This window comes from Chiloscyllium punctatum, chromosome 44 (genome assembly GCF_047496795.1).
Source record: "Chiloscyllium punctatum isolate Juve2018m chromosome 44, sChiPun1.3, whole genome shotgun sequence".
NCBI lineage: Eukaryota > Metazoa > Chordata > Chondrichthyes > Orectolobiformes > Hemiscylliidae > Chiloscyllium > Chiloscyllium punctatum.
The window spans coordinates 5,657,406-5,801,584 of NC_092782.1; the positions used below are offsets into that span (position 1 = coordinate 5,657,406).

At 40.9% G+C, this 144,179-nt stretch overlaps 1 protein-coding gene across 3 annotated transcripts; it reads left to right on the plus strand.

Annotated features, from left to right (window-relative positions):
• Positions 1-22,461: 22,461 nt before the first annotated feature.
• LOC140466683 (potassium voltage-gated channel subfamily A member 1) lies at positions 22,462-119,613 on the plus strand. Of its 3 annotated transcripts, XR_011955256.1 has the most exons (4): positions 22,462-23,256; positions 23,679-28,243; positions 110,728-110,787; positions 117,044-119,613. XR_011955256.1 is itself a non-coding variant. In XM_072562143.1 (2 exons), exon 2 carries the CDS (start codon positions 24,052-24,054, stop codon positions 25,522-25,524), a length of 1,473 nt encoding a protein of 490 aa, XP_072418244.1. In that variant the 5' UTR covers positions 22,462-23,256; positions 23,679-24,051; the 3' UTR covers positions 25,525-30,100. The 3 variants fall into 3 exon arrangements, 1 of the variants encoding a protein (XP_072418244.1); XR_011955257.1 differs by lacking the exons at positions 110,728-110,787; positions 117,044-119,613 and adding an exon at positions 30,207-30,349; XM_072562143.1 differs by lacking the exons at positions 110,728-110,787; positions 117,044-119,613 and having other exon boundaries at positions 23,679-30,100.
• The last annotated feature ends 24,566 nt before the right edge of the window (positions 119,614-144,179 follow it).

Below are 144,179 nucleotides of genomic sequence, written 5' to 3' on the forward strand. Positions count from 1 at the left end.
CTCAAACTAACCTTAAACACATACTTGCTTGACTGGCTCAATATGGCTTGTCACTTTCCAAGATCAACATACATGGACTCCCATGCCTCTCTGTTCCTGGGCTCTCTTTAGTATTTGGCATCAGTTCCCTGATTTTACAATGTATTCTGCTATTAATAAACATAAGGATCCTAAACATATTTTTAACAGCCTTCTCAGCCTGTCTGACAACAATCAAAGCTCTGTGTCCACGTTCCATGTTCTCTGTTTTTGCATCCTTTCATCCGTGTACCCTTTAATAGTCTCTCTACCTCTCATTCTTCTTACCAAAATGTATCAATTTACATTTCTTGATTAAATGTCATCTTCCAAACATGCCTATTTCAAATGGTTGTTTATGATCTTGTAAAGTCTTGTATCCACCTTACAACATTCCTGTGTTTCATGTCATCTGCAAACTTTGATAATATACCCAGTGTAAGGTTATTAATTTATTTCAATGAGTAATGATCCTAATACTAAACCTGTACATGTTTATCCACCCTGTAAAACGAGTATGTACCACTGTTTTCTGTTTTGTTAGCAAATTTTGTATCCATGCATAGATCTCTTTAAACGCATCAGTTTAATTTTGCGAAGAAGTATTAGAATCTACAGTTCCAAGAAATCTTAACATAAGGGGCATTTACATTGCTGATGCGTACTGATCACGGGGTTGATAACTTAGCACAATGTTCATGTGCCGTATTTGCTTTCACCTGGATTTTACAATGGACACGGGAGGCTTATGCTGCACTTTGGCACCAGCCTCACAGTCCTCAGTTTTATTGGTGCTATGACATGGGTTGGTGGCCCTACTGCTCTGAGAATTAAAATGCTATATTTAGTATGCCTTTACAAGCTGGGGACAAATATACAACAGCAACTGTACTGCTGCCACCAACAATAAAACAGAATATCTCATTTCTGTTTGTGGGAGCATTCTGCAAGTAAATTTACTCTTCCACTTCTTACATTACAACAGTGACTATACTTCAATCATCCTTCCTTGACTGCAAAATGCTTTAGAATTTCCAGACGCTGTGAGAGGCATTATATAAACACAAGTTCTTTCTTTCCTCTTAGCTGTTTGCTGTAACTTAGTTGAGCTTGTTATCATTTTTTCTTTTCCTTTGGCATTGCACTTGGTTGTCTTGTAAGCCTGTTTTGGATTCTTCAAATCTTGTATTTCTTAGTTACATTTTATTCCCTGACCAGAGAAGATGGTGCCAATTTTAGATGCACTAATACCCTGTAGTAATGTTTTTTGATAGTGCCCCACAGGGAATTGGATTAAGACAAAGAATTTTACAGCCAGAGGCAGCTGCCCCATCTGCATACCCACATTCAGCTGGGACCCAACTGCACAGTATACAAAATTAGTTCTTTGGAAAGTGTCAAGGGCCTAAACCATGTTGTGCTTTTCTAGTTTTCAAACACCCCTGACAATTATAGAATTATTTTTCCTGGGGTCACAAAAACATTGATTTTCTTCATTTGTCATTTGGTTTTGAGAGCACTGTTTTCTTAGGTTTGACAGAACTCTAATAGCCATGCTTCCAAAAACAAGCAACATAGTCCTATTGACCTGTAGAGAATGAAAGGTATGAGATGGATAAAAATAGATTGCTTTATATTAATATTAAGCTGAGGAATAGGGTGTTCAAAGAAGGAAAAAATGTTTAGGTTTGTGTGTTAAAGACATGCCATTGCAGTTTGTTCTGAACAGAATAATATAGGACTTGCTTATCCCACTACTAGTTCCTTACCTGGAAAAAGCAAAAAATGGTATTTATCTGTTTTGCTACTCATTCATTAAATGTCCCTGGCTGCAGCTTACTGAAGAGTTTGGTCTTTATAACTCCAAAACAATCTCCAAACAGCTTACTGAGCAGCATCTTTCTCTATTTCCTTTTCAGGATTATCTGAGTGACATATCAACTCATTCCAATATGTAACAAAAGGCAGAATTTCTCAGCAGCACTTGTAGCTAGATTAGATTACTTACAGTGTGGAAACAGGCCCTTCGGCCCAACAAGTCCACACCGACCCACTGAAGTGCGACCCACCCATACCCCTACACCTAACACTACGGGCAATTTAGCATGGCCAATTCACCTGACCTGCACATCTTTGGACTATGGGAGGAAACCGAAGCACCCAGAGGAAACCCACACAGACACAAGGAGAATGTGCAAACTCCATACAGTCAGTCACCTGAGGCGGGAATTGAACCCAAGTCTCTGGCACTGTGAGGCAGAAGTGCTGACCACTGTGCCACCGTGCCGCCCAAATACTACATTCAGAAATTGAAGTACAGCTCACAGAAAGAAGGGCAGGATTGCAAGGTTTGGTGGTAACAGCAAAATTGATGGATCAGGAGGCCAGAAAGAGAGTTTCTTGGCTCTTAGATGCAGCATGGGGAGCCTAGAAGTGGAACACCACTCTGTGAGAGAGACCAGAACATAGAAGTTAATGGGAGTGGGTAGTCAAGGACATGAATACTCGGAGTTTGCACCCGAGATACCTGGATACTATGTTGAGAAAATGTTCAATGATCACAGATGGGTAGTTTAAGGTCAGTGAATATGTCCGAGGTCCAAACATCTTCAGCTGCTTCATGAATAACCTTCACTCCATTATCAAATCAGAAGTGTGGATGTCTGCTGTTGATTGCACAGTATCCAGATCTGTTCGAAGGTTTCTGAAACTTTTCCTCTACACCAGTCATTTAACACAAGTGATCAACATTGTGACTGTTTCTGCAATAGCTCCAGTGATTAGAACCTTTTCTCATGTACGAGCGACTGGAAATAGATGCAATTCTCGAAGCGTGATCTGACCAGAGCACTGTACTTTCGGTGATATTTTCTTTTGAACTGATTGTGTACTTCAGCTGTCCATTGGTTTTGTGATTTATTACTGTGTATAGGGTTGCCGTGCGGCATGACTGCTTAAGTCTCTTACTTTCCTTTCAGAGTCATCCTTAACAATTTCAAAGCCATTCGTTAAGTATGTATGCTGCACATTTCTTTCCCTATGTACCTGTTTTACACTTGTGTATGTTAAATTTCATGTGCTACTCTCTGTTGACATATATATTTTATCATCTCATTCTGTAATTGTCAAGTTGAATCCTCTGATTCTATTGCACTCCTAATGTGGCATCATTCTGTATATTTTAGCACACTATGTAGGATGACTGTATCAGTGGAGTCAACTCATCCCATTCAGTTAAAATTGAACCCTTAAACATCACAGTTACTAACCTCCCAACATCAAAACTATTGTAATTTAATGAATACTCATTCCCAGAATTTATCTTGAATCCCTTCAGATTTGTATTTGCTTGAGAGCCTTTAATGAGAAAACCAGTCTAGGTACACCACCAGCGTAGGGATTACCATGCAACACAGTTTATTCATTTTCATGTAAATATTGTTGAAGTTGGTCAGGTGAAACTTGCCACCTCTAAGCCAACATGCTTTTTTTTATTTTGTAATTATTACATACAATTTTTAAGTTTCATTAATTCCATTATTTTAGGTGATAGCATAATAAAGAATTATTGTGTTACTTCCTTATATATTGAGGTTATTGATTGATTTTGCTTTGATGTCATTTGAGCTGGCTTATTTTAATATCTTAGTACTTGAAGAGGTAATAATTTAGAACATCTACTATATTATGCTTATACCCAATTGTATTTCATCTTACATTTTTCACCTCTTCTCCCAGTATACTCTTAAATTATAGGACTTGTTTTTGTCATACTTAGCCTGTGCTTTTGCACTTTTCTCTGTCTCTCTTTCCCCTCTGATCATTGCTTGAATATCTTCTACATTTTTTCTCCCTGCAGAAATGATGAAGGCAGTTTTTCTTCTTGTACTAACTTCATTTATTAGCATCACTGGCATTTACATTGCACCTGTTAATTCTCGAAACACATTTACCCTACATGTGCAACAATATTCATTTTAAATGTGTTTCACCGGGCATCGGCTAAAGTGAAGTACCTACCACATTCCATTTGCTTTCTTTGTTCCCTCATTTATTTGCATTCACTAACGTTATGTTCGTCCGGAAACATTCTGTGGTTGCTATTTCACAGGGAGCCATAACTTGAAGTTTTGGTATGAACTGTGTTAGTAGTGAAAACCACTGCCTGCTCATGCATTTGAGGTAGACCAGATCAGGAGGTAGTTCCATTGCCACATTTAGGTGTAATTTTCCGAGCCCCTCAAAAATGTGGGTAATGGTGGAAAAAGAAATTTGGGAAATCAGTGGAGAGGTCAAGTGAAGCCCTTTTCTATATTAAGATGAAAAAGTTGCATTTTTCAACAAAGTCCCAAACATTGGCATGATATTCTCACTAGTAAGAGGCGAGATGCATATTAAGGAGATTATCACTCATTATCACCATCATTGCTACCTAATCTCACTCCAATAACATGCAACCTCCCATTCTCTAACCCAACAGATAAAAACGAGGCACCAAAAATTCCTAACATGAAAATCTGAGCAGGTACATGGAGGCTTAATTCTCTACTTGCCCCCCAGACCTCAATATTAGAAATGGCACCAACATTCCAGGGCACACTCTATGGGCAGCAGCTGCATGCACCCATGTCCACAGGCATTGACATCTGACCTGTGCCAGTCCCACTGCATCATCATGGCACATCTGTCATCCATTTGTAATACACTTCCACAGTTCAATGCTGCACTGTGGAGCACACCAGCACCTTTCCTTACAAATCTGCTGCAAAGCCAGGCACCAGATCAGTAACTGCACTAGGGTGCATCTCAGGGCTGCTTGCTCACTCACTCTAATAGCGCCCAATTACCTTGTCCTAACCTGGATGCTCTCAGCATCCCTGCCTTGCCTTTTTGCATTTACCTCTTCAGCTTAAAGGCAGTTCTTTTGCCTTGCCTTGCTGTTGAGTGCAGACACAAAGCCAGGCAGACCGACCTGTTGGCAGTCATCAGTAAAAAGGGTGGACAGTTTGCAGTATTCCTGATGAAGACCTTATGCCTGAAACATCGACTCTCCTGCTCCTCGGATGCTGCCTGGCCTGCTGTGTTTTTCCAGCACCACACTTTTCAACTCTGATCTCCAGCATCTGCAGTCCTCACTTTCTCCTAGTGAAGAAGGTTATCTCAGATTACAACAGGATCTGAACCAGATGGGCCAATGGGCTGAGAAGTGGCAGATGGAGTTTAATTCAGATAAATGCGAGGTGCTGCATTTTGGGAAAGCAAATCTTAGCAGGACTTATACACTTAATGGTAAGGTCCTAGGGAGTATTGCTGAACAAAGAGACCTTGGAATGCAGGTTCATAGCTCCTTGAAAGTGGAGTCACACGTAGATAGGAGAGTGAAGAAGGCGTTTGGTATGCTTTCCTTTATTGGTCAGAGTATTGAGTACAGGAGTTGAAAGGTCATGTTGTGGCTGGACAGGACATTGGTTAGGGCACTGTTGGAATATTGTGTGCAATTCTGGTCTCCTTCCTATTGGAAGGATGTTGTGAAACTTGAAAGTGTTCAGAAAAGATTTACAAGGATGTTGCCAAGGTTGGAGGATTCGAGCTATAGGGAGAGGTTGAACAGGCTGGGGCTGTTTTCCCTGGAACGTCAGAGGCTGAGGGGTGACCTTATAGAGGTTTACAAAATTATGAGGGGCATGGATAAGATAAATCGACAAAGTCTTTTCCCTGGGGTCGGGGAGTCCAGAACTAGAGGGCATAGGTTTAGAGTGAGAGGGGAAAGATATAAAAGAGACCTACGGGGCAATGTTTTCACACAGAGGGTGGCACATGTATGGAATGAGCTGCCAGAGGAAATGGTGGAGACTGGTACAATTGCAACATTTAAGAGGCATTTGGATGGGTATATGAATAGGAAGGGTTTGGAGGGATATGGGCTGGATGCTGGCAGGTGGGACTAGATAGGGTTGAGACATCTGGTTGGCATGGACAGGTTGGACCGAAGAATCTGTTTCCATGCTGTACATTTCTATGACTCTATGACTGTATTCTACGTCATGTTATGAAGCCCATGGGATTGATATGTGGAGCCCTGATGTTAATGTGTGTTTTATGCCCAAATTTCTGCACTTTGGGGAATACTGCCAGCTGCCTTTGAGACTCCTTTCTGCACGGAAAGGATTGGAGGAGGTTCCTTCTCCAAATTAACTGCTATGTTCTTTGCATTGCCTGATGTGACATGTTGTCTGTCTTAGTTTGGAAGGATTTAGTAACAGAGGTGTCATGCTGTGGTAACTTTTACTTCTATTGTAAAGTTGGCCCTAAGCAGATGTTGACTGCAGTTCATTCTGCAGCAGGTGGCTCAATTTTGCAGCAGCCTTTTTATGGAGAGGTTGCTCATAAGGATACACTGAGCTAATCATGTCAAGTAACTGGTTAATTAGGATTGATAATCCAGAGCTAGTCTTATCAGGTAATTGGTATAGTCAAATTGATTCATGGGCCTAATAATTCTACAAAATGATTGGTTAACTGCTTCCTGTTAATGACCATGAATGTGAATGATGTTAGTGAATGATAACTATGAGAATGTGTTGGCTGCTAAGGGACTTGACGTCTGGGTCAGATGGTTTGGGTTCATCTTCCATTTTGGAACATGATGGCATTGAAAGTGTATTCTAATACATCAGAACCACTGGACTTTGTAGAATATTTGTAGGGTAGTGATAGATATTTTCATTTTACTCACATAATATTCTGTGCAGATTACATTGATTGTAGAGTTGTTGATTTGGCATGGAGCACTTTAAGACCATGAATAGAGGAGTAATCATAAATAATTCTGTCCATTGAATCTGCTCCATCACTCGGTGAGATCATGTCTGACATGATGATCCTTAATTCTGATTCTTGCCTTTGCCTACTATCCCTTGATTGCCTTAATTATTAAAACATCTGTCTATCTCAGCTTTAAATATACCTAATAACTCAGTCTCAACTGCCTTTTGTGGTTAAAAAAATCCATAGATTCATTACTCTAAGTGAAGAAATTCTTTCTCATCTCTGCTTTAATTGGGTGAACCCTTACTCTGAGATTCTGCCTTCTTGTCCTGGACTCTCACACAAGGGAAAATAATCTTTTCACCCTACCTGGTCAAGTCCCCTAAAAATCTTATATTTCAACACAGTTGACTCTCATTCTTCTAAATTCTAATGAGCAAGGGCCCAAACTACTCAACTTCTCTTCATAAGACAATTCCTCCATACCTAGTGATGTCAGCCTAGCAAATTTTCTATGGGCTGCCTTCATATGTCAGGACACCTTTCCTTGTAGTGTGGGTGTGGTCTAACTAGTACCTTGTAATGTTTTAGCAAGACTTCTCTATTTTATATTCCATTCCCTTTAAACTAAAGGGTAAAATTCCATTTACCTTCCCTATTATCTGCTGAATTTGGATGTTAACTTTTTGTGACTTATGCATAAGTACTATCAAAGCTTTCTGTGGTGTAGTTTTCTGCAGTCTTTCCTAACTTAAATAATATTCAGCTTCTCTATTCTTCCTGATAAAATGCATAATCTCACATTTTCCAACATTGCATTCCATCTGCCAAGATGGGCGGCTCAGTGGTTAACAGTGCTACCTCACAGTGCCAGGGACCCAGGTTCAATTTCAAGCAGAGACAACTGTCTGTGTGGAGTCTGCACTTTCTCCCCACGCTTGTGTAGGTTTCCTCCGGTTTCCTCCCACAGTCCAAAGATGTGCAAGTTATGTGGATTGGTCATTCTAAATTGTCCAGGGATTTGCAGGGTAGGTGGATTAGCCGTGGGAAATGCAGGATTACAATAGGAGGATGAGATGCTCTTTGGAGAGGAAGTGTGGACTTGATGGACTGAATGGCCTGCAGGGATTCTATGATGATGCTTATGATTTTATCCACTTGCTTAACATGTCTGTATCCCTTTGTTGAGTCTTTATGTCAACCTCACCTCTTCTTTTCCCACCCATTTGTCTTCCACAAACTTGGTAATAGTTTATTTACTTTCCTCCAATTAATATATTGATTAATACATTAATGTTTAAGTCAAGAATTGTGGCATTGCTCAGCAGTGCTATATGATCGCTGTGGCACTCCACTAGTTACAGGTGGCCATGCTAAAAATGTCCCTCTTATCCAACTCTGTCTTCCTCGGTAAAGTATTGTGGTGTCTCAGCATTTAAAAGCCAAAGTTGTTTTGCAGCAATGGGAACAGAGAGGCTTCTGGAATCTGGTAATGGTTAGATTGGCAAGAGAGACTGCAAACTTGCATTTTATGTAACTTCCTTGGGGTTTATCTGGCTCTGTTTCTGTGGTCGTGGTGAGAAACTGTGACATCTTGTAGAAATTCTGCCTACAATGTTATGATATTTACAGTCTCCTGTATGAAGGGCAGCATAAGCCTTGTAACATTTATGCCCCTAGTCTATCCAAAGTGTCCATTACATTTTAAGGTAGAGTTTTTCAACTTTTGTACTCACAGTGCAAAGTTTCACCCAGTGGAAGCAGACTGTAGAAATTATGTGCACGGCTTCTGATATTGATCCATTGCAAGACAGAACACAGTGTGCAAACAAACATTTTACCATGTTGCCCCTCATATGTAATGGGATTACTGTTGTATGCTGTCTGTTCAGATGTTACTAGATTTTTGCACTAATGCACAGAAAATATATTTGTTTCTTAATTTGTCCAATTTATTTTAAATAAAAGCAAAGAATGGTAGGAAGACACAACCTGTTTATTAGAATGCTTAAAAGGAAATTAATATTTATCATTTTATGTGTAAGCACTTCACCAGACTAAAGATGCAGGCCTTTAACAAGCATTAAAAAAAATTCCACTTTAAACTCTTAGAGTTAAATGGTATCTCAGCAGGAAGTCATAATTAAATTTAATGTAATCCAAGTCTGACTCTAAGCCTGTTTGTATTGATGCAATTCACTGACAGGTTACATTGACAGATGCATGCTGAACATAAACATTTCACACTAGATTCTGATGATACCTCCTGGTAAATTTTCAATGAAACAAATCCTCTGTTAATCCATTTGCATCTAATAAACAGCAAAATAATACAATTATTGTTAAGTAATTCTATGGAGGAAAATATGGATACTTTGCTGGTACATTCCAAATTGATACACAGTGGTGACTTTATGGTGCAGAGGGATTATGTCATTTACTATCACATAATGGATTTTCCTGTAGCAATGCTCATTGATTAGAGGAAGCCTTGTGCATGTCATTCTGTGACTTAGTCGATGCTAATGAGTCAGAAGAGCAGGCTATGCCGCCTGATGTGTGGCCACTTAGGAGTACAAAGTTCTTCAAGTTTCTAAAAATAATCAGCAAAGATGGGGAAAGCATCCATGGCACAATGCCCAAGTTGAAGGTCAGCTCATTTATTCCTTGACAATCTGCACAAAACAATGCATTTTCAGACGGATACACATTTCAACCTAAGAAGTATTTCTGATATTTTTGCATAAGAGTTGGAGCCATTTGCATTACATCTGATATCTCCAATATTAGTATATTTGCTGGTTAAATAGCAATTTACTGGGTACATCTAGAGACTGCATTAAGGAGCCATATCAAGTTGTCTGGTTGATGGGAGCATAGAATACCATGGCCTAAATTTCCAATTTGTGTATTGTTTGCATCCTGAACCCCTGTCCTTCAAGTTGTGTAAATTGGTTAAATCTTTAGTTGCTTATTGACAGATCTCCAGCATTCCTTTTCAAGACCATTTGTTTCGTACTTCTACATCCTCTAAGTGTGGTCAGAGGCTGGTGAGATCCCCTGTCAAAAAGACCTGCCATAAGCCAGAGCCTGAATCTGAAGCAATCAAGATGTGTTCAAATTTTATTTTGTAATACACTCTCTGTGCATTTGTATCTCAAAATTGGAAGCGGTACCCTTGTTTCATAGTTCTATTGTCTTCATAAGACATTGACATCCCACCTTGAAAACTATGAAATCTATGATTATGTTTTTCAGGGTACTTCCAAAATTGCTCCAAAAAGCACCACTATAAATGGGTCATGAATGTTCTATCCCATTTCAAGCCAGTACTTCCTAATTACACTGTGGACAGGAACTTATAAACTGCCACAACAGACGGGCAGTGAAAATACCTCCTCATGTTTTATGCTTTTCAAAAAAAAACCTTTCCTCGCATTTGAAGAAATGCTGTTGTGTTCAAGTTCCAGACAATGACACGATTAAGTTTGAGACAATTCCACAGGGACACAATATCAGACAGCACAGATGGCTGTTTGGAGGTTTTGCTTCATGCAGAGTTACAGCTGAAGCCCCTCTTGGATTGCTAGGAAATACAGAGGTCTGTCCTATGCAGACTAAGAACTGCAGTGTTGATAATCCAATCCCATAATCCTGTTTAAGGCTGACAGCCTGTGATTTCTGACTGCATAGTGTCCCTTTCTTGAATGCAAACTAGATGTAGAAACTATTGAGCAGGATTTAACTGCTGCTATCTAGCAAAAACTGGAGCCAGCAGTTTTTAAAAAAAGACACACGTGAGTTATATTTAGCAGATATCCCTCTCCTTTTCATTAAAAGTCTCTAATTTAATCTGCTGTTTTGAGCAGGTGAGCAGGCAACCCCTGGAAAAGGGTTTTTTGATTTAAATACGCACTTGGGTCTAATTATATCCTATCTGCAATGTTGAGGCAAGAGATTGGGGTGGTGAGGTGTGCTGGGAGTTGGGGGAGAAATTTCAGCTTGTTGGATTATGGATGAGAAGAGGGTCAGATGCTAAGTTTATATTAATGTTACAGGGTTTTTTGTGGGCCATGAGAGGCAGAGATACTCGTGCAGGCCCCATCAGCGATTCTTGAGCTACCCTTGAACTGGGCTTTGTTTCCCCCCCCACCCCCCCTCCAATTCTGGCCCCAAACTTGGGCTTGCTCTCCGCACATTCCACCACCAATGTTATAATTAGAAGATCAGAACCCCTACAGTATGGAAACAAGCCCTTAGGCCCAACAAGTTCACACCAACCTTCCAAAGAGTAACCCACCCAGACCCATTCCCCTACCCTATATTTACCCCTGACTAATGCACGTGGGGTGCAACACTATGGGCAAATCACCTGACCTGTGCATCTTTGGATTGTGAGAGGAAACCGGAGCACCCAGAGGAAACCCATGCAGACATGGGGGGGAGTGTGCAAACTCCACACAGACGGTTGCCCAAGGCAGGAATCAAACCTGGGTCCCTGGCACTGTGAGGCAGCAGTGCTAACCATTGAGCCACTGCGCTGGCCATTATTTATATGAGCTGTAAAGATCATCAACACCACCACTTCCCAGGTCTTGCCCAGTTTTCGAGGAGAAAGTGAGGACTGCAGATGCTGGAGATCAGAGCTGAAAGTGTGTTGCTGGAAAAGCGCAGCAGGTCAGGCAGTATCCAAGGAGCAGGAGAATCGATGTTTCGGCCATAAGCCCTTATTCCTGAAGAAGGGCTTATGCCTGAAACGTCGATTCTCCTGTTCCTTGGATACTGCCTGACCTGCTGCGCTTTTCCAGCAACACATTTTCAGCTTGTCCAGTTTTCGTATACTATTACTTTCCAAACCTTCGATGCCTCCCAGTCAAAGTGTCAACTACTCCTGCCTGGTTGTTGCTGATTACCTGGTATTTGGGGAGACAGAAGTTCAGAATTCTCAGCTGAAGCAGTCAGAAATTTCCTGAATGATTTATAAGTCGGATCCACATGATATGACTACCTTACAACATTTCTTTGTTCTTGCTGCCTAACTAACACCAGTTTCTGATCTCATCACCAACCATGGCTGGTGGAAATTCTGGGATAGCCATTTCAGAAGCTATTAAAAAGGATCCTTTGCTCTCACATGAAGTTGTATGATGATTTTGGAGAAGATTTTCTTATAGCGGCATGTCAGCTTTTCAACCTTAACTGGTTGAAAACTGCTTTCTGTTGTTATTGTAGATTCTAAACATAAGAACACTAGAAATAGTTTTAGGAATAGACAATTCGCCAATTCAATACTATCATAGTTATTTTCTGCTTCAACTCCAATTTTCTGTTCATTCCCTCATCCCTTAATTTCCTAGTAGGCCACAAATCCATTAATCTCAGGTTAAAATATATTTAATGACTCAAAGATGGCACAGTCACAACCTTTAATTCTGAAGATTCACATTTCTGAGTTAATAGGTTTCTCTTCATCTTAATCTTAGATGATTGTCAAAGTTAAAAAGTGCGCAACACTGGGTTATAGTCCAACAGGTTTATTTGGAAGTACTAGCTTTTGGAGTGCTGCTCCTTCACAGACGATAACCCGGTGTTATGTGACTTTTAACTTTGTCCATCCCGGTCCAACATCGGCACCTCCACATCTTAAATGATTGTCATCTTATTCTGGGGCTGTTGCCCCGTGTTCTAGATTTTACAAACAGCCTCTTCAAGACTACCCTGCAAAGCCCCTTCAGAATCTTGTATGTTTTAATCAGATCATCTCTCATTCTGTTAAACTTAATTATAGTTTGAACCTATAGATTATCGGTCCAATTTACTCAGCCTTTCCTCATGCGATAACCCTCACCTCTGCAACAGATCGAGTAAATCTTCACCATACTACCTCCAAGACAAGTGTGTCCTTCCTTAAATGTATGGATACAAAACTGTGCACAGGTTTTCACTCTCCAAAGCCAGTTTGGGGCTCAGTGGTTAGCACTGCTGCCTCACAGCACCAGGGACCCAGGTTTGATTTCAGACTTGGGTGACTGTGCAAACTCCACACAGACATTCTCTCTGTGTATGCATGGATTTCCTCCGGGTGCTCTGGTTTCCTCATACAGACCAAAGATGTGCAGGTTAGATGAATTGGCCATGCTAACTTGCCCATGCTGTTCAGGGATATGTAGGTTAGGTGCATTAGTTAGGGGTAAATATAAGGTAGGGGAATGGGTGTGGGTGGGTTACTCTTCAGAGGGTCGGTGGGAACTTATTGGGCTGAAGGGCCTGTTTCCAAGCTGTAGGGATTCTATATTGTAGCAAAACTTCTTTGTTCTTACTTTGATTGCAAGGAGATTGCAATATAAGATGCCATTAATCTTCCCAATTGTTTGCTACATCTTTAAGTTAAATTTACATCTGCATTTCAACATTAGCTAATCTCTCACCTTTTAAATAGTATTCTGATTTTTCATTCTTCCTACCAAAGCAGATATGTTTCTGTTTCCTGACGTGAGACTCCATTGGCTAAGAAAGTGGCAGATCGAGCAAACCGCATTTATTTGCATTTTCTTTGCATCCTCCTCACAACTTGTGTTTCTACCTAGTTTTATATAGTCACTAACATTATACAAAGTCTCTTCATCTAAGTCATTAATATAGATTGTAAATAGCTGAGGCACCAGCACTGGTCCTTGCTCTAGCATTGTCTCAAAATAAGAGATCAGCCCTGGTTCAATGAAGTGTGGAAAGCATGCCACAAGCAGCATCAGAAAATGCCAAGGCAGTGTGGCTGCAAAACAGGACTACAAGTGTGCTAATCAGCAGCAGCTTCATGCTATCAACATAGCTAAGTGACCTTACAACTAATGGAATAAATCAAAGCATTGCAGTCCTACCACATGAAGCCATGATGGTGTTGACAAGTAACTAACCAGCAGGCAAAGGAGATACCTTAAGCATCTCCATCCTGCATGAAAGTAGAGCCCAGCACATCAGTGTAAAAATTAAGACTGAAGAATTTGTAACCATTTTCGAGCAGAATCATCAGGACGATGATCCATCTCAGCCTCCTTCCCACGTCATAGATGCTGGAAATGATTGAGAACACTGGAAACAGCAGGGCACTCATAAACAGAGGAAAATACAAACTCCTATCATGCTGTGCTTTTGGAATGAAAGCTTGCTTTAGCTACACATACCTCTGTGAGACAATGTTTTCCCAAATGAAGATAATCAAGCCCAATTATCACATCCACCTCTCCCAGATACTCATTTGATGGACTGTATACAACTAGCTGACTCCACAATCAAGGCATTAGCATGTACAGGTATCCCATTGATTTAATTAGTAGTAGATGAAATGAATAATTGCATATACTTTTGTTTTTGATTTATATACCATTACAAATAAATTGTTTGTTCAAGATTTTCTGAGGAATAAATTCTTGGTTTCACTTAAATTCAAAAGTTTATCTTAGGCTTAAAATGTTTGGCGACCACTGACCTGGAAAACAAGGACAATGGACGTATGGAAACGTCATCAACTGCAAGTTCCCCTCCAAGTCTCTCACTGCCCTGACTTGAAAATACAGTGCTCTTCCTTTACTGTCACAAAGTCAAAATCTCAGAACACCATTCTTTCCAGCACTGTCAGTTCACTGTTCACTTTGTTTTTCTCTCCCTCTCTCCTCACTTTCTTGAAGAGTTATTCTACATTTACAATCATCTAATCCACACAGTCCATTCTAGAACCTAGGGAATTCTGAAGTTCATGACCAATGCCTCCAATAAATCTGCAATTACTTCCCTTTAACACCTGGCATGCAGAATGTGTGGATCAAGACAGTTGGCAGATTTAAATCCAATAATATCTCGTGGTTTTTAAATATTAATATCTTTCTTTTAGCTCATCACAGTATGTCCTCGGTTCTCCACTATTTCTGATCTATTGCATGATGTGCTATATAAACTGTGCCCAACAGTTTCTTAATACTAGCCCATTGGACCAAAGTTGTGGTGTTGATTTTTATATTGATTGAGAACTATTGGAATGATTGATCAGATGGGTGTCAAGGCCACTTAGTGGGATGATCGTTTTTTGGGATTTATATCCAGTGATGCTTCACTGAAAGCTGGTCTCATGGTGGCCAAAGTGAGGTACAGGTTGTTTAAAAACTAGTAAATTATCCACATCTGGAACATGAAGATTTTTGCAGCAGTGACAATGCTGTACAATTGCAGGTTATTAAAGATATTCCTTTACCTTAAACTTTTTTCATGGCTATCTGGAGGAAGACTTAAACTGTGCTTCACTTTCTTCAAATGAGGATTGAAAAGAGTTTTAATTTGAGAAAAGAAAATGATGCTTTAATTTCTCAGCTTTTCGCACTTCAAGAATTTCAAAATTGGTCAGCTAATTTATTCCTGCAACTCGCACTGTTTCAAGTGCAGTCCTATAATAGCTAATGCAATGCTAAGAAATGTCTTCTTAATTGGGGGTTCACGGTAGCTAAATTTTTATCAGCCTAATCAATGTAGGAACTCATGGTGATCAGAAAATTAATTTCTTTATTGCCTGCTGCTATGCATGACTGGATGTGATAAAATTCCAGAGTTTTGCTCTGATCCATTGGTTACAAGCTGATTAGATCTGTCTGTTTTGCCTGGCTTCTCTAGTCCACATATGGTCAAAGTTTATAAGTTACCTGGTCTCAATAGACTGCTTACATTCTGGAAAATACAAGATCACAGCCCCATTTATTTATTTGATTGTGAAAAGATACAACAGAACTTTTGACCAGTTGAATATTTTAGCATGCCTTGGTTTGACTGCCCGCTGATTTCAATTGCAATATTATAAGAGTTCAATTTTACTGAACATAAAACTAGAACAAAGGACATAAAAACTGTTTGTCTTAACTCTTTCAAGACAGTCAACATTCACAAGTTGTCAACCACACAAAATTATAAGTAACTGGTGAGAATGGTCTATAGACCTCCTAAAAGTAGCTGTCCTGTAGGCCAGTGAATACATCAGGAAATAATGAGGACTGTTAAAAAAAGGACCGTATAAATCACGGATAACTTTAATCTTCATATAGATTGGTAAAATCAAATTGGCCAGGGTAGCCACAGGGAAGAATTCATATGAGTGTATCCAGGAAAGCTTCCTTAAACAATGTGTTGCAATTCCAACCAGGGATCAGTCTATTTTGGATACGTATATTGAGGTAAGTTTATTAATGATCTGAGTAAAAGATCCCCTATGAACAATGACAATAATATGATACCATTTTGAATTCAGCTGGAGAATGAGAAACTTGGATCAGAAACAACTATGCTAAACTTAAATATGGGTAACTACGTGGAGATGAAGGCAGATTGGCTGGGGTAGATTGTGAAAGGAGTATAGCAGGAAAGATGGTTGAACACCAATGACAAAATAAATTCTTTAATGCAAAGGACATTAGTAGTACTTCAGAAGGACTAAACACTCAAAGGAGACTAATGGGATGAAAGGCTAATAAATCTTCTGGATCTTAAAGTTGTATCCTTGGATTTTAATCTAAGCAGCAAAGAGATAGTAGATGCATTGGTAGTAATATTCCAAGAATACTGAGATTCTGGAAAAGTCAGAAAGAATTAGAGTCATAGAGTCATAGAGATGTACAGCATGGAAACAGACCCTTCGGTCCAACCCGTTCATGCTGACCAGATATCCCAACCCAGCTGAGGGGTAACCTTATAGAGGTTTACAAAATTATGAGGGGCATGGATAGGGTAAATAGGCAAATCTTTTCCCTGGGGTTGGGGAATCTAGAACTAGAGGGCATAGGTTTAGGGTAAGAGGGGAAAGATATAAAAGAGACCTAAGGGGCAACTTTTTCACACAGAGGGTGATACGGGTATGGAATGAGCTGCCAGAGGATGTGGTGGAGCCTGGTACAATTGCAACATTTAAGAGGCATTTGGATGGGTATATGAATAGGAAGGGTTTGGAGGGATATGGGTCAGGTACTTGGAATGATTTGCTGGCAGAGTGTTATCGATTTGAAGCAGACCAGGGAAGGTACTGGAAATATATGCAGCAAAATCTTTGAACAAGGAGATGGTTCTCTTCCCACCAAATGACAAATCTTTTACAACTTACACAGCCAGCTATGAAACTACTTGTTTGGAGTTATGTTAAAGTGCAAATAGCTACCTTGACATTCTAAAATTTATAGTACTCTGGTGCAATCAACATAATAATGTAGTACCTTTAAATCTGGACAACTGAAACTGTATTTGGAAGCATATAAAAGGGTGTCATCTAGGGCACAGAAGTACAGAAGCACTTCTTCCAAGGGTTTAAAACGATGACCAAAGTGTGTTTAATAAGTATGACTGATGAGCTAAAGGAAGTTCAAATAAAATATTGTCGATCACCAACCACCTTGCAGATAACAAGGTTGGTTGTGAATCAGCATAAACAGTGGATCTTCCTGTTGGTCATAACAGACCAGAGGTTATGGCTCAAACCTTCCAAGCTGTCACATCACCACCAACAGATTCAGGGCTGAACTTCTGATCTAAAAATTTCTCCTGAAATGAAACGAGGTGGTGAGGTGTGAGAATCGAACCCACTTAATCAATAATTTTCAGTCCGAGTCAAAGAGTTCCGAAGCAGTACATTTATTCGAACATCTTTAAAGATGGGAGCTCTATGAGGAGAGTCACACCCGACAGTAAAATACTGAGTTTTTTAATACTTTTTTGAGGGGTCTCTCAACACCCCTACACTAAGCAATAAACCTATCATAAGTGTCTATTTCATTCTATCCCCTTATTTAGTTATTCCCTGCACCCAAGCCTAAGCTGATCATACTTATTAATTACCTCACTTGTTTTCCTTTTAAATCTGTCTCATTTGGCTGTCCTTGTTCATTACAGCCTTCCTGTTATTTTATCCAGTTGCTCTTTTCTTACCTTCTGACTTCTGAGATCATCCTTTACTCTTCTGATAGTCCAAAAAGTGGACCCACAGACTATGAGCTTATTGCGAAATGCCCCTCCTGCTTCTTTTGTGGTCAAGCTATAGCACTCAAAGTTATTTCTTAGCTTAAAACTATTTCTTTAAAAGACCTTCTATATTCGTTAAAATCAACATATACCTGACAACCTGAATTTTTTCTCTCTCGTAAGATGATTACATGATTAAGGGACTAAGGTGGGACAGATGGGAGAGTTAAGTGGAGAAGAGTGCACAATGGCATGTGGGTAGCTAACAGGCGATAGGTACACATGTAACAGATGATTGGGGTTAAGAAGTGTGGTGCTGGAAAAGCACAGCCAGCCAAGCAGCATCCGAGGAGCAGAAAAGTCGACACCACGAGCACAAGCTCGCCATCACATTCCTGATGAACAGCCCATGCTCGAAACATTGACCCCCCCCCACCCCTCCGACACTGTCCGGCCAGCCGTGCCTCTCCAGCACCACACCTTTGACTCTGATCTCCAGTCCTCATTTTCTCCTAGTTGATTATAAGCTTACTGCAAAACCTCTTCCACGGATGCCCTACTTGAATAAGTTCTCCTCCTCCCCTTACAAGGATCTCTGTGAGTCTCTATCTCACTGCATCCCCCCATGTTGTCTCCTCTACCCTGAAGCTCTTCAGCCACATCCTGAAGCAGACTTGCTATGACAGCCACATCTCCTTCCTTAGTGCCACATTCCTGATGAAGAGCTTATGCTCAAAACATCAACTCTCCTTCTTCTCAGATGCTGCCTGACCGGCTGTGTTTTTCCAGCACCACACGTTTTGACTCTGATCTCCATCATCTGCAATCTTCACTTTCTCCTAGGTGATTGGGGTTGCAAAGTACCTTGTGGGTGAAATGGTAGTTGAAAGAGGTTATGGTTGACCGAGGTGATAGCTGGCTAACATGGAAGGCTGCCAGGTGGATGAAGTGTGGACTAGATCAAGGGTTGGTTGGGCTAGATTAGGACAGAGGCAGGTGAGGGAGACGAGTCAGGTTTGGTCAGGATCACACAGGGCTAGGTCGGAGGGGTGAGGGTTTGGTGCTGTGGGAATTCAAGGGAGATCGACTGATGGGGAGAATCAGTATAAGCCATTGGAGCATGAATTGTATTGTTACTCTGGAGTAAGACCAGACTTTTCCCTGTCTAACATTTCCTGGTAACTATCTAGGTAGGTCAGAACTTTCTTGGAAGTTCCCATGGAGCAGAGGAAATTTTTCAACATAAATCCCATCCTCCCAGGATATTTCCAAGGAATTTTGAATTGGCATTTCCATAGTGTACCTGCCAAGGCACGTCCATTCTCCAACGATTTGACCCTTTGTTGTTTAAGATAAGCAATACCACACCATGTGAAAGAATAATTTTATTGCTAAGGGTGAAAGTGAAGGAAATGCAATATTCAATAAACTATTAAACATAAATATTCTAACATTGATTATTTTTGTTCATTCATTCATTCAAATAGGTGTTAGATGTTACTTAATTGCCCTTGAACTGATTGGTTGTCTGGGCCATTTCATAAGATAGCTAAGAATCAACCACATTGTTGTTGGTATGGGCCTGTAGTCAGATTGGAAGGTTTCCTTCCCTAAAGGATATTTCTGAATCACGTGGGTTTTTATGATACTAGACCAGCTTTTTGCTTCCAGATTTTATTGTATTCAAATCTGACCAGACATCATGATGGGATTCAAAACCATGTCCCTGGAACAACAGCCTGAGTTGCTGGATTACTGTCAGTGATACTACCACCATACCATTGCTTCCCCTTAAGAAGGATAACCATTCCCTTATGGTTTGGCAGCAACTTGTAAGTCAGTTGTTTCTCAATTGATTAGCTTCCTTTTATTTTAATACTTTCTTTAAAATACATTTACAAGACTTTGATATATGTGCTTAAATATATTAACGCAAATATTGGAAAAGTGGTAATGAAATACTTTTGGTCAGAAAGGCAAAGAGGCAGCCATGGGTAATTTTAGACCTATTAGCTTAATATCTGTTGATGGGCAATGTTAATCTGTTGTAAATAATCTGTTCTAAATCTGCATTTAGAAATACATAAGTAAATATGGCTTAATGAAGGGGAAATCATACCTGACAAATTTACCAGAGCTCTTTGAGAGGTTACACACAACTAGATAAAGGACAACTACGGAATGTAATATATTTTGATTTTCAAATGGGGTTTGATATGGTACCACATATAAGGTTACTTAATAAGTTAAGACATCATGGTATTTGGAATGAGTATACTACCATGGATAGAGGAATAGATAACTAAAAGAAGACTGAATTGGGTTAAAGGGCACAATTTCAGGATGGTATCTGGTAAGTAGTCGTATGTCACTGGGATCAGTGCAGGGGCCACAATTATTTGCAATATATATTAACAACTTGGATGCTAGAAGTGAATGTATCATCACCAAGTTTGTGGAAGGCACAAAAATAGGTGGTAAGGCATATATTGAGGATGATGCAATCTGCAGAGGGATTATAGACAGGTTACATGACTGCATAAAAAAATGACAGCTGAAAGATAATGTGGAAAATGAGAGGTTCTGCTCTTTGGCAGGAACATTAGAAAAGCTATGAATTAAATGGGGCAAGATTGCAGAAAGCTGCAGCACAAAGGAATTTAGGGGTTCTTGTGTATGAAAAACTGGCATCTGAGTTCAATAGTTAATCAGAAAAACAAATGGACTGCTGGCCTTTATTTCAAACAGAATGGAGTCTAAAGACAGGGAGGTCTTGATCATCTGCAGCTGGCACACTGTGAATGGTTTTGATCCCCTTGTTTAAGGATAGATATATTTGCATTGGAGACAATCTAGCAACAATTCACTAGGTTGATTTTGGACATACATTTCTTTATGAGGAGAAATTGAGTTAGTCAGGCTTTTAATTATTGTAGTTTATGATAATGAGAAAACTTTGTTGAAGCACATAAGATTCTTAAGAGGCTTGACAGGATAGATGTGAGAAATTGTTGCCCCTTGTGGGAGAGTCTAGAACCAGAGGGCATAACATCAGAGAAAGAAGCTGCCCACTTCAGGGGTTTGTCTTATGAAGAGAAATTGATCATTTTAAACCTATACTCACTGCAGTTTAGAAGTATGAGAGGAGATCTCATTGAGGTGTATAAGATGCTTAAGTGGATTTACAAAATAAACATAGAAAAGATCCATCCTTATGTGGGACAACAGGAGTTCCTATATCTAGGATAAAGGGTAGCAGATTTAAAACAGAGTAGAGGAGAAATAATTTCTCTCAAAGGATCATGAATCTGTGGAATTCACTATTCCAGGGTGTGGTAAATGCAAGGACATTGAGTAAATTTCAGGAGTCGAGAGACAAATTTTAAATTAGTAATGGGTGAAGAGTTATAGTGAGCAGGCAGCAGAGAGGATTGATACTGGGATTAGACAAACCATGATGGTATTGAATAGCAGGGTCAGCTTGATGGGCTGAATTGCCTTCTCCAGTATCCAGTTCATATGAATGGCAGGGGAGATTATATACAGAAAGAATGATTGTGCAAAGTAAGGAGAGATGGTATTCGGACTAGCAAAGCTATCTTTTTCAACACAATGCAGTATATATTTTTCTATGGTAATGTGTTCCAAAGGAAATAACGTTTTCAATGTCCCCACGATGTTTCTCCTGGGATATATATATAGCAGTGTTTGATGATTTTTTTCTCTCTGTAGTACCTGGGGACTCCAGGACATTCTGGGAGATCGACAATCTGAGTCTCATCACATTTGACCATTTTGGTCTTCCCCCTCTGGGGAGTATTTGGAGTTAACATAATATGGCAATATAACCTCACTGCACAAATACACCTCGCGGCTGGCCATCAGCTTCATACATCGAGTTACAGCAACTGTTTCCCATTCATGTCTCCACTGTTCAAAGCTTTAATTAGCGGTGAGAACAAATTTGCTGGTAAATAGTGCTGAATGGAGAATAATCAAATTAAACAGATGTGATGTGTGTGGAACGAGCTTGAGAATTCTGACGCTGAACAAAACGGGACCGTGGACAGTGCCTTCTGGTAATGTGGCTTGGCAAGAGGCAAATTACATAACTCTAAGCATTAACTCCTGAGGGCAGCGGCGGTCCTTTCTCTGTTAATTGTCAGGATGTTGTCAGCCTCGATCGATTTCCATAACCATTTGAGTTTTATGCAGATAATCGTTTTGTTCTTCCCAAACTCGGGGGATAGTGAAACGCAGCGCGAAGCTGACTGAGCGTTGGCTCTTTAAAGTTTAGGTGAAATTGTGGGATGATAACATAAACGGGAAGTGGGTGCCGTGTTTAATTGCAATATCCTGTAGCAAATGAGTATTTCTCAAGCTGTCAATACTTCATACGATCAGTACGCTGTGCAAGTTATCAACATGACGTCCAGGATACAAAATTCTGTTATTGTTTAAAAATAATGGGTGATGGGGATTAGATGGTTTGCTAACCTTGCGAAATAAAGGGTGCGGCATTAGTCTATTAAGTGCTAAAACACAGTGCATGATTGCAACTGTTTACAATTGATGAGAGCTCATGTGCAGGGTGCTTTTTATCAATATATAATGTACATGTCGGTACAACCTAGGGGTCCTCCTTTCTCCAGGAGCAGTAACGCTGTACCTGCGGCTGAACTGGCAAACTGCAGTGATTGTATTCGGAGGTTTGCCACAGCGTGCTGCAGTCAAAGGAACATTGTCGTAAAATCTAACCAAATGATGCAGCAGTTTTGATGTTTATGATGCGGATTTTTTTTTTGCGAGTGTGCACGGCGTCGTGTGCAATGAGGATCTTATCGGGGTTGCCTGCACTGCGTCTAAAATGTCTCGATTTGTTATGTGAGAATTAGCAGAGCTTCTAAGCAAACCAAAAAAAGGGAAGCGGCCGTTTTGCCTGCAATGTAGGAGCTGCTTTCGCTGCAGCTGTTTAGGTTTCTGTCCGGAGACCGGTTTCCCTGCCTACTACACTCCATGAAGCACCTCTCTTATTTTTGATGATACTGCAATGCTAAGGGATGTCCAGCTCGCTTGACTTTTAATGCATTCAGCCTTCTACACTGCACCACATGATCCTCCAACAAGACGCCAGGATGCTGTATCAGAAGATTGCTTTCCCGCTACCTGTCACGAAGTCCATGTGCATAGTTTGTGTTTTTCTCTCTCTTTAACTGATGGTGTATTTAAAATAGCGCCTGGCAAATTTTGCAGCTTTTTTTTATTTTACATAGTCGTCTGCCCGCTGTTAAGAATTGTCAGGAACAAATGACTTGTAAATGGTGTCAGTACAGTATAATATAGGCTATTAATATTTCAGCAGATCTCATACACACAAAGCTGTAAAGCGATATCCATATTAAGGAGGCAGGAGGAAGGGCTTTTGCATCGCTCGGAGGGCCGGGCTGCATTCCTGCACTCTTCATTCTATCCTCTTTCATTCAGCAGGTAAGGCTGGCTTTATTTTTATTACTGTTATGATTTTTTTCCCTTCACTTTGCTCCGAGATTCCACCCCCTCCTTCCTCCCCCCCCCCCCCCATCCCCACTTTGCGCTCCCCAATCTCCTGGTCGTACCAGAGTACACAGTGCTCCTCCTCTCCCACTACTGCAGCTGGACTTTCGCTGAAAACTGCTTTAGATGTGATACACAGATAGAGAGTGAGTCTGGGATGATGTAGGACTCTTAAAGCAGTGCATGAGCCAAACTCACGGTCGGGAAAGGGAGATTGGGCTGTTTTCATCACTACCGCCTCCCCCATCCCTCCCCCACCCTCCCAACCAAGTTAACTTTGTTTGGTTAAACACCCCCACCCCTCCCCTTTGTATGAATACTGCATGTTGTTTGATGCTAACCTTTGTATTCCGCAGCACCTTGGTCCCGAAACAAAAAAAAACAGAAAGGTGGGGGTGGGCCCCACAGCGTCACGGAAATTGGCCTTGAGTTGCCCGAGATTTAGTTCGGATCCGTGCGGAACCGCCGAGCCGTGCGATGCTCGAGTCAGCTCGAAAGCCCCGAGGCGTCCATTAGTGCCCTTCAAAGCCCCTTCCCCCTCCTCCTCCCTCACCCACCACCACCAGCACCTACCCTTCCCCTCAAGCTCTGCCCCCCAACTCTGCCTCCGAATGTCCCCCCGGGGGCTGGGCAGACTGAGAGACAAGTGATTCGGAAGCAGCCCCCTTCCCTCACCCCCCCCCCATCTCCCTCCTTCCTGAAGGACCCCCCACCTTCTTCCCGCCAACAATGACAGTACTGGCTGGGGACAACATGGACGAAGCGTCGGCTCTGCCCGGCCACCCTCAGGACAGCTACCCCCCGGACAACGATGACCACGAGTGCTGCGAGCGGGTGGTCATCAACATCTCGGGCCTGCGCTTCGAGACCCAGCTGAAAACCCTGGCCCAGTTCCCCAACACCCTGCTGGGCAACCCCAAGAAGAGGATGCGCTACTTCGACCCCCTGCGGAACGAGTACTTCTTCGACCGCAACCGGCCCAGCTTCGACGCCATCCTGTACTACTACCAGTCCGGGGGACGCCTCCGGAGGCCGGTCAATGTACCCCTCGAGATGTTCTCCGAGGAGATCAAGTTCTACGAGCTGGGCGAGGAGGCGATGGAGAAGTTCCGCGAGGACGAAGGCTTCATCCGGGAGGAGGAGAGACCCCTGCCCGAGAATGAGTACCAACGCCAGGTCTGGCTTCTCTTCGAGCACCCGGAGAGCTCCGGGCCGGCCCGGGGCATCGCCATCGTCTCGGTCATGGTCATCCTCATCTCCATCGTCATCTTCTGCCTGGAGACCCTGCCCCAGCTCAAGGACGACAGGAAGAGGACCATGCAAGTGGGCAACACCACCATCCCCTACAAGTCCAACATCCTCAACGACCCCTTCTTCATCGTGGAGACCCTGTGCATCATCTGGTTCTCCTTCGAGCTCCTGGTCCGCTTCTTCGCCTGCCCCAGCAAGGCGGAGTTCTTCAAGAACATCATGAACTTTATCGACATCGTGGCCATCATCCCGTACTTCATCACCCTGGGCACCGAGCTGGCTGAGGAGGAGGAGGGCAACGTGAGTGGCGAACAGGCTACCTCCCTGGCCATCCTCAGGGTCATCCGCCTGGTGCGGGTCTTCCGCATCTTCAAGCTCTCCCGCCACTCCAAGGGCCTGCAGATCCTGGGCCAGACCCTCAAGGCCAGCATGAGGGAGCTGGGCCTGCTCATCTTCTTCCTCTTCATCGGGGTCATCCTGTTCTCCAGCGCCGTCTACTTCGCCGAGGCGGACGATCAGGATTCCCACTTCAGCAGCATCCCGGATTCCTTCTGGTGGGCGGTGGTCTCCATGACCACGGTGGGCTACGGCGACATGTACCCCATCACCATCGGCGGCAAGATCGTGGGCTCGCTGTGCGCCATCGCCGGCGTCTTGACCATCGCCCTGCCCGTGCCCGTCATCGTCTCCAACTTCAACTACTTCTACCACCGGGAGACGGAGGGAGAGGAGCAGGCTCAGTACCTGCACGTTAGCTGCCCGAACATCGCCTCGGACAGTGAGTTAGGAAGCCGCAGCTCGTCCACCATCAGTAAGTCCGACTACATGGAGATCGACGAGGATGTGAACAACAGCATAGACAATTTCAGAGAGGCAAATCTGAGAACTGGCAACTGCACTGTAGCAAACCAAAACTGTGTGAACAAAAGCAAACTGCTGACTGATGTTTAAACAGCTGCGGACTCAGTGACCCGGGAGCCGCGCTTTCTAGACACTATTACTGACCCTTTGTATTTTTGCCTTGTTGACCTCGTTAATGCGTTGTGGCATTGCCGTTATGCTCAGCAAAATAAGCTTTCAGAATTACGTGGAAGGTATAATTTCATTTATTTTTAAATGGCTTTCTTTCTCCCAACTGGGTAACGAGGGAGAAGTCTTCTCCAGATCCGTTCACGAGAGTGTCCCTAGGTACAAACTTTGAAACTTGGACTTATACGTGCTCGCCAACCTCGAATGGAAGTTTATTATTTTTCTCTCTCAGTTCATTTACAAATACCAGTGCATGTATTAAGGATTTTGCAAGCTGCACCGTGCATCGAAAAGAAAACCAACCAAATACGCCAGATTCATGAGTCTGGTCAAAGTTGCAAACGTCTGCAGTTTTCGATCCACTGATGAATATTTCATTGCGAGAAGTGATGTGACGCCATACATCAAAGGAACAAAAAAAACAAGCGATTGCATTTATCTCCACTTTATAATCAAATGACGAATGCTCAAAATACCAGCGGTGCTGCAATCTTGCAGGTACTGCAATTCATCTGCTTCCAGGACCGAACGTAAATTCCCCCGTCCCCGATTTCATGCGAGAATCATCAATCACAAAAGAAAATCCCTAAATTAACAACAGCATGCTTTGATATTCATCATTCACTTTGATTGTGGCATGCCTGGGACATTACCTCAAATAACAGCAAACAAATTTGCGTTTTAAATTATAATTCTGGAGAGTTAGTTCTCATTTGCTGTCACCAAAAGTGCAATGGCTTATTATTTAATTTAATACTTCTGAAGCACTCATTGGCCTGAATGTTAACTCGTATGGGATAGAATAAGTTTAGATCATAGCATGTTTTAACTACTTAACATTATGGCCTTTTTGGACAACTTAACATGTAACCCACTATAACTTATGCATGATATCAGGTTACAGAAAACAAAACAGCTTTGAACTGTTGCTACATGATATTGAGGGACCTGATGATTTTCCTGCAGAATATCAGGGAAATGAGTTGGTTCGTGTCCTGACAATCCTGAAAATATAACACAGCAAAACTTAGTTCCTTCTGGGAAATCTCTTGAACAAAGGGAGGCAGGCTAGATACTGTATATACTTATACAATTTAATTTTAAATGCAACTAATCCAACAGAAAAGAAAGCATGCCTTTCATGCATTTTAGCAGAATGTAAATGTAAAGAATATGTAAATTATGCATCTAATTTGCAATTCATTTCCAAATCCATCCTGACTGAGACAATATTTTTCTTTTGAGCTTCCCTCAACTGCAGAAACTCAGCAAATGACTTAGTTAGTTGCTAGTGCCTTTTAAATCCTTACACTCCCAGACTTCTGGAAGTGCCTCCATGTACTAAGAATGGCTGAATAAGCTGATGTCCACAGAAATCCTCTTAATCTGTAACACCATGAAAATAGAACAACCTCGCGAATGTCCAACCAAACCTTTGTGTGCAAGAGCCAATGGACAGTTATCATAGTGAAAAAGATGGTGGAAAGGGCAGATCAGATGTTTGCACATGTTTCTGAAGATGCAGGACTTAAATCAGCTGGCAAGAGAGCTGGGAGAAATGCAGAACAACTTGGCAACTGGACATTACAGCTGAATGAGCGACACATGGGAATCCTCTCTGTAACTTCTCTGAGGTCCTTATCAATTTAAGACTAACAACTTTTCAACAATGAGATCAGCATTCAGAACCTGCTAAGGAATTGCACAGATGTTAATGGTATCATCATGAGGCATTAAGGTGTTGAACTAAACACTGAAGAATGTTAGTTTCATTTTTTCTTTAACCCACCTGCAAAAGCTGCAATGTACCAAAAAGAAAAATGCAGTGTTTCCTCAGCAGACTACCTCAGTTTAGATTGATGAAAAGGACAGTTCAACTTTGTGGCCCCAGGCTGAGGGAATTTTTTTTTGGTAATCTGAAATCACATAAACAGCTGTTGGAATGCAGGTTCTTCCTCATTATAATTTCTTACCATCTATTCTGGAGCCATATGTACGAGTTGGTTTCAGTGGTTACGTACAAGTATGTTGCCACAGTCACTTGTTTAACCTATCATTGTCTTTAGCCTAATTGTCATGCAGAAACTTGTCATAACTCACTCTAACTTACTACTTAAAGCCAGAAGCTCTCAAAGATATCTCAAGACTATTACATCAATATTTGCAGATTATATGACAATTTCCCAAAGACCTGGAGAATCAAGAGTTACTTTTTTTTTGTAATTCACATCATGCACGTCTTCAGACAGAGAGATTTACCTGGATATGGATGTGTTTATTGCAAGAGACAATTTGTTGCCCTAGGATAATGCAGACTGAAACAGGTAGATTAAATCACAATTAAATCCCTGAAAGATGGATGGCACTTGATTATCGATTGTAATTTCTTGGAAATTTAAGGAATGCAAAAGATACAAGGATTTCAAGAAGATAAAAAGAATGAAACTGCTCCAAGATTACATGACTGAATTAGCTGATACAGCTAAACTACGGGTGTAAATCGAAGTTACAAGGAAAAGTGTTGAATAACTTGATGAACTGCAATTGCTGTTGGCAACAGGGCATTAACTTCTTCATGTAGAATATGTAAACCACCCATACTCTGGTTATCCCGATCCTTCTGCATCACATAAACCTTGAGGTAGGAGAAAACTTTCCCCTATGTTAAGTGACTTTAATACTGCACTTAATAAACAGCAATAAATGATCCAATGCTGCAGAACTGCTTTGATAAACTCGATGTGGCTTCTGGCAGCTCATGCTTAATTTAGCAATTGAGTTTCTAGTTTTTGGGAAATTGCGCCTTAGTTAAACATTTATCTGCATGTGACTGAGAAGTGTGCTGCATGCAGTTTTTCTTTTGATAATGAAGGTTCTGAAAACCAGTGGGATGGGTTAGGGTTTGGTGATGTTTATTTATAACCATTACAACTGAGTACAAAATATGGATAGAGAGAAAATCTGATGTAATATAGGCATGTCTTTCTGGTTATACAGTTTTGGTAGATATTCTTAATCCCGGACCAGCTTTGCAAACATATTGTACATAGGCCTGAATGTACACAAGGTGGCTGGTTGTGAACAGAGTCATAAAAGAGCCTCTTCTCTTTTTATAAATAGAACCATTAGTAATTGTAGTGAAAATGAAGCAATTCAATATACCAAGAATAGTTGTCTTGGTGTAATGTTTTGTGAAGTGACTTTGACCAGTTTAAGTGGTTTGCACTGAATAATATGCATTGTAGAAACATCATGCGTTACGTGTTTCTGAGTTAGAATTTGGTTTATTTGCTCCAGAAAATCAACAAAGTAGAAAGAATAGGAGACAAAATAGTGGCTGTGATGCCATGCAAGACATTGCTGAGGAGCACATTTCAATTCAGCTCAGCAATAAGTGATGGAACTTATATTTTAAACATTGTGAGGATTACATCTCAGTCAGATACTTTGTAGATAAGAGGATGTAGCAAGTATTTTATAATCAGCCTGCTCAGAGTTGTTATTACACAGCTCTGGAGCAGGTGGGACTGGAACCTGGGTCTCTTGGCTCAGAGGTAGGGACTCTACCACTGTGCTACATGAGCCCTTGAGCACACAGTAGAAATATCCTTATTTTGTTCACTTCAGGTGTTTGATTCACTTCAATTGAATGTTGAAAAAATAGAATTAGCACCCGATGAGGTCCAGGCTTCTCTGGTGTGGTTGAGCTGTGCACAAATCTGGTTAACACCTTGTTTAACATGAAAGTACTGGTTACTGAAGTTGAGAAAGTGTTAATTCCTAAGTACTGTTAAGTGTAACTTTAACCAATCATAAAAATGCACTTTAAAATTCAGCACAAATTGCCTTAACTGGTATATGACATTTAAAGTGAAAAGAGGCTCTGCAGCCTGTGTACCATCAGGTCCAGGACATTCAAGTTTGAATGGCTATAGTATTATGACTGTCATTTTTCAATGATATCATTTTAAAAAACATTTGTGTTGACAGGCTTGTTCATTTCCTGTTTAGGGATGTCATAATACTTTAATAGGCCAACATATTGTGATACATAAACTCCCCCATAATCATAGTGCATTCATTTAATTTCCTCAATTAAGGTTGATTTTCACTAGACTAATTCAAAATCTTGTAAAGATATGAATGAAAACATGGTTAAGGCAATTGTGAAAGACAGATTATATTTCTAAAACAAAAAAGGAGCATTGATGAGAATTATTCTATTTTTCCTTACTCAAAATATAATTAGTTTAAAAATGAATATTGTAACTATCAATACTTACATTGTGACATCCCTACTCATTAGCATAAAATGTTTCGACTTCTGATCTATTTATTCTTTTGCTTGTTTACTGTCATAAACATGCCTATAATTTGGTTTATAAATTATTGTTATTTAAAAACATAGTTTCGTGCCCAATGCAGTCTGCTCATGTATCAAATACTTTACCTTCCCCTTCTACTTAATGATAAATTAAAGATGAATTTCCAGGTCTGATTCAGCTATGTCCTGACTGGTTATTTTCACATAACTTCTGAAAGTGTACAGAATATATCAGTAATGTATTATTGAGTACACAAAAAATTAATTTGTATTCATTCAGGCTTAAGGCTGCTTCGAATCCATACCAGAGGCGTTTTTTTTTCGGAGGCTGAGGTAGATTTTAAAACTTTTTTATTATTTATGAACAAAATTATCAAGATCATATGTTTTCTGTGCATATTTCTACTGCCTTTGACTTGTAAATCTGAGTTAATTAAAATAAATACTGTATTAAATAATATGCTCTCTGAAAGTCATCCCTTTCAAAAAATTAATCCAAGATAGACCAGCAAAAACGGTGAATATGGTGTGAAACGTGTGGCTTGAGTAGATCTGATGCTGTTTTGTTTGGAGAGAAAAAAAGTTTTTTTTATAATTTTGTGTGTTTCTGTTTTATTCTACGTCATTATAGGTGCACTCTTCTATTTTTTTCTGCAAATAAGTGTTTTGCATGAAATTTAAAAAACATTACAGTACATCAGTGAAAATTATTTCGTTGCTTGTGCGATACAGTTCATAGTTCAGATATTAAAAATGACTCCTAACCATAATGTAAGAAGGTATGGTACAATACAAATGTACAGCTGAGCTTGTGGGTTTACAACTACGTTGTATTGATTTCTTCCACATGCACTTTTCTTTCACTTGTTTTTTTTTGCCCTCTCTCCCCTGCTCTTCAGTCAGTATATAATCTTGCAGGGGTATGGTTCTATGCTCTATAACTCATGATAATTCATGAACCAAAATTGTGCATGTCATCAGGCTATTCCCCCTTACGTTGATACACCAAAGCTTAACCATTAATCTGGTGTTCACACATGAATGCTTTCCTGTAGCAATGACTGGCTAGTCATCAGAAGTCCAGGTGAGTTTTTGATCTCTCCCTGATCCAGTTCTAATTATTTAGATATGATTCCTTGTTAGACAACAAGAATGTAATAGCTTGTGTAAACCATACAATTCCATGAGTTTACTCTGCCATAAAGTACGATTGTGGCTAACCTCAAACACAACTCCAATTTGCTCCCATTCCGAATATCCCTTGCTTTCTTTCAAGTGCAAAAAAAACTATTGATCTCAGTATTGAGTATATTCAACAAGTGACCATTTACATTCCTGTGGGTTAGCAAAATCCCAAAATTCATAATGCCTTGAGTAAACAATGTTCTTTCTGTCTTAAGCCTAAATGTCTGAGCCTTTCTTGTGAAGCTGCATCCCAAATTGAGGCTCTGCATCCAGGGGAAAAATACCTCTTCACGTTTATCCTTTTCAGTTCTGCTCAGAATCTTGTCTGCTTCAAGGAGATCACCTCGCATTCTTCAAAACTTCAGAGAATATAGGCCCATTGGCCTCAAAGGCCATTCCCAGGAGTAAATCTAATGAGCAACGCAGTAAGGAACTAAAATCTAAAAGCTTTTAAATCTAATATCTAACGATATACTTATCCACCACTAATCAAATTCTGATTGAATTATTCCTGAGATTTCTTTGGGCTTGGGTTCCCATTCACATTGGAATTGTAACTCATGGGCATTCATTTATTTCTGATGCTGTGATATTACAAAGCACACATGTCAAAGATTTGTTCATGTGTGCTGGTGCAGGGTGGGGTTTCAAGATTTTAGCTGTTTGTTTCCCTGCGTACAGGATAGAACTGCATAAATAAACATTAAAAAAAATTCAATGTCCTCGTGGCTGAAGCTGATCCAAACTGCAGAAGTTTTGGTTGTCTTGTGAGATCTCCACATGAGGGGAAGAAAATAGACCCCAGAATTTCCTTTCCTTGATCACACGCCACCTTTTCTTTGTTGCTGTTAGTTGCAGACAGTTCACAGTATAATGCATCCTGAGGTGCTTGATCTGTGTGACTCAGCACCAACGAACATGAGAGTTTCTCCCACAGGGAGAATAGTTACAATTAATATTTGGTTAATACTTGAAAACAGGTTTTATTTCTGGGATGTGATGAAATTGGAGATGTTCAGTCTTGGAGCCTGCCTGTAGCTGCAGAAGGAATGTCAGCAGATATATCTTTACTCTTGTGATTATGCTGCTTTCTTCTCTCTGCATTTCACCTGTACACTTCATAGTGGGAAAATCTAATGAATGAATTTACATCACTTCTCTTGCTGTAGACAGCTGGTATTGTTTATGGTTCCCATTCACCAAACTGTTAATAATTACAAACAGGTAATAGAATGACAGCATTACTTTTTCTCTTGTATGTCAGCAGTTGCTGCATTGCACCAATTGTTTGTCACCGGAAGAGAGAATTAAATTTCTAAGCACCTTTGATGACCTCTGGATGTCTCAAAGCACTTATGGCCAATTAAGTATTTTTGATGTGTCGTCACCATTGGACTAGAAATATGCCAACCAAATTTCACTCAACAATGCCTCACAAATATCATGCAATAATGACCAGTTAATATGATTTTTTTTCTTGGAGTGATAGATATTGGTCACAACACGAGGGAGAACTTTCTTAATCTTCTTTGAAGTAGTCACTTTAAGATCTTTTATGTCCACTAGAAAGGGCAGACAGGCCTCCATTTAATGTCTCATTTGAATGTGCACTTCCAATAACGTTGCGCTCGCTCCACACTGCACTGAAGTGCCAACTTCAATTTGTTGCTCAGTTCTCTTGTACAATATTTGAGCCTTCTGATTCTGAGGTGAGAATGTCCATAATGTGTCTTTAGCTGCTATTATTTTAAGAGGACTAAAGGGGAAATGATAGTCCAAAGAGCAAATTCATTCCCAATGAGTTTGAAACATGATGTTTCATTACTATATTTTATGAATTTCTGAAGGTCATACTGATGCAGTAGATGTCCATTCTTTCTTAGTATATTGGTATAAAACGTGCCAGATCTAGAATGGAGCCATGCATTAAATTATACTTAGAATACATTTGTTTTGAACCCCCCCCCCCTCCCTCCCCCCACCATGCAACCTAGTCTTTGCAAAAGATCTTGAATCTATTTTCACCTGTACTAGGTTGTCTCTGATTTGGTGTAGTCAGTGCACAGTTTCATGTAACACAAATTTTTTGTTAGGAATTCAAATACAAAGCTTTTTTATAATTTTGTGGAGACTGGTAAACCTGAATTTCTGAGAAAAGTTTTGTCACAGGAAAGTAACAACTGGATGGTATCTTTTCAGTAGCTGAAACAATGGATTTATAAAATAGGTTTTAGATACAAAAACACTTGTTGGCACGATGTAAATCTCTGCACAATTTCCCTGCCCCAAATATGCACAAATGATCAGCACCACCCTGTTAACCATGGGTTAATAAAGATTAAAGATGATGCCACAGCCATTAAAATAGAAATAATGGTGAACCGAGCAGTGATCACTGACGGTGTGGTGGAAGTGGAATTGCAACCTTTGGTTTTGCAAGTGTGGGAAAGTGAATAAATCTGGAAGTTGCTGTTCAAGTTGCTCCACCCCTCAACTAGCTATAGTTACACTCATACCACACTCTTAGCCTCAGTTTAAGAATACTGAAAGATAGCTGAGCTGGTAGAGCATCAGACTTCAAGTCCCATTGAGTGCTGTTTTTAGGTCTTCTGGTTAAAGTGGTAATCTCCGTACCTCCGAACCAGAATAGCTGTGTTCAAATCCCCCTATCCTCTAGGTGTATCATAAGGTGTCTGACCAGGTTGTTTGAAATATGTAACTCCCAGGAAGTTCTGGGGTTTATCCATTAGCTGTCTATTAAACATGCCAAAAGATTTAGAGCTAATGCATGCAGTTGGCAGTGATTTAAAAAAAATAGTAATAGAACTAATGACTGCAAAGCCATGAGATTTTAATTAACAATTTTGGTTCAAAGGGTTCTGGGTAATCCGAGATGGAGGACGGGAAAAATTTTTGGATGTAAGAGCTGTTCCTTTTTTTGAGGTATTTTAGCTGTTGGAGGTGATTTCCTTGAATTCCAGGAGCAGCAATTACTGTTTCATATGCTGTTGCATTGTTTTGGAACTTTGGAAAAAAAAGTCAAAACAACAGCAGTTTTAAAAGGGAGAAGAGCAGACAAAGGAAGCACATGGTGAGGACAGTGGAGCAGGAGAGTGAGAGAGAGAGAGAGATAACCTGCACATGTGCTACCTTTGCTGTTTGAATTCGTGTATCGCTGGACATCGGAGTGCATCTGGGAAAATTAACAAACAGTGAAATTCACAACTAATCTTGGAGGAACTGTTGGGTGAAGTTCACAGCACAGAATCAGATAAGTTAATTGTTGTTTTAAGTCTGTCCAAGAGAAAGGCTGCAGTTGTGAGTACAGTGGATTCTTTCTTGATTATATGCTTCTGGAGATAAGTCTCTTGATTAAACTTAAAATATAAGCCATTGCTATTAATTTAACCTGGGGCAGTGTTTGTAGAGGAATAAGACGGTGTTATTTTCTGGGTCTGTAGAAAATAACAGAAAAAGCAGAATGGTGTGTTGTTTTCCTGGTGCCAGGATCAAGGATGCCTCAGAGAGGGTGCAGAATGTTCTCACGGGGGAGAGGGGCCAGCAGGAGGTCATTGTCCACATTGGAATGAACGACATAGGAAGGGAAAAGCTGAGATTCTGAAGGGAGATTACAGAGAGTTCGGCAGAAATTTAAAAAGGAAGTCCTCAAGAGTAGTAATATCTGGACTACTCCCAGTGCTACGAGCTAGTGAGAGCAGGAATAGGAGGATAGAGCAGATGAATGCATGGCTGAGGAGCTGGTGTATGGGAGAAGGATTCACATTTTTGGATCTTTGGAATCTCTTTTGGGGTAGAAGTGACCTGTACAAGAAGGACGGATTGCACCTAAATTGGAAGGGGACTAATGTACTGGCAGGGAAATTTGCTAGGACTGCTTGGGAGGATTTAAAAGAGTAAGGTGTTGGGGGGGGAGGTGGTGGGACCTAGAGAAATAGTGAGGAAAGAGATCGATCTGAGACAGGTACAGCTGAGAACAGAAGTGAGTCAAACAGTCAGGGCAGGCAGGGACAAGGTAGGACTAATAAATTGAACTGCATTTATTTCAATGCAAGGGGTCTAACAGGGAAGGCAGATGAACTCAGGGCATGGTTAGGAACATGGGACTGGGATATCATAGCAATTACAGAAACATGGCTCAGGGATGGGCAGGCCTGGCAGCTTAATGTTCCAGGATACAAATGCTACAGGAAGGATAGAAAGGGAAGGAAGAGAGGAGGGGGAGTGGTATGTTTGATAAGGGATAGCATTACAGTTGCGCTGAGGGAAGATATTCCCAGAAATACATCCAGGGAAGTTATTTGGGTGGAACTGAGAAATAAGAAAAGGATGATCACGTTATTGGGATTGTATTATAGACCCCCCAATAGTCAGAGGGAAATTGAGAAACAAACTTGTAAGGAGATCTTAGCTATCCGTAAGAATAATAGGGTAGTTATGGTAGGGGATTTTAACTTTCCAAACATCGACTGGGACTGCCATAGTGTTAAAGGTTTAGATGGAGAGGACTTTCTTAAGTGTGTACAAGACAATTTTCTGATTCAGTATGTGGATGTACCTACTAGAGAAGGTGCAAAACTTGACCTACTCTTGGGAAATAAGGCAGGGCAAGTGACTGAGCTGTCAGTGGGGGAGCACTTTGGGGCCAGCGAACATAATTCTATTTGTTTTAAAATAGTGATGGGAAAGGATAGACCAGATCTAAAAGTTGAAGTTCTAAATTGGAGAAAGGCCAATTTTGACGGTATTAGACAAGAACTGGCACAGTGGTTAGCACTGCTGCCTCACAGCGCCAGAGACCTGGGTTCAATTCCCGCCTCAGGCAACTGACTGTGTGGAGTTTGCACATTCTCCCCGTGTCTACGTGGGTTTCCTCCAGGTGCTCCGGTTTCCTCCCACACTCCAAAGATGTGCAGGTCAGGTGAATTGGCCATGCTAAATTGCCCGTAGTGTTAGGTAAGGAGTAGATGTAGGGATATGAGTGGGTTACGCTTCGGCGGGGCGGTGTGGACTTGTTGGGCCGAAGGGCCTGTTTCCACACTGTAAGTAATCTAATCTAATCTAAAAACTTTTGAAAGCTGATTGGAGGCAGATGTTCGCAGGGAAAGGGATGGCAGGAAAATGGGAAGCCTTCAGAAATGAGATAACAAGAATCCAGAGAAAGTATATTCCTGTCAGGGTGAAAGGGAAGGCTAGTAGGTATAGGGAGTGCTGGATGACTAAAGAAATTGAGGGTTTTGTTAAAAAGAAGGAAGCATATGTCAGATATAGACAGGATAGATTGAGTGAATCCTTAGAAGAGTATAAAGGAAGTAGGAGTATACTTAAGAGGGAAATCAGGGGGTCAAAATGGGGACATGAGATAGCTTTGGCAAGTAGAATTAAGGAGAATCCAAAGGGTTTTTACAAATATATTAAGGTCAAATGGGTAACTAGGGAGACAATAGAGCCCAGCAGGTCAGACAGCATCCAAGGAGCAGGAGAATCGACGTTTCGGGCATGAGCCCTTCTTCCGGAGTGAGGAATGAGGAATGACACTTTCCTCATTCCTGAAGAAGGGCTCATGCCCGAAACGTCGATTCTCCTGCTCCTTGGATGCTGCCTGACCTGCTGCGCTTTTCCAGCAACACATTTTCAGCTCTGATCCCCAGCATCTGCAGTTCTCACTTTCTCCTCAGAGAATAGGGCCCCTCAAAGATCAGCAAGGCAGCCTTTGTGTGGAGTCACAGAAAATGGGGGAGATACTAAATTAATATTTTGCATCAGTATTTACTGTGGAAAAGGATATGGAAGATATAGATTGTAGGGAAATAGATGGTGACATCTTGCAAAATGTCCAGATTACAGAGGAGGAAGTGCTGGATGTCTTGAAATGGCTAAAGGTGGATAAATCCCCAGGACCTGATCAGGTGTACCCAAGAGCTCTGTGGGAAGTTAGAGAAGTGATTGCTGGGCCTCTTGCTGAGATATTTGTATCATCGATGGCCATGGGTGAGGTGCCGGAAGACTGGAGGTTGGCAAACGTGGTGCCCCTGTTTAAGAAGGGCAGTGAAGACAAGCCAGGGAAGTATAGATCGGTAGGCCTGACCTTGGTGGTGGGCAAGTTGTTGGAGGGAATCCTGAGGGACAGGATGTATATGTATTTGGAAAGGCAAGGACTGATTCGGGATAGTCAACATGGCTTTGTGCGTGGGAAATCATGTCTCACAAACTTGATTGAGTTTTTTGAAGAAGTAACAAAGAAGATTGATGAGGGCAGAGCAGTAGATGTGATCTATGTGGACTTCAGTAAGGACTTCAATAAGGTTCCCCGTGGGAGACTGATTAGCAAGGTTAGATTTCATGGAATACAGGGAGAACTAGCCATTTGGATACAGAACTGGCTCAAAGGTAGAAGACAGGGGGTGTTTTTCAGACTGGAGGCGTGTGACCAGTGGAGTGCCACAAGGATCGGTGCTGGGCCCTGTACTTTTTGTCATTTACATAAATTATTTGGATGTGAGCATAAGAATTACAGTTAGTATGTTTGCAGATGACACGAAAACTGGAGGTGTAGTGGGCAGCGAAGAGAGTTACCTCAGATTACTACAGGATCTGGACTAGATGGGCCAATGGGCTGAGAAGTGGCAGATGGAGTTTAATTCAGATAAATGTGAGGTGCTGCATTTTGGGAAAGCAAATCTTAGCAGGACTTATACACTTAATGGTAAGGCCCTAGGGAGTGTTGCTGAACAAAGAGACCTTGGAGTGCAAGCTCATAGCTCCTTGAAAGTGGAGTTGCAGGTAGATAGGATAGTGAAGAAGATGTTTGGTATGCTTTCCTTTATTGGTCAGAGTATTGAGTACAGGAGTTGGGAGGTCATGTTGCGGCTGTACAGGAAATTGGTTAGGCCATTGTTGGAATATTGTGTGCAATTCTGATCTCCTTCCTATCGGAAAGATGTTGTGAAACTTGAAAGTGTTCAGAAAAGATTTTTAAGGATGTTGCCAGGGTTGGAGGATCTGAGCTACAGGGAGAGGCTGAACAGGCTGGGGCTGTTTTCCCTGGAGCGTCGGAGGCTGAGGGATGACCTTATAGAGGTTTACAAAATTATGAGGAGCATGGATAGGATAAATAGACAAAGTCTTTTCCCTGGGGTCGGGGAGTCCAGAACTAGAGGGCATAGGTTTAAGGTGAGAGGGGAATGATATAAAAGAGACGTTTTCACGCAGATCATAAGACCATAAGACCATAAGACATAGGAGTGGAAGTTCGGCCATTCGGCCCATTGAATCCACTCCGCTCTTCGATCATGGCTGCTGGGCACTTCAACTCCACTTACCCTCATTCTCCCCGTAGCCCTTAATCCCCCAAGACAACAAGAATCTATCAATCTCTGCCTTGAAGACATTTAGTGTCCCAGCCTCCACTGCATTCTGCGGCAATGAATTCCACAGGCCCACCACTCTCTGGCTGAAGAAATGTCTCCTCATTTCTGTTCTGAATTGACCCCCTCTAATTCTAAGGCTGTGTCCACGGGTCCTAGTCTCCTCACCTAACGGAAACAATTTCCTAGCATCCACCCTTTCCAAGCCATGTATTATCTTGTACGTCTCTATTAAGTCTCCCCTTAATCTTCTAAACTCCAATGAATACAATCCCAGTATCCTCAGCCGTTCCTCATATGTTAGACCTACCATTCCAGGGATCATCCGTGTGAATCTCCGCTGGACACGTTCCAGTGCCAGTATGTCCTTCCTGAGGTGTGGGGACCAAAACTGGACACAGTACTCCAAATGGGGCCTAACCAGAGCTTTATAAAGACTCGGTAGCACAATGGTGTTTTTATATTCCAATCCTCTTGAGATAAGTGACAACATCGCATTCGCTTTCTTAATCACAGACTCAACCTTCATGTTGACCTTTAGAGACTCCTCGACTAGCACTCCCAGATCCCTTTGTACTTTGGCTTTACGAATTTTCTCACTGTTTAGAAAGTAGTCTGTGCTTTTATTCTTTTTGCCAAAGTGCAAGACCTCGCATTTGTTCACGTTGAATTCCATCAGCCATTTCCTGGACCACTCTCCCAAACTGTCTAGATCCTTCTGCAGCCTCCCCACTTCCTCAGTACTACCTGCCTGTCCACCTATCTTCGTATCATCGGCAAACTTCGCTAGAATGCCCCCAGTCCCTTCATCCAGATCATTAATATATAATGCGAACAGCTGTGGCCGCAACACTGAACCCTGCGGGACACCGCTCGTCACCGGCTGCCATTCTGAAAAAGAACCTTTTAACCCAACTCTCTGCCTTCTGTTAGACAGCCAATCCTCAATCCATCCCAGTAGCTCACCTCGAACACCATGGGCCCTCACCTTGCTCAGCAGCCTCCCGTGTGGCACCTTATCAAAGGCCTTTTGGAAGTCTAGATAGACTGGGTTTCCCTGGTCTAACCTACTTGTCACCTCTTCAAAGAATACCAACAGGTTTGTCAGGCATGACCTCCCTTTACTAAATCCATGTTGACTTGTTCTAATCAGACTCTGCTCTTATAAGAATTTAGAAACCTCATCCTTAATGATGGATTCTAGAATTTTACCAACAACCGAGGTTAGGCTAATTGGCCTATAATTTTCCATCTTTTGTCTTGATCCTTTCTTGAACAATGGGGTTACAACCACGATCTTCCAATCATCCGGGACTTTCCGTGACTCCAGTGACTCTTGAAAGATCTCAACCAATGCCTCCGCTATTTCCTCAGCCACCTCTCTCAGAACTCTAGGATGTATCCCATCAGGGCCAGGAGATTTATCAATTTTAAGACTTTTTAGCTTTTCTAGCACTATCTCTTTTGTAATGACAACCATAATCAACTCAGCCTCCTGACTCCCTTTAATTGTTGGGATATTACTCCTGTCTTCCACTGTGAAAACTGACGCAAAGTACTTGTTAAATTCTCCTGCTATTTCCTTATCTCCCATCACTAGGCTTCCAGCATCAGTTTGAAGTGGCCCAATGTCTACTTTTGTCTGTCGTTTGTTTCTTATGTATTGAAAGAAACTTTTGCTATCGTTTCTAATATTACTGGCTAGCCTACCTTCATATTTGATCCTCTCTTTTCTTATTACTCTCTTTGTTATCCTCTGTTTTTGTAGCCTTCCCAATCTTCTGCTTTCCCACTGCTCTTGGCCACTTTATAGGATCTCTCTTTTTCTTTAATACATTTCCTGACTTCCTTTGTCAGCCATGGCTGTCTAATCCCTCCCTGGATAATCTTTCTTTTCTTGGGGATGAACCTCTGTACAGTGTCCTTAATTATACCCACAAACTCCTGCCGTTTTTGCTCTACCGTCTTCCCCGTAAGCCTCTGCTTCCGGTCTATTTTTGTCAATTCCTCTCTCATGCCCTCATAATTACCTTTATTTAACTGTAACACCATTACATCCGATTTTGCCTTCTTTCTTTCAAACTGCAGACTGAACTCTACCAGATTATGATCGCTGCTTCCTAAGGGTTCCCTTACTTTAAGATCTTTTATAAAGTCTGGTTTATTGCAAAGCACTAGGTCCAGAATAGCCTGCTCCCTTGTGGGCTCCATGACAAGCTGTTCCAAAAAGCCATCCTGTAAGCATTCCATGAATTCCCTCTCTTTGGATCCACTGGCAACATTATTTACCCAGTCCACCTGCATATTGAAGTCTCCCATGATCACCGTGACCTTGCCTTTCTGACATGCCTTCTCTATTTCCCGGTACATGTTGCGCCTCTGGTCCTGACCACTGTTAGGAGGTCTGTACACAACTCCAGTTATGGTTTTTTTGCCTTTGTGGTTCCTCAATTCCACCCACACAGACTCCACATCATCTGACGCTATGTCATTCAGTGCCATAGATTTAATTTTGTTCTTAACTAACAAGGCAACCCCACCCCCTCTGCCGACCTCCCTGTCTTTTCGATAAGTTGAAAATCCTTGGAGGTTTAACTGCCAGTCCTGACCCCCCTGTGACCAAGTCTCTGTGATGCCTACCACATCATGATCATTCACTATGATCTGTGCCATTAGTTCATCTGCTTTGTTATGAATGCTACGCGCATTCACGTAAAGCACCTTAATGCTAACTTTCTTATCATAAGAGATATTGGAAGTCATATGATGTCCTAAGTTATCCTTGCTTTTTTCTGCATTCCCAGTCTGCCTCAATTTTAAATCCGCCTGGACACATGCTATCCTGCTGCTTGTCTTTCCATTTAACGCCATACTCCCTGTTGCTTTCACTTTCCCTTCCCCCCAACTCAGAAGTTTAAAGTCCTACTGACCACCCTGTTTATCCTCTTCGCTAGAACATTGGTACCTGATCGGTTCAAGTGGAGACCGTCCCAACGGTACAGATGTCCCCTGTTCCAAAACTGATGCCAATGCCCCATGAAGTGGAATCCCTCTTTCCCACACCAATCCCTTAGCCACGTGTTTACTTCCCTAATTTTCTTGTCCCTATGCCAATTGGCACGTGGCTCGGGCAGTAATCCGGAGATTATGATCCTTGAGGACCTGTGCTTCAATTTCCTGCCTAGTGCCTCGTAATCCCCAAACAGGTCCTCCACCCTAGTCTTGCCTATGTTGTTAGTACCAACGTGGACCGCAACAACTGGATCCTCCCCCTCCCGTTCCAATATCCTTTCAAGCCAGTCGGAGATGTCCTGCACCCTGGCACCGGGCAGGCAACACACCATGCGAGACTCCCGATCCGGCTTGCAAAGGATACTATCTGTCCCCCTCATTATAGAATCCCCTATAACCACTACTTGTCTATTAACCTCCCCCTCTTGAATGGCCTTCTGCACCATGGTGCCTTGGTCAGTTGGCTCATCCTGTCCAGAGCCCTTTTCCTCATCCGAACAGGGAGCAAGAATCTCGTACCTGTTGGACAGGGTCAAGGGCTCAGGCTCCTCCACTCCTGAACTCAGGTTCCCCCTACCTGCCTCACTTACAGTCACACTCTGATGAGCCTGATCACTCGCTGAATGTGAATTACTTAATCTCCCAGGTGTGACTGCCTCCTGAAACAAAGCATCCAGGTAACTCTCCCCCTCCCGGATGTGCCGCAGTGTTTGAAGCTCAGATTCCAGATCATCAACTCTGATCCGGAGTTCTTCCAGCAACCAACACTTGCTGCAGATGTGGTCACTGCCATTCACAATGGGATCAGCCAGCTCCCACATCATACAGCTACAGCACATCACCTGCCCAGCCATCTCTGCTTAGTTAATTAATTACTTAGTTATTTTATACAAGTTTGAGTTAGAATACTTTCTGATACCTCTCTGCTATAGTCTTTCCCTAAAGAATTAATATATACACACACACAAAAACAAAGTACATTTTTAGCCAGTCACTGGTAAAGAAATAGAAAATCCTTACCTTAAAAAAGGGGTAAGGTATGTGTATGGAATGGGCTGCCAGAGGATGTGGTGGAGGCTGGTACAATTGCAACATTTAAGAGGCATTTGGATGTGTATATGAATAGGAAGGGTATATGAATAGGAAGGATTTTGGAGGGATATGGGGCGGGTGCTGGTTGGTGGGATTAGATTGGGTTTGGATATCTGGTCGGCATGGACAGGTTGGACCGAAGGGTCTGTTTCCATGCTGTACATCTCTGTGACTCTCTTCAGTGTTGTTCTTTCAAAATGTAGTTACTGTTAAAGATTTGAAATATTTATTTTAACCTCATCTTTTTTATCTCTTCATCCCAATTTTTCTTTTTTTTTATTTCACTTCCTCCACCTAATTTAATTTGAAGTAGATAATCTAATCTATTCTTCCTGGTTTATGCTCTGCGTATTTCAGTAAGGATGCTTCAATTTGATTGAAGAGCCAACGTGTTGTTTGCCCTGTTTATACATGTCCCATCTTTCCTATAGTGCACTGCATTGACCAGGACTTCTAGTGACTATGAACTGTTGTTCAAAGCCACAAAAAGTTTGTGAATGACTTCAAACATAATAAATGTTAAGTACTATTATGCACTGACTTCAAAATCCAGTAATTGTTTTCTGCTTTGTGCTAAACAGTACAGCTTTGATCTACCCTATTCTTCTGAACCAGTCTGCACTCTGATGCATTTGAAGACTGTCAATCTGTCAGGAACCCATTGAACTGGAATTTAGGGAAGTACAAGCCGTTAATAAGGTGTAAATTATCCAACAACCCTGTGGTGAGAAAGAGATCATAAATTTTGAAGTGTCACAGATTGCTGGATGAATTGTGTCACTGCCATTAACTTCACAAAAATGCTATTCCCCCTTAATCTCTCCATGGCTTTTATGAAGTTGTGATTTCACATTAATTCTCTGTTAGATCAGCATCAGAAATCTCTCGCAAGTACCTGTTCAACAGTGCCATAATTGTGAATGACTGCCAGTAAACTGTTTGCACGTGTGTGTGAGTGAGAGAGAGAGAAAGAGAGAGAGGAGAGATTTTGCAATATAGCGATATGTCCTACCTTTAAACCAGAAGGAGGTCCGAGTTCAAATGCCACCTACCGCGGAGGTGTGCCTGAACAGATTGATAATAAGACACTACCTTTTTAATAAAAATTGTGGAAGGTTTTTTTATCACCCCAGTTAGTGAATTGTTATAGAAAACTTGCCAACAAATTAAATTTAAAATGAAAAATAAATCTTTACTTGTCCTTTCTCCTCTTTTTCTTTCTTGAAAAGCAATCCTCCTTTCTGTCTTTCTTTTTACCTGATTTGATATTGTTTCTGGAGAAAACAGGCCTAATTCATATAATCTCTCCTCATAACTTAACTCACGAAGTCGAGGTATCAGTCTTGTAGACCTACATTGTACTCCCTCCAAAGGTGTGGTGTTCAGATCTGCTCACAGTACTCCAAGTAGAGTCTAATCAGGATCTTGTATAACTGCAATGTAACTTCTACTTCCTTATATTTCAATCCTCTACATATAAAGACCCATATTCCATTAAATCTATTGATCATTTTCTGCACCTGTTCATGGTATTTTAAAGATTGATGAACTTAAACCCCTAGTTTCTCTGGACATCCACTGTATTTAACATTAATCTATCGAGAAAGTACCCAAATCTCTTCTTTTTCACTCCGAAATGGATAAGTTCAAATTTGTTCACATTGAACTTCATCTACTACAGTTTTGACCATTCATTTAATCTATCGATATCCCTTTGTAATTTTATGCTATCACCTGCACTGTATACAATGTCATCCAAACTTTCGATTGCCTTGCTTAATAAGAGACACTGTCTGTCCTGTTATTTATCGTGGTCCTAGATGTCTTAATTGTGCTAATATCAGCTTGAAATTCCAGCAGCTTAAAACAAAGAATTTATTTGACCTGGACAATGCAAGAAAATGTTTCTCTAGTAGGAATGAGAAAGGATGCCTCATTGTATAGACCATTTTTGCTTAATGTTCTGGTTTTTCGTTCCTGCAACCAGTGCTATCATTACGTCGATTGAATCTTTCAAATTCTAATACTGGTTAGGCCCAACTGTAAAATTGCCACTAAGCTAAACTTGCACCTAATTATATTTTGTACTACCCATCAAATCAATTTCCAGATAACTTTTTGTTACAATTTCTTTCCTTGGTTTCCTCACAGTTCTGCACAGTTTCTACAGAACGTTTTTAATCTCTATGTTGTCTGCAGAATGGAGTTTCCAAATATTAAATTTAACATTAGATTGAGGAGCTATGTGTAACACATCCTTCATACTGTGGATGCTGAAGATCTAAAACTGAAACTGAAACAGAAATTGCTGGAGAAACTCAGCAGCATCTGTGGAGAGAAAGCAGAGTTAATGTTTTGAGTCCAATGACTCTTCGTCAGAACTGAAAAATGATCATTGGATTCAACGTTAACTCTATTTCTCTCCACAGGTGCTTTATATTAGTTTATTAATTCTTTTACCAGCCACTTAGCACCTGTTATTACCCAATGACAATGCAGGAGGATTCACTGGTTTTAAAAGAATCATGAACTGATTAACAAAATGGCACTGAGCTTTTGCAGTTTAATGGAGCAGAAAGAATTGCAAATGGAATTTTTAGAAATTTGGAATCACTGGTATGGCCTATTTCTAGTTGCTGTTGAGAAGGTGGTAATGAGCTGTCAGCTTGAACTGTTGCACTCTGGGAGGGGTAGATTCACCCACAGTGCTGTTAGCAAGGTAGTTCCAGGATTGTGACCCACCCACAGTGAAGGAATGACCGTATAGTTCCAGGTCAGGATGGTGCGTGACACTGAGGAGAGGCCACCAGCAGGAGGTGGTGTTCCCACATACAGTTGGTCAAGGAAGGAAACTGTCACCTCATTAAGCAGGAAGGAGACGATAATCGTACTTGTGAATGGCCTGAAAGCTGTGAGTTTGACATCCAGTCTTTCTTCTATCTGTTCTTTGGATGTTGCGGCATGGACTGCACTTATTGGCTGCCTTTAATTAGCCTTGGGTAGGTGGTTATGAGCTGCTGACGATTGAATGGTTTCCCATGTCATATTAGAAGACAGTTAAGAGTCAGCTATATTGGTGAGGGTCTGGGGTTGGGCGTGGTCAAGACAGGTTAAGAGTGGCAGATTTTCTCTTTGTGGTTTCATAATCATTATTACTTATTTTCAGTTTACATATTTGTTAATTTAGTTTAAATTCCTCCAGCTCTTGTTGTGGCCTTTGTACTCCTGCCATCTCAGCATTTGACCGTACAGTTGAATTACTAGTCCAGCAAAGTTATCACTGTTTTACTGTACCCTGGAATTGCAGGAAATAATCAAATAAGACCAACAAATATTCAAATACATAGCACATTACATTGAACTCTGTTAACGGAGCATCACTTGATTGTGTAATCTCTAAGTATTACAATGTTCTTTTGAGTGAACTGTAAAAGATATTTTAAAGTGTTTATTATACTGCTCACCAAATTACCAATGGACTTGAATCACATGTAATGACTGTATTTTTATTAAAAGAACCACAAATCTTTCACTGTCAGTTGCTGGAAATGTGAACTGACATAAAGACAAAACATAATATTCCAATTGCTAATTGAGTGTTTAAATCTGCATACTTAATATCAAAGTTGTCTTTGAAATCTAAAGGTGCACAATATTTTTATATTTCCGTGTGTATCTCAAGATGTCTCTGAGCTTGGTAGATCACTGGACACTGAGTAGCAAAAACAAGTCAAAAGAAACAGGAAACATGATTGATTAGTCAGAAATAATTTTCCAGTGGAATTTTGAAAGTAGGAAGAGAAGTAATGAAGTGGAGATATCGATGGCAGAATTCCAAAAGGTGGCTGAATATCTGTCACCAACAGTGGAGTGGAGGGATCAGAGAGGAAAACATGGAGTTGCCAGAGCTTTGGAAAGCAGATAGAGTCATAGAGATGTACAGCATGGAAACAGACCCTTCAGTCCAACCCGTCCATGCCGACCAGATATCCCAACCCAATCTAGTCCCACCTGCCAGCACCCGGCCCATATCCCTCCAAACCCTTCCTATTCATATACCCATCCAAATGCCTCTTAAATGTTGCAATTGTACCAGCCTCCACCACTTCCTCTGGCAGCTCATTCCAAACACGTATCACCCTCTGCTTGAAAAAGTTGCCCCTTAGGTCTCTTTTATATCTTTTCCCTCTCACCCTAAACCTATACCCTCTAGTTCTGGACTCCCCCACCCCAGGGAAAAGACTTTATCTATTTATCCTATCCATGCCCCTCATAATTTTGTAAACCTCTATAAGGTCATCCCTCAGTCTCCGATGCTCCAGGAAAAACAGCCCCAGTGTGTTCAGCCTCTCCCTGTAGCTCAGATCCTCCAACCCTGGCTGGAGCGATGTATCTTGTGGAGAGGCCATTGAGGCACTTGGAAGGTGAAGATGAGAATTTAGGGTTGATTTAAATGGATACAGGGAGTCAGTGAAGTCTTGCAAGGACAAAAATGATGCAGTTGTTGGCATTAGTTAATATGTGAGGTATCATATTGTGCCACTATAGTTTGTGGAAGGTGAAAAGAGGGTGACCAGTCAGGACATTGTTCATGATCCTGATGTAGTAAAGGGTTGGATCAGGACTTCAGCAGTGCAAGAAGAGCAGACAATTGAAGATGAAAGATAATAGTTCAGATTTACTAATACTAATGTTTCAGTTAACAGTACCAAATGAAAGGATGATAAAATGCTCTCATAGTTAGAACATTCATTTACAAAAAGTAGTTGTGGATGTGGGTGTGATACCCAGTCTCCCATTAAAAACGGGGTTACATTGCACAGCCCCCGAAAAAAAAGACGCAGGAATCATGATGCATAATTAACACATTACCTCTCCTTCTGATGAAAGCAACTTCAATCTCCATGCTGCATGATTTTTGCATATTAAACATGCTGCAGAGTAGTTGATTGCCTCAGTAGGAGGCCCAAATTTCACATGAGGCATGTACTTCCTAAAGTTAGCCTGCATGTCTGAAAACCAGTCTGTATCCTTTAAGGGAGGTGCATTCTTGCTGGAGTAGGTACTGTAACTATCTATGGAAGAGACTCTGAGTAGTAAGAGTGAATTATGCTGCAATAAAAATTTTAGTGTCTGTTCCTTGATTCCTTGATGCTGGTGGAGGAGTGATTTGGAGTTGAAAGTAATGCAGCCCATGAGTCAAAACAATTCTGGATAATTTCAATTTTAAGTAGCAAACTAACTTGAAGTTTTATTAAGATTAATTGCCTGAAACCATGTGGAAATGTACTCTTAGTGATATTAACAGGTGAAAGCTTAACACTGTCCTTTGCTCTTTACTTAAGTGGAAGTTTTCTTTAATATGAAAGTAGATTAATGTTAACTTTAACATTAGAATACCACATGATTATGCTAAGTTTTTTTTCAACAGTAACTACTAGGTAAGAGAGATGAGGAAAATACGTCAATATTTCTCAATGCAAGCCCAGACTTTTTCTTCAGAATTCTTCCAACTGTTTCTGTTACTGCACAGGTACAATGGATAATGTAAACAGATGAAAGTGGCCTAGAAAAATTCTCCTGTCAAATTATCTACCTTGTTTTTCAAAAATTGTAATTTGTTTGCAGTTCCTGATTTTGCTCTTGGACAATAAACAATTGGATTTGTATTGGAAGAAAAGGATCACATTAGCACAAAAACTTTGAGATGTATCCCCACATTATTAACCAACTTCCTTTCATGAACTTCCAAACAAAACTTGTGATCCTATAATCAATTGCAGTCACTGCATTTCTGATATGTTAGAATATCTTGCCAATGTAGGACACATTTTCTCGTTTATCAAATTGTCCTGAAGGTTGTGATATTCTGCTATCTGAAGGCTTTAGTAGAATAAAATAATAACTTCAGGGCACATTCTGTTCCTTAGAGTACAGCAAAATAACAAGTATTTTAATTTGTTTTCTGTCAGGAAAAAAAATAGTAGAATTATATTATGTGAATAAAAACAATAAATGTGTTTCCTGTTCTTTAAAAAAAGTATGAAAACGGTGCACATGGGAATATTCTGTCAGATAACTTGCATGGTCTTTTTGAAAAGCAGTAAATGAAGGAAAACTTCAAGGTGACACTGAATGTACTCCAATGTTTGTGACCACAACGCGTGACACATCAACTCCCCCAAAAAATTGAAATCATTTTCAGCTGTAACAGGAGAAATATTTAGTAAGATTTCATTATTGATTTTCATAAAGTGGAAATTAAAAAAAAGAAAAAGAGAAGACAAATCTGGCACTCTTGCAACAGTTAGATGGATTAACAAAAGCAGCTATTTTCTGGCAGCTACAATTTGAAACAGGTTTACAGAGGGTGAAAACACCTTCCACCCTGGCCTGTTCGGTAGTCAGCTCATTCAACTGAGTTGTGAGGATGGTGGTTGGGCATCTTACTATTTCCTGTCATTGCTTTGATTAGGTCTGTGGAGAGAAAGCTTCGGGGCAGCCTCTCTGCCCTGTTGCCAATTGAACACTTAATCGAGACAATTAGTACCCAACTAGGGGTTTCTTATAGGGGTCTGCCACCTGGAATTCACCAGAGGAATTCACCTGGCAGCAGATGGGGAACATGCCATATGAGAAACATATCCTAGTGTGTTTCCAGGGGGTTGAGGGGTCTCTTGTTCGAAGTAATTTAGTGCCTGATTGAAGGACACAGCATTGGGAAGGGTGGGTAGGCATTTTTCCCGTCACAACACCCACATTGTGACTTCCCGCTCTCACCATCTTCCATCTTGACCTGGGTCTCTCAGTGATCTTGGTTTTGGGATGGATGGAGTGGGGGAGACTGTGAATCATGGGCAGCAGTCAGCCCCTCCCTGATGGTGCTGCTAAGCAACAAAGAGCTGTCAGGCCCTGATTGGCTCACAGCTGTTGGTAGGCCGACCTCTACCACCAAGTTCCTTACTCCTAGAAGTGGTCTACTGCTGCCCAGCCAAGTATCTAATTGGCATTAAATTTGCAGTGATCCTGCATCACATATCATTTGGTGTTAAAGTCTAGTGTATACTCACATACGTCTGAAATTTGCCCAAGATGATAGTGGCTGGTTCATGCAGTAAGGATGTTTATTCACAAGAGTATGACACCATGGAAGTGGGCAAAACTGTATCTCCAGTAACCACACACCCAGTTATCCAGTACCAGCAAAATTGTTAGCCAGGGTAAAATTGTTACCCTAGTAACCTGAATTGCTAAAAAGGCATCATTTGCATTTCTACCCAATTAGTCCAATCAATGATGAGCACCTTCCTCAACTTGGCTGAAAGATCCATAACAGCCTTTACAGTTCCTCTATTTACTGTATCTGTTCACATCTGAGATACCATGATGAATGTGTACAGTTACACAGAGAGTCATAGAGTCATAGAGATGTACAGCATGGAAATAGACCCTTCGGTCCAACCTGTCCAAGCCGACCAAATATCCCAACCCAGTCTAGTCCCACTTGCCAGCACCTGGCCCATATTCCTCCATACCCTTCCTATTCATATACCCATCCAAATGCCTTTTAAATGTTGCAATTGTAGTCTCTGAACAGAGTCTTTTCTAACAAAGGATCAAAGTAAAGCCATCAGGTCTCTCTTGCAACTACCAGCCCAGAGACCATCTGCTGAGGCTTTGGGATATTGGGCTGTTCAGTAGTAGTAGTGAACTGGGTGAGACTTTCGCATAGTAACTGGTAGATCAGTAGTGAACCGGAAGAATTGAAGAGGAAATAGTGAAGAAACATGTTTCTATCTGAAGGGAAGGGAAATAGATGACTGACTGAGGAGCCTCAGGGCACTGAGTTTTTGTGAGCTGGCAGTTAAAATAATGTAGCCTACTGGTTGATTAATAACTCACTAGATCCAGAATCTGGTGGTTTGGTAGGTCAGACCATGACACTATCATTTAGAAGTAGAGCCACTGAAATTCCCTCACTTCCAAACACTCTCCCTGATGTCAATTCATACCAAGTGTATTTTGAATGGTTGCCTTCTGAGTTGTTATGACCATGACTATGACAAGTAGAAGAAAGCAGAAAGGATCAGACACAGCTACCAAAAGCACAAGGGACCCTGCTGGCAGCACCTTGGGATACACTGAAACAATGGCTACCTCATGTCCTCAATGTAAGTATTAGAAAGGCAATGGCATGGGATTATCACTGGACTGGTAATCCAGAGACCCAGGTCATGTTCTAGGGAGCTGAGTTTGAAACCTACCATGGCAGATGGTGGAATTTGAATTCAGTAATAAAAAAAAACTGGATTAAGAGTCTAATGCTGACCATGAATCCATAGCTGATATTGGGGGAAAACTCAGCAGGTTCATTAATATCATTCAGGGAAGAAAATCTCATCCTTACCTGGCCTGGCCTATATGTGACTCCAGACCCACAGCAACATGGTTGACTCTTAACTGGCCCCTGGATAATTACAGATGAACAATAAATGCTGACCTAACCAGCAAAACCCTCTTCCCATGAATGGATGAGTAACAAAAAAAGCTCTAGCTCACAATCCTAGAACACCCTATCACTGAGGTAGCACTGAGATTAATGGCTAGGACTGGTTCACACAATTGAAGGCATCAAGGTGACAACAAAGAAAGCACATGGATTTTTTTGAATAAGAAGTTTTATATAATATATGTAGAATGCTTTGGTGCACTGTGAATAAATGCTCCACACAGGAGATTGTGTACCAAGCTATTTCCCAAATGGCAGCTGTAACTGTCAAGCAAATCTGTATGTTAGCATATCAGTTGATTGTAGTTGTCATGGTGGGAAACACATGATGTTGCAATGGGCAATGATCTTCTTTAGTATCCCTTCATGCATTTTTCTGCTTTCCTCAGCATATGATTGCAAATTATTTTACAATATATATTTGCAAAATAGAACTTGAAATGCCCATCAGCCACTATTGAATGGTGGAGTGGACTCGATGGGCTGAATGGCCTTACTTCCACTCCTATGTCTTACAGTCTTATGGCCTTATGAAACTGTTTGTAACCCCGTGGAGAGCCTTTCTAAAAACTGCTATGACTGGCACTCAAAGAATTGCGAAACATTCTATTAGGTTTGCAGAAACTCATTCTGAAAATGAAATACAAGCAAGGAACTGCAGTTAGGTGGATATTGCTGATTTAATAACTTGCTTTAGACTGGAAAAGCCAACAAAGTACATTAATTTAGAAATATACTGACTAGAGCTGAAGTTGAATTTATTGTAAAGATCAAGAACATCAGTGTAATCCATTACTTTTAATTTCAGAACAGGGTCTACATAATAGTTAGCCAAAGACTTGAAGACAAAAGCTATAAAAAGTAAAAACACATTGTTCTGACTGTGAAGCACCTTTTGAAATGCACTGTCTGTTTAAGATAACATCTGTCTGAAAGAGATCATCAATTTCAAAAACTTGAGGACAGAGATGGTGCATTAAAGGTGTTTTATTTACATTGGGATTGAGTAATGCCTCGGAAAGAGGGGTAATATAACTGGCCTGAAATGAAACAAAATCAACATATACAGTGAAATAACTCTACAGAGGCTAGCATCCCATCACCAAGTTCTTTATTTAGGTGTGCATAGCTCTTGACACTGCCTTTCTCAGAATGAGCAGAACTTCTGACACTCCCGTTTATGTCTGTCAGCCACAGCTCTCTGTTTGGACCAGATTAACTGCCCCAATCAGGGAGCTCATATCTATGAGGTCCATCTGGCTGATCTCATTGTAGGCACTTCATACAGCCTTGAGGTTGCAGAGTAAAAGAATGTGATGATCAAGGTATATGAGTTGACTTTAAGATTGATTCATCTGTGATTTCTAGCTGATTTGTATTTTGTTGCATAACATACATGTTTGCATGTGGACACCCACATAATTGGTGAGATATTATGCAATGTATTTGTGAATAAGGAGCACAACTCAGCTATTAAACTCCTCGAACTTGCTGTGTCATTAATAAGATCAATGGCTGATCTGATTGTGGCCTGGATTCTGCTTTCCCATCTACTTCCTAAATCCCTTGACTTCTTTATGAATTAAGACTTTATCCTTCAGCCTTAGACATACTAAGTGACCCTATTTCCCTGGTCTCTGGGAAAATGAATTGCACAGACTTACTACTCTCCAAAAGAAATAAAAATTCTCATCTCTGTCTAAAATGGGAGGTCCCTTATTTTTGGCTGTGTCCCTAGTTCAAGTTTCTCCCAAAAGGGAAAATAACCTTTTCTCATTCAATGAGTTATGTTCCTGCACAAATGCTGGCTTCTGAGTCTTGTGGTACTAATTCCAAAGGACACCTGGCATTTTCCTGGCATCCAATGTTTTTGAGGATCTGGGGGTGAATTTTATGAGAACAGCATAGTAGAGCATTTATTCAGCAATCTTTTATAATGTTCAGCTAGTTCCCCGGGATTGTTAAGGTCCAACTTAATTTTCTTCTCGTAATATTCTAGTGATTTCAGTTCACAACTGCATACAATTCATCAGGGTTTCCTGACCAATAATCCAAATAACAGTAGAATTATTTCCTTTGCTCCAAACCTCATCCCCACCTCTGGTTGGTTTTTGATATCTGTACACATTGACTTCATATATACTAATACCTCAAAATCTTTTTCCTGATCCATCTTGATTTTTTTTATCAACAATCATGCCATTCCTCTGCTAATCCTTCAGTCTACTTTTACATGGGCCATTTCCTGAACATACCAGTACCTATTCATCCATCTGTTATGCTAATAATGATCAGTGATTCACTCGCATGGTCTGGCTGAGCATTAGCAGCCTGTCTATCTCAGATGGGGTATTCAGGTCTCACTTGGCATAGCAACCTGGGCAGTTATCAAGATCAATTCACCTTTCTACAAGGGTGTTCCACCTTTAGATTTGACTGTGTTTTGTCTGTTTTACAGGTGCTAATTTGCACCTAAGCCTCCAATTTGACAGAGATACAACACCATCCCTGTTAGTGTGGCTTGAGCCAAGAGCATGTGTCCAAGGCCCTTTACATGTGGCAGTAAGAGGGTTAGCATTTGTTTAGTCTCCTGCTGCAAAACTGGGTGTGCCTATAAGGATATTTCTTTAATCCCAAGGCACCAGATTTAGGTAAGCAAGTGACTAATAGAAGAGCTGCTGTATCTAAAGCCTATCTTAGGTGCACGTTGTGGCAAATACTGTTGGAAAATATGATATGTGTTGGGTGATGTTGATCTACCCAACAGAACGAAATGGAAAGGGTGGACGCTAGGAAATTGTTTCCGTTAGGTGAGCAGACTAGGACCCGTGGACACAGCCTTAGAATTAGAGGGGGTAAATTCAGAACAGAAATGCGGAGACATTTCTTCAGCCAGTGAGTGGTGGGCCTGTGGAATTCATTGCCGCAGAGTGCAGTGGAGGCTGGGACGCTAAATGTCTTCAAGGCAGAGATTGATAGATTCTTGTTGTCTCGAGGAATTAAGGACTATGGGGAGAATGTGGGTAAGTGGAGTTGAAATGCCCATCAGCCATGATTGAATGGTGGACTAGACTCAATGGGCTGAATGGCCTTACTTCCACTCCTATGTCTTATGGTCTTATGGAATTGTCAACCAATTTCTAGTTACTTTTTTCTATTGAATTTCAGAGAAATAGTTCAGACTCATGTCAGAGACTACTTTCCGAGTCTCATTTGCTTAGTTTGAAATTAAAATCTTGGCGATACTTTCCAAGTCAATGCGATTATAGCTGTTTATTCACTACAAGTTGATTTGTGGATTAGACCAATTTCACCCCCATGACGCCTGCGCATTGCTATTACCTGATTTAAATATGTGTGTCGGTATTTGAGGTATGCGTCCAATGTCCACTGCCACTTCCAATGCAATTTTCCAGCCACTGCTGAGTTGATGGAATATTGGCAGAAACATTTTGCTCTGTTCATTTCCATTATTTTGTCTGCACTTATTGAACAGTTATACACTGAGATGCAGGAGATTGTGTGAAATTACACAAATACTACATTTTTGGAATGGGTAGTTTTGAAATATCCTGCTGCTGTAATTGTGATTATGCATCTATCACTTTGTTTATTAGCCTCCAGGAACTATAATTATTTTTTTCTCATCTCTAACTGGTAATATTTTGAGGGAAGTTCACCTGCTTCACTGAAAGTTAGACACCGATTTCTTTTGTTTGGTTGAAAAATTGGTACGCAAGCAAACTGTATTCAGTAATTCTGGAGTTCTTTTGCTGGGTTTTTGACCAAGTAATTTATTCTAAGTGATTGATTTGAGTCTGATCTTGTCAATTGACTACATGTATTGAAACTATGGAACATTTTCTTATAATAGATACATCCTTTTTGTGTTTGAAGACAATGTATCATGGTCATCAGGACCCTATGACTGTCACTTGTTCATGGCCAAACATTTAATTTTGCTGTGTCAGCTGTCTTCCAAAACCTGTCCCTTTTTAAATCTGTTTTCCTGCACCACTAACCCCAAGGTTGTGACTATGTTTTCTCCCTATTTGACACTCAGTCTTGGTCAATAATGCTAAAGTCAGCAGCACCATGTGTGCTGGTTTGGACTCCACCCTACCACAAGTTCTCCTTAAGGCTTAAGAGAGAACATGAAGAACCTTAATGTTCTGGATTAGTGCCACAATGCCTCTTCTACGCTGCAACAGGAGAATTTCCTAAATCATTTCTTTGTACCTTGAGAACATTGTCCACTTACTTATGACCAGTTTTTCATCATTGTTTGAATTATTAATCAGTCCTGAGCATTTTTTTGGTGTTATATTGCATAGCTGCTCCATCAACACCTTTCACAAAATACAGCCAATTGGTACTGTCATGGCATTCCTTGCTCTTTCATGAAACCATACATCCTTTTTGAGCAACATTGCCACCCTTCGTTTAACCTAATTGACTTCATGATCACTTTTCTGATTTTCAAAGATCTGATTTGATTTGATTTATTGTTGTCACATGTACCTGAGTAGAGTGAAAAGTTTTGTTTTGCTAGAAGCACAGGCGGGTCATAACCTACGAGGTGATATAAATCATGGAGTGTTTAGACAGAGCGAGACATACAGGGTTACAACTGCACAAGAAGTACACAAAAGCAAGATCAACATTAGATTTGAAATTAGAGAGGTCCATCAGCAATCTAATAGCAGCAAGGATTTCCACCGAATCAGTGTGGCTCCAAAATATACTGAATTTTTAAATTTGTAAAAATACATAGCTAAACGTTTTGACTTGAACATTACAGAATATGTAATAAAATACAACCTAAGTACATAACAACTCACTCTACTTTTAGGTACCTCAAATAATTGCCTTAACACTTTCAATATACATTCCACATCAGGCATACAGCTTGAGGGCAAAACATTTGAAATTGATAATAACAGAAAATGCAGTAAAAATAAACTTTACACAGAACAAAATATTCCACCCTGAGGTGCTTCAATCTAATTTCAATACTTGTAGCATTCACAATGTGCATTTTTTGTCATGCACACATAATCTTCGTTATTATTTCAAAAAATATACTTTATTCTTAAACTACTTATAAGTAAACAAAGTACAACACAGGTCTGTACAGAAAATACAGTGAGATTTTGACAATCCTTATTACAGTTTTGCTCCAGTACCAATAAAGGACATTTTCTAATTATGTAAGGAAACTATTTACATTCCTTTTGGGCAAATGAAGGGGTCATAGAAAGCCTCGCTATAGTTTGGCAGAAAGATTTTGATGCTCGTCTTTCCCCACTGTGCATTAGCAGCAGCTGCCCCAGGCTTTTGTGGAGCCATAAGCACATAGTTCTGGACCTTGGAACATGCCAGTCTGTAACACTCAGTCAAAGAAACTGGAAGACCAATAAGTCTTGAGCAGATCAAAGCATGTTTTTCACTGAGTTGATGGTCATTTGGACACAGTCGATGTTTGTCTTTGTATGTGTGCTGGGGAACAGCCTGTACAGCACAGATTCCTGTGTTGTGGAGCTGTTCAGGACGAACTTCGACAAAACCCACTGCATCTCTCTCCAACCTTCTTCTGCATAGGCAGATTCCAGAAGGAGATACATGACAGTCTCTTCATCAGCACAGCTGCTTCAAAGGCAGTGCGCAGTGGCACAAAAGAGTCTGGGCATACATGAAAGATCTAACAGGTAGAGTCCCTCCCACCACCATCCAAGCTACACCTTGGTGCGTGTTGGAAAGTTCTGATTATGAGGCATTCTGCCAAATGGGTCTGCTCATGTGACAGGATCAACCCTTTCTTTTTTTCTGCAGGGTCTTGAGGACACTACGTGCTGACCATTTCCTGATAGACTTGTGGTAAAAGGTGCTGCTTTTTGCAGACTTTTCCAGTTGAAATGGAACAGTCCAACTATGGAACACTCATTGGCACAATACCAGATCCACTCTTCTTAACATTGGGGACAGATAGAACCTCAGTATGTGGTGATACTTGGTGTTTTTGCACCAAGGATCTACACAGCTTGATGCAGCCACACACAATGGCTGCATTGGCAGGATGAGGCTGGCGTTGGGTACATCTTTCCACTCCTTTTCCAGAGCTTTTTACGTGGTTTCCCTGCAGCCACAGCCCGTCTTTGACTTCCGGATGAAGTGGAAAAATGTCTTGAGTGACTGCAGTGTAGTGACACAGGCTTGCAGAATTGGCCAGACCAGTGCCATTTATAGCAACACTGAGAATATCTCACACCTGATAACCAGGTTTTTAGCCTGCAATGGAGACGCAGTGGGCCTGGTTTCTGCCTCACCTTGGTCATATGATCCTCCCAAAATTTTATGCACACCCTTCTCCTCCAAACCATATTCCCAGTGACCTTCAGGTAATCTGTGCTGACACTGAAGGGGAAAACAGATTGGTCAGCCCAGTTCCCAAAGAATTTGGCCTTATTCTTGCCTCGATTTACCTTCACTCCTGAGGCCAATTGGAACTGGTTGTAGATGCTCATGAGTCTGCGCATTGACAGCAGGTCTGAGCAGAAGATGGGGACATCATCCTTGCACAGTGAAGGTTTGTCCTCCTCACCCCTCTCAGACTCATATCCTTGCTGATGGACTCAGCAAAAAGCTCGATTCAATATGCAGACAAGGTAGGAGAGAGTGGGCAGCTGTGCCTGATTCTAGATTTTTTCTATTTCAAAAATATATTTTATTCATAAAATAATTTGATGGTCTGTACAATTGGTCATGCCATACATAAGTAAACATTTACATACAGAGATCAGAATTTATCATTTTTATATACAGCTCTTTACGTTTATCAAGCATATGTCCATATATTTAGCTGAGGCGTCAGCAGAGCCCAAATGACTGCATGGGCCCCCTGTTCTTCTTAGGCAGGCAGATGTTACACGGTGGTCTTTCCCCTCAACACGTAGTCCTGGACCTTGGAATGTGCCAGTCTGCAACACTCAGTCGGGGTCAACTCCTTCAGCTGGAAGATCAACAGGTTTCGGACCGCCCAGAGAGCGTCCTTCACCGAGTTGATGATCCTCCAGGCACAGTTGATGTTCATCTCAGTGTGCGTCCTGGGGAACAGGCCATAGAGCACGAAGTCCCGCGTCATGGCGCTGCTCGGGACGAACCTCGACAAACACCACTACATTCCTCTCCAGACTTCTTCTGCATAGGCACATTCCAGAAGGAGGTGTGTGACAGTCTCGTCCCCCCCGCAGCCACTTCGAGGTCAGTGTGCGGTGCGGGAGAGAGTCCGGGCGTGCATAAAGGATCTCACAGACAGAGCCCTTCTCACCACCAGCCAAGCCATGTCTTGGTGCTTGTTGGAAAGTTCTGGTGATGAGGCATTCTGCCAAATGGCTTTGACAGTCTGCTCAGGGAACCACTCGATAGGATCTGCCCTCTCCTTTTCCCGAAGGGTCTCAAGGACACTACGTGCTGACCACTTCCTGATGGACTTGTGATCAAAGGTGTTTTTCTTCATAAACTTCTCCACAAAGGACAGGTGATACGGAATGGTTCTAGATCTGATCTTAAGTTATCTTTTCCATTCCATTCACACTGAACACTCACTACTTCTTCCACTGCACGAACAGTTTCAGTCATTGTAACTGTCTCCAGAATCCCTACTGAAAATCTCTTCGTAGTACCTGCTTCAAAGGCACTAATGAAGCTTTGTCATCCGAATGTCCATTGAATGACATGTATTTCCAAAGAGCCTGATTAGAGTGTGGTTGATCTCTGATGAATTTTCAGGTTTCATACGTTACCATGACCTGGCTTTCACCTGTTACAATAGTTAAAAATCACACAACACCAGGTTCTAGTTCAACAGGTTTATTTGGTAAAAACAATGACTGCAGATGCTGGAAACCCGATTCTGGATTAGTGGTGCTGGAAGAGCACAGCAGTTCAGGCAGCATCCAAGGAGCTTCGAAATCGACGTTTCGGGCAAAAGCCCTTCATCAGGAATAAAGGCAGTGAGCCTGAAGCGTGGAGAGATAAGCTAGAGGAGGGTGGGGGTGGGGAGAAAGTAGCATAGAGTACAATGGATGAGTGGGGGAGGGGATGAAGGTGATAGGTCAGGGAGGAGAGGGTGGAGTGGATAGGTGGAAAAGGAGAGAGGCAGGTAGGACAAGTCCGGACAAGTCATGGGGACAGTTACTGAGCTGGAAGTTTAGAACTAGGGTGAGGTGGGGGAAGGGGAAATGAGGAAACTGTTGAAGTCCACATTGATGCCCTGGGGTTCAAGTGTTCCAAGGCGGAAGATGAGGCGTTCTTCCTCCAGGCGTCTGGTGGTGAGGGAGCAGCGGTGAAGGAGGCCCAGGACCTCCATGTCCTCGGCAGAGTGGGAAGGGGAGTTGAAATGTTGGGCCACGGGGCGGTGTGGTTGATTGGTGCGGGTGTCCCGGAGATGTTCCCTAAAGCACTCTGCTAGGAGGCGCCCAGTCTCCCCAATGTAGAGGAGACCGCATCGGGAGCAACGGATACAATAAATGATATTAGTGGATGTGCAAGTAAAACTTTGATGGATGTGGAAGGCTCCTTTAGGGCCTTGGATAGAGGTGAGGGAGGAGGTGTGGGCGCAGTTTTACAGTTCCTGCGGTGGCAGGGGAAAGTGCCAGGAATGGGAGGGTGGGTTGTAGGGGGTCGTGGACCTGACCAGGTAGTCACGGAGGGAACGGTCTTTGCGGAAGGTGGAAAGGGGTGGGGAGGGAAATATATCCCTGGTGGTGGGGTCTGTTTGGAGGTGGCGGAAATGTCGGCGGATGATTTGGTTTATGCGGAGGTTGGTAGGGTGGAAGGTGAGCACCAGGGGCGTTCTGTCCTTGTTACGGTTGGAGGGGTGGGGTCTGAGGACGGAGGTGCGGGATGTAGACGAGATGTATTTGGAAGCACTAGCTTTTGGAGCAGTGCTATTTCATCAGGTGGTTGTGGAGTACAATGTAACTTTTTAAAAAAGTTCTGGGATTAACATATGAAAGAACTGAGACCAACATGGTCATTATAAAAGATGAGAGACTTAACAATGTATCATTTTCAATATATCATCTTTTTCAATATATCATTTAAGTTGCATCACACTGTAAACATTTGCTATAAATTCTATGTCGCACGTTCTCATACTCCACAACCACCTGATGAAGGAGCAGTGCTCCGAAAGCTAGAGCTTCCAAATAAACCTGTTGGACTATAACTTGGTGTTGTGTGATTTTTAACTTTGTCCACTCCAGTCCAACACTGGCACCTCCAAATCAAGTTACAATAGGGTGTTGTGCAGTGGAAAATTATACCACTGACTCCACCTTCCAACAGTGCTTTTAGCCTTCTTCAACTCCAGCATAAAAAAGGTTACTTTCCCTCTGTTTTTTGTCCACATTTTTGTGCTTTTAATCACTCAGTGACAAGCTCTTTACAGAAGAGCACAAACAAAATGTACTACTGTTCTTAGTGCTGGTTGACATTCTTGCTATTGTTGTAGTTGCCTATGATGATGATGCTGTTGTATGATGCCAGTTATATGGCTGCTGTTGCTACAGCTTCTGTTGTTGCTTGTGGTGCCTATGATGCAGTGGCCATCATTGTTGTTGTTCATTTTTCTGTTGTCACTATTATTGGTAGTGTTAACTTTGCTATTTCATTCCCAGACATTGCTGCTACTGGTCCTGCTGGTATTGTTGTGATCTGTTGGTGCTTCTCTTATTATTGCTGATGTTATTTCTACCAATAATATCCAATTCTACTTCACCATTTTTCTCACATCTGTCACTGTCATGCTGTCAAACTAATGATGGATAATAATTAATGGTTGCACCAATGTCGCCCACATCTCAAAACCAAACAGCAACTGTCCACCTACAACTTGGTTGGACTACAGATGTTTTCAGTTGAATTTTAAACTGATGAAAAACTTGTTTTTCGGCTTTGAAACAAACTCTATCTGTTGCCACAATTTCCATCACACTCCACTGAACCAGGCAGTTTGCCAACTTAATATTCTATTCAATCCTAAACTGTGCTTCTGTCTACATATTTTCTCAATTCCAAAGATTACCTATTTCTTCCTGTATAGTATCACCTCCTTTTGCTCTCTATAGCTTTGCCAAATGCTATCTCTGCAGCCTTGGTTGGTGCAACTCACAAATGCTGTCTTCTTGTGATTCCAACTTGTTGTATATTCTCCATCCCTTTGCCCTTCTTGTTGGACAGTATTGCTTTAGCCCATGTTTTGAAATTCCTGTTGATACAATCTTCTGCAACTTCATCTATCTCCTTCTGAGAGCAATCTATGCCCTACCTCTTTAAAGTCAAAAATTACATGACATCAGGTTATAGTCGAATAGGTTTATTTCAAAGCACCTTCACATCATGGCTACCTCTTTGTCAACTTTTCTGTTTGGAAGTGTTACATAGAGTCATAGTGTCATAGAGATGTACAGCATGGAAACAGACCTATCGGTCCAAACCGTCCATGCCGACCAGATATCCCAACCCAATCTAGTCCCACCTACCAGCACCTGCCTCATATCCCTCCAAACCCTTCCTATTCATGTACCCATCCAGATGCCTTTTAAATGTTGCAATTGTGCCCAGCCTCCACCATTTCCTCTGGCAGCTCATTCCATACACGTACCACCCTTTGCATGAAAATGTTGCCCCTTAGGTCCCTTTTATATCATTCCCCTCTCACCCTAAACCTATGCCCTCTAGTACTGGACTCCCCCAGGGAAAAGACTTTGTCTTTTTATCCTATCCATGCCCCTCATGATTTTATAAGCCTCCATAAGGTCACCACTCAGCCTCTGATGCTCCAGGGAAAACAGCCCTAGCTTATTCAATCTCTCCCTACAGCTCAAATCCTCCAATCCTGGCAACATCCTTGTAAACCTTTTCTGAACCCTTTCAAGTTTCACAACATCTTTCTGATAGGAAGGAGACCAGAATTGCATGCATCGTTCCAAAAGTGGTTTAAGCAATGTCCTGTACAGCCGCAACATGACCTCCCAACTCTTATACTCAATGCTCTGACCGATAAAGGAAAGCATACTGCATTCTTCACTATCCTATCTACCTGTGACTCCACTTTCAAGGAGCTATGAACCTGCACTCCAAGGTCTCTTTACTTCAGCAACACTCCCCAGGACCTTAGCGTTAATTGTTTAAGTCCTGCTAAGCTTTAATTTCACAAAATGCAGCACCTCACATTTATCTAACTTAAACTCCATCTGCCACTTCTCAGCCCATTGGCCCATCTGATCAAGATCTCATTGTAATCTGAGGTAACCCTCTTCGCTGTCCACTACACCTCCAATTTTGGTGTCATCTGCAAACTTACTAACTGTACCTGTTATGCTCATATCCAAATCATTTATGTAAATGACAAAAAGTAGTGGACGCAGCACCGATCATTGTGGCACTCCACTTGTCACAGACCTCCAGTATGAAAAACAACCCTCCACCACCACCCTCTGTCTTCTAACTTTGAGCCAGTTCTGTATCCAAATGGCCAGTTCTCCCTGTATTCCGTGAGCTCTAACCTTGTTAACCAGTCTCCGATGGGGAACCTTGTCAAACGCCTTACTGAGTCCATATAGATCATGTCTACCACTCTGCCCTCATCAATCCTCTTTGTTACTTCTTCAAAAATCTCAATCAAGTTTGTGAGACATGATTTCCCACACACAAAGCCATGTTGACTAACCTGAATCAGTTCAGGCAGCATCCAACGAGCAGCGAAATCGACATTTCGGGCAAAAGCCCTTCATCAGGAATAATTCATCAGGCTTTATTCCTGATGAAGGGCTTTTGCCCGAAACGTCGATTTCGCTGCTCGTTGGATGCTGCCTGAACTGCTGTGCTCTTCCAGCACCACTAATCCAGTATTTGGTTTTCAGCATCTGCAGTCATTGTTTTTACCTTATTCCTCATCAGTCCTTGCTTTTCCAAATACATGTACATCCTGTCCTCAGGATTCCCTCCAACAACTTGCCCACCACTGAAGTCAGGCTCACTGGTCTGTAGTTCCCTGGCTTGTCCTTACCACCCTTCTTAAATAGTGCCATCACGTTGGCCAACCTCCAGTCTTCTGGCCCCTCACCTGTGACTACCGATGATACAAATATCTCAGCAATAGCCCTAGCAATCACTTCCCTAGCTTCCCACAGAGTTCTAGGGTACACCTGATCAGGCCCTTAAATGAATTGAATTTGCTAGCATAAATGTTGCTCAATATGACCCTGTTTATCTGAATTCTATTTATGGTGTTTTTGGTACTTTTTCTATTGGATTCCATATGGTTGTGGATGTTTTAAAGGTGTTTGTTATCTTTAATACTTCTTAGTGGAACATTTTATTGCTATTTATTTGCTTTTTCTGTTCTCACCATTATTGCACTTGTCACAATTCAACATTGCTGTTAATTTGATCCTACTTTGTTGCTGTTGGTTTACTGTTGTAGCTTTGATTGCGAGTACTCTTTTTTTATTTCCGTTGCACTTGCTTTTTCTGTTGCTTTTCTCACTGCTGTTTATAAACATGTTAAAAATCACACAACACCAGGTTATCATCCAACAGGTTTATTTGGAAGTACTAGCTTTCAGAGCACTGCTCCTCCATCACGTGGTTGATTTTTAACTTTGCACATCCCAGTCCAACACTGACACCTCCAAATCATATAAAATTGTTGTTATCATTGCTGTTCTTTTTCATATTACTGTTGAATATGATGAGAAGCCTTAGAACCCTGAAGTAATCTTCTTCTGGAACAGCTAGCAGATTTCGTGAGAGGCTTCTATTATATGTTTGTATAATGTCAGTTCTTAACATTACTGCTTTCAGTTGGAAGAGTCTTTAATAATTTTCCTTAAGTTTTCCTTAAATCTGACAGTGTAGTTAAATTCGTATGTGGACATTAGACTATTTCAATATTTTTATTTTGTGGGTGTTTTGTTTCATTTGCTTGTAGAATTACTTCAGACGGATTTGCACTTTAATATATCCAGATACTGCCATGAACAGAAGAACTCTAAAGCATATTAATCTCTAATTTCCAATATTATACAATAACATGATACCAAACATCAGAGAGTGCATTGATAGAATATATATTAATTAATAATTCTAAATTAAGTAATTAAGCTGACTATTTCTGTCATTTTTCACAAATGAAAGGAATTATATGTTTTACTTCCTGCAGTTATCTTTACTTATCTCCCATTTATTTTTACATCCCTCCCCATTTTCTAACTCTCTTTGAACTTGCTCAGTTTTCTTTCTTTTTGTCTGTGTGCCACATTTTCAGCATCACCTTTGCGTTTCTATTTGTCTCTGGGTTGAAAAAATGTAGTTTTTTTGTGACAGATCATATTGCATTTTTACAATATTGACTGATTTATGGACAAGAACATGAAAGTATGGACTGATATAATTGCTCTCTTTCTTTCCAGTGGTTACTGTCTGATTTAAACCACCATTAACCTATTTATATTTGATCTGTCTGCAAAGCCTTGAGTTCAGCAATTCTTGTCCTTTAAAGGTGTGGTGCCTTAGTCGTGTTTTGATGCTATGACTGCTATGATCCCAGCTGACACCAAGCAAATCAGATCCCAGAGCGAAACCTGGCTTGACAGATCATATGTTTAATTGTTGCCTTTGGTTACCATGGTACTTAGTCATTGGAACATGTTCACACGAGGTTGCAGATGTTTTTTAACAACCGAACATCTGATGCAAGTTACAAACCAAGCTATATATAGAAGAGAGTTTAATAAATCTTAACATAAATGTTAAAACAAAGTTTCAGTCTGTTTCTCAACATTATCCATCACTGACGAAATGTAATTCCTGTCTCAGCTTTATTTAATCTTTGTTAAACTGACACTTTGCAGTTTCTTTCCCTTGGAGTGCTATAACTATTTTAATGATTTCTTTCCGAGTCTGATAGCATGAACCATTCACAATTCTGATGGCCAACTTCCACCATTCTAACAACTTGAAGATTGCTATACAAACTCAGGTTTCATAAGTTTGGTTCTGAAACTACATGAAAACATTTCAGTTGGAGTGACTGGTTTCCTTGAACTGACGACTTATAGAAGAAAGTGTTCCCACTTCTGAACTGAGTTCTGGCTTCTCCTAAACTGAGACCTAAATCTTCAGAATTAAACAAATTGCCTTAAATGTGTTTAATTTGCTTATCATAAACCCAGCAGTATTAAGATTTTATCTACTAATAATATAGGGATTTACCCAGACACTCAGTGGCAATCATGTGATTGGTTTACAGCTCAAATGGCTTTATGAAAGTTTTGAGAAGGTAATTTTTTAAACGAACTCAAATCCATATGCTTCAAATCCAAATCCTTCAAATCCAAATCCCAAAATATACTTTTTAATTACAGTGACACAGGGATATCTGTTAAATATGAATTGAATTATGTCAATATTTGTAGGTATTAAATACATTCAGCAAATCTTAAGGACTGAAAGCCCAAGGGGGTGCCATACTGATCTGGTTTTTGAGGGATGTCTGTCATTCCTCTGAATAAACTGTGGTGCAAATTTTAAGGAACTCCAGGGAGTTTCACACTGTAGAAAAAGGAAAGATTGTATTTATATGTCTTTCACAACCCAAAGTGCTTCATCCTTCTATGAATTACTTTTTTAAAGTGCAAATGCTGTTCTGGAATTGGAAATACAGTAACCAACCCATGCAGAGCAGGATGAGATTATTTGTTTTAGTTACTGGCCGAGTGTCAAGTATTATCAGGAAAACAGAGCCACTTCCCCAGTTTTTTTTTGAAATAGTGTTTTGAGATCATTTGTGTTTGCCTGAAAAAAGAAATCAAATTGTTTGTTTAATCAATTAGGGGTGGCATAGTGGCTCAGTGGTCAGCATTGCTTCTTTATAGTGCCAGGGACCTGGCTTCAATTCCACTGACTGTCTGTGTGGCATTTGCGCATTCCCTGCATGGGTTTCCTCCGGGTGCTCTGGTTTCCTCCCACTGTCCGAAGATGTGCAGGTTAGGTGGATTGGCCATGCTAAATTGCCCACAGTGTCCAGTGATGTGCTGGCTAGAAGGATTAACCTTGGGAAATGTGGCATTATAGGGTAGGGGAGGTTGGTCTGGGTGGGATGCTGTTCAGAGGGTTGGTGTGGACTTGATTGGGTGAATGGCCTGTTTCCACACTGTAGGGATTCTATGATTAAGTCACAAATTTAATTTCACAAGGTGATGATAAACTACTGATCAGTTAGTATTCCACTAAAGTTAAGCACAGAATTTTGAAATTATGTGCATGCATAGATCATAACCTAAGACCAATATGGTTATAATTTCAGCATCTATTTGAATCCTGACTCTATAGTTACATATTTAGGTAGCACGGTAGTTAAGAAGTAGTATCTACATTGAGAAAGGAAGTGAATGACTTTCATTTGCTCCCAAGTGTGTAAGGGTACCATCAGTCGAGTCTTTGTTAAACTTGCAACAGCAATATTCAGCTAATTTAATTGATACATTTTCAAGTGTTTTAACTGAATAAAATAAACAAAAATACAGCCCTATCGCATCCTTAACAAACACTTAACACCCACTCAATTACTTAGAATGCAGTTACTGTTGTATCACAAACACAGCCGCCAATTTACACATGTCAAAATTTCCACAGATAGTACTGAAAATAACTTTGTGTATTGGGGGGAATGTGGTTGGTCAAAATGCCAAGATGTTGGGAAATCAATGCCCAGCAGTGGAAAAATGTTCCAGATTCTGGAAATTTGCAATATAAGCTGGAAACACACAGTTTCTTGATTCGCATGTGAGGAGAAAGGGGCATAGAGTTAATGGTTCCCTCCGAAGATGGTAGAAGAGGAGTAATTGAGTATTTTCAAGACACAGATTCTTATTAGGTAATAAATCAAAGATTATCGGTATTCAAAATATGAACAGGTCAGCCATGATCTTATTGAATGGTGAAGCAAGTTCAAGGGGCTGAATGCCCTACTTCTGCTTCTAGTCTGTATAAGATTTGCAACTCTAGAAACATCATCAGGACCTGCTGTTGCAGATAAATGGGAACAGTTGTTATGATCAAAAATTGTTGAATTCATATGGTCATACTACACAGAAACATTGTCAAGTTTAACAACATCTTTGGTGTCATCTGCAAACTTGCGAACCATACTTCCTATATTCACATCCAAATCATTTATATAAATAACAAAAAACATTCTATGACTTCATAACTCAGTGCTCAACTTGAAAGGCAGTAAAGTGCCTAATGAAAGATGAGGTGCTGTTCCTCATGGTTCCCTGGAGGTTCATTAGAATCGTGGAGCAAAGTGAGGCTAGAGAACTCCGCTTGTGAGTGTGATAGAGAGGCTAAAATATTAAGGGACTAGAAACTGTGTCACATTGCAACTTGAATGGAATTGTTCAACAATCCCTGATCTGTAGGCGGAGGTAGGTACTGCACATGCTGGAGTTTAGAGTCAAAATTAGAGTGGCGCTAGAAAAGCACAGCAGGTCAGGCAGCATCTGAGGAGCAGGAAAATCGACATTTTGCGCAGAAGTCCTTCATCAGGAATGAAGGCATCCTGATGAAGGGGTTTTGCCTGAAACATCGATTTTCCTGTTCCTCGGATGCTGACTGACCTGTGCTTTTCCAGCACCACTCTAACCTTAAATCCCTGATCTGTGTTTGATCTCACCAATGTGGAGGAAATGACATTGTGCATCACAAAGATAGTATATGAAATTGAAGAATGTAAGAGCAAATTGCTGATTCATCTAGAAGGAGTGGTTAACACCTTCAACAGTGCAAAGGGAAGGAGGCTTTGCATCTGTGCCACAATATAACTCAAGGGACAAAGTGTATACTTTTCCTTGTTTGCAGCATATGCTTTGGTGGAAGACTTGACGTTATTGGTTAATTAACATAATTTCATTATGCTTTCTATATTCATTGGAGGCAGTGTAAGTTAAGTGGTGTTGGGGATAGAGAATGTAGCTGCTCTTAATGGTCAACACTCCCTGTTCTATAGCTCTTTTTCTGCATGATTAATGCCAAAGACCTACGCAAAAAGAATCCCACTCAATCCCACAACATTGTAGGTGCTTATTGAGGGACTGCAGTTAAGGGAGATCTCCAATTTTAAGTCACTTGGAGCCAAAAGACAAGCATTTCCCATGAGTTGTGGGAGCAGGTGAGTATGATATCTGGCCTGAAGTTGAATTAACATGGTTGTCTAGATTGGATGATAGGTCTTTTATTATGATCTTTGTTGAGTTGAGATTCTTTTCAGATTAGTTGAGGGGAAGTTGAAGTCAAGAACTGTCTTCAAACTAAGAATTCAACTTATCATTCTTTGTTATGCATCAGTACTAATTACTGCTATATGTTGTAATCATTGATATACCAGGCTCTGACTTTGATTAGTCCACACCTAAAGTAAATGTATCAACTTTACGCTTTCATGTTCTTTATGTCCATGTTACAGCCTGATCTGGCGTAGTATGTTCTAACCCTGTTCACATTGCTATTTACATTCAGTGATGTGTAGCTCTATGACATCATCAAGGAGTTTCTTCAGGGTCACAGTATCCTTACACATCAACAGGAGTAACGATAGTATGCATGAAACAAGCGCTGATTTCCCCAAATACTGGAGAATAGACAAAGCGTCAACAGAATCTGTCTGTCACATTGTACATCTTCTAACTAGTATGCATCTGTTTCTTTATTTGGAATATCATGGAATATCTTTCACCTAACTTCTGCATGTTCTGCCAACAAGTTCAATTGTCATCTTAAAAGTCATGAATGTTGGAACAGGGGCTGGGCAATAACATTCATGTAAGAATGCATCAATAAAATTATGTCTATTTTGAAAGATAAAGAATGTCTGTAACCATTGAGAGACAGTCTCTGGTGCAAGACTGCATTGTTTTAGGCACCACAGAATTGCACTGCAAGTTGTTCAAAGTGAGGCCAAAAACATTGCCATCCTTACAAGCAAGATAAGCATTTGCTTCAACTATTTCTTGCTGTGCTTCAAGTTTCTTTACTCAATCACTTGCTGTATTATCTGCAACAATATGATGCTATATTGGCCTCAAATTTTATACAGAACCATTTTCCATCTTTCTGATCCCATGCTGATACCTGTTTCTTTTCCGTTAGTTGCCATTCCAAGATTCTGACCCTGCGAACATCACAATCAACAGCTGGCTTCCCAGACGAACATCCATCAAACATTCTCACACACCACAAGCATCAATTTACATCCAACTACAATAAAGAAATCAGAAAGAGGAAGGTTAAGCGATATCGCTTGATGAAATGCATCACACAATTGAGGAGGAAATGGAGGTGGTGGCTGATAATCCCCAACAACACAGAGACAGGATTAGTTTAAGATGTGTATGCTGTGGTTCTCCTTGATAAGTACTTTACAAAGGGTGTGAGCAGAATTGAAAAATTAATCACAGAAGCATCTCACAAAGCTTTTAGGAACCTTCAGCGCTGAACGCATGGAATGTCAGAGAAACTACAGCAGTAGAACATTTGTTAATGTATACCACCAGACAATGACTTCTATACCTCTTGATTGAGGGATGATAAGTCCAAAGCCAACGCCAAGGGAGTTCCTGAGAACAGAGTTCAAAACCCAGATGTAGTTTTGCTGGCCAGTGTTTTGACTTCCATTTGTGAGACCTTGAACTATAGTTTTTAACAAACTTTCACGTCTGGATTTGAGAGGCTTAGTTGTCAGATTGACTCAACCTTAATGGTGACTTCAAACTGTCCACTGGTGACCAGAGGTCTGTCTGCAGATCCAAGTCCCTTCAAGGGAAGGACAGGAATCAGGACACAGTGAGAAGCATGGATGAGACAGCTAGTTCTCATCAAGCTGCCCATATCCACTTATCTTAGCTATTCCATTCAAAGGACACAAGAAGAGGCAGGTAGTTGAGAAGAGAAGACCTGCAATGCAGGGCAAACATGCTGGCAGCAGTTTCAGAGCCATCAGATAAACTAGGAGAACGAGTGGATTTATTATTGTTTCAGCAATAAGCACATACAGAGGAATAGCAAACTGCCAGCATTCAGCTTTCTGTTACTACAGCAGCAGTTGGAAAATGACGCATCAAGCATTAAATGGCACACATCTGACTGAAGGTGAACCAGAGGCAATGAAACATTAAATTTGTCCCAATGTATAAATCGGTTGAATTGTGCAATGTAAATTTATTGTCAGGACTGATATATCAATAGTACCATTAGTAGGAAACAGGTATAAAAGGTGGTAGAGGCAAATGATTTCCATAGTATAAGAGTTGGGAAGTCATGTTGTGGCTGTACAGGACACTTTTGGAATATTGCGTGCAATTCTGGTCTCCTTTCTATTGGAGGGATGTTGAGAAACTTGAAAGGGTTCAGAAAAGATTTAAAAGGATGCTGCCAGGGTTGGAGGGTTTAAGCTATAGGAAGAGGTTGAATAAGGTAGGGCTGTTTTCCTTGGAGTGTCAGAGGCTGAGGGGTGACCTCATAGAGGGTTATAAAATTATGAGGGGCATGGATTGGATAAATAGACAAAGTCTCTTCCCCGAGGTGGGGGAATCCAGAACTAGAGGACATAGGTTTAGGATGAGGGGGGAAAGATATAAAAGGGATTCAAGGGACAACCTTTTCATGCAGAGGGTGGTGCGTGTATGGTATGAGCTGCCAGAGGAAGTGGTGGAGGCTGGTACACTTGCAACATTTAAAAGATATCTGGATGGGTATATGAATAGGAAGAGTTTAGAGGAATATGGGCCAAGTGCTGGCAAATGGTACCAGATTAGGTTAGGATATCTGGTCAGCATGGATGAGTGGAACGAAGGGTCTGTTTCCGTGCTGGACATCTCTATGACTCTATGACTCCATAACTGAGAAGTGGGGAAAAGGAAAGACGATTATTCTATTGGTGTAGGACTACAGAAAAAGATGGTGCGAGTCCTATTGAAAAATGACTGACATAGCAGTTATCTTGATGAAACTTTAGCCTTACCAATTTTGGTTACCTCTTGTTCCTCTTTTTACTTTTTCCCTTTGCATGCTAAGACTGTGTTTATGTATATATTTATGTAATTATGCATTCTTTTTTGTAATTTAAGGTGTTGCTCCATCTGAGCAATTGAAATGTAGAATCACTGGGCAGAACCATATTCTCCCAGAGGCAGTGAGTTTTGCATTGTGAAGGGCACATAGTTAGTAGGCAAGGTAATGGTGTACCTTTTCCTTCTGCCAGACTCACCCCCTACAAAAATAAGTCTGGACCAGGAAGCCACCTGGTCTACCTACCTATCCCACTGCCAGTTGAGTCCCTTAGGTGGTCAATTAAAAACCACTTCAGGGCTTTAGCCTGCCATCGCTGGAATTAAAGTGCTTTTGTCATCATGTCTAACAGATCGTCCCATGTGGGAAGGCTGTTTATCAGCTGGAAGAATGGGAACCAGATTGGATAATCCTTGCTTGACCAAGAAATTGGAAATATGACAGGGTGGGTGCTCTCTGCCCTCGCTTCTGACACTCATCTTTTTTCTCTCCAAAACCCCAAACCTAAGAAACAACCCTCCCCTTCCCCCACCCCCTTAAAAATGCACTTATCATGCTCTCCATAACCATGAGTGGTCTTTCAGTAGCAGCCACATTATTCTCCATTGGATCTGATTGGTCAACAGCCCTTGCAGAATAGGACTTGGACTTTCTGGGTTTTAATTCTTGGCAGAAGTCCCTCAGAGAGATCTCACCAATGTCTTTGGTGGACGTTTCCTGGTAGAGGCAGCATGTGTCTCTCGCTAGCCCTGCAGCCAACTCTTGATACCCTGCACTCAACAAGGGTCTGCTCACTGTTTCACACCAAATGCAGATTTCACTGGAATTCAGTTGAACAGTTTTTGGCTTCTTTTGATGGATTTCTCATTCGCATTAATTGTAGGTTTCTGCAAACCTTGCCAAAATACTCGTGACTACTCAAGTAATCTACAAATCTACTCATAATCCTACAAATTATCAGAGGAAATATCAGTGCATGAGTACTTAATTCATTCATATGAAATCTACCTTTCTGAGCAGAGGTTCCAACCCATTATAAGAACATATCAGACAAAGGAGTATTGCGGACTGGTCACACCCTCGACGTTCAGTATAATCTCAACTCCATTTTCCTCTCCTCTTCACATTTTCTTGATTCCCCAAAAGATAAAAAATATCCCAGCCTGAAAAGTTCTCAACATAGAGCACCCACAATGTTGTGAGGTAAAGAAACACCTCCACCTTCTAGTCCTAAATGACTGACTGCCTTACCTTGACATAATGCTCCAAGTTCTAAATTCCCGAGCAAGAAGGAACAATCCCTCAGTATCTAAACTGTCAAGGCATTTCAGAATCTTGTTTCATTCAAAAAGTTAAATTCCTCCACTGATTGCAATGGAGGGGGAAGCTTCAAATATCTCTATTAGACATTCAGGTGTCATTTCAGAAGCAGACTATTAATACATATCAACAACACAAGGCGAAATGATAATATTGCAGATTAAGTAGAAGAAACCTTTCATGAGGGAAAATCTTCTACTGCTTGTCGCAGCTGTGGTATTGTAAGATTGGCGCTGGAAGCTGGTATTATGGGTAAAAAATAGTGATTCGGATCCCCATGCATTTCATGACTCTGTGCCATTTTTATGATGAGAATTTTATGATGAGAAATGTAATGAACCACCAAGGGCAGCAGGTGACTTCTGGCATTTGTACCCATCAAACCAATATCCAACATTATGGAAAGTACAGGGAAGGTACTGAGGTCTTGTAGTGCAGTGGTAATGCCCTGTCTCTCTGGCAAAAGGTCCAGGTTCAAGTCCCTTCTGCTTTGACATAGCAGGCCTGGACAAGTTGATTAAAATGGCTGAAAGGAATGTGCTGCCTCCCCAGACTGAGCAATGTAATTTCAAAAGGCCTGTCAGTTTTTACTTTTTTACCCTGTAGAAACGTTGCTGTGGGCTCGTGTGAAATTTGTACTAATTAAATTTTACTTGGCTTCAAACTGGCATAACAGTGGGATTGCATAACAGTCCTTCTCTACTTGTGTTTTTTTTAACGATGAAGAGGACATTAAAAGGCAGCAGAATGATTTTTGCCACAGACTGTGTTCATCAACTGATGCAATTAAATCTCAGTGTAACTTAGAAACAATGCCTCAGTCTCTGGAGACTTTGTTTCAGTAGAGGGGCTGTGACAAGGTTATGTCACAGGCATGATGTAATCTGGTAGTCACACCCAGCACAGGCACTGCATTGCCAGTAGCAATAAAATTCCTTGGTCTCTTCATTTTCCAGGTTAGGTTCCTTTCTATTGCCAACAAGAACAGCGTTCTCATCCATCAGTCTTACAATCGCTATAGCCTTCTCGCTGCCGTGCATTGCATTTGCTTGAGCATCATTCCTGTGTAAGAGACGTGACTCCTTTTTGTGTAGCCATGAAGACAGAATTAATCTTATAAAGGTTCATTATGCAGCAGCAATCACAGTGGATAATTAAAAGGCCCAATGTTATTTGAATTTCAAAGATGGTTGGCTACAAGAGTTCCAGTGATACCTCGTGTAGTTTTGTGTAATTCTCCATGCCAGACACTCAGAAGCCAAAATAAATCATATGGGTCAACATCTTGCCAGGCCCTGAGTGATGTGGGCAACGATGAGAAAATTGGGTGAGACCCCAGCGAGTCCTTTCTTGACATTGAGAGCAAAAAGCCACATTTTCTAACCAAGTGTTGGATATCAAGTCAATATTCTTTTAATTAAGCAGGAAGAGCCCTATTAGCATGGATTTTCACTCTTTAACAGTCTCATTATTACCTAATCTTCATTCATTAATATGCAACCTTCCATTCTACCAACTGCTGGAGAGAATTCCTGACATGAAAGTCAGAACAGGTATTTGGGGAGTTCATCTTGCCACCTACTCCTCTGAATCTATAACTTGGCACCTGGCACCAGTATCTTAGGGTATGCTGCATTGACAGTGACTGCACTTACCCCATGGTTTCTGACACATACATGCCTCACTACATCATCATGGCACATCTTCAGCCCCTTACAATGCAGTTCTGCACTTCATTGCTAAACTGTGGACATTGGCACCCCACATTGGAATGCTGGGATGGGCACCCAGCACATGAATATGACCAGGGAATATTTCACGTTCCTCACTTGCTCTCTTAGTGCTCACTTTGGACTTCACTTGGATGCTCACAGCATCTCTGCTTTGCATCACTTGGCCTTGCCTTTCTGTGGCTTTCTCTCTCTCTCAGACAAATCTAACAATCCTCCTCGGATGCTGCCGGAACTGCTGTACTTTTCCAGCACCACTCCAATCTAGACTCTGGTTTCCAGCATCTGCAGTCATTGCTTTTACCTAGTTGAATCTAACAATCCTTCAATCTTGTCTGTCTTATACCAAAGACAGTATGTTATGGTCAGCAGCAGTCATTGGTGAAGGCACACTGTGCCAAATCAATCTCATGCCTGTGCCACCTGCCAGCCACATGCCAAACACACTGCTTGTGCATTATTCAAAGGGCCATGTATCAAAATCAGATATTGTTAAATCAAGGCAGATTGGCTTCAGGCAAGGGATCCCAGCAAAGTAAGTAAAGAACTCTGCCTCTGATATCAGTTGTGAGGAGTGGGGAGAGACACTTGGCTGCTTGGGGCAGTCATGGCAGAGAATCTTTCCTCTTAAGGGGTGAGAAAGCTAAACATTGGACACCTGTCCTCCTGTCTTGACTCTTTCTGCCTTATTTTAGGCTGTTTTCTCCTGGAATGACATAAAACGAGGGATTGAGTGAGATAAATGTTGGTCGTGCAGCTGTTAGTGCTGGTCCATTTTAGTAAATGTGGTGGGGTGTCTGGAGTGAGTGAGCGGGAGATGCAGAAGACATTCAGGATTAGTGGGGTGAGAGGATTCGTTGTGTGAGACCAAATGGAAGATATTGTATGTGGCAGCGAGAGTGGAGAGCATTTGGCTTGATGTGAGGTGGGTGCAGTAGCCAAGAATAAAGTGAGTGTGAAGGACCAGAGAGAAGATACTGGCAATTACTCTGGCAGATTACAGAAGGTCATTGACCACCTTCCTATTGTGCTGGGTTCCTCCGGATGGCTGAGACTGTATTGATCTGGTTAGTAACCTTGGACCAGGTTGGCAGGGTCTGGTGTAGTGGCCTCCAGTGTTGGTCTTGGGGTAATAGGATGTCTCTTCATTGTGCCACACCATCCAAAAGGACCGTTAGGGACCGTTAGTCCCCTTACCTGTCATATCCGGGACAAGTTCATTGTGGCATGTGGAGCCATTCCCAGACTAACTGTGCATGACCAGGTGCACAATTGCTTTTTAATTATGTGCCAGAGCCAGGGATTCTGGGTTATTCTGTCAGTGGCCAGTACTTCTCCTTGCAGCAAGTGAGCAAATTGAGCTAGCATGGATGTGACAGGCAACCTATGCAGTTAATGAGATGAGGTTGGAATGAGAGCGCAATAAAACTTGCTAGATCTTGCGGGGAGGAACCCTCTGTGCAACTCAATGACAATGACACTAAAGTGATTTCTGGTAAAATTCAGCCGATGACACTTTGAGGTTAATCATTATACATACCCTAGTGCTGCTAAGTAACACTTCAGATGTTGGGATACCTTGCACTTGAGACTTCGGGGAGCTTTTCACATCATTGTCGAATGTTGGAATTTTTGCTTTAAGCGGCGCCATGTCGAATCATTGAAGAAATATCCAAACACAGTATAACCAGGAGACGTTCCACATAAACAGGAGATTGCAGGTGTTTAGTTGGAGATGAAATCACACCCTTCTCCGATTAATGATTTGTTGTAAAAAATAATAACAGGAACCAGGGCTGGTGCAATAGTTTACATGCCCTAGTGAATCTTTAGCCTGTATCATATTCGCAATTAACATATAAAAACATATAGGTTTATAAAGATATATAATATATAATGGTTTAGCATTGCAGATGATAGAAGCATATTATGATTCTGATTGTACATGCTCGTTGCCCTACACTTTATAGGATATGTACTGGAAGAAATGCTCATTATACCATGTAGTTTGGCTTCCATGTTGTAAAGCTACATGTTCCTTTATCAGTTCCCGGATATTTTTGAGTCCACTCTGCTCAATGAATAATCCTTACACTAGAGTGGGTTAGATTAAATTATATTCTTTGATATTATTTTCTGGTTGACAATTTTGGAATCATCATGTGAATGTACAAATTAGTAGACCTGTCATTTAAGTAGAATGGTGAATTTAGTTTGAACCTGTGGGAAAGACTATGATATAAGTACATTGACATCTATATCATCTGTCAGTAATTTTGGGTGTATATCAATAGACTTAGACCTTTCATCTGGTGGTGCAGTGGGCCATGATTCTGCCTTTAGGCTAGAAGCCCCAGATTCAAGTTCCACCTCATAACTTGAAAGCCAGAGAGAATGTGTTTAAAATGTGGCCAGCTGGTTGATGATCAACGTGTAAATCCTTTCAATACACCGATGGCAGTGGCTAACAGAGGAAGTGGCTTCAGACCATGCTTAATGTGGCTCCCTTTAGCCTCCAGTGATGTGCAACTGTGATCTGTTCCAGGAACAACTAGTCACAGAAACAGATGTAACATTTCTTATTTTACCTGCCTTTATTCTTGGGAAGAGATTCAAGAGGACCCAGAAAAAGTTTCATGAACATTTTGTTCAGTTTTTTCCCAAGTACCTCGTATGGCACTCTAGATACTGTCTAATTTGTCAAGTGGTTGGACCAGTCTTAGCAAGAACACTTTTCAAAGCTGTCCCAAGTACCACCACATATTTATTTGTGGTACTCTATCAATGCACAAGCCTAAGCTTCCCATTTTTCAATTGCAAAAATATACTTTATTCATAAAAACAATTATATACATACGCAGTTTTGTACAGTCTTTGCACATGAATAACAAACCAACATTGGAATTTGGCATTCCCTTCAGTTGCCAAAAAAAAACCCAAGGCATTTCTTAGTTATACAAGACTATATTTATATACATTTGAGGCACTATGAAGATGTACTAACTGAAAGGACCTCCATTGTACTTTGGCAGAAAGACCTTAGACAGTGGTTTTTCCCTACAGCAGCTGCCCAAGTTTTACTGTGTCGCACAGCATATAGTACTGGACCTGCCAGACTCAGTCGAGGTCAACTCTTTGCACTGGAGCAGCAACAGGTTTCAGACAGACCAAAGAGCGTCTTTCATTGAGTTGATGGTCTTCCAGGCGTAGCCAATATTTGTCTCAGTGTGCAGCCCAGGGAACAGACTGTACAACATAGAGCTGCTTGGGATGAAATTTGCCAAAAACCACAGCATCTCTCCCCAGACCTTCTTTGCAAGTGCACTTTCTAGAAGGAGATGTATGACAGTCTCCGCCCTCCCCACCCATCCATCAACCTCTGCAGACACTTTGAGGGTGTGCCCAAGCTTCCCATTAACAATTTACCAGTTGTTACAGCCAGTGAACTATGTGTGCTGAGCAGCAGCTGGGGCTTTTGGGTTCTGAACTGGTCCAACACCCTCTTGCGCCAGGTTAACTGAAGGCATGACCTGCCTTAACTGCTTCTTGATACATGGCATTCAAGCAACTTGCTTTTTTATGGATCTCAACGAATCAGGTGCAATGATAGCTTTACAGTCCACTCTACTGAAGTCAGTGGGAAGGACTATTGAGTGACATGGATAACCAGCCTTTCAACTGATCCTATTGATCTCCCAACCAGTGAGTTAGGTTAAAATTACCATAAATAGTCAATGAAAGGAGGTGGTAAGATGCAACTGGATGTGGATCTGCCCAGCAAGGGGCTTCTTTCCTGGCTCACTATGTCCACTGCTGAGTGACAGAAAGCATAAGGGCATGACTAAATTGTGTTGTTTAATTCAAACTGTTTGATGTCTGTAAACTAGAGGAGACAGTGCATTCTACACTGGAACCCAGGCTTGTTAAAAGTTCACTGGCAATATTCTGGGATTGAATGCTACATAAAAGAATGTGTCCTTCTTTCCCCTGAGATCTGGCTATGTACTCCTGTTTAGTGGCTTTCTGTTGTTCCAAGATTTTTAGCATATTCTCCCCAATTAAACTTTTGTCCTGAGGAATAGAGAATCCTGCGTTGTCAGCAGGTCCCTTAACAGATGGAAGAAGTGAGCAGGGCTTTTAGACATTAGACCCCGTTTTTCCCCGTATACACATCCTGCTCACCTGTGCTGTGAGGGTAACCTGGTGTATCCCTGTAAACATCACTGAAGAAGCTCTGCTAGTTAAATGCGTCTGTGATAATGTTTGGGTACAAAGCCATGAGAGATGATGACTGCCATCTACTTTTGGTATTCCTTGAACTAAATCAATGAGAACAAAGCCCCATGGTATGCATGGTACTGACATAGCCATCACCAGCATCCGAAAACCACTAGAAGAGTATTATACCCAAATATGTTATAACAATAGATATTTGGGGAAGATTCGAAGACTGCATAATTTTGGACCACAGGATAATTATAAATTTTTGGATCTTTGCTCTTGGGATGTATGTTGCCATCAAGGTTTCCTTTGATTTAACCTTCATCATTTACTCACTCCCTTTTACACATTGAACTTTATATGATCTATCTCAATGATTTGGCACTCTAAGCATTTTAATGTTTTACTTCAGTTGACTGTAAACTTAAAAGAGTGCAACCTATTAAATTTGCTTGTATAGCTTGTTGTCTGCCCTTAATATGCCTTGCCCATTGTTCTCTTCTTTATTATGATAAGAAAACTGCCCTAATATAATTGCTATCAATTGATAGTTGGTCATATAAACTGTTACTCGAAAACATAGCCGAATTCAAAACCTACTGCCTGTGCTCCCTTCTTATCATTACACATGCTGCTGGAGACAACTCGAGCGCTGGTGTTGCACAAAGCTATTTTGTGGAAATTAGATAGTGCCCCTTAAAGATCTTTAGCTGCATGAAGTGTTATTGCTGTTCATGTATTACCTAATTTCCCCTTGCAAGTCTTGCATCTCCTGGTACATTTGCCTTTTCTTTTTCAATTCAAGTTAAAAAATCTTTTTATCTCATGATGTGTTTATCGATTTTTTTAGTGTATTTTTGGCCGAGTGCATGCAGGGAAATGGTGAATAGTTCGTCACTCATTGAGTCCTGTTGATGATAAAGAGTCTGAGGGTTCATGAGGTGATCCGTTCATTGTAGAGTAACCAATCTCTGCCTTGGTATTTATCTGGTTAGGAGAAAGTGAGGACTTCAGCTGCCGGAAATCAGATTCGAGAGTGTGGTGCTGGAAAAGCACAGCAGGTCAGGCAGCATTCGAGGAACAGGAGAATTGACGTTTTGAGCAAAAGCCCTTCATCAAGAATGAGGCTTTCGAGCCAAGGGGGTGGAGAGATAAATGGGAATGGGGTGAGGCTGGGGGTAAGGTTTATCTGGTTAGTCCTATTCAGCTTCTGAGCAATGGGACACCCAGGTTGTTCTTAGGGTGGTATTATTCAAAGCCAAGGTATAATACTGAGATTTGTCTTGTTTGAAAACTTGACATTCCATGAGGCAAATATTTCCTGATAATTGTAAGCCCAGTTCAGAATGTGCTTTGTCGATTACTATCTACAAAGAATCAACTAGGTCGAACATGCTTTTCTAGCAGCTGAAATAGTTAACATAGTTTGCTGAGAAAAAATGTTTTTCCATGTGCAAATTGGACAGCAACAATGGCAAGGAAGAGGGACCCGATGAATTGCAAATTACCACAATGATTTGAAACATTCCGCGATTAGCTTTGCAAACTGTTATCTTACCTTTAATCTCCCCATGTTTTTCAGGGGACCAGACTTCATTGAAAAAATAGGTAACTGAATGGAGATTCAAGGAGATTCAATAAAGGTTCCTTTAGATTGGAAATGTTACTCCTAAATTCAAAAATGAGAGATATAGAAAGCAGGAAGTGACAGTTCAGTTGGCTTAACATCTGTCATAGGAAAATAGTTAAAAGTTATTATTAAGGCATTCACTGTCAGATAATCAGGCAGAGTCAACGTGGTTTTGTGAAAAGGAAATCATGTTGAACCAATTTATTGACATTATTTGAAGAAGTAATGTGCTGCTGATAGAAAGGCACTGTGGATGTTTTATATTTAGTTTTCCAGAGGCATTTGATAAGGTGCAGCATGAAAGATTATGTAAGAATAAGAAGGCTTATGTTGTAGGGGGTAACATATTGGCATGGAAGAACGACTGGCTAGCTAACAAGAAACAGAGAATAGACATAAATCGGTCTTCTTGCGGTTAATGTAATGTAATAAATGTAATAAATGGTATGATCATGGATCAGTGCTGGGTCCTTGACATTTTGCAGGACATATAAACGCCTCAGATGAAGATACCAAAGGTATGGAAGTTAAATTTGCTGATTACACAAGAGAAACAATTTATCAAGCTGACATCAATTTATCAAGCTGAGGTTAAAAAGTAATATAGATAGTTTGTGATGGGGAAAGATATGGCAAATTAAGTATAAGGCATGAAAATATGAAATTGTCCATTTTAGCAAGTTGAATAAAAAAAACTCACCATTTTCTAAATGGTGAGTGATTGCAGAACTCTTTGAGTTGCAGAAGAACCTATGTGTCCTCGTTCATGAATCACAAAAGGCTAGCATGCAAGTACAAGAAGTAATTTAAAAAGCGAAAAGAATGTTATTGTTTACTGCAAAGTGAATTTAAAATAAAATTATGGGGGTAATGCTTCAGTTATATCGAGTATAGGGTGAGACTACATTTTGAGTACTGTATGCCAAATTCATCTTCTTAGTTAACGAAGGATTTAAATCTATTGGAAGCTGTTTAGAGAAGGTTTATTAGATATATACCCAGAATGACACATCCAGAATGACACATTGTCTTATAAGGAAAAGTTGGACAGGCTTTGATCCACTGGAGTTTAGAAGACCTAGTGGCAACTTTATTGAAACATAAAAGATCCTGAGATGTTTTGACATTATGGATGTGTTCCTCAGTGTTCAAAAATAAATGGAATAGGGTGAAGTTTTATTTGAGGGTTGAGAGTTGGATTTCTCTGCCTGAAAAAGATCATGTAGGCAGAGTCATTGAATATTTTTAGAGTCAGAAGTCATATGGCACCAGGTTATAGTCCAGCAGGTTTATTTGAAATCACAAGCTTTCAGAACTCCACTCCTTTATCAGGTGAAGTCACTTCACCTGATGAAGGAGCAGTGTTCTGAAAGCTTGTGATTTCAAATAAACCTGTTGGACTATAACCTGGTGACGTGTGACTTCTGACTTTGTCCACCCCAGTTCAACACTCGCACCTCCACATCATCAATATTTTCAAGGCAGACATGGATAGTTTCTTAAATAAGGAGGTGACAGGTTGTCAGACTGAGGTGAAAATTTGGATTTGAGGTTACAATCAGGTCAACTCTGATCTTATTGAACAGCAGAGCATGCTCAAGCGACTGCATAGCCTACTCTTGCTCCAAATTTGCATGTTCATGTGTAAAATTGACACAAGTGGAGACCTTCCCCAAGGAAACTCTATTCTGAGTTCACAAAAAAATGGAAGATCAACTTATGGCAAAGTGCTTTGATAAAACATTTTGAAGCATTCATTGCAATACTGTATGCTGCAGCTGAATTCTCAGTGGTGAGCTTAATAGACAATAAATATATAAATACAGCACCAATAACACAAACCAAGTAATATAAATAGCAAGGTTAAAGAGCTGGTGGGGATGTGGATGAGTAACGGTGGTAACAGTGGAACTGTAGGAATTTGCAGTCCACATGCAGAAATATTGTGTCATCTGTTGTTCCAAATGTGTCTCATGTTGCGGGCATTGGTAGTCACCGCACATTCTGCTCATCCCCAGTTGCTCCAGAGGCATAACGAGTTGTGAGAACTCAGGAAGTTGGAGTATACCATTTGTCAGGCCTTTTCCACCATTCAATATGATCATGATTGACCTTGGGCTTCAATCCACTTTGCTGCCACCTCTCCATATTCTTTGACTTCCCAAGAAGACAAAAACCTATCTATCTTGCCCTCAAATCTTTTTAAGTATAGGGTGCCTACAACTCTCTGTGTGGAGAAGTCCAAAGATTCACAACCCTTTGAATGCAGGAATTTCTCCTCATCTCATTCCTAAATCACCGGGCCCTTAACCTGACACTCAAGTCAACTTTGAAACATGAGAGACTGAAATCACATTGAGCCCAGGACTTCCCTGAAGATTAATTGTGAAGCAGCTAGGGCTTCACAATAATCTGTCAAGTTTTCCTGGTTATTTTATCCAGAGTCGATGCTTGGGAATAATTCGGGTGATTACAGTCCCTTTCTGCTCATGGCTGCTGAAAGAGTATCTCCAGCCAAAGTGGAGTGTGTAATCATGATTACTCAGATCCTTCCTTTCAATCTATTTTCACTTTCAAATTAGGGACAAAATGAAATTTCTACTTGAAAATATTCCAACTTGAAAAATGCAAACATTCATTTAAAGAACACAAAATAAGATCTTTATGTTCAACATATGACCTCATCCATATTTAAAGTTTCAGAACAAATTGAATAGCTAGGCTTATTCAGACCTGGCTTTCTTGAGCAAAGCTTTCTTGAACAATTAATAGTTGCAAACATAAAAATGTTGTCACACTTTTCTATGCTCTCTGAAGATTCAAACCAATAAAAAGCTCGGAATGCACTTTGTGTGACTCGCAATTTTCATGTATGTATCTGGAGTGTTCTTATGTATTTGTCTGTCTTGGCAATATTGCAGAAGACTTAGTTATACTTTGCAATGAAATGTAAATTCTTGCAATCCACTTTTCAGGACTTCTGGCACTAGTCTGTTCTATGAGAAATATTTCACTAATCAGGAATTCCCTTTACTTTTACACACAATTCTGTGATTCTTTGTTTCCTGAAATGTACTAAGCCACCGAACCATCTGCTGTTCGCGTAACAGATGCCACTGCATATTTGCCAGTTTAGGGTGAATACACAGATCAGGAAGCTGTCCTCATGAATACTCCACATTTAGAAAAGATCTATGTATATAGCCTCTTAAAATAGCTTGAGGAAACAAGATGATCCTCTGCCTCAAGTACAATTAACCTTTGTATTATTTTAGTTATTCTAAGTTTGCTATGCAAATCCAGAAATAAACCTGAAAGTTCTAGATTATTATCACGTTAATATGGTGGAAATCAGCTCCACATTACAAATGTGTACAGGTACCTTTATCATAGATTCACATCTTCATTTTTACACAGTGACTCTAAAATTTGTTCTCTTCAGATTTTATCAAGTTCTGTTTTGAAAACTGCTATTGAATCTGCCACAAGTATACTTACAGTAGCGCATTTTAGATCTGATCTACCCACAGCATAAAAACACTTTTTTCTCATGACTTCTGTGGTTCTTTTGCCAATCAGCTTAAACCAGTGCTCTATGCTTCTTGATTCTCTGCTGATGGGAACAGTTCCTGCTTATCTGCTCTTTCAAATTTCCCTCAAAATTTTGAACACCTCTGACAAATCCCTTCCTATTTTTCTTCTTTGATGGGAACAGCCCTGTTTTGATAATCTGATGACTGTACTTCAGTTTGCTAATCATTTTTAATAACTGCAGCACAATTGGAATCAATGTTAGAATTGCATCACACAGTTTCTATCTGTATAAGCATTGAGAGCACCGTAGTGTAATAACTCAAAGCTTAACAAGAAAGGAACATTGTTTGTTTTGAGCAACAAATACAGTCCATACTCTTGGCATACATAGGCTAGTTCCAGCCTAGGGCAGACAGTTTTTTATTTAATCATTCTTGGGGTGAGGACATTGCTGGCTAGGCCAGCATTTATTGTCCATCCCTAATGGCCCAGAGCGCAGTTAAGATCAACCACATTGCTGTGGGTCTGGAGTCACATGTAGGCCAGACCAGGTCAGGATGGCAGTTTCCTTCCCTGAAGGACATTAATGAACCAGATAGTTTTTTTTTCCAACAATCGACATGGTCGATTGTTCATTCCAGATTTATTGCTGAATTCAAATTTCACCATCTGTATTCAAACCTAGGTCCCCAGAACATCACCTGAGTCTCTGGATTAACAGTCCAGCGATATTACTGCTAGGCCATCACCTCCCCCATCTGCAGACCCATCCCTGCGAATGCCTTTATAAATATATTCTGAAGTGTTATAGCACACAACTTTTTTCCCCAAGAACTGTGAAGTTTTTTTCTCCTTCTATTAACCACCACCAAAAAGTCACCCATGTTTCCAGTTGAATACTTTGCATACAAAGACTGTTAAGGGCAATTGTAATCCATCAATGATGAGGGAGATTGACTGAGAGTGAGAAGGTGCTAAATCAAAATGGTATTGGAGTTGGAGATAAAGCACTGTATCCTCTGTGGTGCCCATCTCACCGGAGAGGCATTGAGCTATTGCTGGACATCATATGCTCCCTCTCCAAGGACAGCTGGACATGAAGTTAACCGAGGAAGAGGGGCAGTGAGGATGCAGATATGGGTCTGCTTTATTTCTTCTTTACCCAGGACTGTAATCGCACACAGCTGAACAGTTTATTTTTCCCATCACCAAATCACTGTAGTTTTCTTTTAGCTATTAACCAAGATCAGTAAATCACCCATGTTACCAAGCTCAGTTGTTGAGTTCCAGCTGGGCAAGCCATTGCCTGTTACCAGGGGAACTCATACTCAATGAGCTCCATGAGGAGATTAATTAGCGGTTCCCCATGAGCCTTGTAGAGGCTATCATTTCCCTCTAAGGGTCTGTTTCACTCCTGTGATGCCCGGGCCTTCTGCATTGTTTTGCCCAAACCCCATTCTGTTGCTTTCCAGGTCTGGTCAGTTTCTGTATGATAAGTAAGTGACCCATCTCTTCTGTGAAGGCCATTGAAGAATCACAGCAAGGGCTCATCCTCGGTGGTGTGTCCATCGAAACAGTTACCTCCTTGAAGTGTTCTAGACACATTTTTCTTTCTTTTTGCAACCTTCTCCCCAGTTTTGACCATGTACGATACCAGTTTTCTGGTATACCTGGAGAGCCATCATCGAAGTTCTTTATGTGGACCAAATCTCATTCTTGAATTTTCTGAGATGTAGGGAAAACTGCAACTCATTTGTGTTCCTTGGAGTTCAAGCCCCTTTTTTATTGGCTTTCACCTTCTCTTTGACAAGGCATAATTCATACTTGGTTTACCTGGAACACATGTTTCTCTCTTTTTAGCTGGTTCTCAGCCTCAGAGAAATGCTGTAAGTTCTCCACCAAACTCTCCATATGCTCCCTCCTGGAATGCTTTGGGATACTTCCCAATGACTTTATATAGATCACCAGAACCCAATTTACAGATCTGCACTATTGGTTGGTACCTGTCCCTTGCTCCACCATTAAAGGGAGTAGGACTGTCTGTTGCCCCTGTGTAACTGGAGTTACAGTGGTCCCAATAATACGTGAGGGCTCCCCAGTGCATGTGGCCAATCTAACATTGATGTCTCACAGACCTAAAGGAAAGATGCTCCATCAGAGTTTCCTAAAGGCTTATTCCTCAACAACAGATATAGTGGTATCTGAATCTACCTCATGTCTAACAGGTGGCCAGCTACCTGGAGTTTTAGATTAATTAGGGCAACTTTGGCAGCTGTGATGCAATCTAGCTGTATTAATACCTCATCCTCAGACTGATTTATTTGCAAATCCCAGTCTTGAGATGGCTTTGCCCTTCGCCCTGGGCAGCACACATTTTGCCTGTTTCAATAATGGCATTGATGTTCTGGCTCCTCACTGAATTGTGGAGAAAATTCCAATCCAGATCTGAAAACCTGCGGCCTCTGACTTTAATCACCCTTCCTGGACAACTAATGGGAGCTATGAGTATTACCCGTTGGGGACTTGGCTCTGCAATATGGGAGTTGTTCAGGTGAAGGGCGATACTGTCTATGGACATGTGAAGCTCACAAGCCCCTTTTTCCACCATTTTTTTCAGGAAACGATGGTTCTGTCGCTTTCTTGAGGTACAGATCTGGTTCAGTCAGTGGCTTCCTTTGCGTCGCAATATTATTAATTCTATAAACTAAGCGATCCCTTAACATATCCTGAAGTGCTGACCCATACTCAATGTTTTACCAATTTTCATTCTCATCAAGAATTCAGTACCTTGTTCCCCAGGAAGTCTATTTGTGGTGTGAAATTGGTAATGCTGTAATATAGTAGATGGTTTGAAGTCATACTGATCCATTATCCTATCTATCAGTCAAAAGATGTTTACTCCGGTGTTACTGGATGCATTAAAATCTCTATGACAGCTGAAAGCTGAGGTTCCAGAAATGGTTAGGAGAATGACTTTTTGTTGGTCACCGCCTTCTATTCTGTTTTCCTGAAAGAACATTGCATCCTTTTAGCATAAGGGGGCCAATCCTCCATACCTGCATCAAAAAGTTCCAGTTTCACAAACAGCAGCATTTCCAATATTTCCCTATTACCGGGTTTGTTGGCAGGCAAGGCTGTCCGGAACTACTCTTAACTCTCGTCATCAAACTAATAAATCAGGAAACCTGACTGACAAAGAACATCATTTATTGTTGAACACCAAAATAAAGCCACAACTCATTGTATAGTCCTAACCTGAGATAGACAGTTCTGCAGAGCCAACTCTGGGTCTGTGTTATTTTATTTTCATCAACCTGATCAGAGGTGTTATGATCAGAGATGGGACTTGAACCAGGCTCAGAGGTAGGGACACTACCACTGCACCACAATAGCCGTCAGCTGGGACTGCTTTATGGACTTTTAATCAACCTGTTTAGTGATGTTTGTAAATACCTTTGGAGCAGGTGGTACTTGAACCCAAGCCTCCTAGGTCAAAGGGAGGGCACTACCAGTGTACCACAGAGCCCTGGGTCTGTTTTTATTTGTGTGCCATCACACACAACCGCAGAGCTCACCCACCACCAATTACCATGAGGTTTTTGTTTGTTTTAACTATCTACCACCAGTAGATACTTGACCAATAGGACGTTTACAAGGAAAGCCCCTTACAGGCAATACATACCATCAAAAGTGAGGGACAGCTGGTGAGTTTTTTTAATATCCTGAAGTGTTGTTGCACACAGTTTGTTTCCCCACCACCAACCATGACTTTGTTTTTCATGATTGGCTGCCACCAGTAAAACCACCGTACAGTTAATTAGATAATCAAATGTAAAATCCATTACAGACAATGCAAACCATCAAAGTGAGGGAGAGGTTGGGAGAATGGGAAGGGGATGAATCAAAATGGAGTTGACCATAAGACATAGGATCAGAAATTAGTCCATTCAGCCCATTGAGTCTGCTCAGCCATTCAATCATGCCTGATAATTTTCTCAACCACATTCTCCTGCTTTCACCCCATAACCCTTAATCCCATTGGCAATCAAGAACCCATCTATCTCAGTCTTAAATATACTCAATGACTTGGCCTTTACAGCCTTCTGTGCCAATGAATTCCATAGATTACTACTCTCTGGCTGAAGAAGTTTCTCCTTACCTCAGTTCTAAAAGATCTTCCCTTCACTCTCAGGCTGTGCCCTTGGGTCCTGGTCTCTCCTACCAATGGAAACATCTTCCAACATCTACTCTGTCCAGGCCATTCAGTATTTTGTATGTATCAATTAGATTCCCCCCCCCATCCTTCTAAACTCCATCGAATATGGACCCTAAGTCCTCAAACGATCCTCATATGTTAAGCTTTTCATTCCTGGGACCATTCTCGTGAACCTCCTCTGAACACGTTCTAGGGCCAGTACATTCTTCCTGAGATATGGGGCCAAAAACTGCACAGTACCTCAAATGTAGTCTGACCAGAGCTTTATAGATCCTCAGAAGTACATTGCTGCTTTTATATTCAAATCCTCTCCAAATAAGGAGGGTTGCGGGGGGGTAATAAAGCGTTGTATCCCCTGCAGTGCTCACTTCCCTCTAAAGGTATCGAGAGCTTGGTGGGCACTGCATGGTCTCTCTCCAACAACCCCTGGCCATGTGTGTAACCACAGAAGAGGGTCAGATAGTCATCAGATATGGTCCCCCTCCATAGCCTGCTGCCTGGAACTGTTGAGGATCTGCATTTCTTTTTATTTCCAGAAATATTCATATGTACAGCTTTTTTTTCCCCGTCACCAAATCATTTGACTTTTTTTCATTATACACTGCCAGCAGTAAAACTCCCATATAGCCAATTGGATATTCACAAGCAAAATCTGTTACTGGCAATGCAAACCATCACAGTGAGGGACAGGTAGGGAGAGTGGGAAGAGGGTAAATCAAAATGGAATTAGAGAGGGAAATAGAGCACCATATCCCCCACAATGCCCACCTCTCTCTGAAGGCATTGAGAGCACTGGTGGGCACTGTACACTCCCTCTCCAATGATACCAGGCATGAGTACAGGAGGTTTGCTTTATGTATTCTAATTTGATTTAGTTATTGTCATGTGTACCTAAGTACAGTGAAAAGCTTTGTTATGAGCAGTACAAGCAGATCGTAGTAAGCAAGGACATACAGATCATAGGGTGAGAAACCTTAGACAGAGACCATGATTTAGAGATGCCGGTGTTGGACTGGGGCGTACAAAGTTAAAAATCACACAACGCCAGGTTATAGTCCAACAGGTTTATTTGGAAGCACTAGCTTTCGGAGTGTTGTTCCTTCATCAAACCACCTGATGAAGGAGCAGTGCTCCAGAAACTAATGCTAACTTAGACAGAGACATACAGGTTAGATTGCACAGGGAATGCACTCGTCAAGACCTAGCTCGATATCATGAACAAATTTCAATATATTACTCTCTGAGTCAGTTCAGATATTTTCTAATCAAACTGCTCAAACATATTATTACGCACCTATGGACCAGAAATGACTTGAACCCAGGGCTCCTGACTCAGAGGCAGGAATATATTACCGCACCACATAAGCCCAAGGGTCTTTTTTTTTGTACAGTTCTACTTTATTGTTGCTTTTGAGCAGGTGAGCGAGAAACCTGGCCCTTCTGGTCTCAGAAAAGGTCTCAGAAGTTGAGTTCCAGCTGGGAAGACCATTGCTTGTTACTAAGAGAACTCATATACAACAAACTATAGGGAGAGTAGCAGTGATTTCCCTACGGGCATTAAAGGGATTATTACAAACAATAACTCTTAACCATAAGCCTTTGTGCTCATCACATTGTGGTTATATGATACAATACCTCGGCTCCACCAGGTTCTGCACTCAATGTGCAATGCATTTGATCCACTGAAGTAGGTTCTTGTTTGTTGACATGATGCAGGTAACTGGAAGTCACAAAGTTGTAGATATGTACTGTACACTTCAAGAATATCTGGCTACAACGTTCTCATGGAAATAGTGCTGACAGAAGCTATCAAGTTGGCATTTGTCCTCAAAGTGACCTTTCTAGGGTAGAAAGAGGTACTGGGGTTCAACCAATTTATTGTTAACAGAAAGGTAAACAGTGTTTTATACCCTAGGGAAACACCTTCACCTTTCCTGTGGAGCAATGGCAGCAATATGACAAGCCTATCCAGTTTCATTATGATTTTTTAAAAAGAAGTATGGTGGTCCATGTGGCCTTCCAGCCTTCAGGATGTAATATTCTGGCCTACAAGTTCAGAAGAAGAGTTGTGTTCAATCACAATGTATCTGCTTAGTAAACATAACCATTGTGTTATAAAGATAAATATTTCCTTCCGAAAATGCATCCATGACATTTATACCTTAAGACACCTGTGCCAATGAATTGGCTTTGTACCTTACACAGGGACAATGTGTATTCAGGGAAAAGATTTTAACTTCGGTGAGGTAGAAGTTATTCTCAGACAGTTGTTCAGAACAAGCAGTGTTGAATTAACCACCGTTGATGCTTCCGCTGACGGGAATAAAAATGAACATTGTGCACTGTGCCAGATGAGCAGATATTCACTTTGTATCACTGTTCAAGATGAACTTTTTAAGTTTTCCAAGGGGTTATCATAAATGGTGGATAATCCTGGAAGTCAGAAAGTACAGGACTATTTCATCAGTTTCATCAAGTAACATCGTGAATGGTTCCTTAAATTTCTTTCCAATTCTCCATTAAATGTTCCTTTATTCACTGGATTATTTATCTGTAGTGACAGTGCAGGTACCTCTCTCTACATAAAGTAAATATTGCCAAACCTCTCGTCTGCCTAACCCCTCTGTCTCTTTCTTCACGGGTTTGAATCAATCTCAACTATATGAAGGATGTTGTTCACTTCTCTACTCCTTTTAACAAAAAAGGAAAGGGTCACCTCACTTTTCTCTTTTCCAGAGTAAAAAATCTTTTTTTATATAGTTCAGACATTTTAAGTTCGAAATTAATTTGTTTATTGCTTTCTAAACAGACTTCAGTGCTGAGTTATTCTTGTTGTAGCAGTAACCAAAGTTGTACACAAATACTACAAGCATAGACGTACCGGTGTTTTGTATTCAATACCTTCTTGCGAGTTGTGTTCTGTCCTTTGAATATATATCCTGATATTGCAATCTTTTCGATGGAATTGGATGCATACTTGAAAAAGAAGTGCACAGGGCTTTGGGGGTAGGGCAAAGGCCCAGGATTAATCAGATAGTTTTTCGATAAACAAACAAATGTGAACAGCTGAGTTGTCACCTTCTGTTCTGTATGATATTAGGGTGATTTTAAGATCCATTTAGGTTCCTTATTGCTTCTTCAGATTTCCTCATTGCTATTGTGCAGTGAACTGATTACCAATACCACTGGAATCTGGTCTTGCATTGTGTCCATTAGCTTGGAGTTGTTTATTTTATATTCTTTCTGTTATTTTCTTTTCTGACTCTCATTAGCTTGAATTTTGTTCACGTTAGTCACTCAGCATTATTGCTAACACTATCTTGGTCACTATCCAGAATCCTTTGTTTTAAATTGACTTAATTCCATTCATCTGAAACAACTTCTGCCCTTGGGTTTCGTTTCGAGTGAAGCTTTAGGTTGCTCTGTTTCTGTTTGCAGTTTGGAATCATTTTCATGCACTTCAGGCAACAATGGTTTCACTATTGATCCCTTTGGCACTCCACTGCCATTGAAAGTGTTGATGCAACTCCACTTATTTTTCTTTCTCTGGTTAAGCAATTTCCACTCCAACTCAGATGTTCTCTGTTTTATGTCTTTATGTCTTGAAAGCTAATTGCTTCTGTGCACTGTGTCAAAAGCCTTACTGAATTTAATATATATCATGTCTTCCGTTCTCATCATGTTCAATGCATTGAAAACAGAAGTGAATGTATTGGGCAAGACTATTTTGCCATGAAAGTATTGATTCCGCCTTGTAAGCCTTTCACATTTATGTCATCATTGCTTCAGAATTGGCCCATAATTTGCAGATCAAAGAATCTACTTTTACTGCTGTTTGTTGAGGGATAGATATTAGCCAGGATACTGGTGAGAATTCTGGTGTATTTCAAAAAGTGTATTGGGGTCTTTTATCTCCACTTATTGGGATAGGCTAAGGGGGGAAGGTTTGTTCTCCAACAGTACAGCAGTCCTTCAGTCCTGGTCTGTCAATAAGTAATCATTATGTGCTTTGGCTATGAAGTGGGACTTGAACGAAAGATTTTTGACCTCGATGCGTGAGGGGATTACCAGCTGAACCTCCAGCTATTGAGTGTCAATCTTATGTAAACCCAAACAATGGAATCTCTATGAAATAATCAGCATCCCATACTTTTCCTCAATACCTTTGTTCAATTTAGATCATTGCATTCTGTCTCTTCCTTCAATAGCTTGCATCAATCTCAAGGATGTTGTTCACTTATTTACTCCTTCCAAAAAAAATTGGATTGTATCACCTCATTTTTTTCTTTTCCAGAATAAATAGTCTTTTTTTCCAGTTCAGGTATATTAAAATAAATATTAGTTTGTCTATTGCTTTCTTCACAGATTTCAATGCTGAGTTACCCTTGTTGTCGCACAATTACCAGAGTTGAGCCATTTGGTTAAAAATTGTGAATAAAGTTACATTCGCCAGTTAAGGTTGCTTTGAAGCACTTTTGTAGTCATTTGTAGTCTTAAAATAAATTTTGTTGATATCAAACATAATCACAGTTATTAGATGTAGTCTATAATGGGAATGCCAGAGTGTGGTGTGGAATAAAGACTTTGTTTTAGCTTAGATTGTCTCTTTCTTCCATTGTAAATCCAGGTTTTGCCTAATGCTCTCATGATTTCTTTATACATGTGTATGCTCTTGGAGCAGAAATTTTAAAATAGCAAATCAGTCATGGAGTCAGGAACCTCAGAGCTTCCTTTGTTCAGTGAGGTGGAGGGAAAATTCTGTCAGTATATTAACGTCAATGACAAAATTCTGATTATACATATTCAATACATGAAACTCAGCGTTGGAAAGACCAAGATCTTAAAATCCACACTTGGTGGAACTTCTGGTATCTGCGCATTTTCATGAAAGAATACCATATTTCTGTGTGCAGCTACAATATTTCCCATTTCTGCCCTCACTTCAGTCTGTCTGCTGCTAAACCTCTAAGTGCATTGTTGTAATTTCCAGACTTCACTACTCCAAAGTCATCTTCCAACATACAAAATGCATCAATTCAGAAACAAAACCAGGAATAGCTGAAAAAGCTCAGCAAGTCTGACAACATCTGTGAAGAGAACTCGGATCACTTGACCTGAAACGTTAACTATAATTTCTCTCCACAGATGCTGCCAGACCTGCTGAGCTTTTTCAGCAATTTCAGTTTTTGTTTCTGATTTACAGCATTTCCAGTTCTTTTGGTTTTATTGTCAAAAAAAAACTACTGTTGTCTCTCTTACAAAAATGCCATCAACTTTTCCTCCCCACCTCTCACCCTTGCCCCCGCCCCAACCCCACTGTCTGCATTTACAATTTGAGTCCTGCTTTTTAAAATCTCACCATGCCCACCCTATTCCCTGTCTCCATAACCTCATCCTCTCCCAAAATTGACACTCTAAAGTCTGTTCCACTGACTTTGGCCTCTTCAGCATCTTCTTATTCCTTCCATCCCTCTTTTGCCAGTTGTGGTGTCTGCTGGTTAACTCACTTTCTATGGAATGTCCTCTCTCAACTCTTCCATGTCTCCTTCTCCTTTATGTCCTCATTAAAAACCCACATCTTTGACCAAACTTTCGCTCACCCCACTTACCTTTACTTATTGCCTGATTTTTTGACACCTCTGTGAAATGTTTGAGGATGTCTTCCACACTTTATTCTTTTAAAAAAAAGCAGACATTTTTAATGTAGTATTAAATGTAAAAGAAAATGCATGAGTCATAGCTATTAGCTTGAGAAGGCCAGGGTATTATAGACAAAGTAGGGATGAATAATTTAGTCCAATATTTGTTAGCAACATCAGCTTTTATCTTTGCATAGCTTTCACAATTAATGGCCCTGATGTGTTTTCTATATATTCCCTAAACCACATTGTACAGATATGGATGGTGTTTGGAATGTGCTAAAAGACAACAGTTCACAGGAGAGGTTTAGCTGACAACATATTGGAATCATGCATAAATCTCAAAGTGCAGAATTTAAACATACTATACATAAATACAAGTTGGTTTTGCTTTCTTTTTTAGAGGTCTTTCTGAGTGGGTAAAGCAGCACATTTAATGTTGGTAGGAATGTAAAACCTGTTCGACATTTTGCTTGATTTATAATCAATAAAAATGAAAATCAGACTGTGTGTGTAATTGCACCAATCTAATGGTACCAGTTTTATTCCCAGCTATTAGTGCAGGTAAGGTGAATTGGCCATGCTAAATTGCCCGTAGTGTTAGGTGAAGGGGTAAATGTAGGGGAATGGGTCGGGGTGGGTTGCTCTTTGGAGGGTTGGTGTGGACTTGTTGGGCCAAAGGGCCTGTTTCCACAGTGTAAGTAATCTAATCTAATCTAAAAAAAAGTTTTATGAGATGTGTAGAATGCTATAAAGCCTTTGTTCTCTTGTCCTAACGGCCTTTGAGAACATGTTGGTGAGTCACCTTCTTGAACTGCTGTAGTTCATCTGGTGTCAGCATTTTTGTATAAGTTTGGCTCAACTGGGAGGTTTTCCAGGCTGTTTTAGAGGAGTCACGTGTTGGCCAGGCCAGGTAAAAACAGTGGGATTCCTTCCGTAAAGGAAAAGAAGTTCACCTACAGCCTTAGTGAGATTTGAATAAATTCCCAGTGCATCAGCTTGGATCTCAGAATACCAATCCAGTGATTTTACCACCTCACCATCACCTCCCATGATGAAGGTGAACATTTTCCCTGTCTCCGTTACACTTACTACTTCTGCTGAGGGTAGCAGACTTATCGATGATACTTTTTAAATGACCAGAATAAGATACGGAATATTAAAAAACACTCCTTTGCTTACCTGGTTCCCGCATCCATCCTTCCAAAGTGCACAGAACAACAATGCATTATAAGTGCTGGGGAATGGGACACTTCAGGTTTTAGTTTCTTCCTGCCCACAGCAGTGTGAAGCCACAGAGATTATGTTCATTTGGGATCATTAATATGCTGCTGCCCTATTTGCTGTTTAGGCGGGGCTACCAGCCTCCATTTTTAACAATGCCTTCGTGAACTGTGGATATTACTGATTGGGCCAGCATTTATTGCCTGTTGCTTGTTGCTCTTGAGAGGGTGGTGGTGAACTGCCTTCTTGAACCGCCTCAATTCATTTCATTAGGGTACAGCCACGATGCTGTTAGTGAGGAAGTTTTGCCTCAAGGCATGGAGATATATTTGCAAGTCAAGATACTGAGTGGCATGAAGGGGAACTTGCAGGTGGTGGTGTTCCCATATATCTACTGCCCTTGCCCTTATAAATATAAATGGTCATGAGTTTGGGAGCTGTCAATGGAACCTGGGTGAATTTCTGAAATGCAACATGGAGATGGTATGACTCTAAACAGTGAGGAGTTTTCCCACTGATTCCCATTGACTCCAGTGTTGATAGGGCCCAAGTCTGAAAAATGCAGCTTGATGTCACAGGCTGTCACTCTCACTTCACCTCTGGAATTTAGCTAATTTGTCCATGTTTAAACGAAGACTGAAATGAGATCAGGAGCTCAGTGGCCTTGGCAGAAACAAATCTGAGCATTAGAGACCAAATTATTGGTAAGCAAGTGTTGCTTGATAGCACAATTGATGATGTCTCCTGACACCAGAATTAGAGGTGTAGTGGCCAGCGAAGAAGGTTACCTCAGATTACAAAGGGATCTTGATCAGATGGGGCAATGGGCTGAGAAGTGGCAGATGGAGTTTAATTCAACTAAAGGCAAGGTGCTGCATTTTGGGAAAGCAGATCTTAGCAGGACTTATACACTTAATGGGAAGGTCCTAGGGAGGGTTGCTGAACAAAGAGACCTTGGAGTGCAACTTTATAGCTCCTTGAAAGTGGAGTCACAGGTAGATAGGATAGTGAAGAAGGCAGTTAGTATGCTTTCCTCTGTTGGTAAGAGTATTGAGTACAGGAGTTGAGAGGTCATGTTGCGGCTGTACAAGACATTGGCTAGGCCACTGTTGGAATATTGCATGTAATTCTGGTCTCCTTCCTATCAGAAAGATGTTGGGAAACTTGAAAGGGTTCAGAAAAGATTTGCAAGGATTTGCAAGGGTTGGAGGATTTGAGCTCTCGGGAGAGGCTGAATAGGCTGGGGCTGTTTTCCCTGGAGCGTGGGAGGCTGAGGGGGGTGACATTATAGAGGTTTATAAAATCATGAGAGGCATGGATAGGATAAATAGACAAGGTCTCTTCCCTGGAGTGAGGGAGTCCGGAACTGGAGGGCATAGGTTCAGGGTGAGAGGGGAATGATATAAAAGAGACCTAAGGGGCAACTTGTTCACGCAGAGGGTGGTACATGAGCTGGAGGCTAGTACAATTGCAACATTTAAAAGGCATCTGGATGGGCATATGAATAGGAAGGGCTTGCAGAGATATAGGCCAGATGCTGATAGGTGGAACTAGGTTGGGTTGGGATATCTGATTGGCATGAACGAGTTGGACGAGAAGGGTCTGTTTCCGTGCTGTATATCTCTATGACTCTATGACTTCACTGATGATCAAGAGTAGACCGATGGAATGGAAATTGACCAGGTTAGATTGGACCGACTACTTGTGTACAGGACATACCTGGGCGATTTTCTACATTGTCAGGTAGATTTGTTTCTGTCTTAAATACACTCACTGATTTGTTCTCTATGTTCCTTTGTTTCAAAGAGTTTTACAGGTTCACCACCCTCTGGCTGAAGAAATTCCTCCACATCTCCATTCTAAAGGGCCATGCCTTCACTCTGAGTCTGTGCTCTCGGGTCCTAGTCTCTCCAACTAGTGGAAACATCTTCCCCGTGTACACTATATCCATGCCTCTCTGTATTCTGTACGTTTCAATGAGATCCCCCCTCATCCTTCTAAATTCTACGAGTACAGACCCAGAGTCCTCAACTGCTCCTCATATGATGAACCCTTCATTCCAGGGATCATTCTTGTAAATCTCCTGTAGACCTCCTCCAATACCAGCACATCCTTGCTTCAATCCAAAGCTGCTCACAATATTCCAAATGCGGCCGGACCTAATCCTTATACAGTCTCAACAATCCATCTCTGCTCTCATGTTCCAGCCCTCTCAAGGTGTATTCTGGCAATGAATTTTGCCTTCCTAACTACCAACTGAATCTGCATGTTAATTTTAAGAGAATCTTGAATGAGAACTCCCAAGTCTGTTTGTGCTTAAGATTTCTGAAGTCTTTCTCCACTTTTAAAAAGAGGTCTACACCTCTATTCTTCCAAGCAAAGTAATCAGTCTCACACTTTCCAACATTATATTCCATCTGCCATTTCTTTGCCCACTTTCCTAGTCTGTAGAAATCCTTCTGAAGCCTCCTTGCTTCTTCGATACTACCTGTCGCTCCACCTATGGGCAGCATGATGGCACAGTGCTCAGCACTGTTGCCTCACAGCACGAGGGACCTGGGTTTAAATCCTACCTTGGGTGACTAGCTGTGTGGAGTTTATGCATTCTCCTCATGTCTTTGTGGGTTTTGGACAGGTGCTCCAGTTTCCTCCCACAATTCAACCTGTGTAGTTTAGATGGACTGGGCATGTTAAAATTGTCCCACAGTGTCTAGGGATATGCAGGTTACATGGGCTAGACATGATAAATGTGGAGTTATGGGTGATAGATTGGAGGTTGGGTCTACATAGCATACTGTTTAGAGGATCAGTGCAGACTTGATGGGCCAAATGGCCTTTATCTATACTGGAGGGTTTCTATGATTCTATCTTTGTGAAATCTGCAAATGTAACAACAATGCACTTTATCCAGATTGTTAATGTATTACATGAATAGTTTTAGTCCCAACACGGACACCTGCAGAACTCTACTAGTCACTGGCTGCCATCCTGATAAAGACTCCACCTTCTGCCTTCTGCCTGTCAGACAATCCTCTATCCATGCCAGTGCATTGCCCTAATATCATGGGCTCTTTTCTTACTTAGCAGCTTCTTGTGCAGCACCTTGTCGAAGAATCTTCTGGAAATCCAAATAGATAACATCCGCTGGCTCTCCTTTGTCTAACTTGCTCATTAGCCCCTCAAATAATTCAAATGGATTTGTGAGGCATGACCTCCCTTTGATGAAGCCGTGCTGATGCAATTCTATTTTACCATGCATTTTCAAGTACTCCACAATCTCAAACTTAATGATGGGCTCTAATAACTGACCTAAAACTGAGAAAAGGTGAACTGGCCTGTAATTTCCAGTTTTTCCTTTGTCTGACTTACCTGTTATCTCAAAGAATTCCAACAGATTTGTCAAACATGACCTCCCTTTGACAAAACTATGCTGACACTGTCCTATTTTATCAGGCATTTCCAAGTACATCACCATTTCATCCTTAATAATGGATTTGAAAATCTTAACAACGACAACGGTCAGGTTAACCAGTTTCTGTCTTCCATCTCCCTTCCTTCTTAAAGATATTACATGAGCTATTTTCCAGTCCTTGCGAATCCTCCGGACTCCAGTGATTCCTGAAAGATCACCACAAATGCCTCAACAATCTCCTCAGCTACCTCCTTCAGATCTCTGGGGTGTAGTCAATTTGGTCTGGATGATTTGTCCATCTTCAGACCTTTCAGCTTCCCCAGCTCCAACTTCTATATCACCTGTGCCCCTTGACTCATTCGAAGTTCTGATCTGCTAGTGATGTCTCCAGTGTGAAAACTTGTACAAAATACCTATTCAGTTCCTTTGCCATTTCTTTGTTCTCCATTTCTACTTCTGCAGCTTAATTTTCCAATAGTCCAATGTCCACTCTTGTCCCTGTCTTGCCTTGTATATATCTAAAACAAACTCTTGAAATGTTCTTTTATAATACTACCTACTGTCCAGTCATATTTCAACTCTCACCTTATTGTTTTTTTAGTTATCCTCTGCTGGTTTTTAAAGGCTTCCCACTCCTTTGGTTCCATTAATCTTCATCATATTGTATGCTATTTGTTTGCTTTAATGCTGTCCCTGATTTCCCTTGTCAGCCATGTTTACCTCATCCCTCCCCTTTGTGCTTCCTTCTTCCTTGGGATGAACTTCTGCTGTGCCTCTGGCATTATCCCCATCTGCTTTGAGCTTCTCCCTCTCAAACTGCAGGGTCAATTCAATCATATAATGGTCACTGGTCACTGGTCCCTAGAGGATCCTGCACCTTCAGCTCCCTGATCAAGTCAGCCCCTTTTCACATCACCAAATCCTGAATTGCCTTTTTCTTAGTGGGCTCTACCATAAGCTGCTGCAAAAATCTATCTTGAAGACATTTCACACATTTCTTTTCTTTGGACAGGTGACCAATCTGATATTCCCAGTCCACTTGCATATTGAAGGTCCCTATGCTTATTGGAATAGTGCCTTTATTATCTGCCTTTTCTGTCTCATGATTTATTTTCCACTCACATCCTGATGACTGTTTTAGCAAGGTTCTGGATTCCCCAGAAAAGTAAGTCAGAAAGGTTTCCTCAATTGTCTCTTCAATTTCCTGACCTTCAGTTACTTAGGTCAAAATTGAAGTCATTATCAAAGCTTGAGGATGTCATTGGGGCACGATTAGCATAAGGACCTGACAGCTAGCCACCAGTCTAAGACCATGCTTCCAAATTAAAAAGGACAGGAGCCAACTGGTTTTCCAGAGGGTGAGTAGACTGGGGCATTTTAACTGCCCAGCTACCTAGTTTCCTGGGAATTGGGTTGAATTCTCCACACCTCGCACTGCTAACTTAGAGTCATAGAGATGTACAGCACAGAAACAGACCCTTTGGTCCAACTCATCCATGCTGACCGGATATCCGAACCTAATCTAGTCCCATTTGCCAGAAATTGGCCCATATACCTCAAAACCCTTCCTACTCATGTACCCATCCAGATGCCTTTTAAATGTTGCAATTGTTAGAATCTCCACCACTTCCTTTGATAGCTCATTCCATACACAGACCACCCTCTGCGTGAAAAACTTGTCCCTTCAGTCCCTTTTATATTTTTCCCCTCTCACCCTAAACCTATACCCTCTAGTTCTGGACTCACACATCCCAGGGAAGCAACTTTGTCTATTTATTCGATCCATGCCCCTCATGATTTTATAAACCTCTATAAGGTCACCCCTCAGCCTCGGACACTCCAGGGAAAACAGCCCCAGCCTGTTCAACGTCTCCCTCTAGCTCAAATCCTCCAACCCTAGCAACATTCTTGTAAATCTTTTCTGAACCCTTTCAAGTTTCACAACCTCCTTCCAAGAGGAAGGAGACCAGAATTGCATGCAATATTCCAAAAGTGGCCTAACCAACATTAAGACAAAGCTTAATTTAGATAAATGCGAGGTGCTGCATTTTGGAAAAGCAAATCAGAGCAGGACTTATACACTTAATGGTAAGGTCCTGGGGAGTGTTGCTGAACAAAGAGACCTTGGAGTGCAGGTTCATAGCTCCTTGAAAGTAGAGACACAGGTAGATAGGATAATGAAGAAGGCATTTGGCATGCTTTCCTTTATGGGTCAGAGTATTGAGTACAGGAGTTGGGATGTCATGTTGCGGCTGTACAGGGCATTGGTTAGGCCACTTTTGGAATATTGCGTGAAATTCTGGTCTCCTTCCTATCGGAAAGATGTTGTGAAACTTGAAAGGGTTCAGAAAAGATTTACAAGGATGTTGCCAGGGTTGGAGGATTTGAGCTATAGGGAGAGGCTGAACAGGCTGGGGCTGTTTTCCCTGGAGCGTCGGAGGCTGAGGGGTGACCTTATAGAGGTTTACAAAATTATGAAGGGCATGGATAGGATAAATAGTCAAAGTCTTTTCCCTGGAGTTGGGAGTCCAGAACTAGAGGGCATAGGTTTAGGGTGAGAGGGGAAAGATATAAGAGAGACCTAAGGGGCAACGTTTTCACACAGAGGGTGGCACGTGTATGGAATGAGCTGCCAGAGGGTGTGGTGGAGGCTGGTACAATTGCAACATTTAAGAGGCATTTGGATGGGTATATGAATGGGAAGGGTTTGGAGGGAAATGGGCGGGTGCTGGCAGGTGGGACTCGATTGGGTTAGGATACCTGGTCGGCATGGACAGGTTGGACCGAAGGGTCTGTTTCCATGCTGTACATCTCTATGACTCTGTAATCTACAAACTTAACAACTATACTTCCTTTGTTCACATCCAAATCATTTGTATAAATGACGAAAAGTAGTGGACCCAGCACCAATCCTTGTGGCACACCAGTGGTCACAGGCCTCCAGTTTGAAAAGCAACTCTCCACCACCACCTTCAAGCCAGTTCTGTATCCAAATGGCTAGTTCTCCATGTATTCCAGGAGGTCTAACCTTGCTAATCAATCTCCCATGGGGAACCCTGTCGAGCGCCTTACTGAAGTCCATATAGATCACATCTACTGTTCTGCTCATCAATCCTCTTTGTTACTTGTTCAAAAAACTCAATCAAGTTCATGAGACATGATTTCCCACACACAAAGCCATGTTGACTCTCCCTAATCAGCCCTTGCCTTTCCAAATACGTGTAAATCCTGTCCCTCAGGATTCCCTCCAACAACTTGTCCATCACTGACATCAGGCTCACCGGTCTACAGTTTCCTGGCTTTTCCTTACCACCTTTCTTAAATAGTGGAACCAAATTAGCCACCCTCCAGGCTTCTGGCACCTCATCTGTGATACAAACATCTGACAAGAGGCCTAGCAGTCACTTCGCTAGCTTCCCACAGAATTCTAAGTTACATCTGATTAGGTCCTGGCTATTTACCCACTTTTATGTATCACCTCATCTGTAATATGGACATTTTTCAAGATATCACCATCTATTTCCCTTTATTCTATTTCTTCCATGTCCTTCTCCACAGTAAACACTGATGCAAAGTACTTGTTTAGTATCTTCCCTAACTCCTGTGACTCCACACAAAGGCTGCCTTACTGATCTTTGAGGGGCCCTAATCTCTCCCAAGTTATCCTTTTGTCCTTAATGTAATCATAAAATCCATCTGGATTCTCCTTCACCCTATTTGCCAAAGCTATCTCATGTCCCCTTTTTGCCCTCCTGATTTCCCTCTTAAGCATACTCCTACTGCCTTTATACTCTTCTAAGGATTCACACAATCTCTGCTGTCTGTACCTGACATATGCTTCCTCCTTTTTCTTAACCAAAACCTCAATTTCTCTCGTCACCCAGCATTCCCTACACCTACTTTACTTTTACCTTAACAGTAATGTACGTAGGGGTGGCATGGTGGCTCAGTGCTAAGCACTACTGTCTCATAGCACCAGGGACCTGAGTTCAATTCCTGCCTTGGGTGACTGGGTGGAGTTTGCACATTCTCCCCCTGTCTGCAGGTTTCTTCCGACAATCCAAAGATGTGCAGGTCAGGTGAACTGTCCATGCTAAATTGCCCATAGTGTTAGGTGCATTGGTCAAGGGTAAATGTAGGGTAACGGGTGTGGGTGGATTACTTGTCAGTGTGGAGTTGTTGGGCCAAATGGCCTGTTTCCATTCTGTAGAGATTCTCATTTTTGAAGGTTTCCCATTTTCCCGCCACCCCTTTACTGCAAACATCTGCCCCAATCAGCTTTTGAAAGACCTTACCTAATACCATCAAAATTAGCCTTCCTCCAATTTAGAATTTCAACTTTTAGATCTGGTCTATCCTTTTCCATCACTATTTTAAAACTAATGGAATTATGGTCGCTGGTCCCAAAGTGCTCCCCCACTGACAGCTCAGTCACCTGCCCTGCCTTATTTCCCACGCGTTGGTCAAGCTTTGCACCTTCTCTAGTAGGTACATCCACATACTGAATCAGAAATTTTTCTTGTATGCATTTAACAAATTCTTCTCCATTTAAACCCTCAACACTATGGCAGTCCCAGTCTATATTTGGAAAGTTAAAATCTCTACCCTATTATTCTTATAGATAGCAGAGATCTCCTTACAAATTTGTTTCTCAATTTCCCTCTGACTTTTAGGGGGTCTCTCATATAATCCCAATACAATCATCCCTTTCTTATTTCTCAGTTCCACCCAAATAACTTCCCTGTACAGATTCACAGGAATATCCTCCCTAAATACAGCAGTAATACTATGCCTTATCAAAAACGACACTCCCCCTCCTCTCTTGTCCCCTTTTCTATCCTTCATTTGGCATTTTTATCCTGGAACATGAAGCTGCCAGTCCTGTCCATTCCTGAGCCATGTTTCTGTAATTGCTGTGAAATCCCAGTCCCATGTTCCTAACCATGCCCAGATTTATTTGCCTTCCCTGTAAGGTCTGTTGTGTTGAAGTAAATGAAGTTTAATTTATCAGTCCTACCTTGTTCTCTGCTTTGTTCCTTCCTGCCCTGACTGTTTGACTCACTCCCTTTCCCAACTCTACCAGTCTCAGATTGATCTCTTTCCTCACTATTTTTCTGGGCCCCACACCTACCCCCCCCACCCCCCAACCTTACTAGGTTAAATTAGTCCCCTTCCAATTCAGATACAATCCATCCTTCTTGTACAGGTCACTTCTACCTCAGAAGAGATTCCAATGATCCAAAAATGTGAACCCTTCTCTCCTGCACCAGCTCCTCAGCCATGCATTCATCTGCCCTATCCTTGTATTCCTACCCTCACTAGCTCATAGCACTGGAGTAATCCAGATATTACTACCCTCGAGGACCTCCTTTTTAAATTCCTGCCTAACTTTCTATATTCTCCCTTCTCATCCTTTTCCCTTCCTATGTTGTTGTTTCCAATGTGTACAATGACCTCCTGCTGGGCCCTCCCCTTGACATATCCTGGTCCCACTGTTTTGACCTGAGAAGAATATGAGTATAATGCGAGGGTGAGGACGTTAAGAAATAGGGATATTGATCAAATCTGCCAAAAAAAAACGTACAGGTATAAATGACCAGATAATGATTTTAAGCAGATAGTACAACTGAGCTCAAGAGACAATAATTTGTTCTCTAGAAATGCTATTGAGTATAAGAAGGTCGTTCAATAGAGCAGTCTAAAAGACATCTTTTAAAAATATATCTAAAACTTCTTGTATATTTTTGTTATCAATGATGTGTTACGACATAATTAATATGTAAAAACTACAGTCTATCTTAGATATTCCCACCAAGTCAAATGAAGTCAGTTGCGAAAAAGACAAAATATTAAATAGTGAAGTCCAAATTTTATTTGGCCAGGCAAAGTACAAAGTCAAGTTAGCAGGGAGAGGTAGGGTTGGTGCAATTTGAGTTGGGACCTTGATCAACCTCGTTTTCATTTATTTTGAATCTTGCTTGCTCGATATATTGTTGGTATATTTAGATGCTTCATGAGATGACAAGACAAGCAAAGAGCTAGTGTAGTTTAAAGAAAGCTTTAAAAAATGCAAATTGTGAAAGTGAACACTGTCTTTCCAATTCGACTTGTTTTTTGGTGTATTCGCCTTCGCTCCAGTCAAGGTTTTGAGGAGCTGTTGGCGTTGCCATTTTGACTTTGCTCCACTTGAATGGAATAGAATGCTTTTCCTGAGCCATCATAAGCCCATGCTCCTGCTTCATATTAAAGAAACTTCATCCCCAGCAACTGTGACAGAGAAAACAGTGAACCAAAACAGCTGCTTGATGTTTCACGAATGTTCTGATTCCTCAAAAGTCTGCCATGGAATTTCTCAGGCCAGTGTTACCAATCCAAAATTCTGCAGAACTATATCCTTGTATATTTTCCTTGCCTTGACAAATTTTGTCTAGCATTCAATAAATTATTTATAACCAGTACTCATACTGCCCATAATTTACACAATTAATAAATATTGGCCTGCTAATGAGTTTCCAGTGAAGTTACTTGAGATGGTTCTGACACACAATAAGCGCGGGCTTTGATAGATCAGTTATCTTTGGACTCTTGCCATTGTATATTATACCAATTGCATTATACAGTCACTGTGCTAATTTACCCAGATGGCTAGCTATCTAACCACTGCAGAAATCAAGACGTTCATCGAACTCAGTCTGAACTTCACTAATACTCTGCAAGTTAATTCAGTGGAACCGAAAACAAGTAGTACAATTGTCATCCAAGTAAACCAAAATTCACTTTGCTAAACACCAAGGCTGAAATTTATCTGAGGAGAGGAATATAAAAGGGTGGTTGGGGATTGCTCACTTTTATATGCCTAGTCTATTGACTTCAACCAAAAGAAAAATTAATTATGGAATGTAATGAGTGGTTGAGATGCTACCATTCATTGTGTGTCTCTGCCAAGGTTGCATTTCAAGCCTAGTTCTAATTGTAGACTTCTGCTTGAGAGTTAAGCCCTTACTGCACTTTATGTCCAGTCCATACTGAGTCCTGATTAAATATGCCAATCTCCTGCTTGTGGAAATTGAAATAAAAACGGAAATATTGGAAATTTACAGAAGGTCCCTTTCAATCTACTGTCATTGCCAGCTGCAACCATATATTTCCTTGTTGGTCTGTGTGGGCAATGTTAAAAATCACATAACACCAGGTTATAGTCCAACAGGTTTATTTGGAAGCACTAGCTTTTTGAGCGCTGCTCCTTTTGTCAGGTAGCTAGTGGGATAGGATCATAGGACAAAGAATGTATGGTAAAAGATCGAAGTGTCATACAACTGATGCGATGTATTGAACAAACCTAGATTGCTGTTAAGTCTTTAATCACTTAGAATGGGGATGCTGGTTTTGATTCATTAATATGTAAAACCCAGAACCTGTTTCAAGTCACATTCTTGAGATAACTTAAGGTTTTATTTAAAAAGGATGACAGCTCAGCTTAGACAATGCATTAAAGGTGTGAGGTTAGAGTCTGTCTGTATCCTAAACTTGAGTCTGACTGGTTCAATTTCTAAAGTAGGAATTTATAAATTGTCACATGTTCTGACTGCCTACATGATTTTGAGGTGCTGGTGTTGGACTGGGGTTACAAAGTGAAAAATCACACGACACCAGGTGATAGTACAACAGGTTTATTTGGAAGCGCTGGCTTTCAGGGCGCTGCTACTTTGTCGGACAGCTAGTGGGGTCAGACCATACCTGTTGGACTATAGCCTGATGTTGTGTGATTTTTAACTTTGACTGCCTACAGATTCTGTGCATTGTTTAAGCTGCGATTTCACCTATTTTTATAAAACCTTAAGTTATCTGAAGAATGTAACTTGAATGAAGTTCTGGGTTTTACATATTAATGAATTGAAACCTGCATCCCCATTGAAGTGATTGAAGACTTAACAGCAATCTAGGTTTGTTCAATGTATCACATCAGTTGTATGACACTTTGATCTTTTACTATAAATTCTGTGTCCTATGATCCTACTCCACTAGCTACCTGACAAAGGAGCAGCGCTCCAATAGCTTGTACTTTCAAAGAAACCTGTTAGATTATAACCCGGTGTTGTGTGGTTTTTAACATTGTTCACCCCAGTCCAATACTCATCCACATCATGGTCTGTGTGGGAGATGGTGGGAGTATTTGCTCTGTTACAAATCCTCCCTCTGAGACTCAGTGCTGAAGTTGGGCAGAAGAAGAGGCTAATACAGTGACTGTGGAAAGTGCCTACACATAAAAGTCAAAATAATTCAGATATCACATTCCTGATAGAATATTTCTGATCTTGTGCCAGATGTTAAGTTTTCAATATCAAACACCCAGACATTTTCCCTCAAATGCTACCTATTGCAAAATACCAAACAGATCTCAACTGTGATGAAAAACGTTTTGAAAATCATCAAAGGAAAGCCAGTCACTAGCTTTTAATTAACCTGAGACTATGCTTAGCAGCAGGATTATAGGAATAGCTGTAAAATTTATAACCTCATGATCCTTTCTCACTGTCTAATCAGGTCATGGCTGCCATTGTCCCATCTCCATCCGCATTCCTTAACTCCATCATTTGTATGAGTTTGTCATCCAGATACACCCATTAGCAGCTATTAGAATTTGTAACCTTTACAAGGACTGCACAAGTTAAACACAGCTCGATCTTGGGAGAAAAGAATTCTCGAACAAAAGTATTTCCTCCAGTAGTCCTTCTGTATCTGTATCTGAGCAGCATGGGGCACCCTGCCCTGAAACTGACCCCAGATATTTTTAGATAAAAGAATTTGTTTGTGTGCCGCCATAACAATTCAATTAGTGTGTGACTCTTTAAGTTCAACAACAGAATACTCTTCCCTACGCCATGATGGCTAAGCTGCCAATCAATAGAAAAAACAAATGACATTTCATCCTATGGGTGCTGGTGAGGGTCCCAAATTCATTATGATACCAGGTGAGGGGGAAGGAACTCTCTTCCATTGCTCTCAACAAGTCTAACTCAAAACAAAGGATCCCTGTCTTCATTCCAATGGAATTATGTTTTAAAAGGAGGCAATTTAACCAGATTTTCTTGCATCAAAGAAAAAGTGAGTTTATTAGTTACTAAAAGGCAAGAAAAAAAACACAACGTATGTACTCATGAAAAGGATAAATGAGTTAAAAAAAAGCAAATTAAGAAAAACACAAATTGGTCTTTGTCTTTTCTCTAAGCATAATAGGTGGTGAAATGTTGTGACTGTTAAATTGATTGTTTTGACTCTGGCAGCAGAGCAGTTATCTTGGAAATGCTCAATTCGAATGATTAGCTTATTGTTTGGTTACCTGGTTGAAAGTGGTTTTTGACTAGCAACCTGTTTCCCAGTATCAAAGAGGGTCAGAGAGTGAAAACCTTCCCATTGTTTTCCTTTTACACGCAAGCTCATTGACCTCTAATAGATGTTCTCAGCCATAACCTTCACAGCACATTCTAGCCCGGTAGCATTAGAACTCCAGGCTAACATACTAACTCTAGAACTAGTCCATGAGCATCAGATCTCCAGATTAGCTGACCAGTAGTAGAACAACCAAACCCCTTCTTATTTATTCTTGCCAGGGGAAAGCCCAGGCTGCTTGCTCTCACCTCCCATTATGTCCATAGCCTGGGGAAATGTAATTCACAGGAGATTTTGCATTCTATCTCTTCCCTTAAAAAGGGTTTTTCAGAAATTCCTTTGACTCCCTTCCAGGTGGGACATTTCATGAGGCTGGGCATAATCCACACGTCTTCCAGATAGTCACTGAATTGTATTCATAGCTAGCTCTGGTTTGTATGCACTCTTGCTTATATATAAAAAAAAATTCTTAAAAGTTCAGTATGTCTGTGATTAATGTGGAGCTATGATCTATTATCATGATACTATGCACCATTTTCCGAAGATGATTGCAACATGTGGCAAAAGTGAGGACTGCAGATGCTGGAGATGAGAGTCTAGATTAGAGTGGTGCCTGAAAACGTTGATTTTCCTACTCTCAGGATGCTGCCTGACCTGCTGTGCTTTTCCAGCACCACTCTAATCTAGACTGTTATTGCAACATGTGCCTATTTGCCTTGATTTGCCATTTCTTCAATCGCTTATCCAGTGTGAACTGCCCTTAGGTGTTCAAAGTTTGTGAGGAGATTTCTAGCTCGGGTGCTCGTCGTTGTGGTTCTGTTCGCCGAGCTGGGAATTTGTGTTGCAGACGTTTTGTCCCCTGTCTAGGTGACATCCTCAGTGCTTGGGAGCCTCCTGTGAAGCGCTTCTGTGATCTTTCCTCCGGCATTTACAGTGGTTTGAATCTGCCACTTCCGGTTGTCAGTTCCAGCTGTCCGTTGCAGTGTCAGGTATATTGGGTCCAGGTTGATGTGCTTATTGATTGAATCTGTGGATGAGTGCCATGCCTCTAAGAATTCCCTGGCTGTTCTCTGTTTGGCTTGTCCTATAATAGTAGTGTTGTCCCAGTCGAATTCATGTTGCTTGTCATCTGCGTGTGTGGCTACTAAGGATAGCTGGTCGTGTCTTTTCGTTGCCCTGCTGTGGTTTTCTGTGCATTTGGCCAATTCAGTTGAAGCTGGGATTACCATGTTCCCAAACACATCTGTCTGACAATGAAAACGTTTCTGACATGCCGCTGCATAATCTCTCTATAGTAGTGATTTTACTTCAGAAGTCATTCTCGGCTGCATCTGGAACTTCATCTCACCCTATATTATATTTCTATATTGCAAATGTAAATGCTTTTTTTGTCAAAATGACATGAGAAGTACAAAATCAGGTCAAGCATTTCCAGGCTACCAGACAAATTGTGCTTTCCTTCAATTTTCTTTCTCTTCAATTTAGCTGCTGCACCTACTCAAGGCATCCACACCATCCTTTCCATTGCAGCCCAATTTTAGGCTTTAACTTGCAAATGATTTTTTTGAACAATGACTGAAATTTAAAAAAAATATCATATGTTTCTGGTTTTGATAACTCCTGAAGTAAGGATTATAGGATTGTCTTTACTAATCTTACATATATTTTACTATTCATTCCTTGCAGTTTTACTTAATAGTAGGAACAGTCTGGATTCTTGTTGGAAGTACTTGACCAACTCTGATTTTAAGAATCCAGCTCACCAAAAAACTGCAAGCAATTAGTGGGCCTTCATTTAAGTTTAAAAAGTATCAACTAAGCTTTAGGAAGCAGCTGCCAGCAGAACAACTAACTGACCTACACCAGAGAATGTTTTGTTGTTTAATTTGAGAGATATTCTCTCCCTCAACTCAAATGCTTGGAAATAAGTTATTCTTGTGCACTCTTTAGCATGGTATTTGGTTGTGTTTTGGTTCGATTGCAGCTGCTTTATCAAAACAAAAAATTCCTTATGAACCGTGACTGAATCAAAGATCGATTTTAAGCTTAATTTAAACACTCCATTATGTCCCAGTGAATTCCTGGACTCCATGGGAAAGTAGGTCAGTCTGGGTTGGGTCTCCCTAGGGCAGGGACTAAGATGTGATCTGCAGCTAGAGCTGAGACTGAGGGCTGGGTGTGGGGCTGTTTCAGCAGATGCGTCTGTATAAGGTCTTGATGAAACTTCATAAAGTTGAAAATAACACAGAAAGAAACCACATCTACGTGGATTTACTGATGGGAGAGTCAGCTGTGCAAGATGACAAGAGCAGCAAAACTGATGGAGATTTCCCTCCATTGCTAACAAAAATCAAACTCCACTCGTTAATTTCAAAGGAATATTCACTATATTACACATTCAAATGCCCATCTTGATGTGGTTTCAAATTGGAAAATTGCAATTCAATGATATCAGTAAGGAATGTAAAATGAAAATATACTGAATGTATCAATGACAGCGCATTATATTTGAGAAATTACAGTTTTCCAGTAAAAATAAAACACTACTGCTGCGAGACATTGCCTATGTTTTTTTAGTGTGTTAATATTATCAGTACACAGTAGCAGTTGGCTTTGAAATGCAGGCTAAAATCTGTTCAACTCGTGTGTGCCAAAAATAAGCATGCGTCACTTTTCAGAATGCAAGCACAGTTTACTGTGATTCAAGTAGAATAATTAATTCTGCCCTCCTGATTTCTTACTGCATATCAGAAGGAAACAGGCAAAATGTTTCCAATTTTACATATGTGCTTACCAAATCTGAGGCATCCAAAAACAGTTCACAGAGGATTGATGTAATTGTGTTATGCATTTGAGAGATTCCTCGCAGTTTAAACCGACTTGTTTGATCCCTTAGAAATATTGAAAAACAGTGTTCTTTGCTACTTTTGCATTGGCCAATGGAGGTCAGCTTCCTGGGGACTGCACAACTGTATCATAGCTTCTTCAGTAAAGGAAATATTTCTTCAAACTGTCACCTTAGCTAGTAGAGGCAGTTTTATGAATAAGGATGAATGGAGGTAAGAGTTTACTTTAAGTATTTAAATTGATTGCAATGAAACTGTAATAAGGTTAATTGCTATTCTTTGCTTTTCTTGTGAGGAAGCCTTTGTCATTGGTTTGCCCACAGAACATGACTGAGTGGCTGGGGTCACAGGCTTGCTTAAAGAGGAACCAATGGGAATTTCATGTGAGTACTTAATAAGTGGACATTGGCATTGAATACCTTGAATCTATTTGAGGATTTGTTTTATTGTGTTTTTTTCTCATTTTCTGGAAATTCTTCCATTAGTGCCAGTGGAAAGAAAATTTGGGTGGAGTGTAGACGGCAGACCTGTTCTTTATCCATGAGAATGTTGAAATTTCTGCCCAAAATCTTCAACGTTTTCAATGTGTTTGTTGCCTATGTCAATAAAACAGAATCATTATAAGTCAATGCCTGTTTGCCAGACAGTAATAGTGATGGCTTATGGCAAATCACCACACTAAGAATATTATGCAAATAATCCAAGAGAGATAGAGAGTGCTAGTTGCAACTTCTGAGCATTTTGACTACACTGACTACCCAATCATGCCCCAGACCTGACCTGACTACCTCCCCTTGCAACATGACTACCCCTCTTGAACCTCTGACCTGACTTCTCAGCCGCCCACTTCACCCTCTATAGACTATCCTCTTACCCAATTACCCACTCACCACTACACTTCCTGTCACGTTTTGATTCTACGCCATGTAAGTAGAGTTCCCCGAGAGATGCCGGGCTGTGGATTTTTTGGAATCAGAAGGTTTGGCCAGAAATTAACAGTGGTGTCGAGTTGGAGAAATTTACAAGTGCAGTGGCCAATCAACCATCACTGCTGCAAGATCCAGTCACCGCATCCATGAGTATCATACCTTACCTGCATACACCATCACAACTTTACCTTGCTTAATTCTATTTACCCTCATTGACCAAGCACAAGGCAATATTCCCAGGAAACGCAACTGCAATTCTACATATGGTGAAAGTTGCAGCTATCATGAACCTTTCACTGTCACCAGCCAGCAATGAACCTTGACTTTACAGGCACTGTTAAACATCCACCTCAAGGAGGAGTTACCAAGGCCACACAATAGAGACATAGTGATCTACAGCATTGGGAAAGTCTGTGCTGGTCAAAACAACCACCAATCTATTCTAATCCCAATTTGCAGCACTTAGCCCATTGCCTTGTATACCTTGGAATTATAAGTGTATATGAAAGTGTACATGGAGATACTTCTCAAATAGTGTAATGTGGGTTTCTGCCTCTCACCACCCTTACAGGTTGTGAGCTCCAGATTCCCACCACCCTCTGGGTGAACTTCCTTTGCACTTACATCCCCTCTAAACCTTTGATGCCTGACCTTAAAAGTATGTCCCCTGATCATTGATCCCTCCATGAAGGGGAACATTTCTTCCTATTTATATTCCTCAATTTTGTACAACTCAATCATGTCTCCTCTGTGCTGCACGAAAACCCCAATCTCTCTTCATAACTGTATAATTTCAATGTGGAGATGCTTTAATTACCAGGATCAGACATTTCATGACACACACCTCCTGAGTAAATGGAACTTAATCTCAGGTCTCATGGCCCAGAAACAGGGACATTTCTAAAGTGCCATGAATCCTTTGCCATATTGGGGATGGCATGGTGGCTCAGCAGTTAGCACTGCTGTCTCATAGCACCAGGGACCTGGGTTCATTTCCAGCCTCAAGTGACCATCTGTGTGGAGTTTGCATGTTTTCCTTATGTCTGCATGGGTTTCCTCCTGGTGCTCTGGTTTCCTCCCACAGTCCAAAGATGTGCAGGTTGGGTGGATTAGCCACGTCTAATTGTCTGAAGTGTCCAGGAATGTGTAGGCTATGTGGATTCACCGTGGTAAATATAAGGATCTGAGTGGGACACACTGCAGAGGGTCAGTGCTGATGTAATCAGCCAAATGTCCTCTTTCCATGTGGGGACACTATATAATGTATTCACTGGCAAAAGAAGGGTAGGCCCAGATAAAGCAGCAATGTCAAATTCATTATTTTTATTGGTATTAAACCATAATGCATACTCACTTCTAAAAGCAGTTTTGTAATCAGTTTATTTTTTAAATGACGAAAAACATGCGAGTTAGGGACCCATGCAGTTGTTTAAACTGCAACAGTCTCAAAGAAAAAATAATCAATAAATCCATTGGAATGTTAGCTTTTAAAAGTAGTGGTCTAGCCTGTAAAGGAGAGGAAATTTTGCGACAGTGAAACATGGCTTTGCTTCGACCATGTTATCAGTACCTTCAGCACAGATTTACCAGAATGATTTCTACTCTAAAAGTGAAGCTGTCTGAAGAGATAGCACAAATGAGACTTGACACAAATAGAGACTAGAAGGCTAAGTAGTGAATTAATTGAGGTTTCTTGGATTTTGTAAGAAATTTACTGGGAAAATAGAAGCTTTAGCTGCTAATAGGGGTGCGTAAGATCATGAAAAGATACAACCTTCAAATCAGAACATTTAACAGAGAAATGAGGAAGTGCTTCTTTATGCAAATGATGGGAAATGTTTGCAACCTTCATGCGCAAACTGAATTAGGTCATAACTCAATTGGTTTTCAATCTGAGATTGATTAATTTTGGTAAATCAGCAGAGTTAAGTGATACAGAGATAGATGGAGTTGGAATGCAGATCAACCATGATTTCAATGAAGGACTGAGTAACCTACCTCTATTTCTAATGTAGTGCAGCACAGCTTCCAATGTTCACTTGAAGTAAAAAATACCAAACTGGAACTCATCTGCAGAACATCCCATACTCCCTGAGTACTGGAAAGATAAGTCTAATTCTGGGTTCTTTAACCTTTTGGCGTAGAGAGACACATTTCAATTCCTAATGAAGGGCTCTTGCCCGAAACATCGATTCTGCTGCTCCTCAGATGCTGCCTGACCTGCTGTGCTTTTCCAGCACCACACTCGCGACCCACATTTCAATTTCTCTCATTTGTGGGACCATTGAACAAATTTCAGAAAAATAAGGTTTGGCACAACACTAAAGCTGAATTTAAAAATAATTCCAAAGCAATAAATTGATGATCTAAATTAATAAGTAATTAGTGAAAAATAACCATTGAAAAGTTCCAAGAAACAGACCTAATTAATAAAACCTTTTTCATTGCCATTTCTGTTTAGGAGTATAGTTAGGGAGAGTAGACTAAGCCACAATCCTGATTACCAGGAATCAGGTAGGGATTGAGACTGAACCAAACTGGGTTGATCTAATATTGATCTTGCATTTGCCTCTGTTGGCACACACTGACTGGTTTTGGTGGAATTCATAAAAAGTGGGCATCAAGAGTATGACGTGATTCCACCAGTTTTCCTCCTCTCCAGGCTGCCCTGTGGGTAGGTTTTTGAGTAGGAAGATGAGGGGAAGGTGGGTGTTTGTGTCCACTTCACTCAATCTAAGGGTACAAAGACACAAAAACTCTCATTTCCCTCGCCATGCAATCCCCTTCCACTCTGTCCTCAGATCTTCCCACACAAACAGTCTCTCACTCCCTCACGGAGACTCCAACCCCCTCCCTCTCACACATTCTCACACTCTCACACATTCTCACACTCTCATGCACTCTCTCACACACATGCTCAGACCGTTACTCCCTCACTTATTTGACTGTCACACACTTACTCTTCCACATCGTGTGGGATTGGGAAGCCCCTCTGCCATCTTCAGTCCTTCCTGGCAGCTGATGCCTTTGTGCAAAGGAGAGAGTTTTGTCTTCTCCCAATCCACTTGTTGATGAGCAGCCTTTCACAACAACCCTCAGTCACTTTCCCTGAGTTGCCCAGCAGGCATCCTGCCTTGGCACTCTTCCCTCTTTCTAGTTGTGCCTCCCAGTGTCCAGGCCACAGACTCAATAAAGGTAGAAATGGTTGCACAGCTCACTGCATTTCCAGTCAGAAGTAGTTTCTCTTCTGTGTTTGCTGCTGATTAGCTCACTGATGAATCTTTGCAGATTCTTCCACATATACGTCCCTGTAGTTGGAAAACTAGTTGCGGGTCAAATAGGGCCCGTGGGTGGGTCACATTCTGGTCTATGTGCCACCTGTTGGATAAGCCTGGTTTAGATTATGTGCTCAGATCTTGAAGTGAAAATTAAACCCCTAACATTTTGTCACTGGTTCAGTTGGTTGTCAGTTGTCAATGTAACATCTGCAAATATAATATTGATGTGGAGGAGCTACCTGATGAAGGAGCAGCACTCTGAAAGCTAGTGCTTTCAAATAACCCTGTTGGACTATAACCTGGTATTGTGTGAAATATAATATTGACATGTTTGAATTATATGCTTTCCAGTACACTCAGTATTTATTATTACAGCAGGAAGATGATTGAGCAATCATAACTTGAGTGTGAGTGAAGGGGACGGCTGCACAGAATTGTGGAGCACAGAATGCTTGGAGAAAGAGTGCTTTGTTATTCCAGTGCAGGCACAATGGGCCAAATGGCCTCCTTTTCTGTTGTAACAATTCTGTGATTGTATTGTTAGAGTGTTAGAGTAGGAACTTAATGCAGTGGATACTTAGCGCAGAGGTGAATGAGCTGATGCTGTTTCGTCTTTTTGTTCTCAGTGCCTGCTGAGCATTTTGTTTTATCTCTAAGCGACCATAACCTGCTATTACTTTACTAAATAAGTAACAAATTAACTATTCAAATAAATAAGTTGAGATGTAAATGATGATCACTGCACTGAGCTCTCATCTGCTGAATCTAGGTATTAATTAAGTTCTGTGTAACTTGTTACATCAGATGCTGAAGAACTATATTCTGTTGAAGGTGATGTTTCTCGAGCTCAATGGCATCGTTTTCCTCCTTGGAAGGTTGCTGCCATTCACCCAGCTCTTCAACATCCATCACATCCTGTCTTCGCCACCTCTAATTGTGCAGAGCACAGCTTGCCAGGATTATGCAGCACACTGTGTCTGTACTGTACTTCAAAGCTCCTATAGAGCGACCCGAGTATCAGAACCTAATCTTGAACAGGCTTATCATCTGATTCACAATGGCCCTAGTTGAGGAACAGGTATTTTATCTACCCATGACTGCAGTCAGGGGACTGTGTAACAGAGCCACCATCCATGATCACAGAGGGTCGCCCTTATAACCATCCTTGTAAAGCACCCAGCCATTGAAACGAAGCAGGAATGTGGGACACATTTATCGTGTGCCTTGTCAGCTCCGAAGAAAACAACCCGAACCTATGCAGCCTCCCTTCACAGCTAAAATGCTGCATCCTTTGCAACATCCTAGTGAATCTCCTGTGACACACTGTCCCATGCAATCACATCCTTTGCAAGCACAGTGGTTAGCACTGCTGCCTCACAGTGCCAGAGACCCGGGTTCATTTCCCGCCTCAGGCGACTGTCTGTGTGGAGTTTGCACATTCTCTGTTAATCTATTGGATTTGTGCTTGCTCAATAATGTTGAAACCATTCAGTAATCCTCTTGCACCTCAGCAGTGTGAACACTGTGCCAGATTCTCTTAGTTAAGCCGGACAAGTACATGACTCAAACAGCCTTCAGGGCATGCAATTGTCACCCTGACACGTCTGTTTATGCTCGCAGCCCCTTTATTTTTGACAAGGACCAGGGAGCAGAGGCATATCTTTCTTTGTGAAAACAAATCATTCCGTGTCCACTTTCTCTGATTGCCAAGGCCTTCCAGAAATTCAGGCAGATGTCAGCAGCACAAGTCTCAGTAACTACCTGGCTGTCTCAATCACATCGATGATAAAACAAAATGCTTTGAGTTCAGCAGTTTCTCTCCATTTTCTCTTGGCTGTCTGCCATTCCCTACATCAAGAATTTGCTGAGACTTGAGAACAAAATTCAGACTAAGACTCCACTGCAGAGTTGAGGGATGTTACACAGTTGAAGAGTCTGACTTTTCCATCAGGTGTTTAACTGGCGGCCCTTCTGCCCCCTTGAATAAGTGTAAAAGATTTCATTGCACTATTCTGAAGAAGAGCAGAAAAGTTTTTCATGATCTTCTGGATAAAATTTGTAACCTCAGACCAGATGATAGGATCATTATCACGCTACCTTTTGAGGGGTCTTACAGTGTGCAAATTGGAAGGCTTTTCTCCTTCATTCCAAGTGTGTAAACTTGAAAAATGCTTCCATAGCTAAAACCACATTGGTATATCCTATTGTTTTGAAAGTCGCTATTGAAATAAAAATCTTTGTTGGTAACCTTGTAAGAGTTCTGCTTCCCCAGCTGGAGAGGGAGGTTTTGAGAAAGGTATTCACAATCAGCATATCGGAAGTGAAAGTCATTTGTTCTGAAATACTTTTATTCTATTAATGTACAAGGGAGTTTTTATGTTTCCATGACCTGATTCAAACTGACTATTGTCCATGTCTCAATGCTTTTTCAGACTGGCTAGTTGAATCTTTTGGGAACCCATGGTAAATTACAAGGCTATTGAGCACCTGGTACTTACATCAGCCCTTACAAGGTAAATGGCAGTCCAGGAACATGGACAGAGATGGGCCCTCCCTTTGCTGAGGTTCTTCCCTGGGCCTTTTCTCTCTCTGGGGACTTGATGCTTCAGTGGTAGCTGGTACATGAAGAAGGAAGAGCTGCACTCAAAAGTCAACGAGGACTTCATCCACTGGAGTCCAAGGCTGTCTGAATGAAAAATTCTGCCTTTTGAGTTGTTTCTGGATCAACTTCTTAGTTCAGGAGTTATAGAAACAGTGATAAGTTTGAGGATGGCTCCTAAACAAATGTCTCCTCTTAAGCAAGTGCCAGATGGTTGTCCTACTTTACATGGGCACTGAGAAAGTACTCAAATTTAGCATATGTAGCCAAGATAATGCCCCTATGTAAATGACCCCGTAGACAGTGCTGGAAGACACTGATCAGTATGATCCAGTAGTCACTGGGATTACAGGTAGCAAACATTTCAGTGCCAAGGTTTGGAAAGTAATTTGAGATAATTGAAATAAATACAAATATTTTTTGATATAATTGACAATAGATCAGATGGAACAGGCTGAAGTTCAACAATGTCAGAAAAAATGTTATTTTCTACAAAAATCTTGCAAAATAACAATTATGTTTTAGTTAGTAATGCAGCTTCATTTAAAAAAAACTGAAAACAGGCAAATGAGTGTTCCAGTGTCAATCACTAAATGTATTTATCGTGTAGCTCTACACCAACTGCTGTAGTTTGTCAGAGGCCAGTTAATGGTGAGATGTTGCCACATGCAGAGCAAAATTTATTGTGACATGGAAGAATACATGAGGCAGTTTAGTACTAAAATAGTTCTTTATGTACGACAAACACAAACCTTTCTGTTCATCATTGTCACTACCAATGTCGCTAAATATTTCAGCATGGCCATGAATTAGGTGTGTAGTTGTGCATTCATCAAGAGATTGAAATACTATACTTAACCTGACAGAAGCATCATATCTCACTATCTGTAATCTGTTGTCAGTTTGAATACATCTGATATTGTAATCTGATTTCAGCATTCTTAGCCCATGTAATCTAATTAGGCTAAAATTAATGAACTAACAAGAATGTATTACCCTGGCTAAGGTGTGTGCAATAAAGCAGCTGTCTTATCTCCTTATCTTTTTGGAGGAGTCCTGACATTAAAACATTTCTAATTTGGTGGCTCATCATTGATTAAGAACCATCTGCATATATTAAATTATGTAAATTGAATCCAAGCTTTTGCAGCACAAGTAATACGTCCAGAGTTCATTGAGCATGACATCTAATCTTGGGCCCCATGCATTAGAGCTAATTCTTTTAACCTTTAAATTCAAGTATGTGAATAAGAGCCTCTTGCTGAGATATTTGTATCGATAGTCCCAGGTGAGGTGCGAGAAACTGGAGGTTGGCAAACGTGGTGCCACTGTTTAAGAAGGGCGGTAAAGACAAGCCAGGGAACTATAGACCGATGAGCCTGACCTCGGTGGTGGGCAAGTTGTTGGAGGGAATCCTGAGGGACAGGATGTACATGTATTTGGAAAGGCAAGGACTGAGTCAGGATAGTCAACATGGCTTTGTGCGTGGGAAATTATATCTCACAAACTTGATTGAGTTTTTTGAAGAAGTAACAAAGAAGATTGATGAGGGCAGAGCAGCAGATATGATCTATATGGATTTCAGTAAGGCAGGTTCCCCATCGGAGACTGGTTAGCAATGATAGATCTCATGGAATACAGGGAGAACTAGCCACTTGGATACAAGGTAGAAGGGTGGTGGGAGAGGGTTGTTTTTCAGACTGGAGGCCTGTGACCACTGAAGTACCACAAGGATCGGTGCTGGGTCCTCTACTTTTTGTCATTTACATAAATGATTTGGATGCGAGCATAAGAGGTACAGTTAGTAAGTTTGCAGATGACACCAAAATTGGAGGTGTAGTGGACAGCGAAGAGGGTTACCTCAGATTACAACAGGATCTGGATCAGATGGGCCAATAGGCTGAGAAGTGGCAGATGGAGTTTAATTCTGATAAATGCGAGGTGCTGCATTTTGGAAAAGCAAATCATAGCAGGACTTATACACTTAATGGTAAGTTCCTAGGGAGTGTTGCTGAACAAAGAGACCTTGGAGTGCAGGTTCATAGCTCCTTGAAAGTGGAGTCGCAGGTAGATGGGATAGTAAAGAAGCTGTTTGGTATGCTTTCGTTTATTGGTCAGAGTATTGAGTACAGGAGTTGGGAGGTCATGTTGCGGCTGTACAGGACATTGGTTAGGCCACTGTTGGAATATTGCATGCATCCTATCAGAAAGATGTTGTGAAACTTGAAAGGGTTCAGAAAAGATTTCCAAGGATGTTGCCAGGGATCTGAGCTACAGGGAGAGGCTGAACAGGCTGGGGCTGTTTTCCCTGGAGCGTCGGAGGCTGAGGGGAGACCTTATAGAGGTTTACAAAATTATGAGGGGCATGGATAGGATAAATAGACAAAGTCTTTTCCCTGGGGTCAGGGCGTCCAGAACTAGAGGGCATAGGTTTAGGGTGAGAGGGGAAAGGATATAAAAGAGACCTAAGGGGGAACGTTTTCACGCAGAGGGTAGTACGTGTATGGAATGAGCAGCCAGAGGATATAGTGGAGGCTGGTACAATTGCAACATTTAAGCGGCATTTGGATGGGTATATGAATAGGAAGGATTTGGAGGCATATGGTTTGGGTGCTGGCAAGTGGGACTAGATTGGGTTGGGATAGCTGGTCGGCATGGACAGGTTGGACCGAAGGGTCTGTTTCCATGCTGTACATCTGTATGACTCTAAGAGGCACCAGGGATTTTCTTGAGGGACAGAAGCAATGGTTTATTTCCGTAACACATGATTGCCCTACAAGTTGTTGCTGTAGTTGAGTGACTAGTGTCCATTGCCAGTTAGATTTCTCCCTGTCTGATTTTAATGCTAATGATATTTTGCTGTGCAGGTTGCTGTAAGTGGGAGATGGACCAGTACAGTCCCCTTTTTCGAGGCATCTGTTATTTTTGGGAACAGGGTGAGCAAGTGTGGGGGAAAATATAAACATAGCTCATAGGTGTTGTTCAACAATATTAAACATGGGATCAGCATGCAGGTCATCTTAGCAGCATGATCTGATACATAGGAATTATGCAAAATGCAACATTAGTGTATGTAGTACTGTTCTATGTTACAGCTTTTCCCCTTAGGTATCTGTGTAACCAATCAGAATTAAATGTTCTGAAATGAACGGCATAAGGATTGCGAAGGAAGTTTATTTAAAATGGTAATTTCAATGTCTGGTCTTTTTCATTTAAAGCATCGCACTTCCATTGTTAAAATGGAAATTTTAGTAATAAATTTTACTTAATATGCAGAATATGGTACTTCATGTGTTTATATTTGAATGGAGTTTGAGAATACAATGGACGATATCTTGCTGGAGGGGATATGCATGTTATTAGTTAGACATTTTTCCAAATCCTTCAGTCCAAATGTAATTTATACCTTTACTCACTGAAAATGCAAGCTGGAAATAGCATGGCAAAGAAAATGGGACATCTGGAACTTCAGGGAATGATGGGACCAACAGAGATCAGGTCAGAGGCCAGGAATACTGCAGCGAGTAGGTCACCTCCTGACTCCCAAAAGCCTGTCAACCATCTAAAAGACACAAGTCAGGAGTGTTATGGAATACCTCCTGCTTGCCTGGATGAGTGCAGCTCCCCAGCAAGAAGCTTGACACCATCCTGAACAAAGCAGCCCACTTGATTGGCACTGTACCCACAAGCATCCATGCCCTCCACCACCAATGCTCTGTAGCAGCAGTGTGCACAACTTTTGTATTTGCTTTCTCTTTGTCTCTATTTTTCCTTCTCTCTTAATCCAAGCTTTCTTTCTCTATTTTTACCTTTCCTTTTGCATCTCATCTAACTCTAATTTACCTTGAATCATTTCTTTACCACCAGCATCCTTTTGTTTCTTTCTCAATCTTCCAATGACAAGATGCATGGCAGAAATTCGCCAAAGATCCTCAGACAGCACCTACCAAACCCACAACGCCTTCCACCTAGAAGAGCAAGGGTAGCAGATTTATGGGAACACCATCACCTTCAAGTTTACCTCAAAGCCATTCACCACCCTGACTTGGAACTACATCACTGTTCCTTCACTGTCACTGGGTCAAAATCCTGGAATTCCCTCCCTAATGGCATTGTAGGTCAACCCACAGCAGATGGACTGCAGTGGTTCAAGAAGGCAGCTCACCACCACTTCCTCAAGGGCAACTAGGGACAGGCAATAAATGCAGACCAGCCAGTAACACCCATCTACCCCAAAATGAATAAATAACAAAACAAATCCACTCATCCAATGTGATTGGAAGATTAAGAAAGAAACAAAGGAATGCTGGTGATAAAGAAATGATTGAAGGTAAATTAGAGTTCGATGACATGCAAAAGGAAAAAGAAATCATGGATTAAGAGAGAAAGAAAAATAAGACAAAGAGAAAGCAAATATGAAAGTTGTTATTTAGAAGAGCTCAACAATCATTAAAACCTGAAAGATGCGGACACCACACTTAATTTTTCATTGCCAGATGGTTTCACTGGCAATAATTGGTTAGTGCAGTGTTTTTGTTTACAAAATTATGAGGGGCATGGATAGGATAAATAGACAAAGTCTTTTCCCTGGGATCGGGGAGTCCAGAACAAGAGGGCACAGGTTTAGGGTGAGAGGGGAAAGATATAAAAGAGACCTAAGGGGCAACCTTTTCACACAGAGGGTGGTACGTGAATGGAATGAGATGCCAGAGGATGTGGTGGAGGCTGGTGGAATTGCAACATTTAAAAGGCATTTGGATGGGTGTATGAATAGGAAGGGTTTGGAGGGATATGGGCCGGGTACTGGCAGGTGGGACTAGATTGGGTTAGGATATCTGGTCAGTGTGGACAGGTTGGACCGAAGGGTCTGTTTCCATGCTGTACATCTCTATGACTCTATTACTCTAAGTGATGACTTAGACTAAATTATTATGTCAGGAGCCAGTGGTGTAGTGATAGTGTCATGAGACAAACAATCCAGTATATGTTTTGGGAACATGGATTCAAATTTCATCTTAGTAGATGGTGAAATTTGAATTCAATAAAATTCTAGATTGAGAAAGCTAGTCTAATAGCAATGATGTAACCATTGTCAATAGAACCCATTTTGTTCATAGTGTCCTTTAGGGAAGGATATCTGCCAAAGTACCATAATATAAACTAGTGCAATGTGGTTGACTCTTAACTGCCCTTTGGGCAATAAAATGCTGGCCTAACCAGTAATATCTCAATAAATAACAAAACAAACTGTGTGAAAGCTTATATTGTACATACAGCAATACAGCAATCAGTACATTACAATGGGAAAGAAAATTGTGTAATAAAGCCAAGGATGGAGAGATGTATTTCTGACAATAGCAGTTCTTCTGTTTAACAATGTATCTGCTCATATTTGCATGTAAATAGCCTTGTAACTAACCTTGTTATTTTTTAACAGTAAGCTTTGGGCCAGTGAGTTTTAAGGATACAGAAAAAAACAAAGAAATAATATAAAGAAAGTACAGAATATTCAAGTTAACTTTGATACAGAAAGAGAACTGAAGAGAGAAAAAAAATAAGTTAATGAAAAATTAATCAAAGAAAGACTTAAAATTGATTTTTATTTGTGACCACTGGATTTATAAAAGTTCTTCTCAACCATCCAAGTGTGGTCATTGTTGTAATGTAAGAACGGGGGAGCAAAATGGACAGAAAGGAAAGGAAAGATTGTTTCTCAAGATAAACTTTAAAAACCTCGAGGAATAATTGATCACCTCCAGGTATGAGTTGTCATAGCTTCAGTTGTTCATTCCCACAGTCCCGAGATTAAATAACATTGTAGGCACTTGAAACTTGTTGGTTAAATAGTCTTTTTTAAATACGAGCCCTAACATTTGAAGCATTTTTAATTTGTTGAACAGCCCAAAACATTATCTTGACACTTGTTGCAGTGGGGGTGGATAGTGGAGGGAATTGATGATTACCTCCAGTTTTTGCAAGGTTAAAAGTGGAAAATGCCCGGCAACCTGCGGCAATTTGCAATTCATACTCTATTTCTACATCACCACAAATAACTGGATTATTTACTAATAGCAGTGATAGTTTCAAAGTGAATTCTGATCTAGTTGTTAATCTTTATTTTTATTTTGTGCTACTAAGTGCTTTAGAGGGCCACAAATTTTGCTGAAGGTCACACTCTCGATTACTCATCTTTTTTAAAGCTCTGTAAATCAAATGAGGGTGGGATACAGAAGTAAAAACACTTCAAGGCATTGAACAAGTATTCAAAAGTATGTCACCCCAGAATAACTGTGGGTGTGCAATTTGGTGTTTTATTGGAACTAAGGTCCCAGGAAAGGAAATCCTACCACTGAGTATATGTCCTTCTGGCATTTATGGATAAGATCATCTGGACAGAATATCACCTTTGTGCCAGTTGTTAACCCAGACCTTGCGTGGACATGCGAAGAAGTAGCAGCATATGAGAATGCTTGTTCTTGCGTGCACTGTACAAGGACCCAAAGAAACGGAAAAGGTAAGAAGGAATTGATTCTAATATTATTTATTCTAATATTCATGACCTCTCATTATGGCTATGTAAAAGAATTTGCAATTGACTGCAGCTAAATCCTTGTAGCTGTTCTTGCACAGATGTTAAACCTAAGCAAGTCAAGTAGTTCTTTACATATACAAAATTGAGCTATAATGCCAAGGTTTATTACAGCTCCATATAAGGCCATGCTCTTGGATTTGCAGATGATAACAATTCATTTTCCCTTTCAAATATGAAACTCAAACTAATAAGTCAAATTTTCTTTTTCCCCATAAGGGGAAGCTGCCACTGTGATTGTTCTCTCCTGTCTCCCTCTCCATTTCAATCTTTGTCTCTGCTCCTTCCCTGACTCCATCTCTCTAACCCTTCCTTCCTGTCGAACATTATAAGTATTGGTACAGAGAGCACACTGCTTTCTACTTATGACACTTAACGCATTAATTTCTGTTCTTTACAGGAGACTTTGGCCTTTAACGAGGCAGAGCCCCATGGGCTGTTAGAGAGTCCGCACAACATAGATCACAGATGCCGTGTGAGTAAGCCAGGGGCAACACGAGGAGTGAATGAATAGATGATATGAAGTATGTGAGCATAGTGGTTGAAAAATCCATTGCAGTTGAGATATGATTGTATCAGAACTGTCATGTGCGTGAAAATGTGGCCTCTCACAAATTGTGACCTTCTCTTTGCACAGAATTATCCAGAATGCGGTGATCATCTATGTGACCCATCAGAAAGATAAACCATAAAGCAGGACCCCACATTAGCATGAATGCAAGCGGGAGGGACATAAAGTGGATACAATCGATTCAATTCGGGAGCCAACACGGGGTGAGTTCCACCTCAAAAACAAAAATACCTTTAGAATAATGTTGACGCTTGAAAAGGGGTACAGAATGCTCACCCTGCATCAATCATTGAGCAGGCTGCAATGAGAATGCTGTGTCCTGTTCCTGTATTCAACCTTTCAGTGTCTAGTTTCACACATCTTTTAGGATTTAGGAAGGATGCCAAGGTCACAGAGAGGACAGGGAAGAGATTCAGGCGGATGAATGGCATTAATAACAAAGAGAGACTGGAAATATAGAAAAGGACAAGACAAATTTAATAGAGATGTTCAAAATTACGAAAAAGCTTTTATCAATAAATAGGAAGAAATAAACAAGGAATGTACCATCAGATTCAATAATGAAAGCAGAATTCAACACAACTTTTAAAAAAATCGATAAATACTTGTAATATAAAACTTTCAAAGATTATCAGGAATGATGAGAAATATGGATTAAGTGAATAGCTTTTATTCAGAAAGCTGGAGTAGGCATGATGAACCAAGTGTTTGCTTCGTGAGTTAGCATTCTATGGACTAGAAGTTATTACCTTTTGAATAGAGTAACTGGGGAGAGGTGTGGCATGAGGGAGATTTTGGGAGTGATGTCACCTTTTGGGTTCTGCTGTAACTTCCAGAATAAGGAAAGGTGCATCCATCTATAGAATGACATTGTGGACTGAATTTCCTTCTTTATGGAGATTGGCGGCGCTTCCAGCTGCTGTCTAGATACTGCTGCCACTCGCACCCCTTTTCCTGGGACAAGGTTAGTTAACATGAAGGGCAGCATCTCCAACATGGGTGAGACATTGAATGCTGCAGTCCAAACAACATTCCAGCATCAGAGAAAATAGGCAGAGATTGAGAACTAAAGAAAATCTCTTCAGAAGAATTGGGAAAAAGAACAAATACTTAGCCCTTAGCCAAGATGGAAGGAGAGGTAAATCCTGTAGGTCCTCTCATTCCACCCACTTACCCATCACCAACCATTATCCCAGTCCCACCCCACACGATCTGGTGGGTAAGGCAGGGGTGGAGGGGTGCAATAATTTTAATTCTAGTAGGGAATGGGGGTGGAGGGGAATGGAGATTGGGATCAGAAGTTTGTATGTAAACTCCCTCCCATTTTTTTCAACACTTGCTTTCTGTCCATTGTTATGTTTCAATCCAAAATTTCAACTTTAACACCATAGATTGCCAATTATTGCCACTTTCAAACAGCGGATGGAATTGAGGTATCTCGATACTGGGTATTAAAGGTGAACATCTATGCATTCACATATGCTGTGAGATAGAATCTCAACCATTTCTAGATTGATCTTCTGTTGGAATTGCTTTGAATATTTTGGGAGATTCATCACTGCTATCAGTTCCTTAAGACTGTTTCTCATTTGAAGACTTACCTTGAAATGAAGGGAAATCATCCCAAATGTTTTTAACTATGGAGATTCCCATTTCATTATTTATTAATGGGAAGAAGAAAAAGTAGGAAAAATAGAATTTCTGTTTGTTTATTATGACTCTATGACTAATTACACCAGAAACTAATTTAAGGTTATTACAATGGCTCACAGTGTTGTGCATTTGCACTTGCTAGAAGCTATTTTGATTAATAGATAGGACATTAGTTTGTGTAGACAAGAGAAATTTGTATATATATTGCACCTTTCTCATTGGAAAAAAAAAGAGACCATTGAGACTGCTGATACCATGGTAACACCTTCACCAATCAGAGTCTATCTGCCTGGTCTGGGAACCAAGGTTCCTGCTGTGTCTCCATGCTGACGATGGCCAAACCAACAAGCACAACCATATCTTGCTGTATAATCGATATCCCTTTTCCAAACTCTGATTCTTGCTTCCTAATCCTGAGCTTTGTCTTTTGTCTTTTTAAAGAAATGCTTAAGTTCTGTACGAGCAAGCAATTAATCGTATTTACATGGGTTTCAGTGAAGCTGCAGCCTAATTTTTTTTGAATCTATATTTGATACTTCTGTAGTTAGTACCAATTTAAGGGCAAGACAACCAAAAATCAACTCTCTACAATTGATTTCCCTCCCCACTTCTGCAAGCCCCCACTCAAACACATCCAGGTTTCCCTTTGATTCAAGCAGTTGCTACTGGGAGCTTTACCTTTGAAAGGCTCACTGATATTTACATTGCTAATAAAGAAATTTAGAATAGGCTCCACTTCATGCTTGTTGTGGACTGTGGTAGCAGGGCTGGAACTGCGGAGGCAGTGGTGGCCATAGGGGAAATAGTGGGATTTTTGTCCAGTTACGTCTATAGAATTTCGGGGTCTATGATTCTGACTGAGGAAAGGCCAGTTCTTCTGATGAAGGAACAACCAGACGTGGAGGACTGGGAATCAGTGGCTAATGGACTCTTACTTATAAGATTTTCATTTAAGGAGGAGGCTAATGCACACCCTTGTACACCCATTTGTTCACATTGGAGAATGATGCTGAAAGATTAGTTGTTTCCACAGCTCCTTAAATTTAAATGCATTGTTAGTTGCAGATTGTTGCCATTGGACATTACAGAAATATAGCCTTCCTGATTGACATATGGCTTTCTCATGTTGGATAGGGTCATAAATGGTCATTACAGCACTGTCAAACATTCCTATACTTTGGAGAAATCTTAAGTTAAAAATGCAATAACAGCATAGAAGGAACAACAAAATCTTTTTTATATTTTAACTGCACAAAGCTAAATATAATATCTGCTAAGATGTGTAGACCTGTTATTAATTAATCTTTTCATCCACATAGATGAACAATCGATGACAACCCAATGGCTATCACTATTTAATATTTTGACAGCTTAGGTAACTATCGAGTACTTACATGTCACATTTTAAGGATATCATTATTTAAAATGTGTCACAGATTTTCCATACAGTTAGCATTTGAAATACATGAAGGATTTTTTGGACTTAGTATTTGAGAATTGCAGTGAGTTTACACCAGTAAACCAACTGGCTCTGATATGATACTTTAAAACCATAGATTGTTGTACTTGAGATCATACAGAGATACATCAAAATTGCAGTTTAGGAATGGGCCATTTAGCCAAAGAAATCAATCTTGACATTTGTCCTTTGCATGAACCCCTCTTCATCTAATCCAATTGACATATTCTTCTATTATTTTTCATCCCTCACATTAATACCTTTCACATTAATGCAGCTATGGCATTCACTTAATGTTCACCCTTTGATAGCAAGTTCCACATTGTAGCCACCCTGTGGGTAAAATAATTTCTCCTGAATATCCATTGGATTCATTAATGATTGCCTAAAATCTATGGTCCCAAGTTCTGGTCATGCTTATAAGTGGAAACATCATCTCCGAGTCTACCATATTAAACGCTTTCATAACTTTAAGACTTGCATCAGCTCTTCAGTCATTAGTCTTCTCTTTGGTGAAAGGCGCTGTTTAATCTTTGCAGTTCTGATATTATTCTCCAATTGTCTTTCTATTCTTTGTCTTAAGGAGTCTCCCAAAATGATTGAACAATGTTCAAACAAAAATCTAGTAAAGCACCAGCTCCAGTCAAAGTACACCTCCCCTTTAAGAAGCTGGCTGGTTCAAAGCAGTGCAAGTTACTTTGAACTTATTCAATCTACTCATTGATTTTGCCCCCCCGTTTAGGTATGCAGCATTGGTTGAGCACTGACTGCATGCTGCGATCATGTAAATAAGCAGGCAAATGTGAAGCTTGCAAACTCGCTGCATTAAAGCTATGGGCAGAGGACGAATTGAGTATCACAAAGCCCACATCTACATTTCAGTGATATTGAATTCTGTGGCAGTGGTATAAATGTCATGTTTTGAAGTAAGTTTGCGTTCTGCTCTTTCCAAAGTTCATATCAAGTACCTTCTGCAGCTGCTGCCACTTCTTCAGAGATGCTGGTCTTTGCCCAGAACTTGTGGCAAAACCAGCAAACTGAAAGAGAAAGATTGCCAGAGCTTTGTGGATCAATAAACAGAAAGAGGGTAACGTCAGTAGACAGCAGTACAAAGGAGGAGGTCGATGCTTGCAGCAAATAAGTTTTTCTCACTTGAAAAACTCAGGTGACTTGCGCACAGCCACAGAGCAAATTCCTTTGGTGAAGATTTTCAGGAAATTTATAGGAAACATTAAAACGAATGAAAGAAAAATGTCAGATGGTCAGTTTTAGTGGCCATTAACAATCAGTTAATAGGCCAAACTGCACTTAGACATGCAGTGTGCATTACTGTTCATTAATAATGGCAGGAATTATATCACAACCTCAACCAATGCCAACAAATGCTTGGTTCACTAACTGCTGAAATTACTCCGACTTAATGCACAATTTCCGGATGCTATTTTGCCTGGAGAAACTCCAAAGCCAAAATTAACTCTCAGAAGATTCTAGAATGAACACCCATTTGGAACAGTATGAAGTTTATTGTACTTCCAACTATTTAATTTATGGATTGTGAAGTGCATCAGTAATCAAAAAGGTTTACATAAAATGGTTTGGGAATGTTGCATTGTGTTCCCATGGGTAAATTTTCTTAAACCCATTCTATGTTTTCACAATCATGATTCATCGAATATTTGAAGTCATGCAAAACATAGATGGGAGATGCCTGTCAACAGTGATCATACATACAGTAATCACACATACAGTGATCATAGATGCAGTGAACTACCAGCTTGGTTCTGTTAATTTTGCTTCTGAGTTAAAACGTTGCACGTAGCAGTCCTTTCCAGGACTTCAGTGTATGATCTAGGTTGATTTTTCAGTAGTGCATGAATTCTCCTGGAAATAGTTTTTCTCTGGATAACTTTCTCAAGTACAGAATCTCTGTTGAATTTTATAAGTGAGTTCTCACTCATGGGAAGCCTTTATTTGCTGTTTATAATTAATATCATTGAGCCAAAAGTTTGATCAGAAACCCCTTGTCACCATATTGCTTATGTAACACTTTGACATTTGGATGGAGCAAAATAAGTACTTTTCTAGATTGTGGCTCAGGCTATAAATTGCCAGGTAGATTTGTTTATTAAACAAGAGTACTAACACTCTGTAGATTGACAGTAGCCACACCATTCCAAAGAAAGATACCAAGTAAAAATTACATGTACGAACTGAACCTTCAAAGTGATCCGGGCTGGCATATTTTACTGCCTTATGCTTACGAGCTGCTTCAATATTGACCTTCCACTGAATCTCATTTGGGAAGCGCAGGTTGGCACCTTGGCACAATGGTTAATACTGTTGTCTCACAGCACCAGTGACTCAGGTTTGATTCTACCCTCAGGCAACTGTCTGTGTGGAGTTTGCACATTCTCTCCCTGTCTGCATGGGTTTTCTCCCACAGTCTAAAGTTGTGCAGGTTGGTTGGTTGCCCATAGTGTTGAAGGTTGTGCAGGCTAGGTGGATAAGATATGAGAAACACTGTGTTACAGGGATAGGTGAGGGGTTGGGGGTGGGCCTGGGTGGGATGCTCTTCAGAGGACCAGTGAGGAATTGATGGGCTGAATGACTTGCCTCCACACTGTGGGAATTCTATATTCTGTAAGATATAAACACTGGTGTTCTTAAGTTAGTCCTGAATAATGGCTGGTCTTGCATGTGGGTTTCTTCAAAGCTTAGGTTATCTAGCGAGCATTAGGATATCCACATCTCTGGTCTAACTCAAAAAGTCTTGTTGAGTCAGCTATATGAAGTTTACTGTATTACTGCAACCATTTATAAGTTACATGAATATGACCTAAATTACTACAGAGATTGTTAGGAACACACTAACACCTACAAGCTCCTTCTTTAAGTCACCAGCAGGTGAACTCAATCAATTACTAAACCTTTCAGACCCCTGTCTAACATCTTCATGCAAATTATTTATTCCTTAATTATTATATATCTTTGTTCACATTTACCATAGAACATAGAACATAGAAGAATACAGCGCAGTACAGGCCCTTTGGCCCTCGATGTTGCGCCGATCAAAGCCCACCTAACCTACACTAACCCACTATCCTCCATATACCTATCCAATGCCCGCTTAAATACCCATAAAGAGGGAGAGTCCACTACTGCTACTGGCAGGGCATTCCATGAACTTACGACTCGCTGAGTGAAGAACCTACCCCTAACATCAGTCCTATATCTACCCCCCCCCCTTAATTTAAAACTATGCCCCCTTGTAATAGCTGACTCCATACGTGGAAAAAGGTTCTCACTGTCAACCCTATCTAACCCCCCTAATCATCTTGTACACCTCTATCAAGTCACCCCTAAACCTTCTTTTCTCCAATGAAAACAACCCCAAGTGCCTCAGCCTTTCCTCATAGGATCTTCCTACCATACCAGGCAACATCCTGGTAAACTTCCTCTGCACCCGTTCCAGTGCCTCCACATCCTTCCTATAGTATGGCGACCAAAACTGCACACAATATTCCAGATGCGGCCGCACCAGAGTCTTCTACAACTGCAGCATGACCTCAGGACTCCGGAACTCAATTCCTCTACCAATAAAAGCCAGTACGCCATATGCCTTCTTCACTGCACTATTTACTTGGGTGGCAACTTTCAGAGATCTGTGTACATGAACACCAAGATCCCTCTGCTCTACCACTAGCCCACCAGATACCAAGACTTTGACATTTCAAATTCAGACAATCTGAAAGTCTCATTATTCTCACTGAATATGTTCTTTTTGGAATTGGAAGAACGATAGTTTGTTGGGTGGAAGATGATGGACATGGACTACCTTTTGGATGGTCTGATGTTGGGAGTTCTCTGGAAGGTCTCTAATCTCTTGTATTCCTTTCATAGAGTACTTTTGTGGTGTACATCTGTTCTTTATAGCGGTTTGTGTGGTCTCTGCTATTGCTGGGGATTCTGTTTCTTTGCAGTATCTTGGATCATTGTTTGTTGTTTTTCTGTTCTTAATGGTGTCTTCTGTGGATTTTAAAGCACTGCATCATTAATTTGAGTCAAAGGAACTTTTTTCGAATTGCATGTGTAGCTTGTGTTGAAGTAGGAAAACACTTTACTCCACTTTTTGAAACATGTGGGCATCTCTTTCCCTCTCTCACTGATGAACTCAGATTGGTCACTTCCCCAATTGCATTAACTGAAGATTAATTCTCGCTTAATCTGGTTCCCCTTTTTTGTCATTGCAGCTCCTTCTTTGTAAGGTAGGATAATAGGACATTTTGCTTGAATATAGCCTTTCCAAATCACCTCAGCCCCTAATAACAGACCAATAGATAGTTGTTTATTCTGCTCTGTAGATATCTGACTCAGTTCAGCTGCAAAAATGTCCATTGTTAGTGTGTCACTTGTGATGATACTCTGGCTTTAAGAGGGATGTTTTGTCTTGGTTTTTCTTTGAAGAAAGGTTGAGACAGAGGTCCTGAGTGGTCTTCTCCAAGCTAATAAAGTAAACAGGCCTTGTTTTTTTTAATTTGGAACAATAGAATAGTTGGGGTCAAGCTCCCACAGAATCAAGATGTTTAGCTTTAGCTTTCAGCAGTTGCTGGGGTCTTGAAGCTGGATGTGGAAACTCTTATTCCTCTCTCTATTATAGCTAGAAGCGGTTGTTCTCTTCCTGCTGCTAGAATTGCATGTGAGACAGACTATTTTACTATGTTACTCAATTGGAGTAGTTCAAAGAGCCAAAGAGATGTACAGCATGGAAACAGACCCTTCGGTCCAACTTGTCCATGCTGACCAGATATCCCAATCTAGTCCCACCTGCCAGCACCCGGCCCATATCCCTCCAAACCCTTCCTATTCATCTACCCATCCAGATGCCTTTTAAATGTGGTAATTGTACCAGCCTCCACCACTCCCTCTGGCAGCTCATTCCATAACCGTACCACCCTCTGCGTGAAAAAGTTGCCCCTTAGGTCTCTTTTATATCTTTCCCCTCTCACCCTAAACCTATGTCCTCTAGTTCTGGACTCCCCCACCCCAAGGAAAAGACTTTGTCTATTTGTCCTATCCATGCCCCTCAGCATGATTTTATAATTAGTAATAGTTAGTAGATGTATTATTGTATTAAGTGTTTTGATAGAGTTAAAGATAAGGAAGTTGAACTTCAATTGTCAGAAGCTATACTTGATCAAATGCTTGTTTTAAAAAAAAACAAGAACAGGTTAAAAACAAAGTGGACATGTTTAGTTCAGAGGAATTAGCTGAATTAGAACAGAAAAAGGAAAAACTAAGGCAGTTGTATCAAAAAGTAGACACAGAAGAAGAATCTGAGTGTATCCTCGAACGTTACTATCTTAAACTGATATCTTGTGAGGAAATGGAAATCATCTCATATTCAGGTGGATGAGAAATAGCCAGAAGTCCATGAAGTTGTATTACTGTGGATTATAGAAAGGAGATGTTGCAGGTCGCACATGAATTATCAGTAGGTCGTCATTTTGGAGTAAGGGAAACTGAACCCAAAATACAAAAACATTTTTATTGGCCTAGACTGCCTAAGGATGTGGTTGACTTTTGCCAGACGTGTCATACACAGATAATTGAAAAACCTCTGGCAGTGCTAAAACCAACACCCTTAATACGCACTCCTGTATTTGAGGAACTTTTAAAAGAGTCTTAATTGATTGCGTAGGATCCCTACTTCAAACAAAAGTGGCAATCAGTATTTGTTGACCATAACGGATATACTTACTAGATTTCCAGAGGACATCATTGCACAGTTTCATGACTAAAAGGATTGTAGAAAAGTTATTCAATTTGTTTACTAGATCAAACTACCCACTGAATTGCAATCAGATGAAGGGTCAAATTTTACATCAAAATAATTCAAGGAAGATATGGATAGCTTAGAAATAAAGCAATTCAAATCCACTGCATGCCATCCAGAATCACCATGAGCATTAGACTGGTGGTATCAAACTTTAAAAACCATGTTGAGGGTTTATAGCCAAGACTGTCCAGAGGATTGGTATACAGGAATTCCATTTGTACTTTTTGTAGTTAGGAATGCACCCAAAGAATCAACTAAATTCAGTCCATTTGAATTATTTTTTGGCCATGAGATGAGAAGACTGCTGAAATTAATTGAGGAAAAATTGGTGAGTCAGAGTTCAGGGATCACACATTTGGATTATCTGCCAGATTTTATTAAAAAGGAAATAGAGCGGGTGAGTTTGCTAGACAGAATTTGAAAGTAGCAGAGCATGTGATGAAATAGGAACCAAGCAAGAGATCAAAAATTCACAACTTTGCTAGTGGAGATAAAGTGTTAGTGTTACTCCCAGCAGTAGGTGAACCTTTAAAGGCAAAGTTTAGCGGGCCTTATCAAATCAAAAGGAAATTGATTGAGGTGAATTATTTGAACAGAATGTCAGACAAAAAGAAATCTCACAGAGTGTGTCATGTGAATATCTTCAAAATATATTTTGATAGAAGGAAAGGAAAAGGAAAATGTGTTGATGGTTACATCCCAGAGTTAAGAACCAAGTTCAGATAATTCTGATTTGGACATATCTCAAATTAAATTGGACAATGAGGAAGTTCTCAAGCTTTGGGATAAATTATTGAGTTACCTTCCAGGAAAATCAAATTGACCTGAAAGAGTTATTACATTCATATAGGGAGATAGGTGGGAATAAGAGAGAATTTACTAATCTGATTATGCAGATATAGATATAGAAAATGCTGTTTCAATTAAGCAACATCCTTATAGACTTAACCCTCTAAGGTTGGCGCATGTTAAAAACAGATTGAAATCATGTTCAAAGATAACATAATTGCAGTTAGTTGCAGTGACTGGAGCGCACCAATAGTAATGGTGGGCTAAACCAGATCATACATAATGATTATGTATGGACTGTCACAAAGTCAATGCAGTTACAAAGTCTGATTCATATTCTATTCCAAGTTTTGAAGACTGTATTGAAATGATGGGAAAAGCAAAAAAAGGCTCCATCAGGAAAGCGCTTTTGCCTGAAACATTGATTTTTCCTGCTTCTCGGATGCTGCTTGACCTGCTGTGCCTTTCCAGCACCACTCTAATCTTGACTCTAATCTCCAGCAGTACCCACTTCTGCTGTGTATTTTTGGGATGTTGATAAACTGGAGCAGCTAATTAGTGGTAGTTAATATATATTATTTTGTTAAGCATTTCAATAGAGTTACAGTAAAGCCAATTATTTTATTTTTATTTTGTCTGTATTTTAATTGTAGTATAAAAATAAAGTATGTTTTGCTTAAAGTTGATTAGTTTGACCAATTGAATTGCACCTTGAATGCAAAGCCTAACATTTACCTCTGAAATAACCTTCTTAACATATTTTGAGGGGGGTTTGGTCTGGTCCGTAACACACTATATATCCTTTCCAATGGTGTCAATGGGTTAGTGCTATCTCTTTGTTTGCATTTCATTTCGAACTGTGTTGTTACTTGGAAACTGAATTCTCTTCAGTTTTGATAGCAACCCCACCACTCTCAGCAACATCCTGGTAAATCTTTTCTGAACCCTGTCCAGTTAATAATACCCTTCTTAAAACAGGGGAACCAGAACTGGACACAGTACTCCCTGTCCTTCCTGGTGATGGAGGTTGCAGGCTTAGAAAGTGCTGTTGAAGGAGCTTGGGTTAGTTTCTACAATGCATCTTATAGAAGGCGCATACTTGTGCCACTGCATGTCAGTAGTGACCGTGGAGGGTTTTGGATAGGATGCCAATCTGGTGGACTCCTTGGTCCTGGATTGTGTGAAGCTTCTTGAGTGTTGGAGCTGCACTCTTGCATGCAAGTAAAAACTACACTTTTACTGCTGATTGGTACCTTATACGTGGCTGTGGGGAGACAAGAAAGAAGTCACTAGTCACTAAATTCCTAGCCTCTGCATTGCTGTCATAGCCACGATGGCATTTAAATGGTTGGTCCAATCAGTTTCTGGTCAATGCTAACCACCAAGATGTTAATGGTGGGGAATTCAGAGTTGGAGTTATACTTAGGCCAGGTTAGATAAGGCTGGCAGGTTTCCTTCATGAAGGACAACATTGGTTTCATGGCAACCATTTGGTTAACTTTTATTTCCAATTTGATTGATTGAGATCAAATTGATTTCAATTTTCACCATCTGCTGTGGCGTGAGATAGTAGGCTTTGGGATAAAAGGCCACAATTGCGTTTATGAATAGGTTGGTAGATGGGCTTCTCTTGATCGTGATTCCCCTACCAGCTTTGGGAATCATCATTGCAACCGTCCACATTGCTACCTCCATATCCAGGTGCCATCCCAACAGAGACCTGCCATAGTGATGCCCATGTCTCCTGATGGTGTTGCTGAAGCTGTAGAGCTGCTAGCTCTTTGATTGATCCTCCAAGCCCAGGGAGGTGCCCACTATCCTTTATAGCACAGTCATGCCAAGGCAGCCAATTGGTCTTTCTCCTCCTGGAAGAAGCTTGGCTGCCAACAAGGATGGCTCAGGACCCTGACATCAGGGCCATGGAGCCTCCAAGAAAATCTAGTCCTTTGAGTAAACTGGAGGGGACTTGTGATTGAAAGCACAGCAATTCTGAAAGAACTGCTGTATTTCTAAACAGAGAACAATTATTTTTGGAGGAGTGCTTTCTCGGCAGCAAGAAGCTGAGGAAGTTTACAGAACATGCTTCAGTTAGTAAAGGAGGCTGAAGTATCTCATTGGAAGAGGTAACCTGAAGGAATTTGCCAGGCTTTAGGACTGAGGGAAACCTTTCAAATGGATCAGAAAGATCTACATCAATGCTTTTATCTGGACAGATAAACATCTTGACAAGTAGGCCAGAGGCAGAATGGGATAGAAATAGATATAGGAACATGGAAAATATGAGCAAGAGTAGGCCATTCAACCTATCAAGCCTCTCTGCCATTCTGCTAGGTCATGTCTCACCTTCTGTCTCAACACCATTTTCCCATACTATCTCAATAATACTTTGACACTTTTAATATCTGCATATGGGTGGCACAGTGGCTCAGTGGTTAGCACCGCTGCCTTAAGCCAGGGACCCTGGCTCGATTCCAGCCTCAGGTGACTGTCTGGGTGGAGCTTGCACATTCTCCCTGTGTCTGCGTGAGTTTCCTCCAGGTGCTCCAGTTTCCTACCACAATTCAAAGATGTGCAGGTTGGGTGAATTGGCCATGCTAAATTGCCCATAGTGTTCAGGGATGTGTAGATTAGATCCTCTACAGTGTGGAAACAGGCCATTTGGCCCAACAAATCCACACCGACCCTCCAAAGAGTAACCCACCCTGACCCATGTCCCTCTGACTAAAGCACCTTAACACTATGAGCAGGTGCATTAGCCAGGGGTAAATGTAGAGCATCAGGGTAGGGGAGTGGGTCTGGGTGGGTTGTGGTTCAGTGTGGACTTGTTGGGTCAAATGGCTTGTTTCCACACTGTAGGGATTCTATGATATCTGTATATATCTTGACTGCCTATATACCTATTGCCTACTATTCACTTAGCTGCTGTTCATGAAGTTATAAATCAGGCATTACCTAGAACAGTTTAATGGTCTGATATCATCTGTATTTCTACTTGTAATAAAACATAACATGGTGTCTACATAATATAATCCCTTCACTTATAATCAAATGAAGATATGGGTAAAATGTCCAAAGGTTTATTAAAGGTCAATTTTGAGTGACAAAGGATTCCATAAATATGACAGCTGCATGTGTTCTAACACTTGTTTGTCTTGTTTTCATTAAAGCTGCTCTAAGTAACAATTGCATGTCGAGCTCAAGTGTCACCGAAGGAGTCTGCATTGTCCTCTAATGTTTCAATAGTCTACTCTGTTCAAAGATAGAGAATAATTCTGAGTTCCTCTCTCTAGAACTTTGTAATGGTGGAATGTGAAGCATTTATATTTTCATCCTTTGAATACAAGTATTTTTAATTGTAGTAAAGTGAGTAATTTTAATTGCAGTAATGAGTGAGATACCAAAAAGCCTTCACAACAATTTTGCATTAAGTAACTAAAATGAGTAACAAACAATCTGAGGTAATTACTGTGTTAACCATAGTAGACTCTAACCATCTCCCATTGATTTCAGTTGCATCAATATCTCTATGGTTATTACCATCAAAATCCTGGAATTACTATTGACCAGAAACATAAACTGTGGCTTCAAGAGCAGTTCAGATGCTGAGATTTCTGGTTGACATGAAAATATCACATTGTTAAAAAAGGATGCTTATACCACTATACTCCAGCCAGTTTTAATTCGACAGTTAATGTGGAAATCCAACAAGTTCTTACAAATGACAAAAAGGTTAAGGGTGAAATGCTATTTGTGTGATACAAACAATGGAGAAACATAAATCAATTAGCAAGTGCTGGTGATTCGGAAGGTCATTCTGTGTCTTAATTTTTTGAGCTTGCTGACCAACATGTGGAACTTCTAAAATAAACTCAACTCAAGAACTGGCATAGAAACAACTGCCGAATGGCTGATTCTGTGGTCTTACTTTAACTGTAGTTGCTGATCCCATATTGTCCTAAAGCTTCACAGTAACAAATGAAAATGAAGAAGGTAACCAACTGATCTGATTCCTTTGTTTATGCCTGAGTGAAAACTGAATGACATGTTAACAATTTCACTTGTCTGGTTCCTTCTGCTGCAGCTGATCAGTTTTGGAATGGTATCCCCTGACCAGTAGATCTTATGTGATGTTGTGTAGGGGCAGTATGACATCTGGAGTTATCAGCTTTGATTTAGTGGGTGGAGTTGGGAGAGTGATGTGGCTTGAAGTGAGAAAGAAGTTTGGGAAGGTCTTCTCCCCAATGATGATTCCAGCAAAGACTGGGATCAGGGAGAGCCGCTGATCATAAATCTATACAGAATACAGCCCAATAACCAACCAGATTAATATTAACAGGAAGGATGTTAACAGCAAAAGACAGGGTGGATATATTATTTCCACCAGTTGGGGATTCTAGAAGGAGGGGGCATAGTCTGAAAATTAGGGCCAGACCATTGAAGAGAAATGGTAGGAAGCATTTCTACACACAAAGGGAGGTAGATATTTGGAACTCTCTTCCACAAATGACAATGGTTGCTGGATCAGTTGTTAACTTTAAAATTGAGATTAATAAATTTGTGTTAAGCAAAGGTATTTAGAGATATGAGCCAAAGACAGGACTATAGGGTTAGGTCACAGATCAGATATGATCTTATCGAATTGCAGGACAGGGCATATTCCTGTTTCTCTGTTCTGATGACCACCTCGTGGACAGGAGTGAGCACCTACAGTTGGTGATCCATTTTGAAGGTCATCAGCAGTTAATGGGGTGGGGCAGGGGAGGAAGATGGAAGACAGTGAGCTTTATCAGAGTGGATAAAGCTCAAATGAGGGCGAAGGTTGTTGGAATCAAGCAGTGACAAGGGGTAGAAGAGCTCCCATGGTCCCCTTACCTGACACAGGATGCTTAAGGTTAAAGGTTGTAGAGTGATTGTGAGTTTGTTTCTCCTAATGATGTGCAACATAAAAAAATGCAATATATTATTACATTCTCCCTCCCTGGATGACCTTCAGGCGATTGGCCTTTTGGCTTCTATTCTCCTCATGAGTTGTGTGGATACAGATGGTTGGGGCTAGACGGTGGTCTAGGAGATGTGAACACATTGATATATTCCTACTTACCATCCTTGAGCTTTCCAGAGTTTAACATGCAATCTTTCTTCACACATAGATGAGTGGACCGAAGGGTTTGTTTCTGTGCTGTATATCTCTATGACTCTATGACCTCCTCCCCGATACAGCTTCACACATACTACCTATCCAACTGCAGCCAACATGACCTCAGTAAACACTTCTCATCGTTCCATTGCTCTGTGATATCTACTTAAAATGTCTCTTCCTCCTTGTCTACAGTACATCACTTGGGTATTGGAGCAGCTTTTTGATATATATGTATACTGCTACCCATGAGTCACACAGTTGCACGTGGCCTCATATATTTGTGTGAAGTATTTTTGTCTTGTATACTTTTTACATTGAAGCTGCTATACAATTCCAGCCTTGATCATGTGTTGCCACAAAAGTAAAACAGATCCTGACCTGGATTCCGATACAAAGTACTCCAGCAATTCTATGAAATTCACCAACAATAGTGTACCTACTCTGCTGAAAACATTAATTACTTATTCTATACCAGGCAGGAACACATAAAGCCCGTTTTGTTTGAGATGCAAATTGCACCAGTCGTGTTGTAGGGACCCATTAACAGTACTTTATTAACAGAATCTGGATGCTTCAGCAGGGGTGATGGCTGGTGGCTTCTCCTTGACATTCCCATCAGTAAACCATTTCCGGGGATTCTGAGGCCATAGCATGTGCACATGCCATTGTCAGAGAGTCACAGAATCATAGAATCCCTACAGTGTGGAATCAGGCCATTCAGCCCATCAAGTCCACACTGACCCTCTAAAAACATCCCACCCAGAGTCATTTGTATAAAGCCTTTGGCCCACCATGTTGACGTTAACAAATAAAAACTGAATTACACTAATACCGTTCAACTACTATTGTTCATTAGCCTGGTATATCCCAGTATTTTAAGTGCTCATTCTGATTGTATCACTGACAGCTTTTTGTAAAACCTTTGAATTGCAGTTATACTATTGCAAGGGGAATAAGATAGGTTGTGGAGAATTTTCAGTAGGAGTTATATCCTGGAAATGGTGAAGAAATAAATTCTCAATAGGTTTCTTGGAAATGCAAGATGTTTTGCTTATGCATTGAAGGATCCTGGATATTTGTTGCTTCATAATGGTAGACTTACTTAAATAACAATTAATTTGAGTTTACTCAAGTTGGTAGGCTCCAACACATTTTCTAAGATGAGATCAGTTCATTATTAAGGACGTACTGGATTATTCAAAGTACCGTTAGCTTGGTTCAGTTATTAACAAGAGTTCTTTTTTGCATGCCTAATTAGGCATATGACAAGATCGCAGAGATATTCTAATGTCCCAATTAAATTCTTCCCTTAACCCTTAACATAAAACGTCATTCATTTACTTACAGCACTTGCTATTTTAAAAATTGGCTGTTAAATTTCTCTATAAAAGATATAGCTACATTTCAAATGAAATCCAGTAATGAAGTACAGTGGATGCTGGTAATCTGAAATAAAACCCCAAAATAGTGCAAATGCTCAGCAGGTCAGGCAGCATTTGTATAGACAGAAACAGAGTTCTAATGACCTTTTATCAGAACCTGAATCATTCTTTTAATCAACTGGTTGTAAAATAGTTTCATTCCTTCTTCTGCTCTTTCTTGCTCTCTGTTTATTCCCTCCCTCCCGCCATCACTTTTTTCAGGACACACCGTAGGAAGCTCCCTGCTGGATCATTCAGTATTCATTGCAAACCACTCTGAAACTTAGCCCACTTTAAAATCCTCGCATATTGTCACTCATGAACTCACCATGGACTTCATTTGCTATTCACCTTCTGAAATGGGTTTTAGTTGTGGAAGACCAAATCTGCAACAACGCTTCCCCACCAAAACTGAAGACCCCATGAACATGGGTGAAAGTTGCCTGGTCTAAAGCTGTGATTGACCTCTTCACTCATCCCCTCAATTCTGACAGAAGCTGTTAGATTGTGTCTCCAAAGCTTTAAAAATTCACAAGTTCTGTCCTCACCCTCCTCAAATCATACAGGACATTGGTGAGGCCACTGTTGGAATATTGCATGCAATTCTGGTCTCCTTCCTATCGGAAAGATGTTGTGAAACTTGAAAGGGTTCAGAAAAGATTTACAAGGATGTTGCCAGGGTTGGAGGATCTGAGCTGCAGGGAGAGGCTGAACAGGCTGGGGCTGTTTTCCCTGGAGCGTCGGAGGCTGAGGGATGACCTTATAGAGGTTTACAAAATTATGAGGTGCATGGATAGGATAAATAGGCAGTCTTTTCCCTGGGGTCGGGGAGTCCAGAACTAGAGGGCATAGGTTTAGGGTGAGAGGGGGAAGATATAAAAGATACCGAAGGTGCAACTTTTTAATGCAGATGGTGGTATGTGTATGGAATGAGTAGCCAGAGAAAATGGGAGAGGCTGGGTACAATTGCAACATTTAAAAGGCATTTGGATGGGTACATGAATAGGAAGGGTTTGGAGGGATATGAGCCGGGTACTGGCAGGTGGGACTAGATTTGGTTGGGATGTCTGGTCGGCATGGGCAGGTTGGACTGAAGGGTCTGTTTCCATGCTGTACATCTCTGTGACTCTATGACTCTAAAGGAAGTCATTTTTAAAATCAGCAGGCTGGTAAATCTTATACACCCTCTGGCTTCTGAACAGATGCTGAGAGCCTCTAAGACTGAGACCAAAGGATTCTCAAGCAGAAAGAGTCTGCAGCTATGGCCTCACCTGTTCTGTCTCACCTGTCCTGTTTGGGTAGAGTGGTGTTCGAACTGTTCTGATCAGTTCTCCTGTTGAAGTTACTGGAGTTTTGGAATAGTTGAGTAATTCTGGATACATTATTACTAGTAGGAAGTTGAATCTATTCATTTTAGAATAAAAACCAAACTAGTGCAATAAATAATGAGTGAAGGTGATGAGGATGATTGCAATATGAAGGAGACCTGTATTTGATTTCATTTGATTTGATTTATTACTGTCACGTGTGTTTAGGTATAGTGACAAGTGTTGTTTTGTATGCAGTGCAGGCAGATCATACCATACAAAATGCATTAGGGTAATAGAACAGAACGAGAAATACAATGTTACGGCTGCTGAGAAGGTGCACAAACAGCGAGATCAACATTAGATTTAAAGTTTGAGAGGTCCATTCAGAAGTCTAATAACAGCAAGGGAGAAGCTGCTCTTGAATCTGTTGGTACATTGGAAGAGATTATAACCAGGGTAGGAGGAGTCTTTGATTATTTTGGAGGAAGCAGCAAGTATAAATGGAGTCAGTGGATGGAAAGGGAATGCCTTTCACCTTGCTTTCTGAAGTGGTAAAAATAAAGTGCCTGCCTTAACTACATAATTTACAAACTCAAGCAACATATTACATTGAATTCATCTCATAAATGATGTGAGAAAATGGAAACATTTCTAGTTAATATTGTTCTGAAGTTTTTATGAAGAAAGAATTAATTAAGAGACAATAGACAATAGCCAATAGGTGCAGGAGTAGGCCATTCTGCCCTTCGAGCCTGCACCACCATTCAGTATGATCATGGCTGATCATTCCTAATCAGTATCCTCTTCCTGCCTTATCTCCATAACCCTTGATTCCACTATCTTAGAAAGCTCTATCCAACTCTTTCTTAAATGAATCCAGAGACTGGGCCTCCACTGCCCTCTGGGGCAGAGCATTCCACACAGCCACCACTCTCTGGGTGAAGAAGTTTCTCCTCATCTCTGTCCTAAATGGTCTATCCCGTATTTTTAAGCTGTGTCCTCTGGTTCGGCACTCACCCATCAGCGGAAACATGTTTCCTGCTGCCAGAGTGTCCAATCCTTTCATAATCTTATATGTCTCAATCAGATCCCCTCTCAGTCTTCTAAACTCAAGGGTATACAAGCCCAGTCGCTTCAGTCTTTCAGTGTAAGGTAATCCCGCCATTCCAGGAATTGACCTTGTGAACCTACACTGCATTCCCTCAATAGCCAGAATATCTTTCCTCAAATTTGGAGACCAGAACTGCACACAGTACTCCAGGTGTGGTCTCACCAGGGCCCTGTACAGCTGCGGAAGCACCTCTTTGCTTCTATACTCAATCCCTCTTGTTATGAAGGCCAGCATGCTATTAGCCTTCTTCACTACCTGCTGTACCTGCATGCTTACCTTCATTGACTGGTGTACAAGAACACCCAGATTTCTCTGAACAGCCCCTTTACCTAAATTGATTCCATTGAGGTAGTAATCTGCCTTCATGTTCTTGCCACCAAAGTGGATAACCAGACATTTATCCACATTAAACTGCATCTGCCATGCATCTGCCCACTCGCCTAACTTGTCCAGGTCACCCTGTAATCTCCTAACATCCTCATCACATTTCAACCTGCCACCCAGCTTTGTATCATCAGTAAATTTGCTAATGTTATTGCTGATACCATCTTCTAGATCATTAACATATATTGTAAAAAGCTGCGGTCTCAGCACGGATCCCTGCGGTACCCCACTGGTCACTGCCTGCCATTCCGAAATGGAGCCATTTATCACTACCCTTTGTTTCCTATCAGCCAACCAATTTTCAATCCAATCTAGTACTTTGCCCCCAATACCATGCGCCCTAAGTTTACTCACTAACCTCCTGTGTGGGACTTTATCAAAAGCTTTCTGAAAGTCCAGGTACACTACATCGACTGGATCTCCCTCATCCATCTTCAGAGTTACATCCTCAAAAAATTCCAGAAGATTAGTCAAGCATGATTTCCCCTTCATAAATCCATGCTGACTCTGTCCTATCCTGTTACTACTATCCAGATGTGCCGTAATTTTGTCCTTTATAATCGACTCCAGCATCTTTCCCACCACTGAGGTCAGACTAACTGGTCTATAATTTCCTGCTTTCTCTCTCCCACCTTTCTTGAAAAGTGGTATAACATTAGCTACCCTCCAATCCTCAGGAACCGACCCTGAATCTATTGAACTCTGG

Excerpts from the sequence above, each read along its gene's own strand:
- LOC140466683 (XM_072562143.1), top strand. The coding sequence starts at position 24,052 with ATGACAGTACTGGCTGGGGACAACATGGACGAAGCGTCGGCTCTGCCC.